At 40.6% G+C, this 144,179-nt stretch overlaps 2 protein-coding genes and 1 long non-coding RNA gene across 4 annotated transcripts; 1 reads left to right on the top strand and 2 right to left on the bottom strand.

The window, feature by feature from the left end:
- Window positions 1-29,709: 29,709 nt before the first annotated feature.
- Window positions 29,710-30,645, bottom strand: LOC126416878 (piggyBac transposable element-derived protein 4-like). The gene has a single exon (XM_050084761.1). The coding sequence runs from the start codon at window positions 30,643-30,645 to the stop codon at window positions 29,710-29,712; it is 936 nt and encodes a 311-aa protein (XP_049940718.1).
- Window positions 30,646-63,114: 32,469 nt separating this feature from the next.
- On the bottom strand, window positions 63,115-85,140 carry LOC126416775 (uncharacterized). Of its 2 annotated transcripts, XR_007575526.1 has the most exons (3): window positions 85,005-85,140; window positions 63,735-64,323; window positions 63,115-63,182 (listed from the first exon to the last, which is right to left on the bottom strand). It is a non-coding gene; the product is annotated as an uncharacterized LOC126416775 (long non-coding RNA). The 2 variants fall into 2 exon arrangements; XR_007575525.1 differs by lacking the exon at window positions 63,115-63,182 and having other exon boundaries at window positions 63,545-64,323.
- LOC126416772 (gem-associated protein 8-like) lies at window positions 85,140-143,382 on the top strand. Its single transcript, XM_050084629.1, has 3 exons — window positions 85,140-85,782; window positions 139,261-139,314; window positions 143,052-143,382. Exons 1-3 carry the CDS (start codon window positions 85,266-85,268, stop codon window positions 143,246-143,248), a joined length of 768 nt encoding a protein of 255 aa, XP_049940586.1. The 5' UTR covers window positions 85,140-85,265; the 3' UTR covers window positions 143,249-143,382.
- Window positions 143,383-144,179: the final 797 nt, after the last annotated feature.

Genomic DNA, 144,179 nt, shown 5'->3' with positions numbered 1-144,179 from the left:
GTGTGTGTGTGTGTGTGTGTGTGTGTGTGTGTGTGTGTGTGTGTGTGTGTTACATTTGCATGAGAGTGTTGTGTGTGCATGTTGTCTAATTCTGATCAATATATTGCATTCAGACAAACCTACATTGTAAAAACTAAACACCTGTGTCCTTTCACACTTATCATAAACAGGATGTTAAAACATCACAGCATTTCAAAATTTATTATACACATCATCTTCTGGCAAAGTCACTTTGCCAAAAAATGATGAGTTTGATGCTCTTCAAAACTCACCATCTTCTGGTGAAGTGACTTCTCCAGGATGAGATGTGTATGACACTTTTCGAAACAGTATAGTACCTTAAGATTGCCACCTGACTAGAAACTTGAGAGCTTTTCATCAACTATACACACCTGGAAAGTATACATTCATACAACTAATTAACAGTAAAAAATCTGGTTAAGGCTCATATTATGAAAATTTGAGTATTAGTGGTCTATTTAGAAAAACAGGTCATAAGAATCTTAATACCAGTTCTTCAAGAATCTGCTGAAAAGCAGGAAAAAATTAATGAAGAAGGGTGACTGTGCCTGAAGTATTCATCACCTGTGGTGCAGCTGCCACATCTTGTATCTTGTTGCCAAATGATGAAAAGCCAATATTAAATTCAAAGTCCACTGCAAACCACATGGATTTCTTAACAAGGAAACAGATTTGAGTTCCCGTTGACATGGAGGATACTACATAATTTAACCAACTGGCAAGGAGATAACAGTGATCTGTCCTTGATGATCAGGTAGTAAGAACAGTCAAGATCACAGAATATCTCATTTATTAAAATGACCAGTTTCAACACATTTAATCAGCCATCTTAAGATTATGAGGACCATTTGGCTGGAACTGGCGATGTGGCGAACAGCTGTGCATGGGCACAATTGGAACTGTTACAGTTCTACATCTCCATCTATATCTACATCTGTACTCCAAAAACCACCATGTGGGAAGACTGGTTGTTTGAATGTATCTGTGTATGTAGTAATTATGCTAATCTTATCCTCATTTAAAGCCAGTTCTTGAAACGTTGTTAATAGACTTTCTCAGGATAGTTTACACCTGTCTTCAAGAGCCTGCCAGTTCAGTTCCTTCAGTATTTCTGTGACACTCTCCCATGGATCAAACAAATCTGTGACCATTCTGCCCTTCTATGTATACATTCTGTATCCCCTGTTAGTACCTATCTGGTATGGGTTCCACACATATGAGCAATATTTTAGAACCATTCGCAAGAGCAATTTGTAAGCAATCTCTTTTGTTGGCTGATTACACTTCCTCAGTATTCTACCAATAAAGTGAAGTCTACCACCACTTGTTTTACCAGTGACTGAACCTAAGTGATCATTCCATTTTATATCCCTACAAAGTGTTACACCCAGGTATTTGTATGAGTTGGCCAATTCTAACAGTGACTTATTGATACTATAGTTGTAGGATAATACATTTTTTCATTTTGTGAAGTGCAGAATTTTACATTTCTGAATATTTTGAGCAAGTTGCCAACCTCAGCAACGCATTGAAACATTTTCAAGATCTGACTGAATGTTTGTGCAGCTTTTCTCAGGTAACACTTCATTATACAGGGTGAGTCACTAACTACTGCCACCAAGAATAACTCCAAAAGTATGATAGGAGCTGCAAAAGTTTGCTGGACGAAAGTCGCATGGGACAATGGGGGCTGTAATATGATGTTGACTTTTGTTGCTAGGTGAGGTTGCTTCAGAGATATGAAGGTCAACTTTTTTTTTTTTAATGGGATGCTATAGTTTGGTACTTATTTTCTGATAGTGGCTATTGAGATGAATCCAATGATGTGTAATAGTAAGGTCTTTGAAGGTCAACGAAGGTCACAAAGGTGGCATGAACGTCCATTTACAGAAGGTGTTCGAAGTGATGACCATTGGTATCAATGAAGTGCTGCAATCTTCTTATCATGGAATGAGTGGTATTCCTTATCACATCAGCACTTATTGAAGTACATGCTCTGACAATTCTCTCTAGCATATCTTCAGGTATAGTTGGAATGTCCGTATAGACAATGTCTTTTATGAATCCCCACAAGAAAAAATCCAGAAGCATCAAGTCTGGCAAATGAGCCAGCCATGACACATCTTCTCCATGTCAAATCCAATGATCAGGGAATTTTGTCTGCAACTCATTTATAGCCATCAGTGAAAAAGGTGCCAGACACCCATCATGTTGATACCACATTCTGTTCCCTGTTCCTAAAGGTATTTCTTCCAATAAAAGACCTAATGCTTCTGTAGGAATGTGGTGTAATTCCTACCATTAAGATTTCCTTCAATGAAATAGGGGCCCATAATTCTGTCCTCCAGAATCCTACACCATACATTCACTGACCATGGTTTTTGGTGTGCAACTTGCTGCAGCCAACATGGATTTTCAGTTGCCCAACAATGCATGTTATGGAAATTAACATTTCCATGGTTTGTGAATGTAGCCTCATAAGTAAATAAAATCAAATTAATAAATGTGTCATCGCTCTGAATCTGAAGTTGAGCCCATCGGCCTAATTCAATGCTACACATACAATCTGTACCAGTTAACTCTTGGTGGAGATTGATATGGTAAGGATGATATTTATGGTGATGCAGAACATGAACAACTACTCTGGCCCATGCCAGATTCCCTTGCGATTTGACGTGAACTAACACAAGGATCTCGAACCACAGTGGCAAGAGTATCAACTTCCGTTTCCTCATTAGTAACTTTCCTTTGCCAGATATGTTTCCGATGCATTAAAGATCCAGTTGTTCTCAATTTATCATACACATATTTGAATGTACAATGTGTAGGGTGAGTACAATGAGAATATCTTTCAGTGAATAAGTCTCTAGCTCTCACTGAATTTCATTGGCATTTTCCGTAAATTGGAAACATATTGACTTGTTCTTTGAAGGAATACATCATTCATGTTCACTTGATTCTATGATACTAATGTTACTGTTCCTGTTAGTGTTGTATTGTGAAACTGTCAAATGGTGTTTACGTGTCAATTTCGGATATGCCGTATTCGGCAAAGATTTACTATTTGCACAATATATGAGAGAGAATTGTCAGAGCATATGCTTCAATAAATGCCAAAGTGATAAGGAATACCACTCAATTTATGATAAAAAGATTGCAGCACTGCATTGATACCAATGGTCATCACTTTGAACACCTTCTGTAAATGGACGTTCATGCCACCTTTTTGACCTTCATTGACCTTTAAAGACCTTACTGTTACACATCAATGGATTCATCTCGATAGCCACTATCAGGAAATAAGTACCAAACTATGAGGAGGTCATTCTGTTCAGAGCTACCTCATTATGTTTTAGCTCAAAATATGTTCTAAGATTCTACAACAAATCACTGTCAAAGGTACTGGACAGTAGTTTTATGGATCACTTCTGCTACCCTTCTTGTAGATGAGTGTGACCTGTGCCTTTTTCCAAGAACTGGGCGTGTTTTTTTGTTTGAGAGATCTACGATAGTTTATAGTTAGATGAGGTGCTAACTCAGCTGCAAATTCAGTATAGAATCTGACAGGGGTTCCATTGGTGCCCAGAGCTTTGTTCAATTTTACTGATTTCAGCTGTTTCTCAACACCACTGACACTAATACTTATTTCATTCATCTTTTCAGTGGTATGAGGATTAAATTGGGTCAGCCCTCCTGAGTTTTCCATTGTAAAGGAACATTTTAGAATGGAGTTAAGGATTTCAGCTTTTGCTTTGCTATCCTCAATTTCAGTTCCTGTCTCATTCCCTAGGGACTGGACACTAACTTTGGTGCCCCTAACAGCCTTTACGTATGACCAGAATTTCTTTGGATTTTGTGAAATGTCATTTGACAATATTCTGCTATGTTTAGTCATTGAAGGCATTATGCATCGCTCTCTTGACAGCCAAATGTCTTTCATTCAGCACCTCTCTATCTACAGACCTATGCTTCTTCTTCTTCTTCTATGCCTGTTATGCAGTATCTCCGTTCCTTTAGAACTTTCTTTACAGTGACTGTATACCATGGACGTTCCCTCCCATTATGAACTGTTCAACTGAGTACATATCTGTTCAGTGCATGGTCATGTATTTTTTTAAACTGTAGCTAGTGTTCCTTTGCATGCTCCTAAGCTGTGCTGAAAGTTTTGAGTTCCTTATTGAGATACGACACTACTGATTTTTTAATTAGTTTACTGAATGTATATACTTTTGGTAATCTTTGCTGCCACAGCTGTGTCATGATCACTGATATCACTTTCAATGTGGACATCCTCAAAGACATCAGGTCTGTTTGTTGCCATTAGATTCAATATATTTTCATCACAAGTGCGTTCCTAACTATCTGTTCTAGGTAGTTTTCAGAGAAGGCATTTAGTAAAGCTTCACAGGATGTCTTACCACACCCACCACTAGCAAAACTTTAATTTTACTAATTAACTGTTGGATGATTAAAGTCTCCAAAAATGATTACAGTATGATTGGGGAAAGAATGTGCAAATGAACTGAGGTTTTCTCTAAAGCTTCCAGTTACATCGGGAGATGAGCCTGGTGGGCGATAGAAGGATCCAATTAGCATTGCTACAGTTGTGACCAGATACAGCTGTTCACCACAATATCAGCTCATCTACATCTACATCTACATGGATACTCTGCAAATCACATTTAAGTGCCTGGCAGAGGGTTCATCAAACCACCTTCACAATTCTCTATTATCCCAATCTCGTATAGTGCACAGAAAGAATGAATACCTATATCTTTCCGTATGAGCTCTGATTTCCCTTATTTTATCATGGTGATTGTTCTGCCCTATGTAGGTCGGTGTCAACAAAATATTTTTGCATTCAGAGGAGAAAGTTGGTGATTGGAATTTCGTGAGAAGATTCTGTCACAACGAGAAATGCATTTCTTTTAATAATTTCCAGCCCAAATCTGTATCATTTCTGTGACACTCTCTACCATATTTTGCAATAATACAAAACGTGCTGCCTTTCTTTGAACTTTTTCGATGTACTCCATCAGTCCTATCTGGTAAGGATCCCACACCGCACAGCAGTATTCTAAAAGAGGACGGAGAAGCGTAGTGCAGGCAGTCTTCTTAGTAGGTCTGTTACATTTTCTAAGTGTCCTGCCAATAAAACGCAGCCTTTGGTTAGCCTTCCCCACAACATTTTCTATGTGTTCTTTCCAATTTAAGTTGTTTGTAATTGTAATACCTGGGTATTTAGTTGAATTTACGGCTTTTAGGTTAGACTGATTTATCATGTAACTGAAGTTTAACAAGTTCCTTTTAGCACTCATGTGGATGACCTCACACTTATCGTTATTTAGGGTCAACTGCCACTTTTCGCACCAGTCAGATATTTTTTTAAAAATTGTTTTGCAATTTGTTTTGATCTTCTGATGACTTTATTAGTCGATAAATGACAACGTCATCTGCAAACAACTGAAGACGGTTGCTCAGATTGTCTCCCAAATCGTTTATATAGATAAGGAACAGCAAAGGGCCTATAACACTACCTTGGGGAATGCCTGAAATCACTTCTGTTTTACTCGATGACTTTCCATCAATTACTATGAACTGTGACCCCTCTGACAGGAAATAGCAAATCCAGTCACATAACTGAGACGATATTCCATAAGCACGCAATTTTACTACGAGCCGCTTGTGTGGTACAGTGTCAAAAGCGTTCCAGAAATCCAGGAATACGAAATCAATCTGAAATCCCTTGTCGATAGCACTCAGCACTTCATGTGAATAAAGAGCTAGTTGTGTTTCACAGGAACGATGTTTTCTAAACCCATGTTGACTGTGTGACAATAGACCGTTCCGTTCGAGGTAATTCATAATGTTCGAACACAATATATGTTCTAAAATCCTGCTGCGTATCGACATTAACAATATGGGGCTGTAATTTAGTGGATTACTGTTACTACCTTTCTTGAATATTGGTGTGACCTGTGCAACTTTCCAGTCTTTGGGTACGAATCTTTCGTCGAGCGAACGGTTGTATATGATTGTTAAGTATGGAGCTAATGCATCAGCATACTCCAAAAGGAACCTAATTGGTATACAGTCTGGACCAGAAGACTTGCTTTTATTAAGTGATTTGAGCTGCTTCACTACTCCGAGGATATTTACTTCTATGTTGCTCATGTTGGCAGCTGTTATCGATTTGAATTCTGGAATATTTACTTCATCTTCTTTTGTGAATGCATTTCAGAAGGCTGTGTTTAGTAAATCTGCTTGGGCGGCACTGTCTTTGTTAGTATCTCCATTGTTATCATGTGGAGAAGGCACTGATTGTTTCTTGCCACTAACATACTTCACATACGACCAGAATCTCTTCGGATTTTCTGCCAGGTTTCAAGACAAAGTTTCGTTATGGAAACTGTTATAGGCATCTCGTATTGAACTCCGCACTAAGTTTTGAGCTTCTGTAAAGGATCACCAATCTTGGGGATTTTGCATCTGTTTAAATTTGCCATGTTTGTTTTGTTGTTTCTATAACAGTGTTCTAACCCGTTTTGTGTACCAAGGAGGATCAGCTCCGTCATTTGTTAGTTTATTTGGTATAAACCTCTCAATTGCTGCGGATACTGTTTCTTTGAATTTAAGCCACATCTGGTCTACACTTATATTATTAATTTGGAATGAGTGGAGATTGTCTCTCAGGAAGGCGTCAAGTGAATTTTTATCTGCCTTTTTGAATAGGTGTATTTTTCGCTTATTTTTCGAGGATTTGGGTATTACAATATTCAATCTCGCTATGACAACCCTGTGTTCACTAATCCCTATATCAGTTTTGATGCTCTTTATTAACTCAAGATTATTTGTTGTTAAGTCAAGTGTGTTTTCACAACCGTTTACTATTCGTGCGGGCTCATGAACTAACTGCTCGAAATAATTTTCAGAGAATGTGTTTTCACCAACATATTGAGGGTAAATTAAAGTCACCACCAACTGTTATCGTATGAGTCGGGCATGTGTTTGAAATCAAACTCAAGTTTTCTTTGAACCTTTCAGCAACTGTATCATCTGAACTGGGAGGTCGGTAAAAGGATCCAACTATTATTTTATCTGGTTGCCAACAATTGACCTCTGCCCATACTAACTTACAGGAAGTATCTAATTCAATTTCGTGACAAGTTAGACTACTTCTAACAGCAACAAACACGCCACCACCAACCGTGTTTAGCCTATCTTTTTGGAACACCGTTAGGTTCTTCGCAAATGGTGTCCATAATCTGAAATGGCTGATTAAATGTACTGAAACTGGTCATTTTAATAAATCAGATAGTCTGTGGTCTTGACTATTTTTACTAATTGGAGTGTACTGCAGATGGAGGACTCACTCAGATGCGCAAGGACTGAAGAAAGGAATCAATCATGACCTGTTTTGAGAATCCTCCCAGCCCAGTATGTGAGGGAACCTGCCACAAAAAGCCTAAAACAGAATGGATAGACAGCTTCTGAGATAATCTTTCAAATAAGTGTGTTTTACTTTGGTAATGGTGAATATATTGAAAATACATTTCTCTCTAGGATTAAGAATGGAGTTTTGTATTCTGGCACAGAGATCTATAATAAGTTGCCAATAGGTATACACTGTCTGGCAAAAACATGAAGCATCTGGAAGAGGTGGTCAGATTTCATTGTAACTCCATACACCTCATGTGATTCATGGATAAGTAAACACTTGGAGCTGCCTCACTCTATGACAGGTAGAATGGCTACTGGAGTGGATTACTGTTGTTCATGTTTAGTGTTTTACCAAGCCTGATAGTACATATAAATGGTGTGAACAATGCCAGATGTTGAGTGATGACTATGAAGGACACAGTATGCTGTGTACTTGTGCGAGACAGCACTATAAGTATGTGACAGAGTTTGATAGGGGCCTTAGTGTGGGAGTCTCCATTTGGCTATCTGATCGGATCATGCAGTATCCAGATTAGTTGGACTGCATGGGAATGTGAGAGTAGGCACACTCGTCATTAAGGTCCAGGTCGATCATGTCAAGGGAGAATTGCCACATTGTGCCCCATGCACACTGCAGTCCCTTCACATCTGCACCTGCCATTCAAGAGTATGGGACTATGAGACTAGCAACAGCCAGACTATGGAATAACTGTCTCACTCACAGGCCACCGTTAACATCATAACATAAGTGATTGTGTTTGGAGTGGTGCACTCACAGGCCACCGTTAACACCATAACATAAGTGGCTGTCTTTGGAGTGGTGCAATAACCAGGAGGCATGGACTGTTCATAAATAGCTTCACATTGTATTCAGCAATGAACTGAGGTTCTTCACTACCCACAACTGTCATCATTGGCGAGTATGGTGGTAACACGAGCAAAGATCCCATTCATCCAATGTTTGGTGAAGCACAGCAGTGCTACTCCTAGTGTCAAGGTGTGGAGATCCATTGTGTCAGGTCTTAGTTGGTAGTGACTGAGTGACCCTGATGACACAACAGTACATCACATTAGCTCACATGCAACAGTATTGTAATGCCATTTTCAACAGGAAAATGTTCCTCCACATGTGGCATGTATCTCTATGTACTGCCTGCATGATATTGAGGTATTCCTGTGGCCAGAAAGATCTGCACAACATGTATGGGACCACATTGAACATCAACTTCATCCCAGTGCCAGTACCCTAGTTATCAAGGACCAGTTACAACAGTTGTCAGCCAGCTGATCTCAGGAAAGGATGTTAGAGCTTGATGACACCCTTCCTAACTGAATCAGTCCACACATCCAAGCCAGAGGTGGTACAACATCATGCTCATGCTCATACTGCCAACTTCTTTGTAAATTTGATTTGATTTTGTATTAGTGAAGTAACACCACATATCCTTTTAAACTGTGAAGTTTTATTTCTTCCTTCCCTTCTGCATACTTTACTTTTTTTTTTGTCTGTAAATTTTAAAACAAAGTAAAAGAATATCTCATTAGCCAGTACTAATACAATTTATCAGATTATTTTAACTCAATGATGTAAATTCCATGTAACTATAATATACCCAGTTACCTCTGCCTGTTAATGTATAGTTTGACTCATTCCATGTTCCTGAAGGCTCATCTTTATTATGATATTTACAGAACGTGATGTACAAATGAATGAATGAGCAAGGTTCAGACAGAACTAAGCATAGATTTCCTGCAAAACATAACAGTGAAGAATATCATTTTTACATAGTTGAGAAAGGTTTTATGTAACACAACAAAATTTATTTATACAACTATTCTATATATTATGGGCACACAAATTAAGAATTTAATCACGCACAGTCACATATTTCTCACAGTCTGCCACTAACAAATAAAGTGATGTCCTCTTATCCACCGAGCGAGGTGGCGCAGTGGTTAGACACTGGACTCGCATTCGGGAGGGCGACGGTTCAATCCCGCGTCCGGCCATCCAGATTTAGGTTTTCCGTGATTTCCCTAAATCGCTCCAGGCAAATGCCGGGATGGTTCCTTTCAAAGGGAACGGCCGACTTCCTTCCCCGTCCTTCCCTAATCCGATGAGACCGATGACCTCGCCGTCTGGTCTCCTTCCCCGAAACAACCAACCAACCAACCAACCTCTTATCCAAAATAAAACCAAACACCACCTGAAACATCCATAAATTAAACAGAAAGTTACCAGAGATAAACTTTATCTGCAGAGGAAACAAAAACAAAAATAATATATAACACTGTAGGCAGAGTATAGTATAATGAACAACAATAAATATACAGAGTCATACTTCTCCACTCATGACTGCACAACTACCTTCTGCAGTTCAAAAGTTCTCTCAACAAAGAAAAGGAAAGTAAGTGCTTAAGATCCTGTTGACAAACTCATTAGAGATGGGGGACAAGTTCAGAATCAGGAAGGGAACTGGCCACGTCCTTTTCAAAGTGGTATATCTTGTGCTGGTGGAGGTGCAAGAGAACACTGCCCAGATAGTTTTATTTCAATATTAAAGAACACAAGTCTCCTTTGTGGAGTGCTATCTTACATACAAATGAAAGTTTGTTTGGTGCATTGAGTCCCAAACAAGAAAGAAAAATAATAGTTAAGTTGCTGAACACCAAAGTGAATAACAAAAAGGTGCAAATTCAGAATAATCAAGAATGTTCAGAATTTAATGACACAGTCAGTCATGGTTTCAGCAAAGGGAGACTGTAAGCACCTAGTTTGCATTAGGTCTCAGTCTGAAGAGAAAAAAGTCATTGCCCTAAGCTCAATAGGGGTTAGAAGATAAACACTACATGATGAAGGTGTGATGATTGCTCCTTGTAAGAGCTCTGATTGATGGGCTGCAGATGCAGCAAGTACCTGGCCTAGCGAACTCTAAGGGGTCACTGCTTTGATAACTGAAACCAAATTTCCAGTCTGTGGCTGAGAATCGGCCTAAATACTGTTGCAGTGCTCCAATATGGTGTGAGCTGCTGGTGGGCATATGACATGGTCCAGGAAAATCGTGCCCGTGATGACAGTGCAGTGGTCGAAAAGCGCATTCTGCTGGCAGTGGATTTGGCGCCTTTCATGGTGGCAGCCAGAGGCTTCGAGGACAGTAAATCGGTGTGTTTCTATCATCATTAATGTTGTTGCCTGGAACATTTACCAACGTGCAGGGTGAGAGTGAGTCAGTGTTTGACTTGCAGCACTTGTTCCTGTTAAGGCAAAGAATGCCTGAAGTGTGGCCACCCATAAGGCATGGGGGTTTTGCATGTTTGCAGGTTGCTGTCTTATAAGAGGGACATAGCACAATGGGCTGGCATTTGCATTATTCAGTTAAGAGAACACACAGAGGCATACATCTGGGTAGCTAAATGATTATTTGAATCACTGTCCTTCTGAATGCTAGTCCAGTATCTTAGCGCTGCACTACCATCTGATAACAATGAGAAATGGCTCTTACACAAAGGTCTCAGCTACAACATTCATGTATCAGCAAATGAACACCACATGTAAAATTACTACAGAATCACTTCAGATTCTAAAGTTACTTACAAAAATGTAGACTACTTGAGAGTTCACCTGTCCCAGGAAAAGTAACAAACATCTTTGTTAATCATGTAGTTGAAGCAAAAAAGTTATTATGTCATCTTATACTAATATACATATATGGATGGCAATCATTGGTAGGTAAACATTAGACTAGAATCCATTACATAAAAATGCAAATGTAGTACAGAGAAAAGGAAAATTGCTTTCAGTATAATCATAATAAAAGTCACCCATCAAGTCATGCCTGGTGGTCTACTGGTAAAGCATGTGCCTGGAAACCGAATGGTCATGGGATTGAATTCCAGCTGGACCACAGAAATTTTCAGTCTGCTTTTAATCTACCGGTAGCCTTCACCTCTCAACAATTTTAAGAGTAATCAGGAATGACATGTGGCTCGGGTTCTACATTAAACTGTATGTCCTCCTTCTTCAGACTGATAAATGGAGTAAGATAGGAACATGCAAATCACCAAAGTGCCATCCAATTGAAAGACTGGCACTCTGCCAGAGAATCACATGACTTTATTCTTATTCTTCTTATTATTATTTATACTACACATAAGAAGGAAAAAATGTTTTGTAACAAATGCAGCTTCAAGCCATTCACTGACTGCACTCAGATATTAGCTGCACATTCAACAGGATCTAAGTATCATTAATCATTGGGAGATGTTAGACATTATGAAGCACACAATGGAAGTTTATACAAAAAAATGGAATGAGTTATATTACTTTACTTTATTACTAAATATGCATTATTTACCAGTCATGATTGGATAGACTACATCAAAATTACATACATGTGAGTTTTTAAAATTGTTCATGTAACAGAAACAGGACATATACAACAGATGATGACAACAAACAATGAAAAATACAGCTTGTCCAATCACTCTGGTCACTGTTGAAAAATTCTTCAGGAGAATATAACGTTGCTGTTTCACATCCTGTGGAATCTTCCATTAGAATGGTCCTCGTGGCAGACACTGCACTTCCCAAAGCAGTGTATTGAAAATTTTAGTGCAACCATTGGAAAATTGTATTGTGTTCCAGACAGTCAACAGCTTGGTATTTCAAAGTCCCTCTTGTTGTGGGTGTTGTAATTACATATTTCTTGCCTCATGCTGTAAACTCCTTGGTTTTCTTTTATACTGTTTGGGCACAAAAACACATACTGACTGAAAATTGTCACTGTTCCTAAGTGAGTGAATATAGACTTGCAGTGCTCCAGCTTTTTGCTTGAAGTGAAGATCCTGACAGCTTTTTTTGTAGCATTGACATATCCTTGCAAACTGAAGATTGTCACCATAACAGCAGCCCATAGTTAATACTGCTATGAAATAGCGCATAATACACAGTAATTAGATACTGTTCTGTTAATACACTCTTGAATCTACTCATATGGAATATAACTTGGGAGATCTTGGACCATGCAATCATTCACTGATAGTTTGCCCAGCAGTTTGACAACCTCCATATTACCCCAGCATCCAACATTGCTGAGACTGTGTGTCAGATGATGTGTTTTTCCTTTGTTCATTTTCATTTTATTTTTGATGGACCACTCTTTGATGTTTTCAGAGAGCACATCTGTTGTTGTAGGCCTTGTAGAGCAGTTTTTCCTTTGGTGAAAAGGGTGGTGTTATCAGTAAACTGTAACATGTAGTTGTCATAACATATATCACTGAGATAAATAAAAAACAGGAGAGGTCCTATGATGGATTGCTGAGGCATGCCATGCTCCAATTTTTATTCTTGGGAGATTGCTCCATAGACTGATTCTATCTATCTTCAGTTTTCAAGGTAAGACTGAAAAGTCACCAGAACAACACCTCCAGTATCAAACAGTTTTGCTGATTAAGCAGTATATTGTTAGAGACACAGTCAAATGTCTTGATAGGGTCACAGAGTGTCAGTGCCACACTTTCTCTGCCTTCAAACTCCTGCCTTATCTTTTTAATTTTTATCCACCACTTCAGATTGCTATACACATCATAAATGTGTGAGACCTGAAAAAATCTCTGGAACCATATAGTTTCATTTGCTTTGTAATTAAATCCAGTGTTGCTGTAACTGTTGACTTTCCTTATGAAAACCCTGCTATGTGTCCTGGAAGAGTTTATTGTCTTCAAAGTAACTTAGTACCTGGTGTTTCATAACAGACTTCATAACTTTAGGTAAATTGGTACTACTGAAATTGGTCTAAAAAGTGACACTTCATATGGGTCACCTTTTTTGTAGACTGGTGCCAGCCATGCCAGTTTCAGGAATTCTGAAAGGACACCAAAGAATAAATATAACTTCATTACCATGGACCTTGCCATTGGTGGGGAGGCTTGCGTGCCTCAATGATACAGATAGCCGTACCGTAGGTGCAACCACAACGGAGGGGTATCTGTTGAGAGGCCAGACAAACGTGTGGTTCCTGAAGAGGGGCAGCAGCCTTTTCAGTAGTTGCAGGGGCAACAGTCTGGATGATTGACTGATCTGGCCCTGTAACACTAACCAAAACGGCCTTGCTGTTGTGGTACTGTGAACGGCTAAAAGCAAGGGGAAACTACAGCTGTAATTTTTCCTGAGGGCATGCAGCTTTACTGTATGATTAAATGATGATGGCATCCTCTTGGGTAAAATATTCCGGAGGTAAAATAGTCCCCCATTCGGATCTCCAGGCGGGGACTACTCAAGAGGATGTCGTTATCACTAGAAAGAAAACTGGCATTCTACGGGTCGGAGTGTGGAATGTCAGATCCCTTAATTGGCCAGGTAGGTTAGAAAATTTAAAAAGGGAAATGGATAGGTTAAAGTTAGATACAGTGGGAATTAGTGAAGTTCGGTGGCAGGAGAAACAAGACTTTTGGTCAGGTGAACACAGGGTTATAAATACAAAATCAAATAGGGTAATGCAGGAGTAGGCTACTACAAACAGCATAGTGAACACATTATTGTGGCCAAGATAGACACAAAGCCCAAACCTAGTACAAGTTTATATGCCAACTAGCTCTGCGGATGATGAAGAAGTTGATGAAATGTATGATGAGATAAAAGAAATTATTCAGGTAGAGAAGGGAGACTAAAATTTAATAGCCATGGGTGACTGGAATTTGACAGTAGGAAAAGGAAGAGAAGGAAACATAGTAGGTGAATATGGATTGGGGGTAAGTAATGAAAGAGGAAGCCGCCTGGTAGAATTTTGCACAGAGCATCACTTAACCATAGTTAACACTTGGTTCAAGAGTCATGAAAGAAGGTTGTATACATGGAAGAACCCTGGAGATACTAAAAGGTTTCAGATAGATTATATAATGGTAATACAGAGATTTAGGAACCAGATTTTAAATTGTAAGACATTTCCAGGGGCAGATGTGGACTCTGACCACAATCTATTGGTTATGAACTGTAGATTAAAACTGAAGAAACTGCAAAAAGGTGGGAATTTAAGGAGATGGGACCTGGATAAACTGAAAGAACCAGAGGTTGTAGAGAGTTTCAGGGAGAGCATAAGGGAACAATTGACAGGAATGGGGGAAAGAAATACAGTAGAAGAAGAATGGGTAGCTTTGAGGAATGAAATAGTGAAGGCAGCAGAGGATCAAGTAGGTAAAAAGACAAGGGCTATTAGAAATCCTTGGGTAACAGAAGAGATACTGAATTTAATTGATGAAAGGAGAAAATACAAAAATGCAGTAAGTGAAGCAGGCAAAAAGGAATACAAACGTCTCAAAAATGAGATCGACAGGAAGTGCAAAATGGCTAAGCAGGGATGGCTAGAGGACAAATGTAAAGATGTAGAGGCTTATCTCACAAAGGGTAGGATAGATACTGCCTACAGGAAAATTAAAGAGACCTTTGGAGAAAAGAGAACCACTTGCATGAATATCAAGAACTCAGATGGAAACCCAGTTCTAAGCAAAGAAAGGAAAGCAGAAAGGGAAGGAGTATATTATACAGGGGCGATGTTCTTGAGGACAATATTATGGAAATGGAAGAGGAGGTAGATGAAGATGAAATGGGGGATATGATACTGCGTGAAGAGTTTGACAGAGCACTGAAAGACCTAAGTCGAAACAAGGCCCCGGGAGTAGACAACATTCCAATAGAACTACTGACAGCTATGGGAGTGCCAGTCCTGACAAAACTCTACAATCTGGTGAGCAAGATGTATGAGACAGACGAAATTCCCTCAGACTTCAAGAAGGATATAATAATTCCAATCCCAAAGAAAGCAGGTGTTGACAGATGTGAAAATTACTGAACTATCAGTTTAATAAGACACAGCTGCAAAATACTAACGCGAATTCTTTACAGACGAATGGAAAAACTGGTAGAAGCCGACCTCGGAGAAGATCAGTTTGGATTCTGTAGAATTATTGGAACACGTGAGGCAATACTGACCCTACGACTTATCTTAGAAGAAAAATTAAGGAAAGGCAAACCTACGTTTCTAGCATTTGTAGACTTAGAGAAAGCTTTCGACAATGTTGACCTGAATACTTTCCTTCAAATTCTGTATATGGCAGGGGTCAAATACAGGGAGAGAAAGGCTTTCTACAATTTGTACAGACACCAGATGGCAGTTATAAGAGTCAAGGGGCATGAAAGGGAAGCAGTGGTTCGGAAGGGAGTGAGACAGGGTTGTAGCCTATCCCCAATGTTATTCAATCTGTATATTGAGCAAGCAGTAAAGGAAACAAAAGAAAAATTTGGGGTATGAATTAAAATCCATGGAGAAGGAATAAAAACTTTGAGGTTTGCCGATGACATTGTAATTCTGTCAGAGACAGCTAAGGACCTGGAAGAGTAGCTGAACGGAATGGACAGTGTCTTGAAAAGAGGAAATAGACGGATATCAACAAAAGCAAAATGAGGATAATGGAATGTAGTCGAATTAAGTCGGATGACGCTGAGGGAATTAGATTATGAAATGAGACACTTAAAGTAGTAAAGGAGTTTTGCTATTTGGGGAGCAAAATAACTGATGATGGTCGAAGTAGAGAGGATATAATTGTAGATTGTCAATGGCAAGGAAAGCGTTTCTGAAGAAGAGAAATTTGTTAACATCGAGTATAGATTTAAGTGTCAGGAAGTCATTTCTGAAAGTATTTGTATGGAGTGTAGCCATGTATGGAAGTGAAACATGGACGATAAATAGTTTAGACAAGAAGAGAATAGAAGCTTTCAATATGTGGTGCTACAGTAGAATGCTGAAGATTAGATGGGTAGATCACATAACTAATGATGAGGTACTGAATAGAATTGGGGAGAAGAGGAGTTTGTGGCACAACTTGACTAGAAGAAGGGATCGGTTGGCAGGACATGTTCTGAGGCATCAAGCGATCACCAATTTAGTACTGGAGGGCAGCGTGGAGGGTAAAAATCGTAGAGGGAGACCAAGAGATGAATACACTAAGCAGATTCAGAAGGATGTAGGCTGCAGTAGATACTGGGAGATGAAGCAGCTTGCACAGGATAGAGTAGTATGGAGAGCTGCATCAAACCAGTCTCAGGACTGAAGTCCACAAGAACAACAACAACAACTGTGGCTAGTGGTTGAGCAAGTTCTGGAATAATTTTCTTCAGGGTTATGCAAGACATGCCACAGATATCTGCACTCTCTGGATGCTTATATGATTCCACTATTTTTACAATGCCCCTAGGGTGCACACAGGTTTTAATAGTGAAATGGCTTACATTTTTTATAGGAGCTATAGAATCTAAGCCTGAGTCTGGTATTCTAGTTACAGTATTTTTCACTATCATAATAAAATAGGGGTAAGATAGATACTGCCTGCAGGAAAATTAAAGAGACGTTTGAAGAAAAGAGAACCACTTGTATGAATAAAATATGATGTTTCACTCTTCGATCGCTATTCTTTATTTAGCGATCAAAGACTGAAATGCCATATTTTATTTAATGAATGATCGCGGAATTCCTATTGAGACAATCATGTCTAGTTTTGATAAACTTGTATGAATGTCAAGAGCTCAGATGGAAAACCACTTCTAAGCAAAGAAGGGAAAGCAGAAAGGTGGAAGGAGTATATTGAAGGTCTATACAAGGGCATTATACTTGAGGGCAGTATTATGGAAATGGAAAAGGACATAGATGAAGATGGAATGGGAAATATAATACTGTGTGAAGAATTTTACAGATCGCTGAAAGATCTAAGTTGAAACGAGGCCCCAGAAGTAGACAACATTCCATTAGAGCTACTGATGGCCTTAGGAGAGCCAGCCCTGACAAAATTCTACCATCTGGTGAGCAAGATGTATGAGACAGGTGAAATACCCTCAGATTTCAAGAAGAATATAATAATTCCAATCCCAAAGAAAGCAGTTGTTGACGGGTGTGAAAATTAGTGAACTATCATTTAATAAATCATGGCTGCAAAATACTAACATGAATTCTTTACAGACAAGTGGAAAAACTGGTAGAAGCTCACCTCGGGTGAGATTAGTTTGGATTCTGTAGAAATGTTGGAACAAGTGTGTCAATACTGACCTCACGAATCATATTAGAAAATAGATTAAGGAAAGGCAAAGCTATGTTTATAGCATTTGTAGACTTGGAGAAAGCTTTTGACAATATTGAATGAAATACTCTCTTTCAAAGTCGGAAGGTGGCAGGGGTCAAATACAGGAAGCGAAAGGCTATTTACAATTTGTACTGAAACCAGATGGCAGTTAACAAGAGTCGAGGGGCATGAAAGGGAAGCAGTGCTTAGGAAGGGAGTGAGACAGGGTTGTAGGCTGTACCCTATGTTATTCAATCTGTATATTGAGCAAGCAGTAAAGGAAACAAAAGAAAAATTTGGAGTAGGAATTAAAATCCATGGAGAAGAAATAAAAACTTCAAGGTTTGCTGATGACGTAATTCTGTTGGAGACAGCAAAGGACCTGGAAGAGCAGTTAAATGGAATGGACAGTGTCTTGAAAGGAGGACATAAGATGAACATCAACAAAAGCAAATCGAGGATAATGGAATGTAGTTGAATTAAATCAGGTGATTCTGAGGGAATTAGGTTAGGAAATGAGACATTTAAAGTAGTAAATGAGTTCTGCTATTTGAGAAGCAAAATAACTGATGATGGTCAAAGTAGAAAGAATATAAAATGTAGACTGGCAATGGCAAGGAAAGCGTTTCTGAAGAAGAGAAATTTGTTCACACTGAGTGTAGATTGAAGTGTCAGGAAGTCTTTTTTGAAAGTATTTGTATGGAGTGTAGCCATGTATGCAAGTGAAATATGGACGATAACTAGTTTGGACAAGAAGAGAATAGAAGCTTTCAAAATATGGTGCTACAGTAGAATGCTGAAGATTAGATGGGTAGATCACATAACTAATGAGGAGGTAGTGAACAGAGTTGGGGAGAAGTGGAATTTGTGGCACAACTTGACTAGAAGAAGGGATCAGTTGGTAGGAAATTTTCTGAGGCATCAAGGGGTCACCAATTTAGTATTGGAGGGCAGTGTGGAGGGTAAAAATTGTAATGGGAGAGCAAGAGGTGAATACACTAAGCAAATTCAGAAGGATGTAGGTTGCAGTAGTTACTTGGAGATGAAGAAGCTTTCACAGGATAGAGTAGCATGAAGAGCTGCATCAAACCAGTCTCTCAACTGAAGACCATAACAACGACAATAAAATACTGATTGAAGACGTCAGGACTACAGCACTCTAAGGGAGGAGTAGGTTTCTTCCTGTGCTCATTTACCAGATTCCAAGCTGCTTTCCATGGATTATAAGCCTCTTTAATGAACCTGTCATTTTATTTATTTTTTGCATCCTCCACTCCCTTTCTGCAAATTCTCTTTCCTCTTAAATAGTTACAATGAAGCAGCTCTTTAGTTGGAAGATCTAAAGCTGTCTTTATTCATTCTCTGAACATTATGGCAATACATTTGAATTTATCTAAGTCAGGTGTATACCACATCCTCCGTTTAATAGATTTCCCTGTTCCTTGTGATTTGCCTATAGGGTTCATCTTGGGGCTTATTAGGAACATATAAAATTTCATTCTTAATGTTTGGAATAGACATACAAATGAGTCACTATCCCCTATTTCTGCAGTTTTCTGTTGCCAGTTTACACTGGACAGAGTTGCTTTTTCTTTAATAATCCTTCTAATGAATGTGTAACTGGAAAGCCATGCATATGGTTGCAATTTAATCTTGCTCATCATATTGAGTCCCATTACTAATGCTCTGTGACCTGAAATCATTGGTTCAGCTACACTGATATAATCCAAATGAGTAAGGTTGGTGATAACTGTCTAGACAGGCATTGGATGTTGGTTTGCTACAAACAATCCATCATTGTTTGTTAAACTCATAAAGACCCTCTTTTTAGCATTTCCAGCACCTATATATACATTGGTGTCCAAAATTACAGCAACAAATCAAAATGTTGCAAGGCTGCTTTTATTTCACCATGAAACACTATAAACAGGTGATAGTAAAGTAGAAACAATGCAAAGAATTCAGAATGTAAACAACTGCAACATGCATCATAGACAAAAATGTTCTTTGTTTTTTCCAACTTAATGGATTTGCACACACATTCCAACAACTGTTTAATGTGCTCAGTATGGGGCAGCAATATATGCCTGACAATGATGGGGCATGCTGAGGCAATCATGTCTCAGCTTCATGTTGAGGCAATAATGCCCATTCTTCCTGCAGAGCTGCTCACAGTATTGGAGAGTGGTTGGTGGATTATGATGTGATGCAAACCAGCTCCCTAGTGCAACCCAGACATTCTCTATGTGATTCAAATCAGGAGAGTGAACAGGCCACACCATGTGTGCAATATCTTCCATTTCCAAGAAAACATCAACCACCCGTGCTCTATAAGGTCGAGCATTGTCATCCATCAATATGAAGTCTGGGCCCACAGTACCTTGCAACAACCGCAAATGAGGTCCCAAGATCTCGTTACAATACCTGACAGAAGTTAAACCTTGCCAATTCACCCATACAATTTCACGGATAGGGGTCTGAGAGGCAAACATAATCAGTCTCTTCCCACAATGTTTGGGTCCTGAAGCACGTTCCACATTCCCACCAGATGTGAATACATTGACAGTCTCTCTCCAGACCAAATGAGGACTCATCTCTGAAAACAACAGCTGGGGTGGCCGAGCGGTTCTAGGTGCTACAGTCTGGAACTGCGCAATCGCTACGGTCGCAGGTTTGAATCCTGCCTCAGGGATGGATGTGTGTGATGTCCTTAGGTTAGTTAGGTTTAAGTAGTTCTAAGTTCTAGGGGACTGATGACCTCAGAACTTAAGTCCCATAGTGCTCAGAGCCATTTGAACCAACCCAATGATACCACAGTATAGACAGCATGATGAAACATGGACAAGCATTGTCACCTCAAAAGCCTATGACCACACATGCAATACATGTATTGATTGCACAAGATGTTCAGTAAATAGGATATTGACATTGCTTAACAATTCATACACAATTACTTGTAACTCTCATCCGAATTGTGAGATCTTGTGGAATTCATAGACATAGTCAGAACGCTTTTTGACCAAAATATGTATTCACAAGCACCATAGACCTTGTAAACAACCCATTAACATCTTGAGACCGCAGATGAAGCACAGTACAATCAAAGAGATGACTGTAACTGAACTCAGTAACAGCAGACATCTGATCTTTCCTAGCACTGAGCAGAAATGAAGAACATGTGCATGCAAGATACATATCAGTGATAAAGTCAACACTAAATATAGCAGATTGTTTATGGAGTTTCTTTTCAGGACACACACACACACACACACACACACACACACACACACACACTCAGGCACATGCATACATGCTACAATCTCAAAAACGATGACTATACTGTAGGCCCTGAAGGTTCTCAGTGCCTCAAATGTTTGCACCTAATAGAACAGTAAAGAAACTAGAACTGATAACCTTTGGGCAGATATAATAAATTAAGTTTTGCCATTTAACTGTAAATATATCATATACATATCTGCATCCTTTCCCACACAACCTGCAGTATAAACTGTTTGTTACTCATGGTCTGATTACTCTTGTTGTACGCTGTGGTATATTCCATTGCATTGTACTACATTTCAATATGCTCAACTGTCATGCAACTTGTCACTCTCCTACAGCGATCTCTGTGCCTGGTTTCATCACAATGGGAAAAATAATAGTAACACATTCAGAATCAGCTACGGTGGGAATTTGTTCAAATCAAATGTTAATAAAAAACTAAACAGAATCATTTTCATTCCCATTGCAGTGTTGGTGATTTTTCTCACCTCAAAACAATTAGTATTCCAAGGCAGAATGCAATCAACCGTTCCATCTTTATTCTGACTGCCCATATTTTGTGTGGGAGATATCACACTGGCTCCTTTAAAACATGACCTTCTACAAACTGTATGAATCAGCTTTTCATAAATGTATGGTGTTACAGATATAGATAAATCTAATTCATCATATGTCAGGAGCATGCATACATGTTAGAATCTGTTGTTGCATTGTTGTAATTTTTCTGTCTTTATTTCATATACAAATGACCAACACAAATTATGAAAAAGCATATTGGAGAAAACTGATAACAAATAGCACAAAACAAATAGGACAATGGATTATAAAGAGGAACAGATGATAAATAATGACAAATAAGTTTTACTAGAGCAACAAGAAAAATTATAAAATCAAAAGAATAACTGACTGTGCTGAACACACAAAAAGAGGTAGGGACAATATTGTCTATTAGGTTATGCGCAGAGTGATGTCATTTGCAGCCAGTATTCATTCAGTAGGTTTGCTAACTACAGTAAAATTAATAATTTCGATTACAATAGTAGATAATTTACTACACACAATAATCAAAATATCCACGGGTGTGCTGCCGTTCTATAGTGTCCAACGGGCACAATATTTCGGTGATCATACATGTCGCCATCATCAGGTGAACTGACGGACTGAGCTCCTGTGAACGTGCCGGCACGGAGATCCGTACGCTATGGCTACTCAGAGGGAACTGGGTTCGGTCGCGGCGGCGGCCGATTTAAATACCCTCCGCCCACGGCGCGCTCCCTCCGCCGTCCGCGCCCCGCGCCACGGTTGCACGGTGGAACAGATTGCGACGGCGTCTGAGATGACGTCGGTCTGATGGCTCTGTCCGCCGTGGTCGTCACAACTATACGTTTGCTCGATTTACTCTTGATTAACCCGATCGCTGGATCCCAAGCCTTGCTAAGATTATAGCCACAGTCAGGGTGGCTATAATCTTAGCAAGGCTTGGGAACCAGCGATCGGGTTAATCAAGAGTAAATCGAGCAAACGTATAGTTGTGACGACCACGGCGGACAGAGCCATCACACCGACGTCATCTCAGACGCCGTCGCAATCTGTTCCACCGTGCGACCGTGGCGCGGGGCGCAGACGGCGGAGGGAGCGCGCCATGGGCGGAGGGTATTTAAATCGGCCGCCGCCGCGACCGAACCCAGTTCCCTCTGAGTAGCCATAGCGTACGGATCTCCGTGCCGGCACGTTCACAGGAGCTCAGTCCGTCAGTTCACCTGATGATGGCGACATGTATGATCGCCGAAATATTGTGCCCGTTGGACACTATAGACCGGCAGCACACCCGTGGATATTTTGATTATCAAATACGCCGGGAGAAACTCAAGAATTACTACACACAATGGTTGAATTCATGCCGTGGGAGTGTATAATGGTGCAGCATTGTTTCACTGTTTCAGCTTAGCCTTGTTGCACTGCAAAAACATTCTTGCTCAATAGAATTAAAGACTTGGAGGCTCATTTATTTGAACTACAACTGAGTTCAGTCATACTGTATTGAAATGGTAAAGACAGAAAAATGAGGCACAATGGAGCCAACAACACAACATAATAATATAAAATAGTGCTGATGAAAATGAGTTTGATGATCTAGTTGTTGATGGTAGGAATGATTCAGAATCAGAAATTGGTTTGTCAGCTGAAAGAAAAGTAATTAATCCTACATTGAATCCTATAATTAATACTGAAGTCACTGCAGTGAAGGATGCTAACAAAATTTCACCTAAGGAAATGAAACAAAATTTCTGATTAGCATACACTTACTACAGAATCCATAAGTAAGACAGATCTTAAAGTAGAAAATTTTACTACAGAACAATGGGCTAACATTAAATTTCAATTAATTGCATAGTTAGAGAATTTTGATACAGACGATTCTAAATGGCTTTCTAGTAAATATAAATTATTAAATGAATGTTTAGATTCTGAACTGCCATGCCTAGTTGGTTGGTTGGTTTGGGGTATAAAGGTACTAAACTACAGGGTCATCAGTCCCTTTTTCCTGATGCAAGTAAGGCTCAAGGTATAAAAACACCCAACACCACACCTAAAAAGAAAACGAATGGAACGAACAAAAAATGGGAAAAACATACACCACAAGGAAAAGTGGAAGAAGTTATTAAAACCATAGAGCATATGGTGTGGGCTGGCTGACCACAATAATAAAAGAGGATGAGCCAGCCACTCTGCAACATATTAAAATGTCCACCCCAAAAACGCAAGGCGAGATGAACACAGGTAGGGAAAAGACGACCATCAAGACAAACAAATGCAAAGAAAGTACAAGAGAGTTGAAATGGAGGGAGGGTGGTGACCTCAGCAAGAATGCTAAATGCCCACCCTTAAATGGTACAATAACCCCCCCCATGAATAAAACGGAAAACTAAATCTGCTGTTGAGGCATTGTCACCCAACACTGCTGGGAAGGTTAAAAGTCTGCCACAGAGCAGTTAAAAGTGGGCAGTCCAGCAGGATGTGGATGACAGTCATATGTAAGCCACAGTGACACCCAGGTAGGTCCTTGTGACAAAGGAGGTAGCCAGTGCAGAGCTGGCAAAGAACCACAGAGTCCCTGAGAGAGGCCCGCATGGAGGCATTCCACACATTTGTAGTCTCCTTAAGGCATGCAGTTTGTTGTGCATACTGAGATTGTCATTCCATCTCCCAAAGCTGAAAAACCTTGTGGCATAATAATGATCACAGGTCAGTTACAGGGATTCTGATCTCCAGAAGCAGTTCCCGTATAGCCTGTTTGGCCAGCCTGTCGGCAAGTTCATTTCCTGGGATTCCGACATGGCCTGTGGTCCACACAAATACCATGGAATGACTGGACCATTCCAGTGCATAGATGGACTCCTGGATGGCCGCTACAAAAGCATGGCGTGTGTAGTACTGGTCGATAGCTTGTAGGCTGCTCAAGGAGTTAGTACACAGAAGAAACAACTTGCCAGGGCATGAGCCACTGCACTCAAGAGCACGAGAAAGGGCCGCCAGCTCTGCAGTGAAAACACTGCAGCCATCTGGCAAGGAGTGCTTTTCAATATCTCCTCCATGAACATATGCAAAGCCAACGTGATCATTAGCCATCGAGCCATCAGTGTAAACCACTTCAAGGTCCTGGTACATATCAAGAATCAAGAGGAAATTACAGCAGAGAGCTGCGGGGTTAACTGAGTCTTTAGGATCACGTGAAAGGTCCAGGCAAAGCTTCGGCCTAGGTGAACACCATGGAGATGTACATGAATGGACCTCGAGTATAGGTGGTAAAGGCAGGGACTCCACTTCAGACAGAAGATATCGGAAGTGAACTGCAATCTTAAGCCCTGACCTGGGCCTCCGTTGTGGATGGGAAAAGGAGATGGTAATTTGGATGCTCAGTAGAACAATGAATGTGTGCAATGTAACTGGTGAGCAGTTGTGCCTGTCTAGCCTTCAATGGAGGGACTCCGGCCTCCACCAGGATGCTTGTCACCGGACTCATACTAAAAGCTCCTGTTGCCAGTCGAATACCACAGTGGTGCAATGGGTCAAGTAAATGCAATGCTGAGAGTGCCACTGAACTGTGAACCAGACTTCCATAGTCAAGGTGGGATTGAACAAGGGCTCTATAGAGCTGCAGCAACATAGAGCGATCTGCACCCCAGTTGGTGTTGCTCAGGCAGCGGAGGGCACTGAGGTGCTGCCAGCACTTCTGCTTCAGCTGATGAAGATGAGGGAGCCACATCAATCAGGAATCAAAAACCAGTCCTAAGAATCGATATGTCTACACTACAATAAGTGCATCACCATTAAGGTACAGTTCTGGTTCCAGATGAACGGTGTGATGCTGACAGCAGTGCATGACACATGACTTCGTGGCTGAAAACTGGAAGCCATGGGCTAGAGCCCATGACTGTGCCTTGTGGACGGCTCCCTGTAGGTGCTGCTTGGTAACATCAGTACTGGAGAGCAGTACGAAATGCAGAAGTCATCTGCATACAGAGAAGGTGAGACTGACAGCCCAACAGCTGCTGCTAGATCGTTAATGGCCACTAAAAATAGAGATACACTCAGTACAGAGCCCCATGGGACCCCATTCTCCTGGATATGGGGGGAACTATGGAAGGCACCAACTTGGACATGGAAAGTATGGAGTGATATGAAATTATGGATAAAAATCAGGAGAAGGCCCTGGAGACCCCACTCATATAATGTGGCAAGCATATGGTGTCGCCAGGTCATGTCTTAAGCTTTTCGTAAATAAAAAAAGATGGCAACCAGGTGTTGGCATCTGAAAAAGGCTGTTCAGATGGCAGACTCAAGGGAAACTAGTTTATCAATGGTAGAGGGACCCTTGCGGAAACCACCCTGGCATGGAGCCAGTAGGCCACGTGACTCCAAGACCCAACACAACCGCTGACTTACCATACATCCTAACAGCTTACAAAGAATGTTGATGAGGCTGATGGGCCGATAGCTATCCACATCAAGTGGGTTTTTACTGGGTTTGAGCACTGGAATGATGGTACTCCCACACCATTACGATGAAAGACATAATCACACCAGATCCAGTTGTAGATGACAAAGAGATGTCACTTGTAGTCAGACGAGAGATGTTTGATGATCTGTCTGTGGATCCGATCTGACCCAGGAGCTGTGTTGGGGCAATGTGCAAGGCCGCTGAGGAGCCCACACTCTGTAAATGGAGCATTAGAGGGTTCACTGTGATGTTCAGTAAGCGAGAGGGCTTTCCTTTCCATCTGCCCTTTGAGGGTGCAAAATACTGGGGTATAATTCTCTGACACAGAGGCTCAAGCATAGTGCTCAGCAAAGTTCTTGGAAATTGCATTTGCATTGGTAGATAACATGCCATTGATGTTAATGCCAGTAACACCTGTCAGGGTCTGGTACCCACAAACATGTCTGATCTTTGTCCAGACTTGTGAAGGTGACGTACGGCACCCAATGGTCGAGACATACCTCTCCCAACATGCCTTTTTCCATCTTTTTATAAGCTGATGAATGCGGGCATGGAGCCATGGGTCCCAAGGGACCCCTTCTGCATGAGAGGAGCCAGAGGAGACTGTTGTTTCTCTGGCTGAGGGGAGGAGATCGGTGTCCACTGCATTTATGGGGGCCTTGCTCCCGAAGTAGGTACTTTGGGAGCAACAGGGTGGCACTTATGTTGCTGTAGAGCTGCTGACACTCTTTAATGGCCTCAGTGATTTCCAGCAACCACCAAGGTACTGACTTTCACCAGGGGCACCCTAAAGAACAAGGGATCGTGTTTTTAACTGCAGAAACAATCGTTCTAGTGACCTGCTCAACTGCCGCATCGATGGTACTATGTAGGGGAGATTCAGCGGTGACAACAGAGGTGAAAGCTTCCCAGTCTGCCTTGTTTAAAGCCCATGTTGGTAGACATCTGGGGGAACGGCACTGGGGTAGAGACAGGAACATGGGAAAGTGGTCACTACCACACAAGTCATCGTGGGCTCTCCATTGGACAGATGGAAGAAGTCCTGGGCCACAGAGGGATAAATCAATGGCTAAGTAAGTGCCATGAACCACAATGAAATATGTGGGGGCCCCAGTATTTAAGAGGCAGAGGTCAAGTTGAGACAGGAAAGTTTTGATATCTCTACCACGGCCAGTAAGCACAGTGCCGCCCCACAAGGGGTTATGGACGTTAAAATCTCCCAAAAGTAGGAAAGGTTTAGGGAGTTGATGAATCAGTGCAGCTAATGCATTGAGGACGTACTGCACCATCTGAAGGAAGATACACGTTGCAGACAGTTATTTCCTGCATCGTCCTTATCCTGACAGCCACAGCTTCAAGAGGAGTTTGAAGGAGCACAGGTTCACTGCATACTGAGTTCAGGACATAGACACTGACTCCACCTGACCTTCTATTATAGTCACTATGGTTCTTGTAATATCTCCTATAGCCGTGAAGGGCAGGGGTCTGCATTCCAGGAACCAAGTCTCCTGGAGCGCAATGCAGAAAGCAGATGTAAAGCTTAACAGCTGTCGTAGCTCAGCCAGGTGGTGGAAAAAACCACAGCAATTCCACTGTAGGATGACATTATCAAGAGGCTGGGAAGGCATGGAGCATGCAAGGAGGCAGGTTTTGCCTCAGGGTCACCTGCTGCCACCGATTGAGTATTTGTTTCCATTCCTATTGTGGATAACGTATTAGTGAGATCCAGGTCCTCAGGGGGTGCTGAGATCTCCACCTCATCCGCAGGTGCAGAATTGATAGGGCATGGTGATGTTGCAGCCACCAGAGGGTCCTTTTTCTTAGCCAACTTCTTTGATTGTCTGTCCTCTCACTTCTCTTTAGGGGCTTGCTGGGGGGACTTCTCTGAAGTAGCTTCAGGCATGGAGGAACACCGTGAAGCTCTTCATCCAGCTGATTTTGGCTCCTTTAGCCACTGGCAAGTGTCTGCTGTGGCATTAGTAGAGATCTTGGGAGAGAGGAGCCAGAGGAGACTGTTGTTTCTCTGGCTGAGGGGAGGAGATCGGTGTCCACTGCATTTATGGGGGCCTTGCTCCCGAAGTAGGTACTTTGGGAGCAACAGAAGATTTTTCCCCTACCACCATGGGGCAGATGTATTCTGGAGGCCCGGAGGGCACACTGTTCATGGCACAGTGTGTGGTACGATTGCTACTTGTGATGGAGATGGTAATGTAGCTGCAGCGTATGTGGACGTCAACCAAACGGGGTGTAATCGTTCATATTTATGCTTAGCCTCTTGGTAAGTCAACTGATCCAGGGTCTTGTACTCCATGATTTTCCAATGCTTTTGGAGTACTGTGCAGTCTGGTGAGCAGGGGGAGTGCTGCTCTCTGCAGTTGATACAAGTGGGAGGAGGCGCACAGGGAGTATCTGGATGCAGTGGACGTCCACAGTCTCGACACGTGGCATTGGAAGTGCAGCAGGAAGACATGTGCCCGAATTTCCAGCACTTAAAGCACCACATAGGGGGAGGGATGTATGGTTTAATGTCACAGTGGTAAACCATCACCTTGACCTTTTCAGCAATAAATCACTCCCAAAGGCCAAGATGAAAGCACGGGTAGCAACCCTGTTGTCTTTGGGTTCCCTGTAAATGTGAAAGATGAAATGAACACCCTGCTGTTCTAGATTGGTGCAGAGCTTGTCATCAGACTGGAAGAGGATGTCGTGATGGAAAATAATCCCCTGGACCATGTTGAAGCTTTTATGGGGAGTGACAGAAACAGGAATATCACCCACCCGGTCACAAGCGAGCAACGCCCTGGATTGGGCTGGGGATGAGTGGTATCACTTCCCCAGACTTATCCTCAAAATGTTCAACCAAAAATTGAGGCTTCATAGGTAGAAAGGAGTCCCTGTCCATTCTGCTTCAGACTAAATACCAAGGTGAATAGAGCTCTCTTCTTTCTGTAGCCCTATGTTCCTTCCATAGTGTAGTAAGGGAGGGAAACGATTTAGGGTCGTATCTGTCAACATTGTACTCAATCTTGCCCTTCTTAGAGACTGCTGGTGCCATACAGTCACCAGCAAGAGATCGCTTAGTCCGCTTCATTGTGGGTCATCTGCCCTGATGCCACCCACTTCAATCAGGGGCTCTTCCCAAGGGCACCACCCAGCCACAGCAAAGGCCACCTGGCACGATGGCTGTTGCTGGGAGTCTTGATGCCCCACGAAGACAGGTATCTACTCCTTGGCATACTTGGGCAGTTTACAGCTCAGGCATCAGCAGTGTGATCCCTGTGTTGTCAGGAGGCTACCTCCAAATGGGTACATGATGGCCCCACCACAAAGGACTGGCTACCGTGCTGGATACTGGACACAGAGAAATCCAATACTGTCATGGGGGCGAGGACAGAAGACAACAGAAGAAGATGACATACCTCGGAAAGTGTCCTCACCCAAATAATTGAATTGCAGGTTATGGGGTCAAAAAGTGTGAGATTCCTTTTAACACTTTGAGGTCTGGGACTTAGTATGACATTCTAGCACACGAGACTGGGGTTTTTTGTCGTTTTTCAAAAAATCATAATTCAGGAACGGTTATAGATAAATCATTACAGTTTTTTTTCATTTTTATCACCGTAACTTAAACTTTACAATGAAGTAACACATTATAGTTACCAACTTCACTTAAATTTACACTCTTATCACAAGCTGATAGCTGAAACAAGGAAAATAAAAAAGTCTTATAGTAGGATTTATTGTTGGTAGAAAGAATATGGCACTGGATTATGTTTTATAAAAACAAAATGAAAGGTATTTATTTTAAAAAATTACAATGCACAACTAAATTACATTACATTTTGTATAAATCATTTTTATATGTAACTGGCTTTCATATGAAATAGTTCAAAGCATTCTGGCATGCACAGCGCAACATCACACATTGCACAATAATAAGTTGTATCTTTCCTCTTCCACTTTCCAGTTTCTTTCTTAGCCCTGTCACCACACACTTTGCACGATCTGCATGGCCTCGCTTTGTTGTCAGTTGGAGGAATTTTTCTTCCAAAATGACGCCCAGTTAGTCTGTCGCCTACAGTCGAAGGGTTCACTCCCACTTGTTCCTCCCTTGCCATCATGGCCAGTTTTTCTCCAATCACAGACATGAATTTATGCAGAGAACATGGTTGTCTGTGTGACATTTTATACATTATGTAACTGTTTACTATTCCACAAATGAAAAGATGGAAGAAAAGCTTCTTCCACCATTTCATACTTTTCTTTTTGAAGGGATAGTAAGCAACAAGTTGATCACTTCGATCAACACCTGTCTTGTTTATATTATAATCAAGGACTGCATCGGGCTTGAATTTTTTTATATGGCCCCCTTTAGCCCTGACAGTTATGTCAGATACTGTTGCCCCATGTTTTGAAGACAACACTGCCACATCCCTGGTGTCCTTCCACTTACAAGCCATCATATGTGGTCTGTGTCTGAATGTCATTTCTCCTTTCTTCAGTACAGCTTTTTTCAAACTCTTAGGCATTTCTTTTCTGTTTAGCACAACAGTGCCAACACCTAAAGTGTCTTTGCTCCATAAGAAGTCAATAACTTTAGGGCTAGTATAAAACCGGTCCATGTAAACAGTGTGACCTTTAGATAAGTAGGGTGAAAGTAGATGTTCAAACAATGGAATAATTGTGAAGTCATCACCTTTGCCTGTGTAAACCTCCATATTTAGTACATAACCAGTGTTTGAGTCACACATAAAGAACAGTTTGATGCCATACTTCTCTGGTTTGTTCTTCATATAGACTCTAAAATGTATCCTGTTTCTAAAGACACACAATCCTTCGTCTATGGTCAAATCCTCTCTTGGCACTAGTGAGTGTCTGAAGCTCTGCACAAGATAATCAAAATACGGCCTGATTTTATGTAAAGGATCATGATTTGCCTGTCCACGTTGTATGTATGTATCATTATTATTTATATGCAGCATTGCCAAAATTGACTTGAAACGATCAGTCTAGCTGCAAATGTGGAGTGAGGAATGGGAGCTGTGGATCAGTAATCTGCTATGGATGACTTCTTTACCAGGCACATGTGAATTACTATAGAAAAAAATTTATAAACCTCTGCTAAAGTAACAGGTTTCCAATGCGACCACAAAATGTGTTCCTTGATTTGATTAGTACGCCTCAAGTTTGCAATGGTATTTGCAGCATACCTGTTTGTTTCTTGTTTCACGAGCTTGGCCATATTTCTGTTGAAATTGTTTTCAAAAAAGTCAAATTCAGTTGATATGGCATCAAGTGGAAGTGTAATTCTCGGAACTTCACCATAAACAGTGTTCCTTACAGGAGGTGCAGACACAGGAATGTCATCCCATCCCAAGTCAGCATCGCTGTCTGCCCTAGGTCTTCTTACTTGATGTATTTGATGTGTAGGTTGAGGTTTCGGTTGATGAACTAAAATGACAATACGAAAGTAGATTTGTAAATTAAGGGTCTCATAATTTTGCTCTAAATCAACAGTATTCTTATTGGTAATGAGAAAGATAAGGTTGAGAATAATTACCATTTTCAACTTCATGATAAGGAGCAGCTTGCTCTACATGCTGAGGTGTCTCCACGCCATCAGTTTGATCTTCAGTTTCTGTAAATTAGTCGTATATAGGATTTGCTAACATGTATTGTATTATTTACCTAAATACCTAAACAAATTATTACATAACACTGGCCAAAATTGTTTACTTTTATTACAGTCTACTGATTATTTATAAGCACAGAGAGGGAGTGAGAGCAATTACCATTCCGAAATTTGCGAGCTATAGGACGTGTTTCCTGCTGAGATATCAAATCAATATCATTCTGAAGCTCTTCTTCTGTAAATAAATAAGTCATATGTACGAGGTGTGGCTAGAAAAAAACCGGACTAGTACTGGTGAAACAATAAAACGAATGCAATAAGGCTGAAAGTCGCGTGGCCTGTCACGTGACTCTCGCTCCGCCTACTGCTCGAGTTTCATCTGCCTCCTGCACTCAGTCTGCCCGTGGCATCTGTTTTAAGTAGTTGACGTTTTGTCTGTGCGTCGGAAAATGTTGAGTGTACAGAAAGAACAGCGTGTTAACATCAAATTTTGTTTCAAACTAGGAAAATCTGCAAGTGAAACGTTTGTAATGTTACAACAATTGTACGGAGATGATTGTTTATCGCGAACACAAGTGTTTGAGTGGTTTAAACGATTTAAAGATGGCCGCGAAGACACCAGTGATGACACTCGCACTGGCAGACCATTGTCAGCAAAAACTGATGCAAACATTGAAAAAATCGGTAAACTTGTTCAACAAGATCGCCGTTTAACAATCAGAGCAGTGTCTGAGTTAACAGGAGTTGACAAGGAACAAGTTTACCGATTTTTTCAATGTTTGCATCAGTTTTTGCTGACAATGGTCTGCCAGTGTGAGTGTCATCACTGGTGTCTTCGCGGCCATCTTTAAATCGTTTAAACCACTCAAACACTTGTGTTCGCGATAAACAATCATCGCCGTACACTTGTTGTAACATTACAAACGTTTCACTTGCAGATTTTCCTAGTTTGAAACAAAATTTGATGTTAACACGCTGTTCTTTCTGTACACTCAACATTTTCCGACGCACAAACAAAACGTCAACTACTTAAAACAGACGCCACGGGCAGACTGAGTGCAGGAGGCAGACGAAACTCGAGCAGTTGGCGGAGCGAGAGTCATGTGACAGGCCACGCGACTTTCAGCCTTATTGCATTCGTTTTATTGTTTCACCAGTACTAGTCCGGTTTTTTTCTAGCCACACCTCGTACATTTGGATAAACTTGTATTATCATTATAAGTCTAAAATATATTATTCGAAATATACATAGCAAATGTGTATGAGCAACCTACTGTTTTTTACATGCTTCAACGTATCACAGTCTAAATTCCAGTAAATATGTTATAATTACCTGTAGTATCTCTATCATCTTCAGAATCTTCACTAAGTTCTCCTTCAGAACCCGAATCATTGAACAGAACATCCAAAATTTCTTCATCTGTAAGTCTTCGTCTACACTGTGACATCTTGCTGCCACTGCTAATGCACGGATGTGACAGAATCTATGGAAACGAACATTTCTCCAGTTGGTGCTGCTATCTAGCGGATTTTCACATAACTAAACCATGAAGCTGCGTAACGGAACACACAAACTGTGAGTATAGCCCGTACTTTGTTTTCTATGCATTTTTATACATCACTGTGGGCATAGCTCATTGCTCGTCGGCAACGCTCACTACAGGGACTGCGGGCATAGCCCACAGCTAGACCGCAAAGTGTTAATCACCTCTAACAACAGGCAGGGATACCTTGGGCCTATTCTAACCCATGGTCCCACAGGGGGCCAGGCATAGTTCAGAAATCTGTTAATGAGATATTATTCCAAGGAGGTAGTGAGCATCAGTTGCTAATATGGAGTTAAAACAGTTAAAAACCACAGGGAATAAAGATTTGCCACAACGGTGAGAGAAAGTCAAGTCACAAGTTAAAGAAATTCAGAAAGGTAAAGGTAGGAGACGAGATACTGGCAGAAGTAAAGCTGTGAGTACCGGACGTGAGTCGTGCTTCGGTAGCTCAGATGGTAGAGCACTTGCCCGCGAAAGGCAGAGGCCCCGAGTTCGAGTCTCGGTCGGGCACACAGTTTTAATCTGCCAGGAAGTTTCAAATTCAGAAAGAGTTGGCAAAGGTTATGCAATATGTCAGTAGTTTATTGCTTACTAGTGATAAAGCTGAGAAAAAGATTGGTCATGCAACATGTAGGCAAGCGTATGGAAATTAAGTGAATCACAATGACACATCACCTGACCATTTGTTGTATGGTACGAGGGAGTGCCACAATTGTCATCCATCCTACTGGATGAAAGCTTACTTAAACATAGATAGTTTCAAGTGTCCATTACTGAGGGAAAAAGTATACATCCTGTTGTGTTCATCAAGGCTTTTAAAAATGTATTACACAGCTCATGGATTGATAACCAAAGAATTCAGTACATCACAGGTTTCATTCAAGGAGAAGCTGCCCTATGGGCCACTGAGACAGCCAAGAATTCCCAAGATTATGCCTAATTTGAGTGAGCATTTTTAGCAAAGCACTAGTCTGGGTCTGTGTAGGAAGGACTTAGGAAGGAAGTATTTAATCTGGAGCCCTTTAACAGCAAACAGGATAGTCTCCACAAGTATTTTGGGAAAATATATCTCCAACTGGGATGTTCTCAGAATTTTAAAGGCCAAACTGCCAATGGGTCTCTGGGCTAAATTAGTACAAGTACCGGAAGCTGACCTTGATCACTTTATATCAGTCTTGATTTTCATGATTTCATACAAGAGGATTCAAGAGGAAACAATCACAACAATAGCAGTGTGGCATAATTTTATGAGCCTTGGGCACAGTGGTATTATGACAGCAGGCCAGAAGATAACAGAACTGCCTCATGTGCAAAATTCACAGCAGCCCACAAGATAACAGAAATGCCTCACATGCGAAATTCACAGCATTTAGAACACAGACAATCTGAATTTAATAAAAGAAAGCAAAGTGGCAACCAGTATTTTCTGGGATATTACTGAAATTGCCACTAGTAAAACCATCACAATAAACAGAACAACAACATCAACAACAACAGATAGGATTCACCCAGGTCATGACCAACAACAAACCCATACCCACAAAAATAGCAATGACAGGCATGAGGCGCCAGTACCTACATATATTATTAAAGGTGACTGGCAAACTCAATACCTGACATTAAATATAACTGAAGTAGCAGATAGGCCACACTGCTCTGACACAGGGTCAATTAACTACACAAAATCACATTAAACCCTCAAATGCTGATTGTGGGTGGTTTGGGGGAATGTAGAAAATCCAATAAAGACGCTCTGTTATAATGATGATACTGATATCAGGAAGAGTTAGCCACAGATCAGTTTAAATGAAGTAATCAAACTAAAGATACTGTACAGGTTACCATACATACAATTGTAGGAGGTATACCAACTGACATGATTGATAGAGGTGCTTTGTTAAATATTATGTCAACTAGTTTATACAATAACATATGTGAGGTTAAAAAGGTGCCTAAATGTCCTGTCCAGAATTTTAGGATTCTGGGCACTATCAGAGTTAAATTGCAGACTGTGTGAATTCAGGCACAGGTAGAAGTAATGTTAGGAAATGGAGTAATAAAATGCCCATTCGTAATCACAAGTGGATCAGTAGTTGAATGCACTTCGAGCCTTGACATTTTATGACAGAAATACATAATAATAGACTTCTTCACAGGTAAACATTATTTGAACATTAATAGCCAAAGAATCATAATGAATATGGTAAAGACAAAAGTAGACAATAGTAAGTACTGCCAATGACTGAAAGTAAATTAATTGAAGGCAAACAACGGAAAATCCTTGTTGAATTAATTGAAGCCAAGATAGCACCCACTCATAATACATCTACACAAAGTAATCATGTTGAAGATAATGAGAACCAAAGAATGGTTAGTATTGGCTCATCACAATGAGCTGAGCTAGAAAATTTATTATTAAAGTATGTGCATTTATCAGCATCATATGGAAGCCCACTCCCATGAGATTTATTGCTACAAAACTTATTCCATCCCATGGTCTAAGAAAGCAGATTTAATAGAAAAATAAAACAGATGCTTGAACGGCTTATAAAAGAACCACATGTCACCCTACTGCAGCCTGCTGTTAGCTGCAGCAAAACGTGGTGGCAATATTCATTTAGTTTTGGATGTGAGGGCAATTAACAAGATTATCACCCCATACAGACTCATCCAGATAATTTGGATGAATATGTACAGAAATTTCTAGGCATTAAATTCCTCACTAGCATAAATGTAGGCCTAGGTACTGTATTAGGACCTGAATTGCTTGACCAAATTACATTGTATGTGTGTGTGTTGTGGCTTAGGGGCTCTCAACATCGAGGTCATCAGCGCCCAAATACACTGTATGTCAATGATATACTAATAGCTACTCTCACAATGAAAGAACATGTATGATTATTAGAAAAGATGCTACACGAATTCTCAGCAGCAGGAGTGATAGCGAGTTTGCAGAAGTCTGAATTTGCCAGAGAGAAGGTTAATTTCTTTGTCGCATTACTACCTCTGTTGGGATAATACCTGCCCCTGCTAAGATCAGTGCCATCAAAAATTTTCATATCAATGTAATAAGAAACAACCTAAAGCATTCTTGGGCTTATGGTCATTTTTTTCATTGGTTTGTACACAATTGGTTTTTAAACAGTTCAAAGTTGCTAAGTCTTTTGGAGAAAAATGCAGTGTGGATTTGGATGAGTGGTTGTGAGAATGATTTTAACACAATAAGAGAGCCTTTAGCAAATTCTGACATTCTATATCAACCTGATATGGCTCAGGATTTCTGTTTAGTTACTGACATATTATTTTCTGGATTAGAAGCTTGCTTATTTCAGATATGTGAGGAAGATGGAAAAAAGAGAAATTCGAGTCACAAATTTTGCCAGTCACACTTTATCTTAATGCAAACACTCATACTGCACTACTGAACTCAAAATGTTAGTAGTGATTTGAGTATTTGGAAAATTCAAGTATGACATTTATGGAAAGAAAATTAAAGTCTATTGTGATCATCAGACATTGGGTTTTCTCATGTCACCCAAGCTACAACACACTCGTTTAATGTGATGGTCTTTGTTTCTTCAGGAGTACAATTCCTAAATCATTTACATATCCAGAAGAGATAACAATGTAGCACATCACCATCACCACAAGGCACGTGCCTGAATACAAGAAACCTAACTGAAAATACAACTGACTATCTAGTACTGTTAAAGCAAGATAGTTATTATTTCTAGTATTACTCAGGTGTGTTGGAACACGGCTGATTTACAGAATGCAGACAATTAATGGCAGAAAAAAAAAAAAAAAGGTTCCAATGGCTCTGAGCACTATGGGACTCAACTTCTGAGGACATCCGTCCCCTAGAACTTAGAACTACTTAAACCTAACTAATCTAAGGACAACACACACATCCATGCCCGAGGCAGGATTTGAACCTGTGACCATAGTGGTCTCACAGTTCCAGACTGTAGCGCCTAGAACCGCATGGCCGCTCCGGCCAGCTAGTTCCAACACTTGGTGTGTTTGCATTCCAAGTACATATTATGAAAATGGTATGTGCATAATGCTTAAGGTCATCATTATACATTAACTTCTGCTATTACTTTTCAAATATGAGAAAGCGAATACAACTCATCAATAAATTCTTTCACACATCATTACATCCAATTATACCAACACAACGACTTCAAACAGCCTGCATAGATATTGCAGCTCTCCTCTGTGAGAGGTGGAGTTAAATATGTTGTAGCCTTATATGATATATTTACCGAGTATGTTAAGTTATTTGCTACAAAATCTGCAGCATCAGCTCCAGTCATCAAGAGAGTAGTAAACCATTACATCCCAACAGTGGCAAACCTGCCACACTGCTATCCGACAATGCATCTAACTTTACTTGTCATACTTGTAAAACATTTCTACATGAACATGACATTAAACAGATATTAATCTCATTTTTTCATCCAGAAGAAATCCATGTGAATGTTTCTTTAGAGAGTTCAACAAATTCATGAGGACATAAGCACAAAATCATGAAATGAAATACATCAAGTACTTGGAATTCTTCTCTGTATAACAGACAATTCACTCCAGCTGATCTAATAGCTAAATCAAAAGAGAATGAATGGATAAATCTGCTTCTGAGAGCATGGAGGGAAGAGCGTTTATAGAAGGAAAATATAAGGAAAGTATTAGTTACAGTCACCCAAGTGGCACATTACAAAAACTACACTATGACAGGAAGCTACAAGAAGTACAAAAATACCAGGTGGGAGATAACTTTTTTTTTAAAACTTGCACTAACTCATCACTTTGGTGCACGAAAAATTGTAAGTGGCAACTTTTATATGCTAGTCCTCCTAGGACACTGAGAATATTCCATCATGGAAGTTATCCTAAAAGTGATAAAATAAAGAAGTTATATTCCCATCAGGATTTGAGGACATATTTTCATAAGAAGTAGATCTTATTTTTGTATGTGTAATATTTATGTTTAAATGTACTTATTGAAGGTGATTTATAACAGGTTGACCCTCAACATCAACAGGAGCTATGTGTCAAACAGAAAAGAGAGATGCCTTAATGACACTAAGGAAAGCTGCTATCAAGCTAAGGAGGATAATATTAAGGTTATTGCAAGTGACAGCAGCCTACATAAGGTGTTTAAGTGAACACATTCCTCACTTCCTGACTATTAACTTGGTTTGTTGATTGGTTTGGGGTAGAAGACAAAACAACAAGGTCATCAGTTCCATCGGATTAGGGTAGGAAGTCAGCCATGCACTTTTCAAAGGAACCATCCCGGCACTTGAAAACCTAAATCAGGATGGCCGGATGCAGGTTTGAACTATTGTCCTCCCAAATGCAAGTCCAGTGTGCTAACCACGGCACCACCTTGCTCAGTTACTTTTAACTTGGAGGAGGAATAATTTTCTAGGTAAACTACAGTATTAACTATTTGAATAACTGCCAATTTATGGGTATGTAAGTAAAAAGTAGTTGTAAGGACTATCACTTATTATATCACCATTTTGCTCTCAACAAAACCGGGAGGTAGTCTACCTATATAAATTTATATATGCAAATTATTAGTAGTGTTACTCATATCAAAGCTGAGTATATATATTCTTTTCTTTTTTTTTTAATTCTGCTTTTGAGTTGATCTGGCAGTCTCTATAAAGGTTTAATCTTACCTGGTAATAGACAATGTTGTCTTATCCTTTGTAACTATGTTACCTTCTCAAAACAATGCTAGAGTCAGTCCAAAATCTCATATAGGAAAGCGAGAAATGATTGTAAATATATCTGTGTAACAGCCAACAAGCAAGGTTCCTACAAGGAGACGTCTATATACATTAATTTTGTGAACAATTGTCTAGTTTGTTACATTAAAAAATCTTTGTGGGAAACAAAAAGAGTATGTAAATAATGTAATGACAAACTGTGTTATAGTGAAATACAACTTCAAAAGAGATAGTAGAAGATGGTAGTAAATACAATGACAGATATGACAGTGATCGACGTTTATGATGTGCATGTTCAATGGTACAGCTGGAACAGTACAGTGTGGGAACATGTTATTACAAAAGACAAATTGAAGTGTTGGGATATGCTTTTTTCTGGTTCCATACTTACCTTTGGATGGCCTCAGTGACTTGCTAATTGCTTCTGGTGTCATGTAGAATAATGGAAACTGGACTCCATGTGAGCTGTGGCTCCTTGCAAACACATCACAAGCACTTTCTGAGGAACTCGACACAGCTGTTGAGCAAGAGAGAACTGTGTATTGGCCTGAGCTAACTGCTCTGCATGTGTGACATCAGTTTTGATTGTTGGTGGCTCTACTTGGCAAGCCGTTATTATTAATTTGAACTGTAGTTAAAATCATATGTTTTTTTAAGCATGAACCCTCATACTGTGTATGGTAAGGCATTAATAATAAAAAATATGATCTTGAGTTAATGAACTTGTTTGTAACTAACTGCGACAATACAGAACAATGAACTCATGCTCTTCATGCACATGGTAACTGCTGAACTAACTGAGGGAACTTTGGCATGCCAGGCAAACTCGACTGATTTTTCCCGCCTTTTGTTACAGCTAATGATCATAAATAAAAAGGCTGAGTACTGGGATGTGTCCTGACACAACAGAATATCACCAGTTCCATTCCTTTGGTTCCAACACTCCTGGTCATTGTCTGCTGCAAAATATATGTCTGCTCCTGCAATCCTACACCTCATGAACTAGAAAACTTATTGTCCTTGTAACCATTGATGCCACTTCCTTATACACAAATATTCTGCACGTCCAGGGCCTCACTGCGATGGAGCACTTCCTTTCACACCGATCACCTGCCACCCTACCTACAACCTCTTTCCTCATTACCTTAGCCAGCTTCATCCTGACTCACAACTTCTTCACTTTCGAAGGCCAGACATACCAACAATTAAAGGGAACAGCCATGGGTACCAGGATGGCCACCTCGTATGCCAACCTATTTATGGGTCGCTTAGAGGAAGCCTTCTTGGTTACCCAGGCCTGCCAACCCAAAGTTTGGTACAGATTTATTGATGACATCTTCATGATCTGGACTCACAGTGAAGAAGAACTCCAGAATTTCCTCTCCAACCTCAACTCCTTTGGTTCCATCAGATTCACCTGGTCCTACTCCAAATCCCATGCCACTTTTCGTGACGTTGACCTCCATCTGTCCAATGGCCAGCTTCACACGTCCATCCACATCAAACCCACCAACAAGCAACAGTACCTCCATTATGGCAGCTGCCACCCATTTCACATCAAACGGTCCCTTCCCTATGGCCTAGGTCTTCGTGGCAAACGAATCTGCTCCAGTCCGGAATCCCTGAACCATTACACCAACAACCTGAAAACAGATTTCGCATCCCACAACTACCCTCCCAACCTGGTACTGAAGCAAATTACCAGAGCCACTTCCTCATCCCCTCAAACCCAGAACCTCCCCCAAAAGTGCCCCAGTTGTGACAGGATACTTTCCGGGACTGGATCAGACTCTGTATGTGACTCTCCAGCAGGGATACGACTTCCTCAAATCCTGCCCTGAAATGAGATCCATCCTTCATGAAATCCTCCCCACTCCACCAAGAGTGTCTTTCCGCTGTCCACCTAACCTTCATAACCTCTTGGTTCGTCCCTATGAAATCCCCAAACCACCTTCCCTACCCTCTGGCTCCTACCCTTGTAACCACCCCTGGTGTAAAACCTGTCCCATGCACCCTCCCACCACCACCTACTCCAGTCCTGTAACCCGGAAGGTGTACACGATCAAAGGCAGAGCCACGTGTGAAAGCATCCACGTGATTTACCAACTGACCTGCCTACACTGTGAAGCTTTTTATGTGGGAATGACCAGCAACAAACTGTCCATTCGCATGAATGGACACAGGCAGACAGTGTTTGTTGGTAATGAGGATCACCCTGTGGCTAAACATGCCTTGGTGCACGGCCAGCACATCTTGGCACATGTTACAGCGACCGGGTTATCTGGATACTTCCCACTAACACCAACCTGTCAGAACTCCGGAGAGGGGAACTTGCCCTTCAGTATATCCTCTCTTCTCGTTACCCACCAGGCCTCAACCTCCGCTAATTTCAGGTTGCCGCCGCTCATACCTCACTTGTCATTCAACAACATCTTTGCCTCTGTACTTTTGTGTGTATGTTTGTGGGTCTATCGACATGCCAGCACTTTCGTTTGGTAAGTCACATCATCTTTGTTTTTAGATATAATAATTAATCCAAATATATATGATGATAAAATGTGAACTGGATATCTTCCATATTTTGAACAGCACAATATATGGTAGGGAAAACATTTATAGCTCTAATTTCACTCATTCAAAGCCACCAGCTGCATCGTGACACTTAACCTAGACATGACCCACAAACACACATGCTGCAGTTTGTGCATAAATGCTTGCTCCTATTCTTCCCTCTACATTCTGATTTGACACTTATGAATGTTACTACGTTGCAGTACAGTATTAGGAATTGTATTTTGCACCCTTCTGGTCGTATATGCTGAAGCCAACTCTTCTGCCCACTTGTGTACAAACTGACATCTGCTTACTTCTTTTACACCTGTTACTTCTTTATGGAGTACTGAGTTGCCAAGTTCAATACACTAGAGGGGGGGGGGGGGGGGATGTATGTACGGACCATCTGTGAAATTGATACTTCACAGTGTAAAGTTTATTTGGTCGATGACACTAATGCTACAGTTGGTGTTTTGTAGTATGCCAATGATTTTGGTAGCTTTTTAGGATGTCATTCATTGATGGTTGCTGTATCATGCATTGATCTCAAAAGCACATTTTCGTTCTTTTTCCCTAGACAGCATATGAGAGTCATGTCACACCTGACTTTTAAAGTATGGTTGTGTGCAAAAATGCTACAGCAGATTTTGCTGACTGAGGGATCTCCTTTCTAGACCTCTTCACCTTACCTGCAGTGCTTGGACTCTTACATTTCAAACTTTCTACAAGGCATTTGGTTATGAAAGAAATTGTCAAATATATTTTCCTGTGGGAACAAAGGGCTGTATAAAAGCATAACAGTATGCTCTGCAAGAGCAATATCTGTGGGGTGCTGCTCATCTCCCCCCCCCCCCCTTTTTTTAAGGGGCACAAAGGCAACTGAGGTCATAAGCACCATCTTTGCCTAGGTAAGAAACCACTCACCAGATACCTAGAGTCTGTATCAGCTGCAAGAATTTTATTCCAAATTTGTCTCATTTATTGAATGAAAGAGCATCTAGCATTGCACAGAAACAGTTGATCATCCTCAGTGATATTTTCACTCGGATTGTAACAGTGAGAGGAATTGGCAATGAAAGGACACCACTCATGGGTAACAGGTGCAAAGTAGCCTGTACTTATTCTTTGGGAGCATGTGTCCTTTTCATCAAATCACATAAATCGAAAATTTCAATGAATTTATTACTGCTCATTGTATTCTAGAAAAATGCTTGTCTCCATGTATTCAACCATAACAACCTCAATGGAAAGTCTTATTACTGCTCATTGTATTCTAGAAAAATGCTGGTCTCCATGTACTCAACCATAACAACCTCAATGGCAAGTCTTTTGATCCGTATACTACTCATAAATATACAAGCAATATAACTGCTTGCATGGAGGACAATGGTCCAGTCATCATGCAGCTCTTGACATGTTCTATTTTGTGTATACTTCTTTATGTTTTGAAGCATACTTTCTTTGTTTGTTGTTGCTTTAGGTACAAAAAAGCTGAGGTTTTTGAAGCATCATGTCATCAATTTTAACCTCCAAGCACTTAAGTATATCCATTTTCTGACGGCTCTCTTCACATAGTCTTTAGGTCCTGATGCTACTTTCAAGATGTTCTGCTGTGGCTGTCTTCCAGAAACAGCTAGTGTAGGTGTAATAGTAATGTTGTTACATCATTAGCTGTTTCACTACTTTCAATGGAAAGATTTAATTTCACCTGAGTTTTTCCTTTCCCTCTACAATGAATGCCTCTAATACTGTTAGCTAGGGGTAACGGCACACTGTTGTTAGACATGCCTGTTAATGTATAGTACAATAATTCATTTACAACATAAACAATGAACTTCTAATTATTAAATTATTATACAGTAAAATGAATGTAGAAAACCCATATAACGCTTTCCAAATACACTGCTGGGAGGGGGTGGGGAAGAAAAATTAGTACACCTGCAAAGATGACTTGATTTTGGTCTGATGATGGCATATGCCACCTGGGGGGATAGTAGGTGTGCTGGTAATGGTTTCAATGCCATCCACCAACAGATACTGTAGTAGCACAGCTACCAGAGCTCCATTTACCTTTTAATAGGGAATGTTCACAGCCAGAAGGGACAGTGTGGTGCAAATGTGTGAAGCAAGCAGGCAACCATACCATGGAGATGCGCTCGTGGTTCCTGCAGCCAACTGAGTGAATTTGAAAGGGGTCAAATTGTGGCCTTTCAAGTAGCAGGATGGTCCTTTTGGTGAACTGCCACACAAGTTGGATGAGCTGCGTAAGTTGTGCAATGATGCTGATCTCAGTGGTCACGTGAAAATTCTCACACTTGTAGATGAAGTTCTGGACATCCACACACCACAGATGCCCTATAGCATATTCATATTGTATGGGCAGCAGTGGCAGATTATACAGCCACCATACCACAGATGATAGGGCTTGTGAGCCCAGATGTGTCAACACGTAACAATTACGAACCGGTTATTAGCAGCAGGACAATGGACACGCACACCTCCAGCCCGTCTTTCACTCCCGCCACAGAATTGACATTCAAGGCTCAACTGATGCCATCAGAGGATTGCTTGGAAGATGGAATGGTGGTTTTCAGCAATAAAAGAAGATTCTGCCTGCATGCAAGTGACGGCTGTTTGCGCATATGACGCATACCTGGTAAGCAATGTCTCGTAGAATGTATTTGTCAAAGATACACTGGCCACACTCCAGGCATTATGGTCTAGGATAAGCTACAACTCTTGTTCACCTTTGGTTTTTCTGGAGGGGACATTAATGAGCACTCGGTATGGGCAGAATGTTGTTAGACCCATTCTTTTGTTGTTCTAGCAATAGAAAGGCGAAGTGATGTTCCAATAGGATACTGCTCACCCACTGTAAAACTCAACGTGCTCTGTAAGACATGCAGCAGCTTCCTTGGCTAGCATGATCTCTGGACTTCTCCAGTCTACATCTACATCTACATTTATACTCCGCAAGCCACCCAACGGTGTGTGGCGGAGGGCACTTTACGTGCCACTGTCATTAGCTCCCTTTCCTGTTCCAGTCGCGTATGGTTCGCGTGAAGAACGACTGTCTGAAAGCCTCCGTGCGCGCTCTAATCTCTCTAATTTTACATTTGTGATCTCCTCGGGAGGTATAAGTAGGGGGAAGCAATATATTCGATACCTCATCCAGAAACACACCCTCTCGAAACCTGGCGAGCAATCTACACCGCGATGCAGAGCGCCTCTCTTGCAGAGTCTGCCACTTGAGTTTATTAAACATCTCCGTAACGCTATCACGGTTACCAAATAACCCTGTGACGAAACGCGCCGCTCTTCTTTGGATCTTCTCTATCTCCTCCGTCAAACCGATCTGGTACGGATCCCACACTGATGAGCAATACTCAAGTATAGGTCGAACGAGTGTTTTGTAAGCCATCTCCTTTGTTGATGGACCACATTTTCCAAGCACTCTCCCAATGAACCTCAACCTGGTACCCGCCTTACCAACAATTAATTTTATATGATCATTCCACTTCAAATCGCTCCGCACGCATACTCCCAGATATTTTACAGAAGTCACTGCTACCAGTGTTTGTTCCGCTATCATATAATCATACAACAAAGGATCCTTCTTCCTATGTATTCACAATACATTACATTTGTCTATGTTAAGGGACAGTTGCCACTCCCTGCACCAAGTGCCTATCCGCTGCAGATCTTCCTGCATTTCGCTACAATTTTCTAATGCTGCAACTTCTCTGTATACTACAGCATCATCCACGAAAAGCCGCATGGAACTTCCGACACTATCTACTAGGTCATTTATATATATTGTGAAAAGCAATGGTCCCATAACACTCCCCTGTGGCACGCCAGAGGTTACTTTAACGTCTGTAGACGTCTCTCCATTGATAACAACATGCTGTGTTCTGTTTGCTAGAAACTCTTCAATCCAGCCACACAGCTGCTCTGATAGTCCGTAGGCTCTTACTCTGTTTATCAGGCAACAGTGCGGAACTGTATCGAACGCCTTCCGGAAGTCAAGAAAAATAGCATCTACCTGGGAGCCTGTATCTAATATTTTCGGGGTCTCATGAACAAATAAAGCGAGTTGGATCTCACACGATCGCTGTTTCCGCAATCCATGTTGATTCCTACATAGTAGATTCTGGGTTTCCAAAAACGACATGATACTCCAGCAGAAAACATGTTATAAAATTCTACAACAAATCGACGTCAGAGATATAGGTCTATAGTTTTGCGCATCTGCTCGACGACCCTTCTTGAAGACTGGGACTACCTGTGCTCTTTTCCAATCATTTGGAACCCTCCGTTCCTCTAGAGACTTGCGGTACACGGCTGTTAGAAGGGGGGCAAGTTCTTTCGCATACTCTGTGGAGAATTGAATTGGTATCCCGTCAGGTCCAGTGGACTTTCCTCTATTGAGTGATTCCAGTTGCTTTTCTATTCCTTGGACACTTATTTCGATGTCAGCCATTTTTTTGTTTGTGCGAGGATTTAGAGAAGGAACTGCAGTGCGGTCTTCCTCTGTGAAACAGCTTTGGAAAAAGGTGTTTAGTATTTCAGCTTTACGCGTGTCATCCTCTGTTTCAATGCCATCATCATCCCGGAGTGTCTGGATATGCTGTTTCGAGCCACTTACTGATTTAAGGTAAGACCAGAACTTCCTAGGATTTTCTGTCAAGTCGGTACATAGAATTTTACTTTCGAATTCACTGAACGCTTAACGCATAGCCCTCCTTACGCTAACTTTGACATCGTTTAGCTTCTGTTTGTCTGAGAGGTTTTGGCTGCATTTAAACTTGGAGTGAAGCTCTCTTTGCTTTCGCAGTAGTTTCCTAACTTCGTTGTTTTACCACGGTGGGTTTTTCCCGTCCCTCACAGTTTTTCGCGGCACATACCTGTCTAAAACGCATTTTACGATTGCCTTGAACTTTTTCCATAAACACTCAACATTGTCAGTGTCGGAACAGAAATTTTCGTTTTGATCTGTTAGGTAGTCTGAAATCTGCCTTCTATTACTCTTGCTAAACAGATAAACCTTCCTCCCTTTTTTATATTCCTATTAACTTCCATATTCAGGGATGCTGCAACGGCCTTATGATCACTGATTCCCTGTTCTGCACTTAAAGAGTCGAAAAGTTCGGGTCTGTTTGTTATCAGTAGGTCCAAGATGTTATCTCCACGAGTCGGTTCTCTGTTTAATTGCTCGAGGTAATTTTCGGATAGTGCACTCAGTATAATGTCACTCGATGCTCTGTCCCTACCACCCGTCCTAAACATCTGAGTGTCCCAGTTTATATCTGGTAAATTGAAATCTCCACCTAAGACTATAACATGCTGAGAAAATTTATGTGAAATGTATTCCAAATTTTCTTTCAGTTGTTCTGCCACTAATGCTGCTGAGTCGGTAAAAGGAGCCGATTATTAACCTAGCTCGATTGTTGAGTGTAACCTCCACCCATAATAATTCACAGGAACTATCCACTTCTACTTCACTACAGGATAAACTACTACTAACAGCGACGAACACTCCACCACCGGTTGCATGCAATCTATCCTTTCTAAACACCATCTGTACCTTTGTAAAAATTTCGGCAGAATTTATCTCTGGCTTAAGCCAGCTTTCTGTACCTATAATGATTTCAGCTTCGGTGCTTTCTATCAGCGCTTGAAGTTCTGGTACTTTACCAATGCAGCTTTGACAGTTGACAATTACAATACCGATTGCTGCTTGGTCCCCGCATGTCCTGACTTTGCCCCGCACCTGTTGAGGCTGTTGCCCTTTCTGTACTTGCCCAAGGCCATCTAACCTAAAAAAACCGCCCAGCCCACGCCACACAACCCCTGCTACCCGTGTAGCCGCTTGTTGCGTGTAGTGGACTCCTGACCTATCCAGCGGAACCCGAAACCCCACCACCCTATGGCGCAAGTCGAGGAATCTGCAGCCCACACGGTCGCAGAACCGTCTCAGCCTCTGATTCAGACCCTCCACTCGGCTCTGTACCAAAGGTCCGCAGTCAGTCCTGTCGACGATGCTGCAGATGGTGAGCTCTGCTTTTATCCCGCTAGCGAGACTGGCAGTCTTCACCAGATCAGATAGCCGCCGGAAGCCAGAGAGGATTTCCTCCGATCCATAGCGACACACATCATTGGTGCTGACATGAGCGACCACCTGCAGATGGGTGCACCCTGTACCCTTCATGGCATCCGGAAGGACCCTTTCCACATCTGGAATGACTCCCCCCGGTATGCACACGGAGTGCACATTGGTTTTCTTCCCCTCTCTTGCTGCCATTTCCCTAAGGGGCCCCATTACGCGCCTGACGTTGGAGCTCCCAACTACCAGCTCACCCTCTGCGACCGCCTGGATCTTGCAGACTGAGGGGCAAGCACCTGTGGGTTATGACGGGATGAGAAGTGACTCGTGCAACTTGTCAACCGACAACTCTTATAGAACTACAGGAACAGGTCAAGCAGGCATGACATAACTTATCCCAGGACAATATTCACCATCTGTATGATCAACTGGCTGCCAGAGTCAGTGCTTCCATTACCTCCCATGGAGGCTACACCACATACTAAATTGCATGTTTCAGTGTGGGCCGACACCTGGTACCTCAGAACTGCTTGTGCTATTGGTCTATAAATGTAATAATTTCATGTACTCCTTATGCACTACTGCAAAAATAAATCTTGAGTGAATTGTTCTGGGTGTACTATAATTTTTTCGGCAGTGTATGTGTTGAAATACAATAGTAGCAGTAGTTGTATTAGTAGTAGTAGTGGTGGTGGTAGTAGTAGCAATAGTAATAATAATAACAATAATAATAATAACAATAATAATAATAATAATAATAATAATACAAATGTACTTCTTGTAGATAAAGCAACATTTGATTGCATCTCTTTGGCCTGTTCCTGTTCAGTAGGTGCAATGCCGCTTTCTGACGAGTCGCTGATTTCATCGATGGGAAGGATATGTTCCTCTTCATTATTGACATTCACAGCATTATCTTCTTGTAATTCAGCTTCAGATTCGTCATCTAACCCTGAACTCACATTTTTGTTTAGGTACAATGTGTGTATGTCTGGGACTGATAAACAAGATCAGATGTTATCATATTATTTATGTGAACGAAAGACTATCCGCTGGCCGAAAAAACTACTGTTTCATGTCATTGGCATGCTAGTTTTCAATTCTCTTTATCTGTACAACAAATACTCAGGAAATAAAATGACGTTGTACGATTACAGAATGAACATTATAAAGGGCTTCCTTCCACCAATGGACGTTCCACGAAATGTGAGCAAGAAACATCACAAACACACGTTGTGCAAAAGTGGGAAGCTACTGCAGTGAAGAAGCAAGTTATGAGGAAGCGGTGTAAATAGTGCGTGGAACAAAGCAAGAGCACTGATACATCATACGAGTGTACAACCTGCCCAGACAAACCTGGATACTGCTTGAACTGCTGCATAATTTCCCATAAGTAGCAGAAACGCGATAATATCGGGGAAAGTCCGACTATCAAAGACAACTTCTTTTATTTCTTTTGGCATTGCATGGTTTCTTTTTATAACATGAAAGGTTAGAACTTTGTTCACGAGTACCCAGAAAATGAGGTTTTCTTTTGTGTTAAGTTGACTTATTTCTTATTGCGTTGTAAAGTGTCCTCTTCATTTTTTTGTGAAAGAATTTGTTGTGCTAAATTTGTTTTAATAGCACCGCAATTGAAGTGATGGGGGACACGAGAGAAGCCTCCACATAGGGTGTGTTTCGCTTACTAATTTCTACACATCTGGATGTCCCCTGGGCGTCTATGATAAATGTAGATGACTAATTCTCTCATACCAGGAGCAAACATGCTACTAAATTGACGACCTCTATCAGAGACAATCTTAAAAATGCGCATCTGAAGTAAATATAATTTCAAATGAATCCAGTTTCCTTTTTCCGTCTTAAGAATTTGTGTTTTGGAATCCAAATTTATCCTGAATGCAGTGGATTTGTTGCTTGTTTGAATTGTATTTTTTGTTACATTATCAACAAATCACGAACATTTGAATGACGCCTGTGACCCCTATAGGTGTCAGACAGCAAACAGACTTTAATACATGATCACAATACTGTCGAAGCTTACTTGAAGTAATGCATCTAAGGTGTCATCATTAAGTCAGTGTAGAACATGATCCTACAGATCTTACAAGGTCTTGATGTCAGCCTGTAGCTCAGGTGTGCTTAGGAGTGTCGGCTCCAAGCGGTACCTGCCATTTCAGAGTGTTACCGGCCCGCACTCGCATGTTGCCGGGCCGCACCGATACCGCAGCGAAGGTGTTAAATAAAAACAATATCTCAAAGTTAATGCTTTAATACAGTATGCCTAATACTTTCAGTCAAAAAGTATGTAAACAGTGGGTTTTAATTGGGTCTTGCACCCTAAAAATATTTAAGTATTTGAAAGTAACTAATACAGTACTATAGTAATATAGTAACAGTACTAAAATAGTACTAACATTTCGAAACACAAAATTTAACATTATGTATTTCTTTAATTCTCTATTTTATAAAGATTTTTAATATTGCTCTAAATGTCATTATTAGGGCTACAGTGTCTTTAGAAAGGTGTAAATGTCGACCATCTGACTGGATTACTGAATATGAAGTTGTTGATGACTGGTCAGATATCCAGTTCATACAAAACATCTTGGCGGGCATGAAGAACAGCCACGTTGTTCAATTTCTTCTGTCCCATTGTTGATTGGAGATATGACTTCAGACATCTAAGGGCACTAAATGACCAATCTGCTGTTGTTGTTGTGATAGGAACTACTTGGAGAAGCTTAATGCACTTCACTGCTTCACATAACATTTCTCCAACTGCAGCATCTAGTGTAATGTACTTTCTTATATCATGCATGTTTTTTTAAGACCAGTTGCTTTTTATGGGGGATATCGGCTAACATATTCAATTGTAAGTGCAGTCTCTCAATGTCTAGGTCATTTTTGAAAAACTCAGTTGATTTTTCCAAATTTATTTTACCTCTGTTTACTAAAAGCAATCACTCTTGTTCAACTGCAATGACCTGTGTGAGTACAGGTGAAGCAAACTGCCCAGTAATGGAAGACTGCACCGCTTCACAAACTTCAATGTAAATAGCTTTGTGGTATTCCTTTGAGGTTTTGAAAGTGTGTGGTGAGCTGGCTTCATTGCTTTCATGCTTCTTTGGTGTACTTTGATTCTGAGGAAGTGGAAGATCATCAGTTTGTGAAGGTTTTTCTTTTAAACACAATTCCCAAAAGTGTTCAAAACTATCATGCCTTCCATTCAATATACAAATCAAGCCCTCAGATGTTTTTTTCCAGATCAGCAACACTTAGATGAGGGCATTGAATTTTTTCATTTGACACCCTCTACTGGGTTCATTGCATGACAATAAAGATGTAAAAAGAAATAAGTCTTGAATTGTAACATGGACTCAAGGTAGCCTGCACATTTGTAACCAGCCTCGTTTTTCAATATTCTCAAGATACTAGAAGCTTGCATAGTCCATCGAGTCGAGCAAAGGAGTCGAAGACCAGCCTGGTCATTGGCAGACTCACAGCGTGTGCTCCTGAAAAGTCCCATCCTTTTGTTGGCTTCCCTTACGGTGTTTATTAAGTCCTTGGCTAAAGCCATAATATCCCTCATAGACCTAAGATGGCGGAGACTCTCTACAACTGCCAAGTCTAAACTGTGAGCAGTGCAGTGCACGTAACGTGCTTTTGGTTGTATATCCAAAACTAATTTTTATAGTCCTTTGAACTTACCTCTCATATTCGAGGCACCATCATAGCACTGTCCTCGTAAGTTATCCCTTGGCAAATCGAGACGAGCAAAAACGTCTTTTAAAATACTAAACAGAGTTTGTGATTCAGTGTTGGGGGTCTTGTATAAGCCAATAAAGTCTTTGTTGGTGATTAAGGAATCATCGACAGTACGAATACAAAATGACACTTGTTCATGATTCGAAGAATCACTTGTTTCGTCAACCATAATAGAAAAATGTTAAGTCTTCTCGATTGAAGCCAATACCTATAGTAGATCAATGATCTCGTTTAGAATATCGTGGGATGTCCACTTATACCCTAAACACCCTAACCAATCATTAAACTCAGGTATGTCAGTCTTTTGGAGTTCCAACAATTGAAAAAAATTTGAGTTTACATATTTGTGCCCTCTAATTACTAGTCCTTGTCAGCATAGAAATTGCACGGTAGTAAAAATTGTCTCAAGAGCTACACAGCCTTTCTTCATATCACTATCTAACTATTCATTCAATTGGGAGGCCACTCTTCGATTAGTGATAGAATTTAGTTTCAGAACACCTTCTTTATGCGTGAACGTATTTTTATAAAGACTGAATTTTTCCAGAGCTTTTTTCCAGTTAGAAAACCCTAAGGAAGCATATGCATTTCCTTTTTTTGAAGAAAATTGTAACAGATTTTTAGCATCTGCCTCTTTGCAGGTGTTGCAAAGAACTTTTTTGGTAGATGCTTCATATTCTAGCCATGTATATTTGATCAAGCAAGACTTCTGAAACAATTTTTCTGTACCAGACTGTCCAGGTTTCGGCTGTGAACGGTTCTCGCCTGAAGATGATGAAGCAACTGATAACACAATAATTGTTGGACGTTGACTTCTAGTATCATCAACTACCAAGTGTACCTTTTTGGTAACAAATTTATCCATTGCAAACTTAATTCACAGTACACTAAGAGACTAAAGTAAACAAATAAAATATAGTCATATAAAATAGTCCACTAGACACTAAAGTCGGAACACTAAACACGTCTGGAGCATGCACTGAATGAAATTATCCACACTGAATGACTGCGACACCAGGGTGCGCTTTATATAGCTGCGGCGTCGTAATGTCTTGAAGCATCAATGTGACATGAGGCAGAAGGTTCCAGGTGCTGCTGCTCCAGTCCTTTTGATGTAGCTGCGGCTGCAGTGCTCGCCCGCTGGTGCCAGACTTTACCCGAAGGTTCACACACCGGGACAAATTCTAAGTGTACCCACAGCACCGTAACACTATCATGATTCACACCAATTATTTTCAATTAACCTGCTTACTACTGTAATAATTATTTATTTTAACTCATTACTAGATATATTTTAAAAGATAACTATCGTCAAACAAGGAAAATAAAAAATTCCAACATAATTTTGCGAGTTTACAAAGCATAATATAAGTAATAATTTTCTTAAATTATTGGGGGGATTCTGCCACCCCCAAACTAAGTTTTGGGGGTGTTCAGGCCCCGTCAAGCCCCATGGAGTCGGCGCCTGTGTAGCTGAGGGTGGATTAGGTTATGTAATACATCTTCTCTTAGTTGACATTGTTTAAATTGCATAGAATGTTCCCTTACCACAAGAGATTCCTCACTCAAATGGAAAGTATATGTTTATTCAGCCGGCGTTAACTGATAAAGCAGAGGGAAAGTATCCAAAACTATTGACTGAACAGCTAAACAGTAGAGAATTAAATAAGAACAGATGGCTGTGTGGACAAACATTTGCACTACTCTCAATTCTTGATCAGAAGAGTGTGTAGCCAAATTTCTTCAGTTGGTATCCAAAATTCCAAATGACTATGTAAAAAGAAAAAGTAACTTCAGCTCAGAGTACTTGGACACAAATAATACAAGCAGATCCTAAAGACGAAGGTCTGACAGTACTATGTGGAAAGCAGGTCTGAAGGATGCATTGTTGAAAGAAGTTGGAAAAGTAAGTTTCTACAATTAAATGTAAAGGGTTCGGAAAAGAGTGTTCATGTAGATAAACCAAATTATACATGCAAATATGACTAAAAAAGATGTAATACCACAGATACATTTGGAGTTTGACTGTTGTATAGTAAGGTAATGAGAAGACATATATTTCCTTGTTAAATTAAGAATTACATTTGGGTCATGTGGTTTTACAACTAGATGACTTGAAAATTGCTGGAAAAATATTAAGAGAGTTCGAAAAAATGGCTGATGAATAGCATGAGCAAATGAGAATCTAGATATGTTACACAATTTTCATTTATAACACATGTGAGCACAACACTAATTATATGGGCAATATATGCTATTTATACATATTTTGATAAGAATTATTGTTGAGGAAAAAATTGTGTTAGAACTTCTACATTGAACCAGTGTCCAGATAATGCACTGTCCTAAAGACCATGACAAGAAGGAGCTATTAGAAGTAGTTGTTAAGTTCAACAGAACATGATGTAATAGGAACAATGTAGAGCCAATGTATTTTCTTCCAGAAAAGTATATTTGAATGTAACCTATTTTGAATGTAATTGTTGTACTACTGTAACTATGTACAAGGCACTGTAGAGGTTGTGCATCAATGTACTGAAGTGTGCAAGACGTAATGTGTTTACACTTAGCAGTAATATATTGTAGACATTGCTTTATTCTTTACCTTTTGATTATTATTGTCACTGATTTTCTCATTACACACACACACACACACACACACACACACACACACACACACACACACACACCTTAATTTATTGTTGCCATGCTAATTGAAGATTTTGGCCTTACCACCAAGTACTGACCAGTACATGGCTCTTAAGAATGTCTTGATCACTTGCCTCTCACAATCTGAGGTAAAGTGTCTTGAGTAGTTAGTTGTCACATTTCTCTCCATATGTACAGAAGATTCTCACGGTATGTGCCAGAGACCTAGATGCACTAACACAAACTGCAGATTGCATAGCAGAGATGTACCTGTCTGCAGTGATAGCAACTGTTAGCTCACAATCAGACTCTGCTATTGCATCACTACAGGTGCAGATTGTGGAGCTTATTGTGCAAGTTGCTGCCCTACAAACACAGTGTTCCAGTCACCAACCTCAATGACACAGCTCACTGGGAAAATGCAGTCAATCACCTTAGTCAACAAAACTTTGCTGGTACCACACATGGTTTGGTTCTCATGTACAGAAATTCAGTCCTCCATGTGAAATGGGAAAAACGGTAGGAAGTCATTAATGACAGCTACTGGCTTTCTAAACAGCAGCTGTTGACTGTTTGCCACTGCCATCCACACAAAACTTCGGTTCTTGGCAGAAATAGATGCGGATATATCTGTATACCAATCCTCCCATCTGCCTCACCACAGTAGAGATGACTCATCTCTTTACTGTCAATGGATCTACAATAGACATATGATCACATGACAAGTTCACTGAACCTAGGTCTACGTTATAAGTTTGAATGGCAGTTTATTGTAGCAAAGGTGACATATCTTATACAAGGACCCAACTTTCTGTCATTCTGTGGCCTGCTACCAGTCCTTCGACATCATTGTCTCCTCGATATCACTACCAATGTGGCCAGTCAGGGATGAGTATAGTATATGGACAACACCACTATTCACACGATCACTGGTGACTCTCCTTATGTAGAACTTCTTAAACAGTTTCCCAGAGGTAACCCAACTACCACCACCATCCGACAGTACGTTATATCTTAACAACACAAGGACTACCAATCCATGCTTGACCATGCCCCTTGACACCAGGGAAGCTGAAAGTAGCCAAACAAGAATTTTCTTTCATGCTTGCACAAGGACCATGAAGCACCAGCTGGATCTCGCCATTACACATTCTTCCCGAAAAGACCAACGGGCGGCACCCATGAAGCGTGCAGTGACTACCAACAGCTCAGTGCCATGATAATCCATGATGGCCACCCAGTTCTGCATATTGAAGACTTCACGTACAATATCTACAGCAAGCACATCTTCTCCACCTTAAAACTTGGTGCTTGCATACTATCAGGTATCTATAGTACCAGAAGATATAGCTAAAACTGCCATCATCAATCCATTTGGCCTATTTGAATTTACAAGAATGCTGTGTAGGTTATGCAATGCCACATACACATTTCAATATTTTATGGATGAGGTGATGTGAGATCTAGATTTTTGCTACATATACACTGATGATGTATTGGTTACGTCCAGCTCTGAAGCCGAACATTTGGGACATCAATGTAAGATACTTAGATACCTCCATTTGCGTGGACTAATTATTAATCCCTTGAAATATGTCTTAGGAACTTTAGAAGTCTACTTCTTGGGTTACACGATCAGTACTCATGGAAGCTGGCCACCACAAGAGATGGCTGATGTCAGTCAACTAACCGCAACCTGTGACTGTTCACAAATTATGATGATCTCTAGGTGTCACCAATTTCTACTGCCTTTACATGTGTAATCATGCACTGTTGGATGATCTGCTGAATGACCTTCCTAAATGGCTCACCTGGACCAGGTGACAAGACCACTATGGAGTAACAAAGCTGAGACAGCTTTCAACAATGTGAAGACTGCTATTGCCGAGGTTCGTCTGCTAGCGCACAGTGTCCCACAAGCACCACTCACCTTAGATTAGATTAGATTAGATTAGATTTACTTTCATTCCAATTGATCCGTAGTGAGGAGGTCCTCCAGGATGTGGAACATGTCAGAAAAACAACAATACATGACAAATATTTAAACTAAAACAAATAGTTGATGTGTCGGCGAAAGCAGTAGGTGCCCACACTATGACAATAAACTGATCAACAGTGGCAATCCCCGGTGTTCTACAGCAAAAAATTACGTCCATCACAACAGAGCTGGTCCACGTCCAACTGCGAGCTGTGTGTAGTATATGCTTCCATTAGAAATTCAGGCACATGCTCAAAAATTGAAGCTTTACTCTTGTCACAGACCACAAACCACTGAAATATGCCTTCCGCCAACGTTGAGACAAAGCATCACCATGCTAGCTTTGTCATTTGGATTTCAGAGTACATTTTACAAACCATATTGTCTATGTCATGGGAGAATGTAACGTCCCAGCAGATGTTCTCTCCCTTGCGCTGAAGTGATTTCATGTGCAGTCGGCTACGAGTCACTAACCTTGGTGCAACAATCTGAAAATGAGCTTCAAGACTTATTGGTTCAGCCATCCAGTCTGCAGCTCCATTGTATCCAGGTGCCTCAGACAAACATGCTGTTGTACTGTGATGTGTCCACATTGAAGCCATGGCCCTCTGTGGCAGATAGTTTTTGACAGCAGGCTACCATATCTTTGTATCATCTGCCTTATCCTGGGGTCCGCACTACAGCATACTTGGTGATAGGAACTGTCGTGTGGCCTAATACTGACAGACAATGCTCAGCATCTGATCACCAATTCATGGTTGGTTGGTTGTTTGAGGTTTAAGGGACCAAACAGCAAGGTCATCAGTCCCTTGTTTCAAATAGGCTCCATTCCGCTAATGGGACTTCGCAGTAAAGTCAGAAAAATAAAACGGAAAAGGGTAAAAACGTAAAAGGGCAGTCATGTTGTCATTGGTAAAAAACAAAATGAGGGAAGTCGGCAAGAGAACGAACCCAACACTATGCTGAAGCAGCATAGGCAAGACCACCTGTGACGTAAAAGGTACAACTGCTAGAATGTAGAAAGTACGTATGAGAATAGAAAGACTAACCAAGCCTTAAAAAAAAGGGGTAAAAACGGAGTAAAAGGGGAAGAAAAGAGGATTTCGGTCAGGGAGGGGAATCGGGAATCTCCCCAATTCATGGTCCTCAGTAAAATAAAATCACTTGCTATGTTAGTGCATCCCTTTTCACAATTGTTCGCCTAGTCAGCAATTCAACCATATCCATACACACATCATTAGACTTTTGTCTCCATCTAAGGGATGTCTCTATTATCTCACCACCATCGACTGATTTACTCACTAGCCTGAGGTATTCCTCTTGTCTGACATCATCACCAATACAGTTACCACTACTTTCTTTCAGGGATGGATCGCCCATTTTGGTGTATTTTTGTGCATTACCACCAACCAGGGCTTGGAGTTCCAATCCTACCAGTTCAAGGCACTCACCACCCTGTTAGCTACAAAGTATATCTGGACAATGGCTTACCACCTGGCAATGAACGGTTTAGTAGAACGCCTACATCATCAGCTTAAAGTATCTCTTCAGTGCCACAAGTACCAATGTTGGACTGAGATGCTATTGATCACCCTACTGGCCCTCTGCACAGCCATAAAGTCCAATATTAAAACAACTACAGCTGACTGTCTATGGATAGCCAATTAGACTGCCCAGTGAGTTCCTTTGCAATATGCTGGACAGTCTCATCAATACATCTGACTTTGTAGGCAAGCTGCGCTTGCAGATATGGCAGCTCCGTCCTATTGTATTAAGAAGCCAGGAGACTTGCCGCCCTTTTGTTTTTGCCAACCTGTCAAAGTGCAACAAGTATGTGTTTCACGATGCTATCCATATGCCTCTGCAGCCTTCGTATGACAGGCTGTAGCCAGTACTTAGCAGAGATGGCATAACATTGACAGATGATGTCATGGGTATGCCCACAACAATATCCATCGACAGTCTGAAACCTGCCTTCAGCGCTGCCTCCACTGATGCATGCAAATCACTGGACACACCTCCTAAGGTAAGACAGAATCACCTGCCAGCCCACCACTTGTCGCAGCAAGCTACCACAGACACAAAGTGCTGTCTCTGACGGCTCAACAGCAGCAAGGCCTGTTGTTACATGATCAGGATATCACATCAAATTCAATCGGCGATATCGTTACCATTCGGGGTGCTGGGGTAGGGGGTGGGGGAAGAGTCAATGTAGTGGCTGTGCATTGATGTGTAGAAGCACGCAAGATGTAAAGCATTTACACTTAGCGGTAATATTGCTTTACTCCTTGCAACTTGATAGTTATTCTGTCATTGATTTTCTCATCACTGAATTCTTGAAATATAGTGTACATACATGTATGCAATTAAATGTTGCAATAACGTGTCCAGAACTGCAACAACATGAAAATATTTGAATGTAATTGTTGTACTATTGCAACTATGTAAATGATGTATAACACAAGAAAAGACATACAAGAACCCAAAATAAGAACCCAAGAGTAATGCCAATTTTCCCAAGGGGGGGACTGCCATGACCTTAGCTAACACACAAATATTGCACATGATATTTGAAATAAAGACAGAAGTTTGTCATAGCAGAAGAAGCCACAAAGGCCACATATGTTTGGCCAGAGGAGTGAGGCAGAAGAGGTGACTATAAAAAAAGTTATTTGACATAATTTATCATGAAACGCCAATGAAAGGCCTAGGATGTATTTTGTAGCCCTATGGGGAGAGACTTCCTATTCACTCCACTCAGCCTCTGAAAGATTTCTGAACAATAATTAACCAAGTTAGGCAGTAAGGCAAAGTGAAGCCCTTTGGCATTACATCATGTCAGGGACAGGTGCACTCAAAGAGAAAGCAAAATAAAACTTGTGTACCTACCAGCCAGAGAGAGAATTCATTTAGCAGAAAAGTCGGCAGAAGTCAGACAGCAGGTTTTGAAGTTACAGACAGGAGTTATATAGTTGCAAGGCTGTGTTAATCTTAGATTTATACAAGGATTTCAGTTAGCAGGTGGAACAGTGATAAGCAGTCATTCTCTCTGTGTACGAACTGGACTTCAGTGTAGAGGCACCTCAGTTAGGAAAGTCACTTTGTAAGTTGAGATTGAAGGTTAATTGTATCTTTAGAGTGTTTATTCTCCTCTTCATCCTCCTATCACCTATATCCACATGAGGTAACTTACGTCAGACAGTCAAGCCTCCCTTTCACTAACATCAGCTGACCGAATTCCCTTGAACATGAACCCATCACTCAATCCCTGGCAAAACCCATACTTGGGATGTGATTACCTTTTTAAGTCAAGACTTCTAATGACTGTGTTATAGAGTCATCTCTCTTCTCTACATACTGAGCAAGGTGGTACACTGGTTAAGATACTGGACTTGGGATCTGGACAGCAGAAATTTAATCCCCCACCTGCCCATCCAGAATTTTGTTTTACTTTGGATTCCATAAATTGCTTAAGGCATGATTCCTTTGAAAACGACATGGCCTATTTCCTTCCCCAATACTGGCTTGCGCCCCACCCTTAATTATGTTAGTGTTGATAAAAGGCTGCAATCTCTCAGGTTTTCTTGGTTAGATAGGTTAACGATTTACTTTGAGGTTTTCAGCCAAGGTTGTATTTCCGTTTTTGCACTGAGCAAGTCAGCTTTTTCAGGTGTTTTGAGTTATGATACTTGTACTCACTTTGTGGACTACTACCAGACTGAACTATTGTTCGTATTGGCTCCTTTTTATAGCTGACTGAGTTCGACTCCAGACACCCATTGTGCTCTTTGATTTTGTTTTTCATAGCCCAGGATGACCTTGGGTGAAACACTCATTCTCTCATTGTTTTTTATTTTGATAGATTCCTTAACCACACGGTCCCAGAAACTCGGCATTAGGCCATGATAATAGTTTTGTCATATTTCACTTAATGATTATATTCAAAGCAACACTCAGTGACAGCTGGTTTCCATGGTCATTTTAGTTGGTCGTATTGCTAATGCTTCTTGCATCTCCCCTCAATTACTCTGATAATCTGCCCCACAAAAGATAGGCCTCATTCACGTGGAATGCAGTACACATCTGGCTTTCTGAGACCTAGATTATCTTTAATATTACAAACAAGACTTATTATCTTTGTTGACAGGAACAAAGAGCATAGTGGACACTGGGAGTCAAACGCACAATCAGCTATAAATAGTGGCCTCAGACCAACAATAGTTCACACTCTGATTGGAGTCCAGGCAGCAGATACACCTAACACCATACCTTGCAGCATCTGTAGAAAGTAGCAGGGTTATATTCTGGAAAATAATATTCACCTACATCCATCCTTTGAGATTATCTTAGTCAGGATTGGCTCAGATTTTTTGGGGAAGCCAAATATAACAGTAAAAGCTAACCAAAATTTTAAGCATGGTTATCTTACAAGTACACTGCTGCAGTTTCCATTACATAGGCAATGTTGTAAATAGTGGTCCATGTCTGTAGCAATGAAATCACAAAAACATTTAATCACTTAACTGGGAAGTGCACTTACTACCCTACACCAGTATCTGAATTATGTTTAAAGGTCTTACTACCATTTTTAGAAGTTTGCAAAATAAATACTTTTCAATAATACTGCATTCTTCTAAGTACTGAATGTGTTTTCTTTCCTTATGTTGTCTATAAAGCAAAAAAATCATTTGATGTTTTGCATGCAATATATGCAGCACTACTTGCATACTTTCATTTGTGATAAATGATTCCCGAACGACAGTGGGAATAATTACTTCATGCAAATGACATATGTACATGAAATAGTGTTATGTTCTGGGCTTGACATATATGCCTGTATCATAATATTAATTCGCTTCTTATGATTTCCTTTGCATTTCCAATGAAGAATATACTATCTAAAAATTTTCACCCTGCAATTCTTTTTCCATATCTTGACCACAAGTTCATTAAGTTTTTGTATGTCCATCCTTTTGGCAGAAGGTCTTTGGGACCGTTTACTATTGTGACAAAATAAAACACCTACAGCTGTCCTTGTAATTTTATTTTATTTTGTTGCAACCAGTTCTAGTGCGTTAATGTGCTGTCTTCAGGCATGTATGCATAAAACAGTAATGATGGCATTATCAACTTATGAATCAAGTCACATAGAAACAGATTAAAAACAGAATGAGAAACAATGCCAAGACTCTACAAGTGAATTTACACCAAACATTTGATACAACGAACAGATACATCCACTGTCACGTATCTAAAATATGCTATCATGAATTTCCACTCAATACATTGTACAATTATACTATCTATTAAAAACCTCTTTAAATAACTATTCATGATTTCTATTCGCCAGCCAGACATACGTTACCTGCACAACCCTGAAATAACGTTCTGTAAGACAAAATAACTGTAGAAGGTGATAAATGGAAGGAAACAATACCTCACAAACAAGTAAGGAGAAGGAACATGACCTATGTGTCGTGTCAAAGTACAGAATACTCAGTTGTACACCGATGAGGAGCATATGTTATGTCAATCTATAAAATGAATGTCGAAGATGTGTTGTAAAACCAAATGTAAGACCCACCTCAGAGCATAACATATGTAGAACATTCAGTGAAACTGTTCATGATGAAAACATTCATGAGTGAGTGCATCTATATATTATGTACTGCCATGAATCAATCACACACAGGGATACTAAGTAGCCTACAAGGATGCAGTGTATCAAAAGGATGACTCAAGGAAACTGTAAATCATGAACAGTTTCCTCGTGGGCGTCTTTCATACGTTCTACATACCTTATGATCTGAGGTGGGTGTAACATTCGGTTTTATAACATGTCTTTGACATTCATTTTATAGATATGACATAGTGCATGCCCCTCATCTGTGTACAACGAAGCATTTTATACTTTGACACAACACATGGGTCATGTTCCTTCTCTTTACTTGTTTGTGAGGTATTGTTTCCTTCCATTTATCACCTTATACAGTTATTTTGTGTTACAGTAGGTTATTTCAGGGTTGTGCAGATAATATATGTCCAATTAGCCAATGAAAAACATGAAGAGTTATTTAAAGAAGTTTTTAATAGATAGTATAATTGTACAATGTATTGAATAGAAATTCATTATGGTATGTTTTAGATATGTGACAATGTATGTATCTGTTCGTTCTATCAAATGTTCGGTGCAAATTCACTTGCAGAGTCTTGCCACTGTTCCTCATCCTGTTTTTAATCTGTTTTTATGTGACTTGATTGATAAGTTGATAATGGTGTTATGGTTTTATGCATACAGGCCGGAAGACGGCATAAAAGCACCGAGACTGGTTGCAACAAAGTAAAATAAAATCAAATCATAAGGACGGCTGTAGGTGTTTTATTTTGACATAAGTTTGTTAGGTTTTAATCTAAATTTATAACAATTGACAACAACACATTAAACACACGTAGGAGCACACTCCATCACACACATTACATAAAACTTTTCAATAAAAAGGAAAATACCATTCAGACATCTCTCCCTCTCAAACCCCCAAAACCCACACCCACACACGCGCACAGAGAGAGAGAGAGAGAGAGAGAGAGAGAGAGAGAGAGGGGGAGAGAGAGAGGGAGAGGGAGAGGGAGAGGGGGAGGGGGAGGGGGAGGGGGAGGGGGGGAGGGGGAGGTGGAGGGGGAGGTGGAGGGGGAGGGGGAGGGGGAGGGGGAGGGGGGGAGGGAGGGAGGGAGGGAGGGAGGGAGTGGGGAGTAGAGAGAGAGGGGGGAGTAGAGAGAGAGAGGGGGGAGTAGAGAGAGGGGGGAGTAGAGAGAGGGGGGAGTAGAGAGAGGGGGACGAGAGAGAGAGAGGGAGGGGTGGGAGAGTGAGAGGGGGAGAGAAGGGGGAGTCAGGGGAAAAGGGGGGACAGCGGAGGGGGAGACACGAGGAGAGGGGGGACATGGAGGAGAGGGGGGACATGGAGGAGAGGGGGCGACGGAGGAGGGGGGGGACGGAGGAGAGGGGGGAGACGGAGGAGAGGGGGGAGATGGAGGAGAGGGGGGAGACGGAGGAGAGGGGGGAGATGGAGGAGAGGGGGGAGACGGAGGAGAGGGGTAGAGGGCAGATAGGGGAGAGGTGGGAAAGGAGAGATGGGGAAAGGGGAGGGGGTGAGAGAGATGGGCTGGTCGGTACTTACCTTCACTCAGTTGGGCTCATCGGTACTTACCCTTGAGAACTCAATGCATCCAAAACAAAAGTAAATAATGACAGCAGCCCTAGATTCTGGAACTACAAGTTCTTTCTTCATGGAGAAAACAGTCGGCAGACGTTGGGCTGGGAGGGGGGAGTTCTCTCAGAACCTAAATGGAGATGGGCTATGCACACAGCATGTCAGCTGCTAAATATAATTAGTGGTTTCACAGTTCTCTGAGCCTGTAACATATATTTTTCAAGGGAAGACAGGAGGGGGGGGGAGGGAAGGGAGGGGAGGGAATGGGATGCTGAGGCATACCTGGGCTTGAGCATGTTAGAGTGCGTGTGTGGATGGGTGGGCATAAACGAGTGTACAAAAGGTCTGCACTATACAGTAGGGATGAAGTCAATGGCAGGAATCATGGGGGAGAGATGGTAATTTGGGGATGTCGTACGGTTTGCCTCACTTTCTCTTTAGATATAGTTAATGATGTACTTAACAGGTAAAAACAAGGTAAACAAATTATTAATCATAATCTGTAAATAATGTTTACAAAGAGCTTTTATTACAAATATTATTTAGTCAAGTACCTCAAGAAACAATTTTGTATTTAAATATATATAAAAGAAACCACTGTATAAAAGTAAACATACGTATTTCCATAACCTGAAATTGACAACTCAGAAAGCTTCTTATAGCAACAAAGAACATTATAATTATGACTGGCAAACACCTGAGGGAAGTTTCTTAGAACAACAGACAATAGTAAGAGTACATATTGGCAACAATTTCCCCGACTGAATCACAGTTTTGACCTGAATTCTTCAATACGCCCTTTAGCTCTTCTTTGCACATCAAGAAGTCTCATTGCCAACCCCATGTTTCCTTGCAGTTTGATTTTTCCCTGGAAAAATGCTCGTTGTGCATCTAGTTTTCCTGTCATCAAGTCTGGGACATCCTCATCATTGATGGTAAAAATGAGATCTGGCTTAGTTTTACCAAAATATTCAATTTTTCCTTTTCCTGTTCTTGCATCAACAACCCAGTATCCTTCAGCACCACCAGGTCCATTCCTTACTTTGCAAGCGAAAACACCCCTAGCCTTTTCAATTAAATTGTCCGTGTCATCCTGCATGGCAAATTCCAATGCTTGGAATAAAATACCTGCTTTGAATTCCTCGGGTGGCACCCTTTTAGCATTGCAGGGATTAGAAACAATGTTATTCTTGCAAGAAGTATTCATTTCAAAGAGCTGTACTGCTGTTTCTTGGAGCTAGAGTGTACAATGCCTTGTCAACTCTCCAACAACGTGTACAGGCAACCTAAAAAAGAAAACGAAATCAGACACTGAATCACAACAAAATAATATTTCAAGCACTACAACAGCTTAATTGTCTAATGAATCATTCAGTTAAAAGTGCATCTTAATATGTGCATCCTTCATTTCCTTCTATTATCTAAAAACTGACAGATCATCTAACTCAGATAGATCCTGTTAACTGTAAGATGTATATGTGACTTAAGTAAGATGTATATCTACCCTAACAGCATGCAGAAATTAAAAGTAAATAATGCAGGAGACAAATTTGTTATAGATGGTAGCAGATCAAAACTCCCACATTCAGCAGATTTCAGAACAAAGGGTTCCTTTACACAGCAAAACAGAGAGGTGAAGCTTAGATAAAATAACATGAATACCTTTTTATTTGCTAAATAACACATTAGACAAAAATGTCACTTCCATATGCAATACAAGCAAGGCACTTAGAAGTTCACTTTAACTGAATTTGGGGCAATGGCAAAACTGCTAAATTAAGGAGATGGAAGGGCTGAACAGCGTCTATCTCCAGGAGGTTATAACAGCTAAACAGTATTTACCTTCATGAGGTGAAATTCTAAGTGCTGCTGGAAGACACAGTTAAAAGTAGAAAACTTTCAGGGGTAAAACTGATAATCACCCAACGGCAAGCAGAAAAATTATAACTAATACATTTGTCCCACTGGTGCTTCCACTGTTCATACCACGTTTTGCAGTCACCTTTGGAAATGGCTGACAGCTCCTCCCTCATTCTTTCTTGACTTCTTCAAAGCTATCAAATCGGTGTCCTTTTATGCCTCTTTTCATGCATGGAAATGAGAAAAAGTTGCACAGAGCCAGGGGAGGTAAGCAAGGTGCTTGGGGCATGGGGCAAAAGGACCATGCCATTTTTAGCCGAAAACTGTCTAACAGAGATTGCTGTGTGTGCGGGTGTGTTTTTGTGATCGAAGATCCAGTCTCCGGTCTGTCACAAACTGGGTCTTTTTTGATGAACACTGTTGCACAATCTTCTTAAAACTTCAAAATAAAAGGTTTGATTGACAGCCTGACCTGGGGGAACAAGCTCTGAATGAACTACACCCTTGGCATCAAAAAAGCAAATCAGCATTGTTTTGATGTTTGATTTGACTTGACGACACTTTTTTTTGATGGGGTGATTATGACATCTTCCATTGGCTTGACTGTTTTTGGCACCATGACTCATCATCAGTAATGACCTTTCATGGGAAAATATTGATCTCTTTCAAACTGTTGTTTCAAAGCATGACATGTTTCAACTCGACGTGCCTTTTGATTGTCAGTCAGAAGCCAAGAAACAAACTTGGCAGCAATCATTTTCATTCTCAAATCTTCCATTAAAATTCACTGAACTGAGCTCCGAGATAACCTACTAATCTTCAACAGTTGATCAATTGTCTGTTGATGGTCTGTGAGCACAAGCTCTCGAATTTTTTCAGTATTTTCACTGATTCAGGCAGCTGATAGACATCCACAATGCTTGTCATCAATTGACATACCACCATTTTTAAATCAAGCAAACCACTCATACTCTACTTGAGATTTTTCCCATAGTGTAATCTTGGTTAGCTGCTTACAATATTTCAACAATTTCAGCAGCATTTTCACCAAAAGAAAACAAAATTTCACAGCTGCATGTTGTTCATTTAAACTTGTCATCATAAAAAAAAATGATGCAAGAACAAAACAGCACCAGCAAAAACAATCACTGCAGATGACCAGAACAAGCTATGCTGACAACACAGGTGGCACAAAACTGGCAATGAGCCGCACTATATGCGGCTAGCAGCATGTATAACATACACTAACTCCACCCAAAGCAATGTGTCTTTTTTTTTTAATTATTTTTTTATACCCCTCATATCATTAGTGATCCACAACTGAGAGATAGGGCATGGCACATGTAAGAAGAAGTAGAAGAATAAAAAGAAGAAGAAACTACACACACATGAGTACTCCATTGGGTAAGGCAATTAACAAATTGTCAGTACTGGTATTGCGACAAAACCAACTAGGCTTCAGGAAATTCACGAGTAAAGGGAGATATAAAGAATTTTTCAGAAAGAAGTATGGCTACTGGAGGGAAATAATACATTTTCCATGTCAACAATGTCATTTTTGCTGAATGTAGTGTTGCAGTTAGGATGATGTAAACAGTATGCTCGAATCAACAAGATTACATTTAAAAAGACTGAGAAAGCATGTGTACTTGATTTTTGATAGAAAGAAATGTAAATGGCGGCAATACTTTCAAGCTGACACAAACAGCACTTTACAGTCCTCCACTCATAGCCTGCTCCCCCCCTCCCACCACCACTCCCTGCCCCCACCTCCTGCTTACCCTTCCCAGCCAGATTTCTTCTCTCATTATGCGCACTTGCTCGAAGTCTGGCCCTGGCAGCTAGAGATAGTGGTCACGTGTGTGTGTGAATAGCATTTATGTGAATGTGTGTAGGTGTATGCTATCTATTTTGGAAGATGGCCTTCTGGCCAAAAGCTTACACTATGTGATCGAGATAACCCCAAAAACCTACATTTTTCATATTAGGTGCATTGTACTACCACCTACTGCCAGGTACTCCATATCAGCGCCCTCAGTAATTATTAGATATCGTGAGAGAGCAGAAGGGGCACTCTGTGGAACTCACAGACTTTGAACGTGGTCAGGTGATTGGGTGTCACTTGTGTCATACGTCTGTACGCGAGATTTCTGTGTCACTTGTGTCATAAATCTGTACGCGAGATTTTTGTGTCACTTGTGACATACATCTGTACGCGAGATTTCGACACTCCTAAACATCCATAGGTCCACTGTTTCCGATGTGATAGTGAAGCGGAAACGTGATGGGACATGTATGGCACAAAAGTGTACGGGCCGACCTCGTCTGTTGACTGACAGAGATCACGGACAGTTGAAGAGGGTCATAATGTCTAACAGGCAGACATCTATTCAGACCATCACACAATACCTGGTGAACATCATCTGCCAGCATGTGTAGTGCCAACAGTAAAATTTGGAGGTGGTGGTGTTATGATGTGGTTGTGTTGTTCATGGAGGGGGCTTGTTGTTTTGCATGGCACTATCACAGCACAGGCCTACATTGATGTTTCAAGCACTTCCTTGCTTCCCATTGTTGTAGAGCAATTCCGGGATGGCGACTGCATCTTTCAATGCGATTGAGCACCTGTTCATAATGCACGGCCTGTGGCAGAGGGGTACACGACAATCACATCCCTGTAATGGACTGGCCTGCACAGAGTCCTGACCTGAAGCCTACAGAACACCTTTGGTGTGTTTTTGAACGCCGACTTCGTGCCAGGCCTCACCGACCGACATCATTACCTCTCCTCAGTGCAGCACTCCGTGAAGAATGGGCTGCCATTCCCCAAGAAACCTTCCAGCACCGGATTGAACATACGCCTGTGAGAGTGGAAGCTGTCATCAAGGCTAAGGGTGGGCCAACACCACACTGAATTTCAGCATTACTGATGCAGGGCGCCACAAACTTTTAAGTCATTTTCAGCCAGGTGTTTGGATACCTTTGATCACATAGTGTATGTGTTTAGAAGTCTTACTGTTATGCCTGTCTGCAACTCAAATTCACCATTATCATATTTTATGAACAGCAAGGTGCACTTTTTACTTTGACAAATTGCCTCCAAAATTCAGGTGCATCTTATACTCGAAATTAATATGAAAATGTCCAGTATTTGATTTAAAATTCCGGCAAGTCCTAAAATGGCCATATATTTGATGCTGCAGGAAACCTATTCCTATCTGGCAACATTGGATTCAACTGTCAGCAGCAGTGCACCAATGCAACGAACACGAATTGTGAGGATTCGCAAGTTTGCTAACACTGTCTCCCTCCCACCCCACCATCACAAACGCAGAACACTGTCTAGCCTATGATGTGTCATTGCAGTCTATGGTGCCAGGGAACTGTTATTGAAAGTGACTTGTGTTATTGGTTAGAGTAAATTATTATTGTTATAACTTGTTTTGTAATGGAAAAATGAAAGGTATTTATATGATCCTGGCTATAAATTGAAAGTATTAGCATATGCAAAAGAATATGGAAACTGCAGTAGCCACCAGAAAGATCGCGGGAGGCGCACATTGGCACGGCGCGTCACGGACGGTAGTTGCCGCAAGTAGAGTCCCGTCCACCAGAGGGCACGCAAGAATTCGGATGCGACCTCTGCCGGCATAATAACAACAACAACAACAACAACAACAACAACTCCGGCAGCACGGGCCGTGGCCAGTCAGTTAACATCGGGCATGCCTAGGACACAGTCCTGGTCTATGCTAAGTGAAATGCGAAGTAAACGTGAACAGTGTTACTACACAATTGGCGACGAGTAGGGTCGTTCTTTCGCGTGTTGCATCGTTGTTCTGGTTTCGCAGCTTCTCCACGGCATGGAGGATTTGGTGCGGGTTTTGGTTGTGCAGCAGACGGAGCTCACGGCCACCATGAAACAAGTGCTTCCGGCGTTGCTCTCCACGCTGTCTGCTCCAGCGCCGTTCCCTCCTCCCTTTCCCCCGTATGACGAGACGGCGGAGGATTGGGACGCATATGAACATCGCCTTCGGCAGCATTTCCAGGTGTTTCATGTTGCCGATGCAGAGGTATGTCGTGCTCTCTTCTTGTCTTGGATATCTCCCTCGCTGTATCAAGTTTTGCGGCAGCTAGCGCCGTTGCAGGAACCCTCGTCCTTGTCTTTTGACGCATTGTGTTCATTGCTATCTTCATATTATCGCCGCCGCACGCATGCTGTGGCAGCTAGGGTCGAGTTATATCAATGCAAGAAACAGCCCCATCAGTCTTACCGGGCCTGGGCCGCTACCCTGCACGGTCTTAGTCGCAAGTGTCATTTTGTTACAGAGCAGTCGCGAGAGCCGATTGCCCACGTTATGGTACGCGACGTCATTGTTCGTTCGTCCCCCGATAGGGAGGTGCGGCAACGGGCCCTGCAGTTAGAAGACCCTTCCCTCGAGGAAGTCCTGTCCATTGCTCAATCATATGAAGTCTCTCACACAGCAGGTCAACAGCTGGAAGCGTGGTGCGACGTCGCGGCGGTTCAGGGCGGCGCGGCCGCATCCACTGTGTCTGGGGTGGACGACGTGCAAGCCGTACAATCCGGCTGTTACGGCCGCTCCCGCATGGCGCGTAAACAGAATTCCGGCCGCCGGCCCCTGTTGCCGTCCTGTGCGTCGTGCTATATACATCATGATCGGTCAGAGTGCCCTCAGCGTTGGGCCGTTTGTGGCAAATGTAATAAAAAAGGTCACATTGCTAAAGTTTGCCGCTCAGCCTCAAAAGAATCGAAGGAAGCAGGTACAGAGGACATGGACGTTGACATTCAGGAAGTTTCATCGGGCCAGGCTCCCGACGCATCGGCACGCAAACTTTTTATCAAGGTATCGGTTCGGTCGCGCCGGTTACAACTGCAAGTAGATACGGGCGCGGCAGTTTCGTTGTTGAATGCACAAACTTATTCCGAACTTGGATCGCCCCCGTTGGCGCCAGTTTACTGGCGTCTACGCGGTTATGGTAAACAGTTCATTCCCCTACTGGGTCAATTCACTACTGACGTGACTTACAAATCAGTCACTCAGGCTGTTACTCTTATTGTTGTCAGTGATGCGAGCTCCGCTAACCTTTTTGGCCTGGATGCCTTTCAAGCTTTCGGTTTTTCTATCGCTGACACCATACAGTTGGTCTCCGAAGATGTTCCCTATCAATCATTGGAATCTTTGATCTCAGACTTTCCAGATATTTTTGAGGAGGGCCTGGGGCGTGTTTCAGATTTAAAGCTCACTTAACGTTGAAGGCTTCGGCTCGCCCGCGTTTTCTACGTGCGAGACAGATCCCCTTGGCTCTCCGCCCTCAGGTAAAGGAAGAGCTAGACCGGCTGACAGCCCTAGGGGTCGTTCTTCCAATTTCTTCCAGTGAGTGGGCTTTGCCCCTCGTTATTGTAAGGAAGCCCTCGGGAAAATTACGTCTTTGTGGCGATTTCAAGGCCACCATTAATTCCCAATTGGTGGTGGACACCTATCCCTTGCCTCCTGCTGATGAATTGTTCTCCGCCGTGGCGGGGGGGCAATATTTTTCGAAAATCGATCTGTCGGAGGCTTATCATCAGATACCACTTGATGAGGACTCCAAATGGCTGGCGGTCGTCAACACCTCGTTTGGCCTTTACCAATACCAGCGGTTGGCCTTTGGAATATCCAGTGCCCCGGCGATATTCCAGCATTATCTTCAGCATGTCACGTCGACAATCCCTCATTGTATTAATTACCTGGATGACATAATTGTCACAGGCCGCAGCACGAAGGAACACTTGCACAACCTTCGCACCCTCTTTCTCAAATTCAGGTCTGTGGGCTTGCGTTGCAACCTGCATAAGTCAACCTTCTTCCAACCGTCCATTGAGTATGTGGGCTACACCATCTCTCGGCACGGCATCCAGCCACTAGGAAGTTTGGTCCAAGGTATTGTCAACCTTCCTCGGCCCGCTTCGCTGAAAGAGTTACAAGCTTTTTTAGGCAAGATAGCCTATTACCACCGGTTCATTCCCAGGGCTTCCACTATAGGCCACCCCCTGTACTGCCTTCTGCTCAAGGGTGTTCCTTTTGATTGGTCACCTGCATGCGAGCGAGCGTTCACCTCGTTGAAGGGCCTCCTCACGTCTGCCCCTTGTTTGGCTACTTTTGATCCCCATAAGCCGTTGGTCCCGGCTACAGATGCTTCGCAGTATGGGGTGGGGGCGGTACTGGCCCATCGCAACGCAGATGGTTCCGAGCAACCACTGGCGTTTGCGTCTAAAATGCTTAGTCCCGCACAGGCCCATTACTCCCAGGCGGAAAAAGAGGCTTTGGCCATTGTCTACACTGTTACCAAGTTTCACCCTTTCTTGTATGGCACAAAGTTTCAGTTAATCACTGACCATAAGCCATTAATATCGTTATTTGGCCCCGCCTCTCAGATTCCGGATAGGGCGGCCCACAGACTACAGCGCTGGGCCTTGTTCCTCTCTAAGTACCATTATGACATTCATTTTCACCCTACAGGACAGCATACCAACGCCAACGCTCTTTCCCGTCTTCCGGTGGGCCCGGATCCTACGTTCGAACGAGAGGAGATTATGTGTTTTCATTTGGATGTGGCATCCCGCCAAGCAGTTGATGGCTTCCCGATCACTAGTTCTCGAGTCGCCAGGGAAACGGCAGCTGTTCTCCGGCAAGTAGTTCGCCTCATTCAGCAGGGGTGGTCATCCCGCCCTCCGGGCCGGGTCTCGGAACCTCTTCGGAATTATTTTCTTCTACGAGACCGCCTCTCGGTCTTGGAAGGAGTTCTCCTCCTGGCTACCGAGATACAGCTCCTCGCGTGGTTGTTCCTGCAAGTTTACGAAGGGAGGTCCTCACGTTATTACATGCGGGGCACTGGTGTGTTTCCCGTACTAAAACCTTGGCTCGCAGACATGTGTACTGGCCCGGTATTGACAGAGAAATTGAGCACTTGGTAGCCACTTGTTCCCAGTGTGCGAGCCAACAAGCATCTCCCAGGGCAGCGTTCTCTTCATGGCCGCCGGCAACCCAAGCATGGGAACGTGTTCACATCGATTTTGCGGGCCCGTTTCTCAATGGCTTTTGGCTCATTGTCATTGATGCTTATTCCCGATTCCCATATGTGGTTCGCTGCTCCTCAACCACTTCAGAAGTTGCAATACAGGCACTAGCAAAAATCTTTTCTGTGGAAGGTCTGCCAATCACCCTGGTCTCGGACAATGGACCGCAGTTTATTTCACAGACCTTCCAGGATTTTTGTAGGCGCTACGGTATTCGGCACGTTTGCTCTCCCCCCTTCCATCCACAATCGAATGGGGAAGCCGAGCGCATGGTGCGCACATTTAAAATGCAGATGAAAAAGTATGTGCACGAATTTCCTGCGGAGGAAGCATTGACGTTTTTCTTGACGGCATACCGGACCACACCAATGGGAGAAGGCAGCCCCGCAGAGCTCCTCCATGGGCGTCAACCTAGGACTCTGCTGCACCTCCTCCGGCATGGTCCTCGCCAGTCTTCACAAAACGGAGTACCTGGCTTTCCACGGGGTATGTCGGTCTGGGCCCGTGGGTTTGGTCGCAATCCACGTTTGATACCAGCAGTGGTCCTGTGCCGAAATGGCTGCTGGCTCTATACCTTGCAGGCGGGGGACCGGGTGGTACGTCGTCACCAAAATCAGCTACGTCCACGTTCGGGCACCCACCCTCCGACCTCTCGGACACCGGCTTCCCCACTGCCGGCACCTGTGTTGGTTTTGCAGGGGACGTTACCTCCTCTCCCCGCTGTGACTCTGCCGCACTGCGATGGTTCTCAGCCTTGGCAGCCTCCAGTAGCTCCAGCACCGGCATCGCCATCATTTGAGATGCCCCAGCGAGAGCCGGCCCCCCTAGCAGGCCCGGTTTCTCAGGAGGCTGGTTCACCTGTGGTCGTCCCTTCCCCATCGTCCCCGCCACTGGGTCTTGCCCCTCCCAAGGTGGAACAGGATCCGGAGTTCGACAGCTTGTCGCCCGTTCTGTCCCAGGCTCCAGTTGTGGGACGACGGGGGCCTCTTCGTGTGGGTCACTTCCAGCCGTATTTGAAGGTTCCGGCTCGAGGGTTGGCAGATCCCCTTGACTCCGGCCTTCCAATGGATGTGGAGGTCATCGCTCCTGCCCGACGCTCCACCTTCCAACGCAGTGGATCACAGTGGCTTCACCACCCGAAGGAGGAGGAGTGCAGTAGCCACCAGAAAGATCACGGGAGGCGCACACTGGCGTGGCGCATCACGGACGGTAGTTGCCGCAAGTAGAGTCCCGTCCACCAGAGGGCACGCAAGAATTCGGACGCGACCTCTGCCGGCATAATAACAATAACAACAACAACAACAACAACAACAACAACTCCGGAAGCACGGGCCGTGCCAAGTCAGTTAACATCAGGCATGCCTAGGACACAGTCCCGGTCTACGCTAAGTGAAGTTCGACGTAAACGTGAACGGTGTTACTACAGAAACAGAGCAGCCAAGTGGCATTTCGGCCCTCCACCAAAAGAAAAAAATAGAGGACTGAATGCATACTGACCAAAACTAGAAGAGAACATACTGAAATAGGTTCAAGGACACCATCAAAATGGGACTGGAATTAGTACAAAAGTGATTCAAATACACATTTTTAAGCTAGCACTACACTGTAACTTAACAGACTTTAAGGGTAGAGTTGGTTAGTGCTAAAGTTTATGAAGCATCATAGACCTAGCATGTGAAACAGAACCAAAGTATATCAGAAAATGCCACAAGAGTATGAAAAGACAATATTATCTTTCCATCACTTTGCTATTCAACCTTGAAAGAAAACCAGCCTGGAGCTAAGCAATATAGAAAATATGGGCAAACTCCACTGACATTTGATGTGCCGAGTAACAGAACTGTTGCCATGAAAGGTGGTAAAACTATAACTTTAAAAAAAAAATTGGACATAAAAAAAGCACTACACTGTTGTCCTTTCATGTTGTGCTGATGGTACTAAATCCAGTTATCATTTTCAAGTGCAAAATAATGTCAAAACCTTTCTAAATACTGCCAGGTAACTGACAATTATTGGATGTACGAGGGTGGTAGGAAATTGTGGATTAACAAAGAGTGGGAGAGAAGGAAAGATGCTTTATTGAAGAAGAGTTCTTTTCTTGTGCTAGATCAGTTTAGTAATCATTTGAAAAATTCTGTGAAAGAGAAATTGAGACATCAAAATACAGAGCTAGCTGTTATTCAGGGAGGACTTATTTCACAACTGCAACCTCTTGATGTCTTGATAAATAAAGCATTTAAAGTGTACATGAGGGAGGAATGGCACAAATGGATGATGGATGAAATCCAACATGATTTCACACTGAAGGGAGCTTTAAAGCGACCTACAATCAAATGAATGTGTCAGTGGATAAAACAGTTGTGGTCTAGAGTAAGAGAAGACATCATTACTAAATCCTTCAAGAAGTATGGCATAAACAACGCTCTCATTGACAGTAAAGACTGTCTTATATATGAAGAGGACAATGATGATGACAAAGAGGATGAATAAGAAGAAAGTTCAAATAATGATTTTCAGGAACTTTAAAGGTCAGTTCAGTTTTATAAATCAAGAATTGTTTTGTCTAACTTTGCAGTCTAATAATAAAAATAGTAAAAATGTTATTTTTTTAACTGCTTGAAACATAAGGTGCATATATAGTGAACAGCAATCAGCAATCAATCATTTTCATACAATGTAAGATTTGTGGTTTAGCATTAAAACTGGACTATCAATTGAATGGTTTCAAATAACGCTAAAATAAAATAAGGGAGACAACCTGTATTTACCAATCAGTTAAGCACATAAAAAATTGATAATTACTGCACAAACAATACTGTCTGAAAGCTCATATTCCCACCTGTCACAATAGAAGTGTCATACAGACAATTCTCAGATTTTCATGAAGACAGCCATGAAAACTGATTTGACAAAGGGTCTGGAGCTGTTGTATAGTTTCAAAGGTCAGTATCTCAATGCTAATTTGGACTTGCTTATAGGGAAAAGACTCCACTGCAGAAGTCATGGAGAGTAATAAAATGGACTGAAAAACAGGAATGAAGTTTTGGATTTACGTTGTTTTAACAGTTAAAAGCACAATAAAAGATTCTGAGGCACCTGAAAGTAACACTAAGTCTAGAGATGTGGAGATAGAAACAGTGATGGTAGCTCCACTCCAAAGTACACTCAATATTACTTCAAAACACTGCAAAGACTGCAAGCTAATGCAAGTTAATATCCACTAATATTCCACTGAACTCACATCTAAGTACCGAGTGAGGTGATGCACTGGTTAGCACACTGGACTCGCATTCCGGAGGATGAAGGTTCAATCCCGTGTCCGGTCATCCTGATTTAGGTTTTCAGTGATTTTCCTAAATCGCTCCAGGCAAATGCCAGGACGGTTCCTATGATAAGGGCACGTCCAACTTCCTTCCCTAATCTGATGAGACTCCCCCTAACAACCCAAACCAACCCTCACATCTAAATATACATTTACATCCATTTTGTCAAGAGAGTAGTGAAAGGTACTTGCCACTTTACAGTGTATTTGGGCTTCTTCCTATTCCATTCACTTATGGAACTTGGGAAGAAAGACTGCTTCACCATTTCTGCGTGTGATGTAATAAGTATAATCTTGTCTTCTAGTCCTTACTGGAACAATTGTAGGAGTCAGAGTATATTCCTAGATTCCTCACTTAATACCATTTCTTAAGACTTTCTAATTATATTTTTATTGTATGTGACATCTATTCTCAAACATCTGCCAACTGTCGTATTTCAGCATGTTTGTGACACTCTCTTATGGCTAAAAACCTATGACCATTCATACTATCATTTTTTGTACATATTCAGCTTTCTCTGGTATGTCTCATAAATGCAATCAACATTTGGTAAAAGTGCACTTGTGCACTTAGAGGTCTGTGGCTGTTGCATTGCATGCTAATGTTGGTAGCAACTTCTATGAAGAATGGTAAGAACTGAATAGAACAAATAGTGGGTTGGTTGTTCATAGTCAATCAAAATGCTTGTTAATAATTTCCTAAGGTTTGTAAATAAAGATAGCTGGCATTTTGTTCTATTGGGTCGGAACTTAATCACTTCACAGAATTTTCAGCAAAATTTGAAATAAGATATACAAGTAGGTTATTGCAATGATGAATGTACATTACAAATTAATTTATAATGGCAATCATATTATCGTGTTGAGATTCATTGGTGTCACCAAGTCACAACCAAAATATACCAACCCAAACTCAGCCTTGGGCTTTGCTACAAGTCTGCAGATCCAGGTTTATTGCCAATTTACTTTCGTTAGTTTGCGCCAACTCACTACCAATTTGTCATATTTTACACTAATCCAGGACTTGGGCTACAATATAGGTCATTCTATCAGCACATATAGTTTTCTAACCACTCTCCATATTGAAAATAAATTTAATCAGCTACAAAGTCATTACAATCAGCAACACTCATTGGCTACCAAAATGAACTGCTAACATCATAATGTGTGCGCACTTCTGCTTATTGGTGAGTCATCTGCCTTACTCAAAAAGCATTAACAACTCATACAGATACCTAGATGATTGTGGGAATTTGATGTAGAATGGTCATATGGGCTCAATCATAGGTAAAATAGGAGACAGACTTTGTGTTATTTGGAGGATACTGGGAAAATCCACCCCATGAACCATGGACCTTGCCGATGATGGGGAGGCTTGCGTGCCTCAGCAATACAGATAGCCATACTGTAGGTGCAACCACAATGAAGGGGTATCTGTAGAGAGGCCAGACAAACATGTGGTTCCTGAAGAGCAGCAGCAGCGTTTTTAAGTAGTTGCAGGGCAACAGTCCGGACTAATGCGTGATCTGGCCTTGTAACATCAACCAAAATGGCCTTGCTGTGATGGTATTGCGAACGACTGAAAGCAAGGGGAAACTACAGCTGTAATTTTGCTCGAGGGCATGCAGCTTTACTGTATGGTTAAATTATGATGCTGTCCTCTTGAGTAAAATATTCCGGAGTCTGGGCGGGGACTACTCAGGGCGGCGTCATTATCAGGAGAAAGAAAACTGGCGTTCTATGTATTGGAGCGTGGAATGACAGATCCCTTAATCAGGCAGGAAGGTTACAAAATTTAAAAAGGGAAATGGATAAGTTAAAGTTAGATATAGAGGGAATTACTGAAGTTTGATGGTAGGAGGAACAAGACTTCTGGTCAGGTGAATACAGGGTTATAAATACAAAATCAAATAGGGATAATGCAGGTGTAAGTTTAATAATGAATAAAAAAATAGGAGTGTGGGTAAGCTACTACAATCAGCTCAGTGAACGCATTACTGTAGCTAAGATAGACATGAAGTCCATGCCTAACACAGTAGTATAAGTTTATATGCCAACTAGCTCCGCGGATGATGAAGAGATTGATGAAATGTATGATGAGATAAAAGAAATTATTCAGATAGTGAAGGGAGATGAAAATTTAGTTGTCATGGGTGACTGGAATTCAATACTAGGAAAGGGAAGAGAAGGAAAAGTAGTAGGTGAATATGGAATGGGGGTTAGGAATGAAAGAGGAAGCCACCTGGTAGAATTTTGCACAGAGCATAACTTAATCAGAACTAACACTTGGCTCAAGAATCATGAAAGAAGGTTGTATACATGGATGAGGCCTGGAGATACTAGAAGGTTTCAGATAGATTATATAACAGAGATTTAGGAACCAGGTTTTTAATTGTAAGACATTTCCAGGGGCAGATGAGAACTTTGACCACAATTTATTGGTTATGAACTGTAGATTAAAACTGAAGAAAGTGCAAAAAGGTGGGATTTTAAGGAGATGGGACCTGGATAAACTGAAAGAACCAGAGGTTATAGAGAGTTTCACGGAGAGGAGATTAGTGTTTAACGTCCCATCGACAACGAGGTCATTAGAGACGGAGTGCAAGCTCGGGTGAGGGAAGGATGGGGAAGGAAATCGGCCGTGCCCTTTCAAAGGAACCATCCCGGCATTTGCCTGAAGCGATTTAGGGAAATCACGGAAAACCTAAATAAGGATGGCCGGAGACGGGATTGAACCGTCGGCCTCCCGAATGCGAGTCCAGTGTGCTAACCACTACGCCACCACGCTCGGTGGAGTTTCATGGAGAGCATTGGGGAATGATTCACAAGAATGAGAGAAAGAAATACTGTAGAAGAAGAATGAGTAGCTTTGAGAGATGAAATAATGAAGGCAGCAGAGGATCAAGTAGGTAAAAAGACGAGGGCTAGTAGAAATCCTTGGGTAACAGAAGAAATACTGAATTTAATTGATGAAAGGAGAAAATATAAAAATGCAGTACGTGAAGCACGCAAAAAGGAATACAAACGTCTCAAAAATGAGATTGACAGGAAGTGCAAAACAGCTAAGCAGGGATGGCTAGAGGACAAATTAATGAAGTAGAGGCATATATCACTAGGGGTAAGATAGATACTGGAAAATTAAAGAGACCTTTGGAGAAAAAAGAACCACTTGTACGAATATCAAGAGCTCAGATAGAAAACCAGTACTAAGCAAAGGGAAAGCAGAAAGGTGGAAGGAGTATACAGAGGGTCTATACAAGGGTGATGTACTCGAGGGCAATATTATGGAAATGGAAGAGGATGTAGATGAAGACGAAATGGGAGATATGATACTGTGTGAAAAGTTTGACAGAGCACTGAAAGACCTAAGTCGAAAAAAGCACTGGGAGTAGACAACATTCCATTACAACTACTGATAGCCTTGGGACAGCCAGCCCTGACAAAACTCTACCAACTGTAAAGCAAGATGTATGAGACAGGCAAAATTCCCTCAGACTTCAAGAAGAATATAATAATTCCAACCCGAAAGAAAGCAAGTGTTGACAGATGTGAAAATTACTGAACTATGAGTTTAATTAGTCACGGCTGCAAAATACTAACACAAATTCTTTACAGATGAATGGAAAAACTAGTAGAAGCCGACCTCAGAGAAGATCAATTCACAATCCATAGAAATGTTGGAACATATGAGGCAATACTGACCCTATGACTTATCTTAGAAGATATATTAAGGAAAGGCAAACCTATGTTTCTAGCATTTGTAGACTTAGAGAAAGCTTTTGACAATGTTGACTGGAATACTCTCCTTCAAATTCTGAATATGGCAGGGGTCAAATACAGGGAGCGAAAGGCTTTTTACAATTTGTACAGACACCAGATGGCAGTTATAAGAGTCAAGGGGCATGAAAGGGAAGCAGTGGTTGGGAAGGTAGTGAGACAGGGTTGTAGCCTATCCCCAATGTTATTCAATCTGTATGTTGAGCAAGCAGTAAAGGAAACAAAAGAAAAATTTGGGGTATGAATTAAAATCCATGGAGAAGAAATAAAAAGTTTGACGTTTGCCGATGACATTGTAATTCTGTCAGAGACAGCAAACGACCTGGAAGAGTAGTTGAACGGAATGGACAGTGTCTCGAAAAGAGGAAATAGATGAACATCAACAAAAGCAAAAGGAGGATAATGGAATGTAGTCGAATTAAATTAGGTGATGCTAAGGAAATTAGATTAGGAAAAGAGACAGTAGAGGAGTTTTGCTATTTGGGGAGCAAAATAACTGATGATGGTCAAAGAAGGGAAGATATAAAATGTAGACTGGCAATGGCAAGGAAAGCATTTCTGAAGAAGAGAAATTAGTTAACATTGAGAACAGAAGCATTCAAAATGTAGTGCTACAGAAGAATGCTGAAGATTAGATGGGTAGATCATGTAACTAATGAGGAGGTACTGAATAGAATTGGGGAGAAGAGAAATTTGTGGGACAACTTGCTAGAAGAATGTAGAGGGAGACCAAGAGATGAATACACTAAGCAGATTCAGAAGGATATAGGTTGCAATTGGTACTGAGATATGACAAAGCTTGAACAGATTAGAGCAGCAAGGAGAGCTGCATCAAACCAATATCTGGACTGATGACCACAACCACAACCACAACAACAACTGGGAGTATGCAGCTAGTTAACAAAGGATATGCTTACAACACGCTTGTGTGATACTTTCTAGAATACTGGGCTAGAGTGCTCTTAAACTGTCTGCGGCTCTTGCGTTGTGTGCTGATGTTAGCAATTTGTTGAAGTTGGTCACTGCCAATTGAGCCAATTGAGTGGCAGTATATGGTAGTAGTTGCTGAAGATATTTATTTATTTATTATGTGGAAGTTACAAACAGATTATATTTGCTTTGAATAGCCTGTCTGGAGTTGGCAACTACATGATGCATGATGGGAGGTGGCTGACTGAATTTGTACTCGATATGGAGAATGGGAAGAAAACCGGATGTGGTGTCAGTGACCTGTAATGAAGCTTGAGGCTGTGGTTAGGTTGCGACTTGGCAAAGCCAACAAATTTTAGCACAAAACTGTGACAATCTGTCATGTTCATTCCACAGTTACCAACTGCAGCACCCAGTGGAAGACAAAGATACACTGTACGTGTTTTTTAGACCTTTTAGTTGTTATTTTTATGGTCAACTTCTGTAGCTTGAAAACTGTGTGCTGTTCTGTGACTTTGATATCCAGAAAAGAGTCCCATAGCTAAGAATTTAGTGCATATAGGAACAGTATGACAGAACCCCAAGAGTACAGCACTATGAGTATAAAATGCTGATTTAATTATGTTTGCAGTATATTCATGTGTTTATTTTGTTATTTTGTGTTAGCAGACAATACATACTCATCAGTAAGAACTTCTCATTTTTACACAATATACAGATTTATCATCCATAATTAATGTGACAGAATTCTTTGACCATTTTCTTCACTTCCTCAAATGTGATCCTATTTCCATCATCATTCCTATCCCATTCTAACTCGAAATCTGAAACATTACTGATCGTATTTTCACCTACATTGAGCAACTCTTCAAAATCTTCCCTCCATCTGCCCAAGGCATCCACAGGATTCACCAGCAGTTTTCCTGACATATTTTGGACAGGTCAGGAAAACTGCTGGTGAATCCTGTGGATGCCTTGGGCAGATGGAGGGAATATTTTGAAGCATTGCTCAATGTAGGTGAAAATACGATCAGTAATGTTTCAGATTTTGAGGTAGAATGGGATAGGAATGATGATGGAAATAGGATCACATTTGAGGAAGCGGAGAAAATTGTCAATAGATTGCAGTGCAATAAAGCAGCTGGGGTGGATGAAATTAAGTCGGAACTCATCAAATACAGTGGAATATCAAGTCTTAAATGGCTACACAGGATAATTGAAATGGCCTGGGAGTCGGGACAGGTTCCATCAGACTGGACAAAAGCAGTAATCACACAAATCTTTAAACATGGAAACAGAAAAGATTGTAACAACTACAGAGGTATCTCTTTAATCAGCGTTGTGGGTAAAATCTTCTCAGGTATTGTTGAAAGGAAAGTGTGAGTATTAGTTGAGGACCAATTGGATGAAAATTAGTGTGGGTTTAGGCCTCTTAGAGGTTGTCAGGACCAGATCTTTAGCTTACGGCAAATAATGGAGAAGTGTTATGAGTGGAACAGGGAATTGTATCTATGCTTTATAGATCTAGAAAAGTCATATGACCGGGTTCCTAGGAGGAAGTTATTGTCTGTTCTACGAGATTATGGAATAGGAGGCAAACTTTTGCAAGCAATTAAAGGTCTTTACATGGATAGTCAGGCAGCAGTTATAGTTGACGGTAAATTGAGTTCATGGTTCAGAGTAGTTTCAGGGGTACGGCAAGGCTGCAACCTGTCTCCACTGTTGTTATTATTTATGGATCATATGTTGAAAACAATAGGCTGGCTGGGTGAGATTAAGATATGTGAACACAAAATAAGCGGTCTTGCATATGCGGATGACTTAGTTGTGATGGCAGATTCGATTGAAAGTTTGCAAAGTAATATTTCAGAGCTAGATCAGAAATGTAAGGACTATGGTATGAAGATTAGCATCTCCAAAACGAAAGTAATGACAGTGGGAAAGAAATATAAACGGATTGAGTGCCAAATAGGAGGAACAAAGTTAGAACAGGTGGACGGTTTCAAGTACTTAGGATGCATATTCTCACAGGATGGCAACATAGTGAAAGAACTGGAAGCGAGGTGTAGCAAAGCTAATGCAGTGAGCGCTCAGCTACGATCTACTCTCTTCTGCAAGAAGGAAGTCAGTAACAAGACTAAGTTATCTGTGCACCATTCAATCTTTCGACCAACTTTGTTGTATGGGAGCGAAAGCTGGGTGGATTCAGGTTACCTTATCAACAAGGTTGAGGTTATGGATATGACAGTAGCTAGGATGATTGCAGGTACTAGTAGATGGGAACAATGGCAGGAGGGTGTCCACAATGAGGAAATCAAAGAAAAACTGGGAATGAACTCTATAGGTGTAGCAGTCAGAGCAAACAGGCTTAGATGGTGGGGTCATGTTACACGCATGGGAGAAGCAACGTTACCCAAGAGACTCATGGGTTCGGCAGTAGAGGGTAGGAGGAGTCGGGGCAGACCAAGGAGAAGGTACCTGGATTCGGTTAAGAATGATTTTGAAGTAATAGGTTTAACATCAGAAGAGGCACCAATGGTAGCACTGAATAGGGGATCATGGAGGAATTTTATAAGGGGGCTATGCTCCAGACTGAACGCTGAAAGGCATAATCAGTCTTAAATGATGATGATGATGATGATGAATTCTTTTCCCTTTTTATGCTTAACTGTATGCTATTTGCTTTCTTTATGTTCTATGTTAGTTTATCACACACTGTCCAATTGTAAACCTGCTTCAGGATTTAATCTGCTTTCTCAAATAGGAATTTTGGTCTTTTATAAGTGACTATGATGTTGCTATCATTAACAAGAGAGTTTTTCTCATGTCACTAACACGTATGAAGAACAGAAATGGACCCAATATACTACCCTGAGAAAAACGTACATTTGTATATTTCTTGTCTGACTGCTGTTTTACTTAAAAATTATCATCAGCACAAGTGTGAACTCTCTTTACAGTTTGCACACTATTTTTCAGGTGAGACAAGATCCTCACTTTTACTGTATCTAGTGCTTCTGGTGCATTTAGCAGTATTTTATGGTAAGTGTCAAAAGCCTTGGGCAAGTCTAAGAATATGTCTGTGACACAGCTTGCATTGTCAAGAACTGTGTAATTTTTCCTCCTATCTATGTAGTTCTCAATTCGTTCGAGCAATCAATCATTCATGATAGGAAACACAGTCACAGCTCAGTCACTCAAAATGATTCTGAAATTTTACTTGTTAGAATGAAATCAGGCGATGATTCTTCTTCTCTGCAGGCTCGTGCTTTGCGGCAGTATGCTAATCTGTACAAATAAAATGCCTCGTAATTTTGGGAGCGTTGTATAATCAGTCGGGAAACCTCAGATCAAGCGGATATTTGGCTTTGATGAAGTTTAACCTTCCGAAGAAGTAATGGAGCTCTTGGATTATTAAATGCCGGTTCGTATCCAGTCCTTCGGAAGTTCCCTTCTGATTAACAACTACGCAATATATCGATGAATATCATTAATTCTCAAATGTCAAATACACACCTTTTGTATGAAGGAGCAATACATATATATTTCCCTTTTAATCGTACAGTTCGTCTCAGTTATCTTTTGTCATAAATCTCAATATTCAGATTACAATTCTTCCAACCAAGCTCAGGCTAATCGGCACGAAGACAATCTCTGAAGCTTTTTTTTTTCTAACAACTACCAGAGAGAGTACTACAAAGAATAATTATGCGCTCATGGCATAGCTATTGTATGAAACTATTTTGTGCATGGATTCTGCAAGTATGAAGATAGAAAATTAGTAAACATCATTCAAGGGTAGAATTATATCAGAATAATTCATCGAATATAAAGAGATATTACAACTGTCACGTATCACAATTGTGATGGCCATATTATAGTTCTCCTACACTGGAAACCAAACAGTGCTTTGTTCAGAAGGTTGTATTTATTTTGGTTAGGCCTACTCCCATACTACTTTGCTTTTACTTTCTGCATTTTCATAATGTTAAGCATTGAGATATTTAAGAGTTTGGGAGGACACTCTAACACAATTATCTGTCAATTTTCCTTTGCTGCAAAAGTGGCTACTATTGTAAATGTTGCTTCAAAAATCAATTTAAACAACCCACAGAATTTAGCGAACTTAACACCTACATTGTTCTCCACATACACTGCATCCCAGGTTTGATTTGCCAATGTCCTAGAAAAAGTATGTTACACTCAGGTAAGATCCTTCTGTAGGCATGCAGTTTCATGGGTTTTATCAAGTGTGTCTTTCATGTTATTATCTGACAGTAATGATCAGAGGGATCAATAATTTACCCTGTCCAAGACTGATGGTGAACTCTGATGTCTGAACTTCACCATTTGTGCTCTACCAAAACTGCTTAGAATACTTACAAGGTTATTATTAATTTCATCAAGCATATGTTTATGCTGACATCTCCACATATTAAATGTTAATTTTGGGGGCTGAGACTCCATATTACAATTAGATGAGCAGTACATGCCTAGAATAGTTAACTTTTATGGATGTCTAGCCATGTTAAATCAAAGGCTACCAGTTCGAATTTTGTACTTACACTCATTGTGACCAGATATTCTCTAGCTTTAAAATGTGTCCCATTTCTGATATAAATATATGTTCCAGCATCTTTTACGGTAGTTTCACAGTAGCAAATTGCATGTTCATGTGACTATAGCACTATAAGCTGTATTGCGCTAACGTATTCATGCCACCAAGGCTCTTATTTTCCGCCTTTGACATTAAACTCTTTTGGGACATAACTTCGTGTCAAACATCTACTGACACGCTACGCTCAAAAGAAACATTGGAGAGCCCTATAACTTACGAATTATGGGGAAAATATTACAGCTGGTAGAAACCATCCAAGTGGTGACGGAACTGTCTTGTTCCAGCAACATTTAGTAGGAAGAATTTATTGAAGGAACACAAATCGAACACATTTTCCCTTATTTGATATACAGGAAAGTACAAATAATTACGCATAACTTACTCTTATTTCTTGAAGAACCTGTGCACTACTAATGAAATGCAAGTTATGCAACGCGATTTTCTTCTTTTTCTCCAATTACTGATGACATGTCTTCCATCTTAGTGGTTGTTTACCCACGAATAAAAACAAATCAGCGTCAGTTTTGACGTTACATTGCAGGTCTTGACGTTGAACGAACATAGCGACCTGTAGTCGAGCGCGCGAAAATATCGATATATTGTATTGAAAAATCGCTGAGAAACCTGACAACAATACGAAGAAATGTCAGGAGCAGAAATAGTAGTCCGTGTTGTGGGGAAGACAAAACAGAAATGCAAGTCAAGAAAACAGAAAAGAAAGTTGAAGAAACGCAGAATGGAAATTAAAAGGAGATACAATGCAAGTAGATTACTTCAAACCGGTCAATACTGCGAAAATGATTGGTTTTGGCAGAGCTATCAGAGAGCGGTTGAATGGCAGGGGAAACATTATATAGCGTATTGGAGGGCAAAATGTATAGCTTTGCAGGCAGAAAATAGAGCTCTTAAGGACTGCATAACGAAAATATCTTCTTCCAATAAAAATAATGTGCAGTTGACTAGCTGTAGCTCGGACAAAGACAAAGTGACGCAGAAAGATGTGAAAAGGAAGCCTAAGGCGAAGCCAACAGTTCCCGTTGCTGTCAATTCTGAAAATAAATGCACAGCAGAAGAAACGGAGGATTATAAATTCGAGTTTCAGCTAACTGAAGAGATGCTTGACTTTTTTGAACACAGTATGAAGCACAGAATGGAGAGAGGTGAGTCTTAATCATATGCTACATTAGCGTCACGCACTGCGTTAAATTCATCTCCCTCTTTACCGTGTTTCACTGCTTTATGAAGACTGGTTTACCATATTCACACGAATTGTCCAACCCTTATATGATTTTTCGTGATACGTCTGAAAGTTAGTATAGGTCTAGCCAATTCAGTGCAATTCATTTCCCCTAGAGATGTATGTATTTCTCTTTCATATTTGTTTCCTGTCAGCATTTATGGTAAACTTACTCTTTTAACATCATTGTGGTATTTGTTATACGAACACAAGGGAAAAGATGATGATATTTTTACATGACATAAATCTATTATTATTCCTTGTGACAGTTTGTGTTTTACCACCCAAATGTTTCTGTGTCTGTTTCTCATATCTGCAAAAACTGTTGAAAGAGGGAACAGTAATCTCAGAGTGATTGCCTGACCAGTCAAGAATTGATGAAATATGAAAGTGACGTAATAGCATACTGTTGGATTGTATATTTGCACAGTTGACAGAGAAGCACAATTTAGGAACATATATTTTATTATATTTGATGTGTTATACAAAGACATACTATAAGGTATATAGCACAGAACATCTGGCATAGTTACCGAAGAATACAAATAACAGGCAAAGAGATCTGCACACCCAAACCCACTGCCAACATAAGAAATATTTTGTTCACAAAATTCCAACACCTGCCCTTTAACAAATATTTTTATGTGCTAATATTGAGCACTACACCATCTCAAAGCACTATGCACAGAATGTTATGTTGTTAAGCCATTCAGTTTTAATTGTTTGTGGAGTTTATCTGTACTGAGAGGCTTGGTCAAGAAACCAGAAAACATTTCCTCTTTTTTAGGAGGTACTTAATAAAATGCTGCCTAATATCAATGTGCTTAGATTGCTCACTTGCTCTTTGGTTGTGAGCTAAATTGATTGTGCCCATGTTGGCACAAAATATGTTGGTTGGTTCCATAATTGTGTGTCGCTCCATTTCAGCTATAAGAGTAATTAAGCATAGTGCTTCTTGTATGGTGAAAGACAATGCCATATATTCAGCCTCAAGAGAAATCAAAGCCACTGTTCTTTGTTTCTTGCAAGACCAGGATATTAATCCTCCCATCAACATGAAAGAGTTACCTGACATGGAGAGTCTGTTATGCATTTAATTTCCCCAGTCTGCATCATTTTAACATTCCAGAATCTAGTTTCTTGCCTTACAGGACCTTAATTTGTAAGCAACAATTCCTTTTAAATACCTAAATATTTTTCAACTGCAACCCAGTGCCTCATTCTAAGGTCTGCGCAAAATTTACTCACAGTATCAGTGGCAAAGGCAATATCTGTCCTGGAAGTTTGAGCCAAATATAAAAAGACTTCCTACTAACTCTAAATAAGGCACTTCCTTTCAAACAAGGTATTTCCTTTCTGCATATTTCATCTTCTTCTGCTACTAACAACTTCACATCTTGTTCCATAGGTGTGGAAAGTGTTTGCAATTATTCATGACAAATTTTTGTAGTATTCTCTTTGTGTACATCGATTGGTCAATTGATAGTTCTTCTCCGTTGTCACTTTTTACGGTCTTCATACCAAGATTCATCTGAATGATGCATATCAAATTCAGATTGAAGTTGACCAATGACGTCACCAGTATGGCGGAAATGACCATTCACAACAACTCCCGTACTGCTTCTATGACGTCATCACGTAAACATGACAACATACACGAAAATAGATTGAAAAACCACCAAACAATTATTCCTCCAAAAATATAATGAAGCTAATGGGACAAGTGGGGGAAACTGGGGTTTTCTGGGTGGGGACAAACTAAATATAAACACACACCACTGCACCAAATGACAAAAAACACTAAAATAACAAGACACCACAACCTTCCCAAATACCACTACACACATAATCCACTGGACTCGATCCCTTCTCTTGACCTATATAGGTCAACAGAAACAACCGATACCTCACTATAAATCCCAAAAATGTCACCACCACTGCACTAAATCCTACCACAAAAACAAAAAGCCTAGAAAATTAAAATTGGAATCGAACACTTCCCTTGACCTGTTATCCTTAAGACATCTCCACCTATAGCTGTCCCTGGTCTGAGATGCTGGAACTTTTGGTAAGCCTCATTTCTTCATGACACAGTGAACACTTCATGACTTCAGCCAACAGGCGGAATAGCTGAAGAAATTTTGTTAGAGACAACACACTGTCCCCCATCATCGCCGACAACAGAAAACTGTTGACCTTGTCAGTCATATCCATACCTACCAAAGACATAAACAAAGCAATTTACCAAAATTCACACACAATGAACAGAAGAAAAAGTATCATAACGTCAACATAACAAAACCAAAATCGTTAACTCGCTGAAAAATATTCTGCTGGAAGCACAGTCACCACCGTTACCACACACATGTAATACTACCACACAAATGAACCTCCATATACCACATAACACGCTACCCATAAACACCACAAGAGAGAACCACCGACCGCAACAATACGCCACCTAAAACAAACCACACTTGCAAACTAAACTATAAACATGCCCTAACCCACAACACATAAACACACCACCAGAGAGCACCACCAATCACATCACAACGACACCTACAAACACGCCACTCTCACAAACTAAACTCTGCACCATCGTGATGTCACTCCACAACAGCCCGTCTAAGGCGACAGGTGGAATCGGACACTTCTGTAGACCCCCAGAATCAGCTGCTGACTGACTCATGTTAATTCTTGTTAGTGCTTTGTGTAAGCACTGATTCCAGCAGTATCCACTCTGTTTAAGACCATAATTGCTCCTTTTCAGACACCAAATTTTATGCTTTTCTTGAGGAATTTTCAAACCTTCCTCTTGTTGAATCACAGAATTTTTTTTCTCCAGTTCTGCATTGAGATATGAAGTCTTTTCATCCATGTGCTGAATTAATCAATTTTCTTTTACAGCAAAGGACAGGAGATATCTTAAAAAAGCATATTTCACTACAGCTGAGAATGTTTCTTTATAGTCCATGCCCTCTATCCGAGAGCAGCCTTTAACTACTAAATGGGCTTTAAAATTTGGCATTGCATCTTTCGGGTTTTTGATACTAAAGACCCATCTCACTCATCATTGTTTCTTTTCTGGTGGTGCATCAACCCATTCATTCTTGGAAAGGGTTCTTCAAGTATAAGAGGTTCATCATTGAATGTTTGAGCAGCCATTTTATTTGTTGTGTGTGATGAAAACTGTGAATTTACATCCTTTGCTGTTTAAATTTTCTGGATCTGATTATCCATTTCATCGTCAATGAACAAATCTATTTGTTCCTGAACAACTTCTTCAGGTACCTTTGCATGTTCTTGGTCATCATCTTCAAGCTTAATGTTCACACACACTCTCTCACCATTTGTTTTGTTTTCATCAGATTGCCTCTCTGCTAGTTATTAACCTTATCTTTTTAGAATTTATGAATCTGTAACCTTTGGAATATACACAGTATCCAATAAAAATACATTTTTCAGATTTAGAGTCCCATTTTCTTTAAGATGTTTGGGATTTTGTGCCATGGCCATACATCCAGAACTTCTTAGATGATCAAGATTAGGTTTCTTTCCAGTCCAAACTTCATGGGGAACCTCGTTTGGTACAGCTTTAGTAGACGGTCTGTTATTTAGAGAGTCTACAGTTGATACTGCTTCTGCCCAATAACATTTTGGTAATATTGCATCTTTTAACATGCTCCTTGCTTCGTGGTCGCTGAGGTTGGTGACCACTATGTGAAATACTGTCCCAAGAATCTATATTGCATTGGTGCAAGTGATCATGGAAGTGTGGACTTTAAGAAGTAACAGCCAAGAGTGGGATTACTTGGCTACAGTGGAAACACTGCTGATGTGCTGCCTGATGCTCAAGGAATCCAGCAGACTATGGCTGTTGACCGGGTACGCTGAGGGTGGATCCAGGAGTTGGAAGAGCCATGTAGAAGTTAAATCCACCAAAATAAATGAAGAAACAGAGAACAAATTCCAGTGTTTGAAGTAGATTAGTACTTGATTAATTGGTTAAGGGTTTTAATGTTCTCTTTTTTTTTTTTTAATTATTCATCAGAAATAAATAATTAATACATAACTTATAACTATCCAAGGGAATGTGATTTGTATGACCTATTTTAGCTTTTTAGACAACACACTGTAATTGTGTCTTCTTATCGGTCTGTCTTTCAGTTATGGCATGAAAACTGGCAAGTATTTTGCTCGCTTTGTCCTTTGTTCTAAGGAAATAAACATGAGTGTGTCTTAAAAATCAATCAAAGTAAGGAAACAACAACTGCCTCCTACAGATTTTTGTTCCATAGGCCCACTAATTTCTGTATGTAACGGCTGCAAAAGCTCAGTAGATCTATTTTTACTTTTTTAAAATGGTAATTTGGCTTGCTTTCCTTGTGTACAAACATCAGAAGATATGTTACCACTGTTACTATCATTTACCGTGTTTCCATGACTTTTAAAAAGGCCATACTTTTCCTGTTAAGATGTCAGAGTCTTCAGTGCCATAAAAAACCTTTTGCAGAATAAACTGGACAATTATTTCAAAGTTGAAAACATCTCAATAAAAAATACCCTTTTCGTTACTTGCTGTGGTTATCACACTGCCATTCTGGTCAATTATTTCTGCGACACTTAAATAAGAAATTACCTTGTTTCCCTTATTCGCTATTTCACTCACTGAAAGCAAATTTGTAGCAACATTCTTCACCTAATGTACATTATCTTCTGTAACAGTTTGTGTGTACTTGTTTTTCCATGCTTTGTGATGCAAAGTGTCCCATTCCTTGGCATTTATAACATCAAATATTTTCCTTCTTTTTGTATTTTGAATATAAAGCTGTTTCCCTGTCCTGGATAAGATATTCTTGTACATTCTGAACGTCTTGTTATATCTGTACTTTCACACTGTCTTCTTTAATTGGTATCCCGGAACACTCTATGCCCTTTATAATGGGGAATACGTATCAGGTTGTCCATCTAGTAACAAGGTACCAATCCTTTTATCAGCAATGCCAAATCTGATATTTCTTAGACATTTTGTAGTGTGGATGATTTTTTTTTTTTTTTTAAACATTCATCAACATTTTTACATTCATCTGAACATGTGGTGATAAGTTCTCTTGTCCAACTGTTGATATGCTTCTACTGCAGACTTCGAAGTTGCCTAATTCTCTGGATCCATGAGCTTCTCAATTTGTGGCATCTGGACAGAAGCCATTTGTACAGTTGCAATATAATTACCGTAAATTATAAACTGCTCACAAACAATGTTAAGTTTTCTACCATTTTCTAATCACACTTATTCAGTTCATTCTTCCTTGGCCCATAATCTCATAGATTGTATATTTAAACAGTAAAACAGTGTTGACAGAGAAACATTATTTAGGAACATATATTCTACTATATTTAACGTGTTCCTAGCATTATACAAAGGCATACTACACCAAGGCATACAGCACAGAACATCTAGCAGAGTTACCTGAGAATACATATAACAGGCAAAGAGAGCTGTACACATAAACTCACTGCCAACATAACAAATATTTTGTTCACAAAGGTCCCAACACCTACATACTGTAGGCCTATATATGATGTGTAACTTTGTGTTTGCGTAAGTTTAGAAAGAGTTACAAAAATGCTTTTACAGCTTTTATGAATCTTTAATTCCATTCACTTTTGAATTGTTTTCTTCAGCCAGTTACACATAGTTTACAGAAATCTAGTTTTTTAGAATTTTATTTGGGGGTTGTGTGTGTGTCGGGGGGAGGGGTGCACAGCATCAGTATGATTTTTTTTAAAGAAAGATAGCATGATCCAAACAGGCTGTAATATTATTTTCTAGTTTTATTTACCTACATTTAACCTGATATGTATATTTTTCTGAATGTATTGGAGCAAGTATTATTGATTTCTACTGAGGTAAGAGTGAAAACTCTGTTTTTCTTCCTCAAGGGTGCTATGTCTCTCACAAAAATAGCTTTTATGTTATACATTATTTTTCATTATAGTTTTCATTTATAGGCGCTCTTGAGCACAAATAAAGTTCATAAGATTAATTAATAATTGTAAATGCAACCTACAGATTAGTTTCTGAGATATGCTTCTTTATACCCTGAGTCATTCCTGATTCTTTGATATTTTAACCTAGCAAGGTGATGCACTGGTTAAGACAATAGATTCACAGTTGGGAGGAGTGGCGCCCAAATCCCTGTTTTATCATCCAGTTTTAGGTTTTCTGTGGTTTCGTTGAATTAAGACAGATGTCAAAATGGTTCCTTTGAGAAGGGCATGATGAATAGCCTTTCCCATCCTTGCCCAGGTTTTTGGTGCCTTGCATAGAATGTGATACCCTAATCTTCCTTTTTGATATTCTTCTCCAAAGTCGAGTGTATGGGTTAAAGTCCTGGTGTGGTACATGTACTGTTTTATGTAAGGTAGCTTCGCACTGGTGTATACATCATTTCAAAGTGAAATATTCACTCTGGAAACAAATGAATTGCTTTGGATAAGCCATTCCCTTCAGTGTCCCTTCTCTTGGGAGTGCTGCTGTCTCAGTGCATGCAGGAGAGCTACTGACAATTTTTAATGGTAGCAGAGAGCTGCTAATAGGTGGAAGGTGTGAGGCACATTGTGAATTGAGCATGGTTTTAATGTCAATAAATTTAATGCAGGTAGTATTGTATTTGGTACTGTTTGTGAATGTTCATCTCATTATAGGTGCTGGCCAATATTCAGCTCTAACAGCTTTGACTTAGGCCTACGCACACAGTTTATGAAATCATAATTTATTTTTAATTCTTCTTTTATTTTGTCTTTTTCGAGTTTACAATTGGTTTATGAAATAATGGCTTGTTATAAGAATCCCAAAGTGTCCTATTTGCATTCTGTACAAGTTACCTAGCATTGTGTTGAGGCTACTACATTTCTGCCATTGATAAGCTGAATTTTGTTTTTGTATCTGCATGTAGATGCATACTTCTCAAATTTCTGTTAAGTGAATGGCAGAGAATACTTCCCAGTACACCAGTTACAGCTTCTTCCCATTCCATTCAGGCCTGGAGCACAGTCAAAATGATTGGTTAAATACAACTGTGTGTGCTGTAATCAGTCTAATCGTGTTCTCATAATCTCTACAGGAGTGATACATAGGGGGTTGTCATATATTCCTAAATTCTTTACTGGAAGCTGGTTCATGAAACTTTGTCAATAGGTTTTCTGGGGATAGTTTTCATCTATCTTCAAGCATCTGTCTTTTTCAGATCCTTTGGTACTCTGTGAGTCACCCACGGATCAAACAAAGCTGTGACTATTCTTGTTGACCTTCTTTGTATATCCCCAATATCCCTTGTTAGTCCTATTTCATACATGTCCCACAGCAGTATTCAGGTATGAGCTACATGAGTGTTTTGTAAGTCTTTTATAGAGTGATTGTATTTCCCTAGCATTGTGCCAAGGAACAAAAGTCTGCTGCCTGCTTTACCTGTGACTAAGCCTATGTGATCATTTACTTTCACATCCCTACAAACTGTTACACTTGGGCATTTATGTGAATTAACCAGTTCCGGTCCGGCACACAGTTTTAATCATCATATCAGCGTACACTCCACTGCAGAGTGAAAATCTCATTCTGGAAACATCCCCCAGGCTGTGGCTAAGCCATGTCTCCACAATATCCTTTCTTTCAGGAGTGCTAGTTCTGCAAGGTTCTCAGGAGAGTTTCTGTAAAGTTTGGAAGGTAGGGGACGAGGTACTGGCAGAAGTAAAGCTGTGAGGACGGGGCGTGAGTCGTGCTTGGGTAGCTCAGATGGTAGAGAACTTGCCCGTGGAAGGCAAAGGTCCCGAGTTCGAGTCTCTGTCTGGCACACAGTTTTAAACTGCCAGGAAATTTCACTAGATTTGTAATTTATGGATAGGAAAAATGACGGTCAACATTTCTTTTTTACCTGCCAGTAACTTTCTTGGGGTGGAATAAGCATATTTAATGTAAATGTAATTGATCTCTTGTATCATTCTTCAGTGTATGAGAGAGAATGGGCCCAATGCTGCCGTGGGGATATAGCTGTTGTGAAAAGAACAGTAAGTGAGGCTTGTAGGTCACAAGGCAATTTGCTGATTGCAGGGCTAGTTTTAACTTCCAAAACACCAGAAGGTATTCTTCTGACAAATGAAAGGGGACTCCATTTTAATGGAGGTTATTTAGTGGATGGACAATGGTTGCTGGTTGGGGAATAAGTGGAGCATAGTAATTAACTTTTCCTAGAAATACTTGAAAGTCCTTTATGGATTTAGGTACAGCCATGTTGTGAACAGCCTCTTCATTGAGGATATCGCCTCGATAAGTGACCACAGGTTGAAAGAAAATATGTATCAGAAATTCACATTTAAGACCTTTCAGTGCAAGGGCCACAAAAACCAGGTGTGGATTGCAGCAAATGTCCTTCTGTTATGTGTCCAGTGACCAGAATATTGTCAAAATAATTCATGCAATGTGGAATCCCTGGAATAGCCTTTTCAAGAAACCTATGTAATTTGGCAAGGGCACTATACATACCAAAAAGTAAACTGTTATATTGATACAGTCCGAACAATGTGTTGTAAGCCTAAAATCTTCCTTGCGTCTTTGCCAAGAGGTAACCAGAATCATGCTTCAACTGAATCAATCTTAGAGAAGTGCATGCCCTGAAAGTCTAGAAAAGTGTATCAGGCAAGGAATGAAAATCAGCTCTTACTTTCAAGTGTTGATAGTTTGCAAACTGTATCCACACAGCTGAAGGGAGCCAGCAGGCATCCCAGTCACCAGTAACAGTGGAACCTACTTGCTTATGAGATGAGTTGGTCGGTTAAACCTGTCGTTGTTCTAATGTGTCTAGTTCAGTCGCAACCTCATTGTTAATGGGCATTTGAATTGGGAGAGCTTTGCAAAATCTCTGACTTGCTGTTGGCTTTAAGACAACGTGGACCTGAAAGTCTACCACCTTCTTCAGGTCTGGTCCAAACAAGGGCACAAAATGTGTGTGACATGTATCAATGGCATACAAAGTACTGATAAACTGATGGAGTGCTCTTCATAATGTAATGAATGTCCAACTCTGGTTCATTCCATGTAAAATCACAGATATTTTGGTGGATCCTAAGGTGATCATTTCACAATTTAGTCATACAGGGTGATTCAAAAAGAATACCACAACTTTAGGAATTTAAAACTCTGCAACGACAAAAGGCAGAGCTAAGCACTATCTGTCGGCGAATTAAGGGAGCTATAAAGTTTCATTTAGTTGTACATTTGTTCGCTTGAGGCGCTGCTGACTAGGCGTCAGTGTCAGTTGATGCTAAGGTGGCGACCGCTCAATAGAAAGCTTTTTGTGTTATTGAGTATGGCAGAAGTGATTCGACGACAGTTGTTCAGCATGCATTTCGGACGAAGTATGGTGTTAAACCTCCTGATAGGTGGTGTATTAAACGTTGGTATAAACAGTTTACAGAGAATGGGTGTTTGTGCAAAGCAAAAAGTTCTGGACGGCCGAGAACGAGTGATGAAAATGTAGCACGCATCCATCAAGCATTTGTTCGCAGCCCAGGAAAATCGACTCGCAGAGCTAGCAGAGAGCTGCAAATTCCACAATCAACTGTATGGAGAGTCCTACGAAAAAGGTTAGTTATGAAACCTTATCGTCTGAAATTGGTTCAGGTACTGTCTGCAGCTGATAAGATTAAAAGAATCGATTTCTGTGATTGGCTGTTCCCTCAGCTCGAACAAGAAGCACAACAATTCATATTTCAGCAGGATGGAGCGCCACCACATTGGCACTTATCTGTCCGTAACTACCTGAACGTCAACTACCCGAGGCGATGGATCGGCTGCCAGGCAGCCCGTGACAGAGCACTTCATCACTGGCCTCCAAGAAGCCCTGATCTTACCCCCTGCGATTTTTTTCTTATGGGGGTATGTTAAGGATATGGTGTTTCGGCCACCTCTCCCAGCCACCATTGATGATTTGAAACGAGAAATAACAGTAGCTATCCAAACTGTTACACCTGATATGCTACAGAGAGTGTGGAACGAGTTGGAGTATCGGGTTGATATTGCTCGAGTGTCTGGAGGGGGCCATATTGAACATCTCTGAACTTGTTTTTGAGTGAAAAAAAACCTTTTTAAATACTCTTTGTAATGATGTATAACAGAAGGTTATATTATGTTTCTTTCATTAAATACACATTTTTAAAGTTGTGGTACTCTTTTTGAATCACCCTGTATTTTGTTCATTGATACCTTCATGTTTTAATAGTAAAACTACCAAATAGCACTGTCCTAACTCTAACCATTTTTGATAAATTAAGGTTTGAAGACTCAAGGTTGTGTACCCAGTTATTAGCCAGGTACCAATTTCCCTATTTTAAGAGGTATACTACAGACCTAACTTTTTTATGCATCTCATGTGTAGGCCACTAAGCTGACATAATACATAAAAAGTAGGATATTTTTGTGAAAATGTTGAAAAACACACTTTTTCCATGCTGTGCTCTAAATTTGTGATTTTAAAAAAAGTCATAACTTTACCTAGGGAAATAGTAGAGACCTCATCTGGTGCAATGCAATTCTTCATCCTAGTATTAAGTATAAATAACAATGGAAAGAATCTGCCATTGAAATTAGTAGTTCTTACCTTCTCATAAATACTTCTCCCTCATAAAAAAAGTCAGATTTGGTGAATTACGAAGTCCTGGGGGTGGGAGGAGGAGGAGTTATGTAGACAGTTGAATCTCAACTTGATTTTTTGCTGAAACTTTTATACATCTGGTAGCATCTTAGATGCAAGGTGCAAAGAAGAATATTCTAATTAACCTTATTCATTGGTGAAACATAAAATGAAAATGCCATACACGTGCCACCCACATTCAACACTACAGGGAACTGATAAATAAAAACCATGTGTATTCCTTGAAAAATTGTTCCTAAAATATTTGTGGTTGACCCTGTAGGCCAGAATTGCAAACAGGTGAGAGCTGAAAAACAGTTATCAATTACTTCTTTTCTCAGTGTGTATGTTGTATTTCACTGTCAATTGTTTATTCAATTAAAGTAGGCAGCTTGGATGCAGAAACGAGGTGATGTATCCTTATTCTGTTACTGTAAATTGAATAGATACTGTAGTGAAACATAAGAAAGGGTGCAAGCAGTGAAGAGAGACATTAATAATTTTTTAAGTATAGACCAGTATATACAGATATAATATTCTGCAAAGAACAGTTTCATAAATGATGTGGTGCTTGGGAAATGTTCCTACATACCAGGTTTCATCGTATTTGAAAGCCTGGCTTGCAACTGTTCCTGAAAAGCATTTTTATGAGCATCCATAGCAACAGTACTGCCGTCTGGATCGGTTGTAAGTCTATTCATTAGAAAGGCACTATTAGTGAAACCTGTGTTTCAAGAAACCTTATATGATTTCACCTCCTGCAAAGAAACAAAAAAAACATATTAACACTCTGTATTTCATAGTGTATTTTGTGCACAAGCCTTTCAGATTAACTGAAATAAGTCTTTTCTGATTGTGAATCTTCTTGTTATTTACCATGGGAGACACAAAGTTTTTTCTGCCTTGTACGAAATCTCAAAAAAATATTGTTTTCCTGAAATGTCACAAGGTCTTGTTTCACAATGTCAGGTAGCATCTTTTGACCACTTCTGTGATCTGGAAGAGCAGTTACACCACTGATCTCTTTAAATTTTCTTAGTACACTTACTATGTACTCTGTGACCAACAGTAGATGCTGCCCTGACAATGCCACAGTAGTGGAGCAAGTGATATAACTTGAATATGTTCACTGTTAGTTGAATTCTACATTTCTGAGTGAGGAACTCCATTACGTTGGAAAAATATTTACCCTGTCCACATGGGCACTCCACACAATACAGTTGCTAATATTTTCTTTGTTTCTTCACAGATCAAATCATATGAAGGTTTCTTAGAGCACTGGTACAGTACAGTGAGGACCATTTCAGGAACCTGATCATACCATGTATTTTTAGTGACTGCCACTAACACCTTCCTAATGAAGGAACTTCCAATAGATCCAAATTGGAGCACTGTTGCTATTGATGCTCATGAAAATGCTTTGTGGGAACAGCTGAAAGCCGGGCAGAATGTGGCTTTCAAATACACCGAGCGAGGTGGCGCCGTGGTTACACACTGGACTCGCATTCGGGAGGACGACGATTCAATCCCGCGTCCGGCCATCCTGATTTAGGTTTTCCGTGATTTCCCTAAATCACTCCAGGCAAATGCCGGGATGGTTCCTCTGAAAGGGCACGGCTGACTTCCTTCCCCATCCTTCCGTAATCCGATGAGACCGATGACCACGCTGTCTGGTCTCCTTCCCCAAACAACCAACCAACCAGCTTTCAAATACAATGAAATATGGTATGTAGGACATATTTTCCAGGTGTCACATGAATTTAAAGATGTTGAGATTAACTGCGTGTCTACTGTTGAGATCAACTGCATGTCTACTGTTGAATGACAGTTCCTATCGTGGCCCAGTAAGAATGCTGTTTGGGTCCCCTTCTCCAATGTTGTATATAAGATAGATGTCCCATCATTACCAAGACACAGTGTGTGGTTGAATAAACTTGACAGTAAGTGGCATGAAAAAATCATCTCTCTCACCTTTATGTGAACTCATTTCATTTTTGTATTGAAATGACAAGTAAAATAGTTATATGCAAGGTGGAAGAGTTTTAAAAATGCAGTTTCCTTCTTTATATTTGAATTTGTTTATGAAAATGTTGTTTGCACCATTGTTATATCTGTATATACTAGTATATATTTAAAAGTTATTAATGTCTCTCTTCATTGCTTGCACCTTTTCTTATGTTTCACTGAAGTATCTTTTTAATTTACAGTAACATAATAAGGATACATCACCTTGTTTGTGCACCCAAGCTGCCTCCTTTAATTGAAAAGACAATTGACATTGAAATACAACATATACATTGAGAAAAATAATTGATGACTGTTTTTCAACTCTCATCTGTTTACAATTATGACCTACAGGTCAACCACAAATATTTTAGAAACAATTTGTTAAGGAATACACATGGTTTTTATTTACCAATTCGCTGTAGTGTTGCATGTGAATAGCATGTGTATATGGCATTTTCTTTTTATTCTTTACCAATGAATAAGGTTAATTAGTATATTCTTCTTTGCACCTAAGATTGCTGCCAGATATGTAAAAATTTCAGCAAAAAGTCAAGTTGAGATTCAACTGTCTATCACGACAAATGATGTCTTGTAGTTACCTGGTTTTGCAGAGAATGAGGCTGGTAGCCACTACTGAACGGAACTCATTTACCTTTTTAGGGCCTGTTATGGAAACCCACTGCACTGTATCACTATGGCTCTGGGCCATATGCAAAATGTCAAATTCTGTTGAAAAGGTTTTTTTGGGCCACTTGTGCTGTTTCAAATGCACACACAGTTAGCTGCAATTTCCATGTAAATGCTACGAGACAAAGCCGCCATTTGGATGCACGTTAATAACTTTCAGGTGTCTTGGCCACACTTTTTATTATTTCTAAAATTGCCTTAAGCTTTTCAACAGTCCTTCATTTTCAAAGGCTATAAAATACAACACAAAACTGGTTTCAGAAAATATGAAAATGTTACATTTCACTATTGATCAGAGACATAGTACACTGAAGAACCAAAGAAACAGGTACACCTGCCTAATATTGTGTAGGGCCCTTCCAAGCGCACGGAAGTGCCACAGCATGATATGGCTTGGACGCAACTAATGTCTGAAGTAGTGCTGGAGGGAATTGACACCATGAATCCTGCAGAGATGTCCATAAATCCATAAGAGTACAATGGGGTGGAGATCTCTTCTGAACAGCATGTTGCAAGGCATCCCATATATGCTCAATAATGTTCATGTCTGGGGAGTTTGGTGGTCAGCAGAAGTATTTAAAACCAGAAGAGTGTTCCTGGAGCCACTCTGTAGCAATTCTGGATGTGTGGGGTGTCACATTGGCCTGCTGGAATTGCCCAAGTCCGTCAAAATGCACAACAAACATAGATGGATGCAGGTGATCAGACAGGATGCTTACATATGTGTCATCTGTCAGTGTTGTATCTAGATGTATCACGGGTAGGCTCTTTTTCTGGCTGCAGTGATGTCGGAGATTTGATGTTGTACTAAATTCCTGATATTCACGGTACACTTGTGAAATGGTCGTAGGGGAAAATCCCCACTTCATCACTACCTCAAAAATGCTGTGCCCCACTGCTTGTACACCGACTATAACACGATGTTCAAACTCACTTAAATCCTGATAACCTGCCATTGTAGCAGCGGTAAACGATCTAACAACTGCGCTAGACAATTGTTCAAAAACAGTCAGTTATTGACAAAATTATTTAATTCTTTAATTTTTTATTTTTATTGTTTAATTTTTTATCTATCCAATTAAATAATTTTGTAAGTATAAAATTGTTCAGTAGATACATTGTATCTCATCAACATTCTCAATCACAAGACAAGTGCAAACCACTGCCGAGAAACAAATAATGAACCAAGTGGACTAAAATGCTAAGCGGCACTGGATGCGTGGTACATACTACATTTGTTTGTTCACAGCTACAGTTTCATTATCACAACATACAAAACAAATTCATTAGTAAACAGTTTGTGGAAATCACTTCACAGTGTTTTACAAGAGGAGGTTTTTTCTTGTTTACATAACAGTGCATCACAAATCATTTGAATGGTCAGAAATAATACATTGGAAGAGGTCGCTGAGTGGTGCTAGGGTACATGAGGAAATGATTTGTTAGAAAACATTTTTTGACAACTTACATTGTATAAATTAATAGCATCAGTAGAAGTTCATAGATACAATGTTATAATAATTTACAACATGTAGAAACACCAGTTGAGACATTTAGCGTTTGCTTATACAGAGTGAGTGGTAACCATGCATTGCCAGTTCTGCCAATAAGAGCAAATGCATAAGTACCATAAAAGAAATTCAGACAATTCGTACATTGGTGATTGTGCTACCTGACATAACTTATTTCCTTTCACTTGTATAACGTATCATAATTTTTACAGGAATCAAAGATAACTCTTACAGAAATAAGTGTAACAATCCATAAGCTGTAGTTGTCTGTATGACAGCTGATAAATTAATGAAACTTAAGGTTATAGAGATTAGAAGGGGTGGGAATGGAATATGTTTAGAACTGGCACACTTAAAATAACATACATAAAATGTTATGTGGGTCTGTGACCATAAAATTGTTCTCTGTAAATAACAAGCATTGTAAAATGTCATGAAGCAATGAAAAGGGGGGGGGGGGGGGGGAGGAGGGGGTTTAAGGGGTAAACAAGATTAATCTTGATCTATTGAAGAATCCTTTAAAACTGTTTGTAATCCTATGAATACAAATGTTTTATAAAATGACAGCTTTAAATAAAATAATACGAAGGTGTTGTGGAACAGCTATAGTAGCACTGCTACAGGGAGTTTTCAGTTTGTGCCATGCAGCGTCAACTACTGAGTAGCAAACAACTTATAAATATGTATCAGCCACTGACCAATATGAGTGAATGACGCTATGTGTAGTGAATAAATAAAAGGAAAAGGCAGGGGGCAAGCCACAAAAAGGTGCAAGGTATGGGGGGGGGGGGGGGGGGGAATACAGAATAGTGTACCATTTATCACATAAAGAATACTGTGTACTTGCTATCTGTTCTAAAATATTCAGTTCTTTTTCAATGTTATTCTTGTTTTAGGGCAGCTTTATTAACCTATGTAGCACAGCCCGGAAATAGGCCCATTTGTGCACTTTTGGGTGGCATGAGTCTGCTTATATAATGGCTTCTGTAAATGTTGGCTTGCTAAAAATTGCCAAATGTCAGTTTGCTAGTGGACCTATTTATAATTAAATCAAGAAAATTTATAGCTTGTCAAACTTTGTGTTCAACTGTAAATTTTGTGTTTGGTTGCGAACTGTTAAATTTCACAGCCACTTCTTTGATCGTTTCATCATTGTCTTTTACTACTGTGGAAGTGTCATTCACGCATTTACTGTTAGTGAGAATGTTACTCCTGATTTTTGGGTACTTGGCAACAAAACTGTTTTCCAAGTGATCCATGAAAATCTCCGCTACTGCGCCTGATAAAATGTTCCCCGTAGCTAGGCGTACTATTTGATGATTGTATTTACCTTTAAAGAAGAAATAATTGGAACATAAAGAGAACTCTAACATAAATCATTTTCGATTTTTTTAATATTTTAATAAATTACACTTCATAATGTCAATGCTTTCAGAAACTGGTATGCTAGTACAAAGGTTAACATCATCTAAGGAGGCTACAACATCTAAGGAGGCCAGGCAAGCATTTTGTGGTAGCATTGAATTTTTTGTCTTTTATACAAAATGCTATGAGCTCCTCAGAGAAGAGCACTTTTCAAAAGTGTATCAGGCAAATGCCAGGATGGTTGTTTAGAAAGAGCAAGGCCGACTCCCTTCCCCATCCTTCCTTAATCTGATGGGACTGATGACCTTGCAGTTTGGTCCCCTCCCCTGAATCAACCAACCAAACATTCAGAACTATATGCTTCTCTAAGTCTTTTGTTGAGATCCCTGTTTCACTTATACTTGGCTGCAGCACCACTGTTCAGAGTTGTACACTCCGAATGAGAGTATTTGTTCAGCTTCACCTACGATTTAAGTATACACATGCTTGGATTCATTATTGCCGCTCTGTTGCTATCTTTCTCTGTTGCACATAGAGAACGACTTGTCTCTAACATGGTTTTCAATGTTGCAGTAAATTTTTGGATCGCATTTCATTTAATCTTGGTACTAGGACTACCCATGAAAAATTACATAGTTTTGTTAATATAATCACAATTGTTAAGGAACAGAATCGAATTGCCCTTATCAGCCTTTGTCAGTATGACTTTGTTATTGTACAGTTTTTTGTTCAATTGCTGTACAGTTTTTGATAGCAGTTCAGTTTTTGCATGTCTTATTTAGCTTTCCTTATTGCCCTGTTCAGACTCATGGCAATGCCTGCTTGTTGAATTCCACTTGATTTTGCTACATCACAAACTGTTTCCACTTCTGCAATAGTGCTTTTGAGTAATTTACTGTCAGTTGTAGGAGGGGTGTTATACTTCAGTCCTTTATGCAACAAATATAGTTCCTCACTGTTTAAATCAGTATTACTCAAGTTAGGTGGCCTACTCGTAAAAACATGATTGATTGAATTGTTACTCTCACATCTACAGTACCTAGTTAACTTGGAAATTTTCTTTTCATGCCTCTATAAAATAGGAAGATACTCATGCAACACTTGAGTCATCACTAAGAAAGGAAATTCAGGGCTCAACCTGTGTAAAAGAAAAAATAAATTGATAAGACACAGTCTGAGGAGTCAAGAAATTATCAGTTTTGTAACAGAGGGAACTGTCGGTGGTAAACATTGTAGAGGGAGATGAAGGATCAACTATAGACAGCAGATAGAAATGGATATAGGTTGCAGTAGTTACGCAGAGACCAAGAGGCTTGCACCTGTGTGGAGAGCTCACTTCTTGGTGATTTATAGGACTGAATTTCTTGAAGCACATAATGTAATTTTTATAGGGATCTTGCTTATAGTATTTCTTGATATATATTTAGCATAAAGAATTTGGTTTCTTCTTAGCCTGTTCTGTGGCCTCTGAGTGCATAGAGGCTAATTTAAAAAGTGCTGATACATGATGTTATTCTTTCTGCCCATATTTATTTACAGAAATCCTGATTGAAATAATTGAAATATGAAAAATTAATAGTAAACAAATGCATTAAATGTATAGAGGTAGGCATTCTGGTGTTCAGTTAATGCATTGTGAGTGATTTTATGGCCAATTTTTTTCAACTCTGCAGTTAGCTCTGTGGAAGGATGTCACCCAAAAGCTCAACAACACTTTTAGTCTTGTTTATGAGGTTGTTGACTGCTCAGTAGCTTAACTGGTGGTGGGTTGTGGTTACCTTTACTCCTTCCATTACTTGCATTCCAGTCACAAGGTGGAAGCCTCAGACATGCCCAACTGATTTGGCTCATATTTAAGAGGTCTTTTCTGTACACTCTACAATGAAAGACAAAAAGTTATTTCGGCTCAATCACCCTACCGATTTTGAGAAAACCACCTCTAATATCTATGAAATGCAATCAATTCAAAATTGTTAGGATTGGTAGATTATTGAAAACTGAGCAGTTTTCATCGTCATATATGGGGGTCTGTAAATGTATATTTTCCTAGAAATCAAGGAAAGAAACTTTTAGGGCTTCTGGTTATGTACACATACTGGTAAGTAAATCAATAACAAATAACAACGAGGTGGACAAATAAATTTCTCATATGCCTTGAATTATTATAGAATTAAAAATCTAATCCTGGTCACTTTACAATGGTTGTTTCACTCACTGTGTTACAATTCCTTCAGACAACTACAAGTGTGGAACATGTCATTCATTATACATTCAAAGCAAATATGCTTATTGTGCCAAGAACAGTTTTTTTACAGTGAAGTCGATCATTGTGCAACTACATTGTTACTTCCAAAGATTTGGTAGAAAATGGATGTGATTTACATAAAATATATCTTTTTTGAGAATTAATATCAATGCTTAAGATGCATACCATGATACTGCTTGGAAAGTTGATGCTGATAGCTGATAATGAATTATGATGTGAATCATTATTGCATCTGGGCAGTTATACAATTGCTTCTGGGTTTCCATTAGCACATAGCAGTTTTGTAGCTTTGAAGTAAATTTTTTAATCTGGTGATAAAAATAAACATCACATGACTGGCAAGCCATTGGCTTGCTGGTATTACTTGTACTGTGCAAGTTGGTTGACCTTCATCATATCTAAACATGTTATCATACATGATGGTATTAGTTTGTCCACTCCAGGAATACAATATCAGACAAAACTTGTCATCAGCAGTGCATTATTTTAAAATATTCTCAAGGTATGTTTTGTAAATGTAATTTATCAGTTTCAAACAATGGAAAATCCAGGATAGAGTAATGTCAATGTCATATAGTGGAGATGTTGAGACACAGACAGGCACAACAAAAAGGCTACTAAACACATGGGCTTTTGGCCAGAAGCACGAACATATTCATGAGCTGTTTTTGTGTGAATATGTGTGTGTATGTTGTCTATTTCAGAAGATGGCCCTCTGGCCAAGAGCTTACATGTTTAGTTGTCTTTTTGTGTGCTTGTGTGTGACTCATCATCTCCGCTATATGATGAGTAGCAATCGGTCCTTTTTGTAATACTGAATTCATCGATTTTCTGGATTTGGAACAAGTTATGTAAACATTTTTTAACAAGCCAGTTAAATGGTTGACATGTTATGTAACTGAGGAAAAAATTGATTATTAGTTTCTTATAAGCAGAGGAAAACTTTAGGCAACAATTTTACAGATGCTATGATAGAATTTTGACACCATATACAAATAAGTTATTTTATTTTTACGTATACTGCGAACTGTTACAAGGGTTCGTTTCTCTCCCTTATGTGATAATGTGCATCAAATGCTCATCTTTGCAGTAGTGGTACTCAGAATTATTTTCATTCGGTGTAGTATAAAATTTTAATTTTTTGCTAATACAAGTAGTTGGAGATTTGTTTTTACCTTCTTTTATTATTCCTTATTGATTTGCTTATCTTAACAACCATCTATTCCCACCTATGCAGACACAGAAAAAATTACAAAAGAACAGAAAACAACTGCAGGATTCTAGTGGGAATTGAACACAGGTCGCCTGTGTTGTATCCATGAAAGAATGTACAAAAAATAACAGAAGGCGTGAGTAATCAACAAAGCTTATTTCTCTACAATGAAGACAGAAAACAGAATTATGCAAAACTCCAAAGCCTGAGCTAGCACTGCCACTGGGATGGTGAATGGCAATTAGCGAAGTCTGTGGATGACACTGGTGATCAGTGTGCTGAGTTGAAGAAATCCCAGAACAGTCCAGTTCCAAGCAGGGTCGAAGTCCAGTTGAGGGTGATCCAAGCTGCAGCATCGTGTTAATGGCAATAGCATAATCCAGGAAGAGATTGCCTGAGTGTGATACAGCATGTGCTTATGAAGCTCCAGTGGCATAGGAATGTGCCTGCTGTCGGTGAGTCTGTGGTGGTGTCGCACGGCTTGATTGCTGCGGCATCGGTGTGCAGCTATTTTGTGAGGGCATGCTGGCCAGGTGTTGCTGGGATACCATGGAGGTAGCTATGTAGAGAGGCCGCACCTGTGCTGTCTGGCTGGGTTACAGTGCACATGAGCTAAAAACTGTTGCTTGTGGGCTGTGGCAATATGGCAGCAAGGGGCCAAGCTGTAGGCATTGGTGATACCACAGCCTGTATACCTGCCAGATACCTTGGTCGCACCACCAGTGATGCTCTCATTGAATAGGGTTTACCTTATGTTTATATAAGTGGCAGTCAAAGTTTTTTCTTTGATTTCTAGGATAATATATGTTTGTGAACACCTTATACGATGATGAAAAATTTTCAGTTTTCAGTTAATTATATAGTGATCCTGTCAATTTGGGGTCAGTCAGATGTCGTGAACTCTAGGCGTGATTTTCTCAAAACCTGTCCAGTTGGTGACTAAAATATCTTAGTCTGTTGTTTCAGTTTGTACACAAGTGACCTGCCAAATATAAGTCGAATCGTTTGGCCCTGTGTGAAGCCTTCCCCTTGTCAGTACTTTGCAGCATTGTGTAATGTATTGAATGTGATTGGATTATGATATCATAACAGACGCACACTGCATCAGTGGTTTTGAAGACAGTAGTAAACAGTCTTGAAATGAAGATGTGTGAAAAATAGTTAAAACTATAACTATAGAGTAACTGAAAGGAAATATTTTGCAAACATTAAAGGAAACACAGTTTGAGCTAGGTAAACTTATTCTGCTACCTGATTAGTGCAAAAGGTGCTAACAAAGACTTGCGATGCAGCTCCATTATTTAATATTTTCAGATGATCTTTTGCTCCACTGAATGCATCACAGTCATTCTCTGAAATTACTCGTCAGATTATTTTTTATATTTGTAAAGACTCCAACATAGATCACTGTGTTTCATTTTTGAATGGATGGTTGCTTATGCATGTGAGTTGAGGTAGATGTGATTTGTGTACTTGGTAGTGATATCTTCTTCATTTAAGCACCACATTCTTTTATAGTGAACAAAAAACCAGCGCTATTACTTCATGCATTAAATACTGATGAAAGTGATATGTACTAGTAATACTGTGATGTTCACAACTAATAACAATGAAGTGGACCATACTGCGTCAACAACTTTGCTTGAAGATATGAAAATGAGTCTTTAGTTAACTTATTTTACCACATAATGGAAAGGTTTATGTGTAATTTTGGGTCTGGTGAGTAGCAAAATGGAAGTATCAGGCTAGGGAATTGTTTGATAGACAGCATCAATAATTACTGTCATGGCAGTTGATGAACAGAAAGAAATGATGTGGAATATATTAGGCTGAATTTGCATGAACCATTTTTTTGTGTGTATGAAAGTTCTGCTTGACTCTGAGTAGATGAATGGGACATGAGAAATAGCTTACACTGTACAGCACAATCAGTTGCTTTAATAACTGAAGTGAAGTGGCATGCAGTGTTGCATCCCTACACAGGTTCTGTCACCAGCTTAGGTAAAGCTGTGGCCTGTGTAGCACAATCAGGATGGTGTCAATAACTTTAATAGAGAAAGAGGGAGAAAGTCTCGTACGGTGCTTGGCACAGGTGATTCTGGAATGGAGAGGAGAAGTTTTGATTAGTAGGCAGTGAAGGAGGGTACTGAAGGATTCAATTGGAAAAACTCTTTCTTTTCCCAATAGTTTAACCTTGTTCAGAGAGATGTCTTACAGTGGCTGTACATCTTTACAAATTGATAAGTACACCATGCTACTCTGTGTGTATGGCCTTTCCAGCAACTCATAGTTCCCAAGTTCTACTTTTTGCTATTAGGGACAGATGATCTCCTTGCAGCCTGTTCTGGCAATACACAACAAATACATTAACCACAACTGGAGACAAGTGCGAGACAGTGGTTTTCCTCCCAATATTCTGACAGACAGAAAAATATCAAATACTACTTGATGCTACTAGAGACTAAGTCTATAGTTCTTGTTTTTCATTAACATGCAGAAGACAGGATTATAACTGCTGCTGGATACTTGTCAGAAACTTAGTTGTCCTCCCTCAAATGTGTACAGTTTTATTGGAGCCCTACTGCAGGAGCATCAAAGTGTCACTCTGTAGTGTTGTCGAGGCTTGGAAATGGTATTGCTTCCAATGATTCAATGATGTGTACTGTGTATGTGACTAGCATTACAGCATTGACATCTGTACTGACTATTAAATGCTGCTACTTCGACTGCTTCATGGTAATGACTGACTTGCACTTTCCATTAGCCACTTATATACTGATTCTTCAGTGCTCTCTGACTCTACCTTTATTTCTCGAAATGTCCCACCTATGTTGGAATGATTCTCAAACACTGGTGGCCTTGCTACCATTTCTGCTTTTGCCTCTGCTTTCTGACTGCTATTAATGCTGTTTCCTGCAAGTCTGTCATTGCCCCTGCAGTGTCTGCAGCTGTGAGTGCATCACTGTTGCTTACGTGTGGTAATAGTTATGGTTCTCCGCTTTCCACCAACCATGCATAACTTCTTCCCCACACCATGCTTCTGTGTTGGCTTAACATGACTATTTTATAGTCTCTTTGTTGTGTCTCGCCGATCATTCAAAGTGCCGCCGCGCAATTACGCGCGTCCTCTACATGCGGCGCTGTCTGCCAGCCATGCACCAGCCGCGCCACCTAAGCGGCCAGCTTGAGGCTAAGTGGCCGCTAGACTTGGACTTAGTGCTCATTCGACGGTTACCGTGTTCACATGTCTTGCTTTGTCAACTTGCTCAGTGACTTATATGTGTTGTGTCGTTTTGAAATATATGAGTTCAACTTGACGTTATAACAATTGGCGACAAGGTAGTGGATTTTTCCTTTTCATCGTTGACCCACATGTTTCCATGGCTACTGTTGAGCAACTATTGCAAGGTCTCATTGAACAGCAAATGCTTCTAACATTGGCGATTCGCGATTTCGTCACGGCATCAAATGCTGGGCGTTTCTCGTCGTTGTTTATACCTCCTTTCCCTCCTTACGACGAGATGGCAGAAGACTGGTCCGATTACGAAATACGTCTTCGACAGCACTTCTTGGCATTTCATGTGACGGACGAATAAATATGTAAGTCTCTGTTCCTTTCCTGGATTTCACTTCAAATTTATCGGTTGTTGTCGCAATTGGCTCCTTTGAAAGATCCTGCATCTTTGTCCTTTGCTGAAATGTGCTCACTTCTGTCTGTCTATTTTCAAAAGCAAACACATGTGGTAGCCTCTCGTGTTGCCTTTTATCGTTGTCAAAGACAACCGCATCAATCCTTTCGCGCTTGGGCTGCTGAACTTCACGGCCTCAGTCAAAAGTGTCAATTTGTTACTGACGTTCACAAAGAATCCTATGCCGATTCCATGGTACGGGATGCTATTATCTGGTCGGCACCCGACAAAGAAGTTCGGCAACGTGGCCTTCAGTTGGCAAATCTGACTCTAGATGAAGTCCTATCCATCGTGCAGTCTTCTGAAATTTCTCGCACTGCTGGGGCGCAAATAGCGGCGTGAGGTGACTTCGGGGAAATACAACCTCTGTGCGCTGTTGACGACGTGTGCAGCGTGTCCCCACCGGCCGACGTGGCCACAGTACGCTCCCACTCGCAGCCTCGGCCTAACCGTAAACAACCCTCTAAGAAACTGCAGCAAAACCCTTGGCAACTTCCTTCATGTCCGCGGTGTTTTACGAAACATTCACGGGAGGATTGTGCCCAATGTTGGACCGTGTGTCACAATTGCAAAAAGAAGGGTCATGTGTCTGCCGTTTGCAAATCCAACCGCATACATGATGTTCATGACCGTGACACTGATTCTGCTTCTGTGTTGTCTGTCAATTGCACTTCTTCCCTTTCAGGGAAGTTATTCCTCACTGTCCAAATCCTTGGTCGGGATGTTCGCATGCAGGTGGATACTGGTTCTGCTGCCACTATAATTAATTCTCAGACGTATCTTCAGTTGGGTTCTCCACTCCTATCACCTGTCACTCGGCAATTACGGACATACGTTCGCACTGTTCCCATATTTGTGGTCAACCAGAGTAACGCAGAGAATCTTTTTGGTTTTGATGCTTTTGCGTTTTTGGGTTCTCCATAGATGACTCCGTCAATATCGTCTCTGATGCTATTCCTTATGCTCAATTGGATTCCTTGTCGATGACATTTTTGTCCCTTTTTTCTCCTGGGTTAGGCCGTGCAAACGACTTTGAAGCTCATATCATGCTCAAACCCACTGCTCAGCCTAAGTTTCTTCGGGCTCGGCCCATTCCTGTGGCCCTTCGTGATCGAGTAAAATGGGAGCTGGATCGTCTCATTGTTTCAGGGGTCTTGCTTCCAGTCACTTCCAGTGAGCGGTCCTCTCCTGTTGTTGTCATTGCTAAGCCCAATGGTGATATACACCTCTGTGGCGATTTTGAAGCCACTGTAAATGTGCAATGCCTCATTGACACTTACCCTATGTCCCGACCTGAAGAATTGTTCACTAAACTTGCGGGAGGCCAGTATTTTTCTAAAATTGACCTGTCAGAAGCTTATCATCAACTTCCTCTCGACGCTGCTTCCCGGCAGTTTCTGGTCCTTAACACGCCTTTCGGCCTCTATCAATACCAACGATTGCCATTCGGGGTTGCCAGTGCCCCTGCTCTCTTTCAGCGATTCTTGGAACAATTATTGCTCCCTGTAGTAACACTGTTCACTTTTACCTCGCGCTTCACTTAGTGTAGACCGGGACTGTGTCCTAGGCATGCCTGATGTTAAATGACTGGGCCCGGCCCGTGATGCTGGAGTTGTTGTTGTCGTTATGCCGGCAGAGGTCGCGTCCAAATTCTCGCGTGCCCTCTGGTGGACGGGACTCTACTTGCGGCAACTACCGTCCGTGACGCGCCGTGCCAATGTGCGCCTCCCGAAATCTTTCTGGTGGCTACTGCACTCCTCCTCCTTCGGGGGTGAAGCCACTGTGCTCCACTGCGTCAGAAGGTGGAGTGTCGGGCAGGAGCGATGACCTCCACATCCATTGGATGGCCGGAGTCGAGGGGATCTGCCAACCCTCGAGCTGGAACCTTCGAATACGGCTGGAAGTGACCCACACGAAGAGGCCCCCGTCGTCCCACAACCAGAGCCCGGGACAGAACGGGCGACAAGCTGTCGAACTCCGGATCCTGTTCCACCTCGGGAGGGGCAAGACCCAGGGGCGGGGATGAAGGGGAAGGGACGACCACAGGTGAACCAGCCTCCTGAGAAACTGGGCCTGCTAGGGGGGCCGGCTTTCGCTGGGGCATCTCGAACGATGGCGATGCCGGTACTGGAGCTACTGGAGGCTGCCAAGGCTGAGAACCATCGCAGAGCGGCAGAGTCACAGCGGGGAGAGGAGGTAACGTTCCCTGTGAAACCAACACAGGTGCCGGCAATGGGGAAGCCGGTGTCCGAGAGGTCGGAGGGTGGGTGCCCGAACGTGGACGTAGCTGATTTTGGTGACGACGTACCACCCGGTCCCCCGCCTGCAAGGTATAGAGCCGGCGGCCATTTTGGTGCAGGACCACCGCCGGTATCCAACGTGGATTGCGACCAAACCCACGGGCCCAGACCGACATACCCCGTGGAAAGCCAGGTACTCCATTTTGTGAAAGGTAATAGGCTATCTTGCCTAAAAAAGCTTGTAACTCTTTCAGCGAAGCGGGCCGAGGAAGGTGGATGATACCTTGGACCAAACTTCCTAGTGGCTGGATGCCGTGCCGAGAGATGGTGTAGCCCACATACTCAATGGACGGTTGGAAGAAGGTTGACTTATGCAGGTTGCAACGCAAGCCCACAGACCTGAATTTGAGAAAGAGGGTGCGAAGGTTGTGCAAGTGTTCCTTCGTGCTGCGGCCTGTGACAATTATGTCATCCAGGTAATTAATACAATGAGGGATTGTCGATGTGACATGCTGAAGATAACGCTGGAATATCGCCGGGGCACTGGATATTCCAAAGGCCAACCGCTGGTATTGGTAAAGGCCAAACGGGGTGTTGACGACCGCCAGTCATTTGGAGTTCTCATCAAGTGGTATCTGATGATAAGCCTCCGACAGATCGATTTTCGAAAAATATTGGCCCCCCGCCACGGCGGAGAACAATTCATCAGCAGGAGGCAAGGGATAGGTGTCCACCACCAATTGGGAATTAATGGTGGCCTTGAAATCGCCACAAAGACGTAATTTTCCCGAGGGCTTCCTTACAATAACGAGGGGCGAAGCCCACTCACCGGAAGAAATGGGAAGAACGACCCCTAGGGCTGTCAGCCGGTCTAGCTCTTCCTTTAGCTGAGGGCGGAGAGCCAAGGGGATCTGCCTCGCGCGTAGAAAACGCGGCGAGCCGACGCCTTCAACGTTAAGTGAGCTTCAAAATCTGAAACACGCCCCAGGCCCTCCTCAAAAATATCTGGAAAGTCTGAGATCAAAGATTCCAATGATTGATAGGGAACGTCTTCGGAGACCAACTGTATGGTGTCAGCGATAGAAAAACCGAAAGCTTGAAAGGCATCCAGGCCAAAAAGGTTAGCGGAGCTCGCATCACTGACAACAATAAGAGTAACAGCCTGAGTGACTGATTTGTAAGTCACGTCAGTAGTGAATTGACCCAGTAGGGGAATGAACTGTTTACCATAACCGCGTAGACGCCGGTAAACTGGCGCCAACGGGGGCGATCCAAGGTCGGAATAAGTTTGTGCATTCAACAATGAAACTGCCGCACCCGTATCTACTTGCAGTTGTAACCGGCGCGACCGAACCGACACCTCGATAAAGAGTTTGTGTGCCGATGCGTCGGGAGCCTGGCCTGATGAAACTTCCTGAATGTCAACGTCCATGTCCTCTGTACCTGCTTCCTTTGATTCTTTTGACGCTGAGCGGCAAACTTTAGCAAGGTGACATTTGCGACTAACGGCCCAACGCTGGGGGCACTCTGACCGATCATGATGTATATAGCACGACGCACAGGACGGCAACAGGGGCAGCGGCCGGAATTCTGTTTACGCGCCGTGCGGGAGCGGCCGTAACGGCCGGATTGTACCGCGCGCACGTCGTCCACCCGGACACAGTGGACACGGCCGTGCCGCCCTGAACCTCCACGATGTCGCACCACGCTTCCTGCTGTTGACCTGCTGCGTGAGAGACTTCATACGATTGAGCAATGGACAGGACTTCCTCGAGGGAAGGGTCTTCTAACTGCAGGGCCCATTGCCGGTCCTCCCTATCGGGGGCCGAACGAACAATGACGTCGCGTACCATAACGTGGGCATACGACTCTCGCGACTGCTCCGTGACAAAATGACACTTGCGACTAAGACCATGCAGGGTAGCGGCCCACGGCCGGTAAGACTGATGGGGCTGTTTTTTGCATTGATAGAACTCGACCCTAGCTGCCACAACATGCGTGCGGCGGCGATAATATGAAGACAGCAATGAACACAATGCATCAAAAGACAAGGACGAGGGTTCCTGAAACGGCGCTAGCTGCCGCAAAACTTGATACAGCGAGGGAGATATCCAAGACAAGAAGAGAGCATGACATACCTCCGCATCGGCAACATGAAACGTCTGGAAATGCTGCCAAAGGCGATGTTCATATGCGTCCCAATCCTCCGCCGTCTCGTCATACGGGGGAAAGGGAGGAGGAAACTGCGCCGGAGCAGGCGGCATGGAGAGCAACGCCGGAAGCACTTGTTTCATGGTGGCCATGAGCTCCGTGTGCTGCGCAACCAAAACCCGCACCAAATCCTCCATGCCGTGGAGAAGCTGCGAAACCGGAACGACGACGCAACACGCGAAAGAACGACCCTACTCGTCGCCAATTCTGTAGTAACACTGTTCACGTTTACGTCGCACTTCACTTAGCGTAGACCGGGACTGTGTCCTAGGTATTCCCGATGTTAAATGACTGGGCCCGGCCCGTGCTGCTGGAGTTGTTGTTGTTGTTGTTATGCCGACAGAGGTCGCGTCCGAATTCTCGCGTGCCCTCTGGTTGACGGGACTCTACTTGCGGCAACTACTGTCCGTGACGCGCTGTGCCAATGTGCGCCTCCCGCGATCTTTCTGGTGGCTACTGCACTCCCTGTCCCTGGGTGTATAAATTACATGGACAACATTGTTGTCACTGGCTCCACCACTGAAGAACATCTTCAGAACCTCCGCACACTTTTTCATGTCTTACAGACTGCCGGTCTTAAGTGTAATCTTCAGAAATCAAGATTTTTTCAGGCATCTATCACGTACTTGGGGTTTCAACTGTCTCGGGATGGTATTCGTCCGCTTCAGCAAACTGTTGCTGCGATTGATGCCCTTCCTCGCCCAACATCTGTTAAGGAACTGCAGGCCTTCTTGGGGAAAATAGCATACTATCACAAGTTTTTACCGTCTGCTGCTTCGGTGGCTCAGCCATTGCATCGCCTGTTGCATAAAAACGTGCCTTTTCAATGGTCCGCGTCATACGATGCGGCTTTCCAGAAATTGAAGACTATGCTGAAACAGGCCCCGTGCCTGGCTACTTATCGACCTGGCCAACATCTTGTTCTTGCCACAGACGCTTCTAAATACGGGGTCGGTGCAGTCCTTGTGCACCGTTTTTGTGACGGCTCTGAACAACCCATTGCTTATGCCTCCAAAACGCTCACGGATGCCCAACACAACTATTCTCAAATTGATAAAGAAACTTTGGCCATTATTTATGCTCTTCATAAGTTTGGTGTTTTTCTTTATGGATCCAAATTTCATCTTGTTACGGATCACAGACTACTTGTTTCCTTGTTTCATCCATCAACGTCACTTCCCGACAAGGCTCCACGCCGCCTCCAGCGTTGGGCTCTTTACTTGTCTTGTTTCAATTATGAGATTCATTTTCGGCCGACGGCTCAACATGTGAATGCTGATGCACTGTCTCGCCTTCCCATGGGTCCTGATCTGGCATTCGATACGGACGAACTTTTGTGCTTCCACCTGGATGTTGGCCGAGCAGTGGGTTGTGGACGGATTCCCCATCACTGGGGACCGGCTGGCGGCTGCCACGGGTTCTGATCTTACCCTCTCCCAGGTTTTACGCTGTATTCAGAAGGGTTGGCCAGATCGTCCGTCCGCTTGAATGGAAAGAGAAGTCACTCTGAAATAAGTGAGCTGAATGAACCAGTAAGTAAAAAAGGACAATCTACTTTAAGGAAAGTGGACAGAGAGCAGGAACTGTGCTTATAATTGGATACACATCTAAAAGTGTTGCCATTTTACCAGTTGTAATTAACATACGTATGTGCCTGATGATGCACTGTTTAAATACCTAGCGAGCTTGTTGAGACATCTTATTAGAAAATGAGTACACAATATCTATAATTTAGCTGATGTTATTAGTAGGTTAAAAGTGGTTACATTTAAGACCTATGACTTATTTGTTAGCTTTGATGAGGTTTTCTTTTTTTGCTGCTGTATTTATGGACCATTCTTTGTCACAGACTGTCAGCAAGTCAGGCAGACATTACTCTCTTATTTAAACTTATGTTAACCTCTGCATTTTCTATCAGTAACCAATATTTTTAATAGTTTGATGGTGGTGTTATGGAGATCACTCTTTCACTCCTTCGTGACTACTTTTAGCTTCTGCGGCTTTACGGCTAATAAGCTTCTGGAGATACAAGGTAAATTAGAGTTTTTTAATCATTTCTTCGTTCATGAAAATATTAAGTTGACTGAAGACAGAATTTTTGGAAGTAGGCCTACTTGTATGCAACTATGATGGATATTTAGGGTGTTAAACACTTATCTTCCTTAATCTGAAAGTTGTATTGCAACTCTGTACCACTTCTGTAGGGACTGTGAAGGCAAAAGTTGACTAAATACAAGACAGAGGCATTTATGCAGTCATTCATATGCAATTCAAATGGGAAGAAATCCCAACCTGTGGTACCATTTTAAGCTCCCTGTGCCAAGCACTTCACAATGGTTCACAGAGTATGTACGTAGATATATAGACTTGTCACTTTAGCAGACTGAACTTGAGCCTTGATTTTTTTTTTTAATGACTCTCTTTTTTTTGCTTAATGAATGCGTTTTCTGTCATGTCTTGTCTTCAGAGATCAGTATCACAGACAGTAAAGTCACATTAATGTGACCACTATCTATTGGTTGGCGACTCCATGGAGTGCTGTGTGCACAATGACCATATATGTTAAATTAAAAGGAAGGTCAGCGTTGGACATAATATTGATGTGTTATTGATAGCGGAATCGATTTTCGATCACATAGTGATCATCTTCAGTGCTGATATGTACAAATTAAACTCAGACACTGGTATCAAGTTATCAATAACCAAAACTGAGAAGTGATCACAATAACTGAAGCCGCTGTTTACCAGCCGCTGTTTAACCTTTCCAATCTTCCCAAACCTATGCTTCTGTCTTCCCTGGGGAAGGAACTGACTGTTCAGAAATTGTCAGCTGTACTGGAATGTGACCTTCTGAAGGTGGGCAATGACCAGCTGTTCTGCTTCCTAGTAATTTAACATTTATCTTCATTTGTCATCTGGTATGATGCTGCATAACACCAATGTTACAAGCAGTTTTCCATTTTACAATACAGGTTTTTGGAATAGACTGACTACAGACACAGTTTTTTAAATTAAACTACTGTAAATTGGGTTTATTTGCTGCATTCTAGTGATGTATTACCTCCAATAGACCTGTATCTGTATCACACATGTTGCAAGGAAAATGCATGATAGAGATGGCATCTTTCATGTATTTCTCGGTGGCCTGGGATGTATTCAATTGAGAGGTTTCATTGGTTGCCAACCTACTTCAATTGTTCATCCAGTTTGCAGTAAAGCTGAACATCTGACTTGGGTAAAACATTTAGAGTGTTTAACTTCATAGAGCTGTAAATAAGAACTGTTTTTTTTCCCAATGCTACCATGTGTAGAAGCTCTCTGCAGTAAATAACAGCCTCCCCAAATACTGGTTTTACCCAAGTAATATTGTATGTGTAGTAGTTCCCCTTTATTTCATGGGCTAAAGTAAATTAATTTATGATTGTTTCTTCATGTTGTAACAACTCAGGGACAGCAGTGTACAATAGTGTGTTATTTTTAGACTGGGAATACGTACGTACTGACAAAGTGCCTCAGGAATGACATTCCACTGGCCATAACTGCAAATGAAGACCATGACTTCATCTGAATTGACAAGCTGGATAGAAGAGGACTGTGAAAACTCTTCAATAGTATCTAAAAACACTTTAAATCACTTATAGATAATGTTTTTTTTAATTTTATCAGTTACAGGTATATCATGTTGGCCAAGTAAAATAAATTTTTATAGGTTTTAAAGAATTTAAAAACTGCAAAGTGGTTCATTAATTTTTAAGACGTGTGTTTAGTGTAGAAGCAAACATATGGTTTAATCTGCCAGTGCTTGTAGGTAACTGAGTAAGAGTAATTACTGGCAAGTTTATATTTCTGTTTTAAACTTGTGCTCTAATACCAGGGCCACTGGAGATTCAAGACAGCTACTGTGGGAAATAGATATTGCCCAAACATAAGGAAAATATTATTGAACTGTATCGTGTTTTTAACTGATTTGTCATCTTAATTTTTAAGCTTGATGTTCGCTGTTTGGTGAGTGTGGGAATGGTGTACAAAAGTTGTCCAGTGGTAAACTTATTAATTAGTTCTCTACCAGGAAGAAATTAAGTATAATGAATGTGGAATTATAGAGCTCTAATTGGCCATGCTTCTAATTCTGAGGGCAGAGCAGATTTGTGTAGTGCACTGCTGCCTTTATATACTTTTTTTTCATTCATTCACACATCTTCCAGATATTCTCATAATACATGTCTCCTCTGTAAGTATATTGCCTGTTACATAATTTACTGAATCATTGTGTTCCTTGTTAATAAGCTGTTTTGAGGGAGTTTGTGCTTGAACCAAATTCATTATCATGTATCAGTATTGATTCACATTCTGCAGGAAACAGGTGTCACTAGAGTAATGTGCGTATTAGCTTGGCTAGTTATGCATTTGTGCACAGTTGGGAGAGGCAATGTAATTTGTGACATGCCAACCAGTAATGTGATTCTACCATTTTTGTTACATTTCGTGTTCTATGTGAATTGTTTAGTATAGATTTTCATGCTGGTGTATGTATGGTGATCATTGTTTTGCTACTGTTTATGGGTGTCAATCCAAATTACTGTGATAAATAAGAACATTAATATTCTCGGACCACCAGTGGAGCATGCCCTAGCATTGCCAGTCATCAGAACATAGAATAATGTAAGAAACAGAGACAGAGAGCAAACTGGTGATGTGTTGAAATATCCAGAGCTTTCTGTGCCTCATTCTCAACAGAATGCCTTGCTCACCTGTCATACAGGAATATTGCTTATCTGTCTCAGCAGAAGTAAACATTTCTTATTCAGATATAGAATTCAAAGTTGATATGGGACAACTGTCTGCTGTTCCAGTATTCCCTTGTTTTCTTACAATAGATACTACCTTAATTATCTTCACTATCATTCCAGGGAAAACTCATGTAAGTAATCTTTTCCTTGTAATGACAAATATTCTGCTGAAATTTATTCCATTTGGTTGTGAGAATTATAAATTCTGCACTTTATAGCAAACCTTGAACATATAACATGAATACATAACAAGTACTGATATTGGTAATGTTATATATATTAGAACACACATTCCATAAAAAGCATTCTTTCACACTCATGATATTAAAGCCACTAAGCAATTTTTGAGCTAATAAATTATAACTTTAAGGGTCGCTTGAATGATTTATTAACCATTGTCTAGACATTGTTCTGGATTCCAGAAAGCTACTTGACATTCTGTGGGATTTTAGGATGAGACCACTCTACGTTTGAGCTTATGCTGCTGTTGATGGGAGTATAGGTAGCCTTCCTGCATCTACATCATCTTCTGAAGATATTATTTGGTGCTAGAAAGCCTAGAAGAGGAAGACACTTGGAGGCACATTATTGTTCAGAAACTCAATGAACAAGGAGCACAAATATACCTTCTCCCCTTATAAATCCTTCCTGAACATTTACTAGCTTTGTTCCAGTGTCAGTTTGTGTTCCATGGATCATTTGCATGATACATCATAATGATGTGGAACTTGTTATTTTACATTCACGTCACAAGTTAATCTGTAAATGTGGCTACATGCTGACCATTCCCTTATTTATTATTATTATTATTATTATTATTGAATATACAATATACAGATGTGAGTTAGTAATACCTACCCACTGCCTTTTACACATTACAGTAGAGAAAATTCTCCTACGGAAAAGGAGTTGTCAAAGAGAAACTTGTTCTATTTCTTTTCAAATTTTACTTTGCTGTCTGTCAGACATTTTATATCACTGGGCAAGTTGTCGAAAATTTTTGCTGCAGCATATCTACAAGATGATCATTAGTGAACATCACATAATATTCTTACAGTACAAAATCCAAAATGACAGTATTATGAAAATGATGGATTGCTACTCACCACATAACAAAGATGTTGAGTTGCAGACAGGCACAACAAAAGGCTACTAAACACACAAGCGTTTGACCAGAAGGCCTTCTTCTGAAATGTGCAATAGACATGTACACAAATGCAGCTCACACTCGTGTGACCACTGTCTCTGGCTGCCGAGACCAGACTGCGAGCCAGAAGAAGCAATCTGCCTGGTGGGGATAAGGAGGGGGCTTGCGTGGGGAGAGGGTGGGAGACCAGGATGTAGGTGGGGGACAGTAAAGTGCTTTTTGCGAGAGCATGCAGAGACAAGGCGGAGAGAGGTTAGGACAGCTATATGCAGTAAAGGGGTTAGACAGAGAGGGGAGGTGGGGGCAGAAAAGAAGAGATGTAAAAAGACTGTGGGCTTGTGGAATGTAAGAGGCTGTGAGGTGGTTACAGGGAAGGTTGTAGGTGGGTGAAGAACAATGATTAACAAAGGTTGAGACCAGGAGGGTTATGAGAATGTAGGATATATTTCAGGGAGAATTCCCTTCCTACCTACACCAGCTTTTCTGAATTGCACAGGTGGGAACTCTCTCTGCAGTATATCCTACTTTATCGTAACCCTCCTAGCCCCAACCTTCATCAGTCATTGTTCTTCACCCACATATCCCCTTTCCTGTTCCCACTCCACAGCCTTCTGTATTCCACAAGCCCACAGTTTTTTTACTTCATTCCTTTTCCACTCCACCCACCCTCCAACTAACCTCCTGACTGTACCTAACTGCCCTACCCTCTCTCCACCTCGCCACTCTATGTTCCACAAACAGCACTTTACCATCCCCCACCCATACTGTGCTCTCCCTCCCCCTCCCCACCCAAGCCTCCTCCTTACCCACACCAACCAGATTGCTCCTCCCATCATGCACTGTTACTTGCACTCTGGTCTTGGCAGGCAGAGACAGTGTTCATGTGTGCATGAGCTGCATTTGTGTGTGTGTGTGTGTGTGTCTGTGTGTGTGTGTGTGTTTTACATATTTCAAAAGGCCTTCTGGCCAGAAGCTGCATGTTGTAGCAGTATTTCAATATTCTTACAGCTTGTTTTTGAGTAATGAAGACTTACTTTCTTGAGTTATCCCAGAACATTATTCCACATGATATTATTGAATGAAGATATGCAAAATATGTCAACTTACTGATTTGTCTCCCCCATGATTTACAATATTTTTAAGTGCAAATGTGTGTGAACAAAGCTGTTTTAGGAGTTCCAAAAATGTGGTTTTTCCAGTTTAAATTCTCTTCAGTATGGACACTTAAGAATTTTGAAGTTTCCACCTTATTTATTATTTCCTAGTCTTGTGTTACATTGGTTATTATTGATGGAGTACACCTAAATGTGCAGAACCAAATATGTTCTGTCTTCACAAAATTGAAGGCAAAATGATTTGCAGAAAACTAGTAAGTGATACTTTTAAGATCCTTGTTTACCATTTCTTCTGTTGCTGTATGTATGCTTGGATTGATTACAATACTGGTGCCATCTGCAAAAAGTGCCATTACTACTTATTGTATATTAGATGGAAGATCATTTACATATATGAAGAACAATAGTGGACTTAAGATTGAGCCCTAGGAAAACCCATATATGATTTTTTTTTTTTTAACTTATCAGAATAATGCCTCCAGACTACATTGGTTGAATTACTAAGTGCAACTTTCTACTTTTTTTTTTGTTAGGTATAACATAATCCATTAATGCACTTGACTGCAAACAAAAAGGCCATGGGATCAAATTCCAGTTGGGTCGTGGATTTTTTTCAATCTGCATTTTAGCCTAGCCTTCACCTCTCAATGATTTGCTGAGTCACTAGAACTCACATGTGGATCAGATGCCATGTGATACTATAGGTCCTCTTCCCTCAGTTGGATAACTAATGTAGGCTAGGGACATGCAAGTCGCTGAAGTGGCGTCCAATTGAAAGACATGCACCGGGTCAGGGAGCCACACAAAATTATTATAACTGGTTGGCTATACCATCAGTCCTGTGCAACTTCACTTTATAAACTAGAATATTGTGATGTACCAGTGGTGGCTGGTTATCACATAGTAACATGCTTCAACACACTGTAAACATCACACTAAAATTATGTCATTTTGCTTCAAATGTGAGACAGAAATCACACTAAAATTATGCCACTTCTCTGCGATGCTTACTGGTATGTAAATAAAATGGACGAAAACATGTTTTGTAGAGCTGTCTCCGTGATAACCAGAAACCACTGTCTAGGGTTGAAGGGGCATTCAGCCACACTGCAATCAACTCATTGAAGCCACAGAGCTGTCTGATTTCTACCTGTGCATGCTCCGTTGAGATGTTGTCCCTTCTATCACCATAAGTGCTACATTGCCCACAGCACTAGGTCAGAATTTTGCTTTGAAATTGTGTGTGGTGTATTGTGCAAGCATAGAGTATGAGGACCTTTTAAAGAACTGTTATCATAGCGGCACTGTGCGTGACTGGCTGAAAGCACAGATTTGTAATTTGTGGACCCGGGTTCAGTTCATGCTGAAACCACTCTCTCTTTTTCTTTTTATATTCTTCACAATTTTAAAGTATTGATTATAAATTTTAAAAATAATAGTTCAGGTTATATATGTAAAATTAATGTATCTGATTTAGTTAAGATAACTACCACTGCAACTCAAAAAGCTACAACCCACAACATTGGAGCACACTGGTATAATTTTGCCGAGCTGCCCCTGTGCCAAGTCAAATGACTTGGATAAGTCACAGAAAATGCCAACCGACACTGTTCTGTTACTTAATGCTTGTAAAATTTGGTTGACTGAACATGTAAATGGCATTGTCAGTTGAGCAACTCTTCTTAAATCCAAACTGTGATTTGCTGAGGGTATGATTGTTGCTCATGTTTGATACTATTCTAGAGTACATCACCTTCTCAAATATTTTGGAAAATGTTGTCAGTAGTGAAACAGGGTGGTAGCTATTGACATCTCTCGGATCACTTGTCTATCACCTTTCTTAAAGAGGAGTTTAACAGTGACATATTTAAGAGAATATGGAAAAAATGCATTGCTTTAGTGATGCATTATATATTTCGCATAAGCCACACATTATTATGTGGGAACAAATCTTCAGTGCTATATTGGAAACAGCATCAAATCAAGATGAGCTTTTATTTTTGAGAGCATATATGAGGGTTATTCAGAAAGTAGGGAACATTTCCATCTGATGCCGCTTGGCGCTCGCCAATTGCATATATTTTGGTATGTGTGTACTTGGCAGCTCAATCAGCATCCATCCGTGACGGTGGGAACATTTCTGCACTTCTGGTTTTTTCGATATTCGAATTTGAAATGTGCACTGCAAACAAAAATCCCACCCGTTGTGAGATGCAGTCTGTTGGCATTTTGTGTTGGCAAGAAACCTAAAACCTATAGAAATTTATTGTGAACTGAAGTGTATGAAAACAATGTAATGAGTGAATGTTCTGTATGGAAATGGTGGATTCAGTTTAAAAATGGCCAAACGAACATTCATGATGAAGAGAAGAGTGGAAGCCCGAGCAGTATGACTGATGATTTTGTTGCTAAAGTTGATGAAATGATTCATAAAAACAGTCGCATCACAATAACAGAGCTTTTGATTTCTTTTCCACAAGTTTCGCGGACTTTGTTGTTTGAAATTGTCACTCAAAAGTGGGTGCCCAAAATGCTTACAGAGAACCATAAAGAACAGCAAATGGGGGCAACATTGACATTTCTGGAGGCCTACCACAAACATGGTGATTCATTACTAGATCAAATTATAACTGGTGATGAGACATGGGTGAAACAGGTCAATTGTCAGACAAAATTACAGTCCATGGAGTGGGGGCACACAAGGTCCCCTCCAAAACCAAGAAAATTTTTGCAAACCTTGCCAGCAAGGAAGTTGATGGTGACATTGTTTTGGGATAGGCAAGGTGTGCTTATTGATTTTCTCGAATGTGGAGCAACCATAAATTCTGCCCAGTACTGTCAAACTTTGCACAGCCTTAGAAGAGCAGTTCGAAACAAACGCCGAGGAAAGCTGACATCCAAAATTTTGTTTTTGCACGACAATGGCCGACCTCACATGGCAAACCGTGCTACAGAACTCCTTAATTCACTCAAATGGGAAATTTTCCCTCATCTTCCCTACAGCCCCGATCTTGCAACAAGTGACTTCCACTTGTTTCCCAAGATGAAGAACTGGCTTACAATGCAGTGCTTTGATGACGACGCGGAACTCCAGGCGGGCATGACTCACTGGCTGAAATCTCAGGTGGCAGAATTTTACGACGAAGGTATTTCAATTCTTGTCCACTGCTATGATACGTGCCTCGATGTGTTTGGTGACTATGTGGAAAAGTAGTATGTCAGTCACTTTTTCAGATGTATATAATAAAATGTATTTCTTGTACTTAGTTTTTTTAGTGCCAAAATGTTTCCTAGTTTCTGAATAGACCTCGTATAATTTTGTGAGAGCTGCTTTTTCAACATACTGCTGTGACTTTTCTCTTGAACTGTTTGTCCCTATTTCTATTATATTTAAGAAATGATTATTGAATATATTTGCTACCTATGGCTCATCATTTATAGCCCTTACATTCAGTTCATTAGTGGTGTTATCCTGTTCTGTGGCTGGTTGTCCTGTTTCATTTTACTACATTCCATACAGCCTTGAGTCTGTTGCTGGAATTACTGATCTGACATTATGTGTTTGGTTCTTGAGATTTTAATAGCTTTTCTTATTAATTTGGAGTAGTTTTTTTTCAGTGCACAACTACTGTACGATCTCTGCTTGTTCTTGCCAACAGATATGTTTTCCTTTTCCTTTCACAAGATACTTTAATCCCTCTAGTGATCCATGGATTTTTATGTGGCTGCTTCATATCCTCTCTGATCAGCTTGTGTGGAGAGCTATTTTCAAATAATGATATGAAAATGGTTGCAATCATATACATTTGTAATTGAAAGACTGATATGTTTAAGGTTTAAGATACTGGTGAGTCTGGTCAGTGATATTCCTGTATATGGACCATAGGAGGGAAAGAGACAAGAAATGCATGCAGTGATTACTGGAGTACCTGAAGCAGAATATTCAATAATTGCCGGAGATTTTGGCGCAAGGATAGGTAAATCTACCACTAAAGGAACAAAGGGGCCACATGGAGACATACTAAAAACTATAATGGAGATCACTTAAGGGATTTTTCTTCCTTCAGCCACTTAAGGATAGCAAATGGTTTTCCCTCATAAAGATATTCATAAATTTAATGGAGTGCTAGGTGTACTAAATCTATAATAGACTATGTAATTGCAAATAAGAAAGTCATCCCGTTAATAGAAGATACCAGAGACTAAAGAGGATACAATGTCAGGATTGACCATTTTCTAGTTATATACAAACAAACAATCCCACTGTGTGACAATAAAAGAACAATCAAAAAACAAACACAAGAAGTAGTCCATAGAATACATTTGCTACAAGGCCAAGCATTAGATGGTTATACAGAAAACAAAGGTCTAAAACACATGCAAGAAAAACAGAACATTAACATAGAATAGAAAGAAATAGTAAGAATAATACTCATAGCTGCTGGTGAAGCTTTAGGAGAAAGAATGAAATATAAAAATAAAAGGAGACTCCCAGTCTGGAACCATGAACTAGCAGACATCATAAAATGTAAGAAACAGGCCTACCTGAGATATCTACAATCAAAGAAACAAGAAGACTGCATCATGTATAAGTTACACACAGAAGTGCTCAAAAGAGGGACAAGAAAAATAATACAACAAGGCTAGGAACACTTTTTGAGTGAAATGGAGCAGACATTATTGAAATCAGATTGTGACTGCATGTGGGGATGGCTCTTTGCCAGCCCCTGAAACACTCAGTGTGAGGTTGGCCGCACTACAAGATGCACCAGACCACAGTCCATGTGACTTCAGTCTCATTCTACATCTGAGGAAACCATTGCATGGGAGATGCTCTGCAAGCAGGGTGAATATCTTCGTGGTATTTTAGCGACAGATGGCACACACTGATTTCTATGCCAATAGCATTCAGCACCTTTCCCGTCATTGGCAATGCTCTATGTATGCACTGGAGGATTATTTTGAAGTACTGTAATTGATTTTGATTAATTTTTGTTCCATTTGTACTTGTTTCCAATAAATTTTCACAGGGTTCCAGTGTGTGTGTTTCATTTCAACCTTTACCACTACTTCCTGTACTGGAACCCTACTTTATGTTGGCATTCAGATACGCATTGGCGTATCAGTTCAATCCACATCGTGGAATTGTCATGTTGTTGCAAGAAATACCATTGTTACCATGACTTACGGAATAACCCTCATAGATGCAAAACTGATAACAAATAGGCTGAAGGTACTTTCAAAAACATTTTTTAGTGAAGAACAGAATTGATTTTGGATGGGCAGATCTTGCTTAGACAGTGTTTCTCCAGTCTGTCATATATTGAAAATGACAGAGAATACAATCATCCCATATACATAGCCTTTATTGACTATGAGAAAGTTTTTGATAAAGTTCACAGAGTTAGATTATGGCAAATTTTAGAAAAGAATGAAATACCCTGACATCTGATAAGTGTAATTCAAAGTATGTATATACACAACAAAATAAAAGTAGAAAATAGGAAGTCCATTTGCGAGAAGCATCTGTCAAGGAGTGAGACAAGGTTGTTCTGTACAACCCAGATTATTTAATATATACATAGATTACATCGTAAAGAAATGGCAGAATAAAGTGTGCACTGTTATAAGCTTAATAATAAAGTTATAAATATACTCCTGGTTACAGATGACCAAATAATCTGAGCAGATTCAGAAACTAAATCACAGAGAGCAATTTGGTCCTTGTACAAGGTAGCAAATTATTATAATGTGACAATATCTAAAGGTAAAATTAAGATAATGGCATTCCTTGGTAGGGAACACTTAAGAGCAAAAATAATAATTGATGATGAACTGATAGAACAAATAAATACCTTTAAATACCTGGGATGTATGGTCTTATATATCACGCAAAATAATTAAGAAAGCAAATTTTAAAAATTCCAGCAGTTGGCAGGTACTATAAATTGCAAACAACTCAAAAAAGGTAGAAAAGAGACAGTTCTTTATACAGATTGTATTTGGTCAAAAAATACACCAGAGTGGAGGCAAGGTGCAAAAGAGTCAGCCGCAGGCAAGAGTGTAATGCGTTGCAAAGAAAAACATGGCTGACTGGCACTGCAGAGTGGAGCCAGCTGGGCATGGTGTAGCAACAGCCAGTGCTGCAGTACACTAGTAGGAAGGCGGAAACCTTCCCTCACTTGCACCATAGGAGTGTGTAGAGTACATGCCACAAACCCTAAATGAACAAGATCTGGAGTGTACATGTACTCAGCTATTCGTGTACTAAATCATCTCCTCTCAGTATCACAGCATACACCATGAGCCTGTGACACCTGGAGCAACATCCCGGAATGCAGTATGGTGTTTGCTGTTTGACCACAAGACAGCTCAGCGTGTCCTGAGTAATGACAGAGCCACCCGTTTGCTGGAGGAAGCTATGTTGCCACACTGTCATTACGGTCACAACTGGAGACTTTGTTGACAGCATCATTTGAGTGGCTTTATGCTCAGCCCTGCTCTTTGCGCTATCAGCAATTCTGGATGTCCATTGTTTTGCATGAGAGGCAACTGGATGCCTCCACCAAGCTGTTCCTGACATACTATGGCCGAGGACCAGAATAAAGAGATTAATTGAACAAGTATGCTGTCATCCTGACGTCTCATTTCACAATCCAAGAGGTAATTTAACAAATGTGAAGCTAGTACCAGTTCTAATGTATGGGTCAGAGACTAGGACTCTGTCCGTCAGTCAAAGGAGGAAGATCAAGGCAGCAGAGATGAGAGTCCAAAGACCTCTAGCTGGTTGCAAATACATAGATTGGATAAATACATACTAAAATACAGAATCAAGTGGGTATGAAAAGCATGCTTCAGAAGATAGAGTACAGACAGAAATGGTGTGAACACATCCAGAAGACAGAAGAGTAAATACCTAAATTAATATACAAATGTGCACCTCAAGGATAAAGGAATGTTGTGTATCTTAAAAAGAGATGGAAAGATCAGCTACATTCTATTTGAAATTGTAACAGGCAAGAATGCCTAAACCAAAACTGTTGAAAATCTAGGATGGGACAGTGACAAAAATTGTCACTAAACCAGAGCTGTGTATGATGATGATGATGATGATGAATGTATCAGGGAATAGATTAATCCTAAAAACATTGTAACTAACTGCTGTGCAACATAGTCAGAGAGAGCATTTGTGACGGCAAAACACTTATTTTCTTGCTTTGAGCTTCACCAAAGAAAACATTATCAGTTAAGCTCCTACTGTTCAGCCATGTTGGAAAGTTAATTACTGAGATGAAATTGTATGATCCAAATAAGTTTTCCAAATCATTTTTCCTATCAGAATCCTTAGGAAGAACTACACTGAAGTCACCACAGACTATTAACTGCTGCTGCTGCTGCTGTCTGACAAATAACACAGTGAGGAATCCAAATTTCTCATAAACAGTTCAAAATTTCCCACTGGGAATCTGCATACAATTACAATTAAAAGTGAACTATTTGTAAGTGTTAATTCACAAGCACATGCGTCTGTGTGCTGATCACCACAAAATCTACTGGTTTCAGTGTTACTGAAATTGTGTACTGTCTCAATAGATGTGAGATGTAAAGTGAAAATGAGCCCCTTGTTGGAGAAATAAAATTTTCAGTGGAAGCAAAAATGTTTGATACTGTTTGAAATATCTCTCTCTCTCTCTCTCTCTCTCTCTCTCTCGTGCGTGTGTGTGTGTGTGTGTGTGTGTGTGTGTGTGTGTGTGTGTGTGTGTGTGTGTGTGTGCTACATTCTAGACATGCTCATTTGAATACAGCAGGAGTTCATAATATCATTAAAAGCAGTTGATGTCAGTCTTTTGAAAATGGATCTGTTGTCATTATGGGGAAATAATGTTATCCCGACAAGATGCCTATTTTCAAAATCTTGCAGCAGAGTATGCAGTGCTTCACAAAATAGCATCTTCAAAATTTTAGAGGCATTTCAAGGAGTTCAGAGTAGTTTTATATAAAAGAACTTTTTGTGGTTACAATAATGGCAAACAATACAAGTAGTCCCTTTTTATATTAGATTTATAAATGCTTACAGATGTTGCCAGTTTGCAGTTGGCCATAACATAGAATAAAAATACCAATATTTTGCTGAAAGAAAGCAACATAAGTTCACTAATTTCTCTCAATTTGGGGCCAGTTTACGTAGTATTAAATTTACATACGCTACAGTATGTTATAGGTCTGAATGGATTTAGTTACAAAATACACAATATCCGGACACCTGGCTGAAAATGATTTAAAAGTTCATGGTGCCCTCCATCAGCAATGCTGGAATCCAGTATGGTGTTGGCCCACCCTTAGCCTTGATGACAGCTCCCACTCTCACAGGCATACGTTCAGTCAGGTGCTGGAAGGTTTCTTGGGGAATGGCTGCCCATTCTTCATGGAGTGCTGCACTGAGGAGAGGTATTGATGTCGGTTCATGAAGTCTGGCATGAAGTCGGTGTTCCAAAATATCCTAAAGGTGTTCTATAGGATTCAGGTCAGGACTCTGTGCAGGCCAGTCCATTAGGATGTAATTGTTGTGCAACCACTCTGCAACAGGCCGTGCATTATGAACAGGTGCTTGATTGTGTCGAAAGATGCAATCGCCACCCCTGAATTGCTCCTCAACAGTGGGAAGCAAGAAGGTGCTTAAAATATCAATGTAAATCTGTGCTGTGATAGTGCCATGCAAAACAATAAAGGGTGCAAGTCCCCTCCATGAAAAACACAACCACACCATAACACCACCGCCTCCAAATTCTATTGTTGGCTCTACACACGTTGGCAAATGATGTTCACTGGGCATTCGCCATATCCGTACCCTGCCATCGGATTGCCACATTGTGTACCATGATTTGTCACTCCACACAACGTTTTTCCACTGTTCAATCATCCAATGTTTATGCTTCTTACACCAAGCGAGGCATTGTTTGGCATTTACCGGCATGATGTGTGGCTTATGAGCAGTTGCTCGAAAATGAAATCCAAATTTTCTCACCTCCCGCCTAACTTTCATACTACTTGCAGTGGATCCTGATGTAGTTTGGAATTCCTGTGTGATGGTCTGGATGTCTGCCTTTTACACATTACGATCCTCTTCAACTGTCGGCAGTCTCTTTCAGTCAACAGATGAGGTTGGCCTGTACACTTTTGTGCTGTATGTGTCCTTTCACATTTCCACTTCACTATCACATTGGAAAGAGTGGATCGAGGGATGTTTAGGTGTGTGGAAATGTCGCATACAGATGTATGACACAAGTGACACCTAGTCACCTGACCATGTTCGAAGTCCGTGAGTTCCGCAGAGTGCCCCATTCTACTCTATCATGATGTCTAATGACTACTGAGGTCATTGATATAGAGTACTGGAAAAAGGTGGCAGCACAACGCACCTCATATGAAAAATGTATGTTTTTGGGGGTGTCCAGATACTTTTGATCACATAGTGTGTGTAATATTAACTTAAAAAAAAAACCTCCATACCATGTGAAAAAGGACATTTTAGGGGTAATATATATGCAGACTTTATTTCTTAAATATGTCAGTCAAACAGTGGTGATAAGGTAAAACTTTAAAGCACATTATCTCAAAACACTACCACAGTGGTTAGACGCTGGACTCGCATTCGGGAGGACGACGGTTCAATCCCGCGTCCGGCCATCCTGATTTAAGTTTTCCGTGATTTCCCTAAATCGCTCCAGGCAAATGCTGGGATGGTTCCTTTCAAAGAGCACGGCCGACTTCCTTCTCCGTCCTTCCCTAACCCGATGAGACCGATGACCTCGCTGTCTGGTCTCCTTCCCCAAAACAACCAACCAATCAAAACACTACTTTTCATCGCAATTATTCATACTGTCATAACTCACTCAAATTTAGAGATGGAAATCTATGCTTTTTTCAAATTGTTTAGAGTGTAGTGCTGAACATAAAAATTGCAATAACTTAAACTCCAAAATTTTTGACTAGAGGTCTGTTTTCGTTTTCTGTGTCACATATGTGTCAACCGTCCTTTTCTCGCATTAGCTCCGCAGGAGTAAGATGCTAGACTCTAATGTTTTATATGTAACTTATCTAATCCTGTAGTTATGTGGTGCTCAGATAGGCACATGATGTCTACCTTTTCAGAGCCCTTTGATTTTCCAAACAGACGAGAAGCGATGTTTCTTAAAGATCAAATATTCCATTATTGCTTCAGCATGCATCTGGGATATTTTTAATTCATGTTCCACTATTTCGGCTGACAATGTTTCAGCCATTCTCAAGGTGAGTCACTGACAAGTTTTCAAACCACTTTACACACTGTGGAGTAAACATGCATGCTTTCTCTCTGGTGCATGTGCGATTACTTCACAGAGTGTAAAGTGATATTAAAACTTGTGAGTGACACATATGGGTGAAAGGTTGTCAGCTGAAATACTGGAATATGAATTAAATATATTCCAGATGCATGCTCAAAAAATGGTGGAATAATAGACAAGAAGCTCTTCTGCCTTATTATGCTAATATGTTGATGAAATAATTGAACTTTATTTTTCTCTGCACTCGTAAGCATTTTTTTTTTTTTTTTTTTTTTTTTTTTTTTTTTTTTTTTTTTTTTTGTGGGGTGTTCTGTTATTTTGACTTCATTAAAAACAGGGTGCCTGAATCCTATTCTATCCTTAAAAAGAAGCATCTCTCTGTTCAGTAACTGCAGGGATCTTACTTTGTGTGAGGGTGCCCCCGTCCATACATTTTCTGCAAGAAGCTCAGCCAACTTATCTTTCCCTCTTGCGTTCAGGTGTATGGCATGTTTAGTATATTCTCATCTTCCAATTGTAGCAACAGGCACTGCACTCATATGAGATTTCATTTCAGCCAGCAGCAGCCTGCTCAACTCAGTGACCACATAGCTCACAGCAGTTCTAACCCAGTGCTGGTCATGGTGCCGTAGGAACTCCACAAAACTCACATTTGTGTGTGTAGTTGCTACTCCTATTTCATCTAAGTCACTCTTAATGTTGTAATTACTGTCCTTAGCCAGGATATTTCCTGCTACACCTACTGCAGTAACCTCTTTGTGAAAATCTTTGTACAAATTTCCTATGTCCTGGCTGAGGTTAGCACTTGGCTTTACAATACTTCTGGCCTGGTACCCTGTTCTGAATTTGTCCTGTACCATTTGGCCTACACCACTCCCATGGCCCTACATAGCACCAAGACTCTTCTTCTCTTTCATCCACTTGGTGCCAACCTGCACTTAGTTTCTGGGATAAATTTTCATTCTGCAGCTGAGTTTGCCCTAATGTGAAATTTCCTGGCAGATTAAAACTGTGTGCCAGACCAGGACTCGAACCTCGGAAACCACCTCCAGACTGTGGGTAAGCCACATTTTAAAAATAGCCTTCCTTCCAGGAGTGTAAGTGCCGCAAGTTATGCAGGACAACTTCTGTGAAGTTTGGAAGGTACGAGTTGAGGTATTGGTGGGAGTAAAGCTGTGGGGACTGGTCATGAGTTGTGTCTGGTAGCTCAGTTGGTAGAGCATTTTCTCACAAAAGGCAAAGGCTCCTTGTTAAAGTCTGGGCCCCGCACACAGTTTTACTCTGCCAGGAAGTTTTAACTTCTTTGCTAGAAGCCTGCTGCACCCTATTGTGACCTACAGATGGATGAAGCTTCCCCCTCCTCCCCCCCACCCCCCACTCCCGCCCCACCCCTACTGCAAGACAAGTCAAATTTATTTGATATTGTAGATGAAGTAGTTGAAGAGCTGTTCCCCTTTTGTCTATTGCTTGTTACCTTTACACAGTTCCCATGATACTTTCTCCTCTTCCACCTATCTAGTTCAAATTTTGTCTGTTCTAATCCAGCCTGAAGGACACAAATCTTTGCTCCCTGTTCAGTGATTCTCATGTCTTTTTCTTGGAGTGTACTGTTCCATGGGAGAGACTTGAAGAGTTCCCCATTCAGTTCCCCACTGCAGTTACCCAAATGAAACTCCAACCCATAATCTACATATACCACTTGCTGTCTGACTGTAACAGCAAAGTCCATACTTATTGTGCATTGCAACGTAGATTATATGTTTGAGAATAAAACTAAGTCGTTTATGCACTGTAAACTACACAAATTGTTGTTATTTAAGAGCTGCAAAAATTTGGCCTACTGGTTAGCACTCCAGGTGGGTGATATGAAGTATAATAAATGTAATATAAAGTTATTTAATTGGATAGATAAAAGAATCTACTAATGAAGCGGCAGCAGAGCATGGACATAAGACGATTTTAATTGCCAAGCTTTTGGGCCAGTGGCTCCTCCTTCAGGCAGAAATGTTGAAGGCGAAGGGGAAGGAGGAAGGGTGAAGGGAAAGGACTGGAGAGGTCTAGGAAAAGGGGTAGATTTTGGGAAAGTCACCCAGAAGTGCGGGGCAGGGGAAGCTTACTGTACAGGATGAGAAGAAAGGACTGATTATTGGGAACTGCATCGAACAAGATTTGAAAACCTGAGAGCTTAAAGGTGGAAGACAGGGTAATATGCAGACAGAGGTTACTGCTTAAACATCATGCATGAGTTAATAAGAGTGAAAAGCTAAGTGCATTTTATGTAACAGAGATGGGAGGGGGGCGGTGAAGAATAGATGGGAAAGACAATGAAAGATATAGAAAACTGAAACAGAGTGAAGCAAAGAATAGTTACAGTGAATAAGTGCTGAGGTGGAAGAAATCAACATAAATTAAGGACAGCTGGGTGGTGAGAACCAAGGACATGTTGTAGTGCTAGTTCCAACCCTCAGAGTTCTGAGAAACTGGTGTCTGGAGGAAGAATCCAGATGGCGTGTGTGGCAAAACAGACATGGAGGTCATGAATGTCATCAGTGACATCTTTACGATATGGACTCACGGTAAGGCTGACCTGCTAAAATTCCTGGAATCTCTGAATACCTTCTTCCAATTAAATTTCACATGGTCCTATTCCGAATCCCACGCCACTTTCCTTGATGGTGATTTCGTCCTCACTAAAGGCCAGCTACACACTTCTGCCCATATTAAACTTACCAGCAAACAACAGTACTCACATTTTGACAGTTGCCATCCTTTCCGTCTCAGATGTTTCCTCCCATAGAGCCTTGGCATCTAAGGCAAACGTATTTGTTTGGATGCAGACTCTTTTCAGTAATACACCACCATTCTCACATTAGCCTTCACTGCACGTAATTACTTCACCAGCCTAGTTAAAAAGCAAATTTCCTGGGCCGTCACATACAAGCCTGGTACTTCACAAAACAACTTTGGAGCACACCATTGGTGACTCAGTATTATCTTGGCCTGAAATATATTAATCAGCTAAATCAACTGGGCCATGACTTCCTAAAATCGTGCTCTGAAATGAGATCCATCCTGTCTGAAATTTTTCCCACAACACCTAGAACAGCATTCCGCCGCCCTTCCAATCTCTGCAATATTCTTGTCAGACCCTATGCACCTTCTGCACCCATCTCCCTATCCTATGGCTCCTACCCCTGTGACTGTCCCTGCTGCAGGAATTGCCTTATGCACCCTCCTACCACCACCTATCATAGCCCTGTAACTGGCAAAACATATACTATAAAAGAGAGAGCCACCTGTAAACATTTCATGTCCCAGCTATTATAAACACTGTTCGGCCTTCTACAGTGGCATGATGAACACCAAATCATCCATTAGGATGAATGGACATAGGTCATCCCGTATGGTAAGCCTCCAGTGACCTGGGGTTCTGGGTGACTTTCCCAAAATGTACTCCTTTTCCTAGACCTCTCCAGTCCTTTCCCTTCACCCTTCTTCCTTACCCTGCAACTGTTCTGCCTGAAGAAGGAGCTTCTGCCTCCAAAAGCTTGCTAATTACAACCATCATTTATGTGTGTGTTCTGCTGCCACTTGGTGAGTGGATTTTTTATCTATCCAATTGAGTTATTTTGTCAATAATTGTTTGTTTTTGTTGTTATGAATATAAGTTAAATATTTCGAAGCACCTGTTAATTAACTTATTCACAATAGACTGTAACTTTTAATATTACTTTAAGGTATGCAAACTACACACACACACACACACACGCACACATACACATACGTGCGCACGCGCTAGTGCAAGAAACATTTGTGGAAGTTCTACACAATTGGGAGACAAGGGCATGCTAGACATGGCCTACACCTGAATATGAGAGGGAAAGGTAAGTTGACTGAGTTGCTTGCAGAAAATGTATAGAGGGGCGCATCATCACACAGAGTAAGGCCCATGCAGTTACTGGTGCCAGAGAGGTACCTTTTTTTAGGATAGAATCAGGATTGAGGCACACTGTTTTGAAAGAAGTCAAAATAACAGAAGAGCACGACAAAATGCTTATGACTGCACAGAAAAGTAAATTTACATTATTTCATCAAAATATTAGGATAACAAGGTATGCTACTTTCCCAAACTATGAACTTAACAGTGAAAGGTCATGCACTGTTGAAATTGTTAGTAAGAAAAAATAGGACAATTATCAGGATTCTCTAAGTTTACTGTACTAAACTGTAAACAGAAATATGACTACCAGCCAACTTTACAATTTTCCATGTTTTCTGTAATGATGTGTAAAGGAAAGTGAAACCTTTAGTAATAAGCTTAAAAAAACACACTAATACACATAATTAATGAGTAATCTGTGCTAAATGAATTGATATTGCAATCTAAATAATTTACCTTTATGAGACGGCAAAAAATTGCACATCTCACCTGGCTGCAATACTGCCAACTTTTTTGATGATCTTTTAACAGAGAAATGCCTACAGAAAGGAACTATACTGAACATCTCTTTAAGCAATTTCCGTAAACAATATGATGTTCACAGTTAAGAGCCTGATTTAGTGCTCTCTATTTGCAGTTGATTTCTCAATTTTCTAATCTTCCTCCAGCTTTATCATGACAAAGAGCTGTCAAGTAAATGGTTGGTATGATGGATGAAGGAAATGTCTTAGGCTTTCTCAAGAGATAATCTTGTCATAAATTTAAATCATTCACGTTCTTTAACTTACATGAATTGTGCATGAATTTTAAAAATTTAAATTTTAATAACTCATTCAGATCTTTGTATTCATACTATGCTGTTTGTAGGGGTCTTGGACAGAGGAGAAGTGACCAAACCACACAAAAAAATTTTTCGTCTCTCTCTTTTTCACCCCCTCCTCCGTCTCTCTCTCACCCCCCCTCTCTCTCACCCCCCCCCCCCCCCTGGCGCTCTCTCTCTCTCTCTCTCTCTCTCTCTCTCTCTCTCTCTCTCTCTCACACACACACACACACACACACACACACACACTCACTTCCCTCACCCTCCCTCTCTCTTTTTTCTCTTTCTGTCTCACTCACTCTGTTCCCAACAGAGTGTATTATTTGAATATCTATGACACTCATCTGAAAATCCAACAAACCAGGGAAAGGATATGTCTATCTGTTGGGTCGCAAGTTGTCATGGGCACGACTCAAAAATACCTGTAGTGCTAGCAGAATACTGGTTGAACTTGTACACCTAAATGACCTCGTAACTGTGTAGAAAATGAAAATCTTGAGCCTTTGGGTTCAAGAAAAAGTAACAGACTCCAAACTAAGGCTAATAAAACTCACGATTAGACTATGGAGTACGTTATCCCAAGCACAATAATAGAGAGAACCCTATGAACTACAGCTACCTTTGTAGGTATGCGGATTTTTTAGTGTGTGGTGATTGCAGTGAAACCCCAGTAGCTGTAAATTATATTTTAACACAACATATTTTATTGGGTAACAAGAGGGTAGCCCCAGACTGTCCAAGGATTTTTCATCACTTTTATGTGAAAACAACACAAGTCTTAAATGAAAGTTTTAAGTAGACTAATTTATATGGAAAGCATCTGCAGCTACAGGTAATGATGAATGAAAACACCACTGACAGCTGGCAAAACTTGGTTTTTAACTGACCTCACTACCAGTTCCACGTCTTATAGTTGCATCTTCAGGTGCAATCTACATATTTAAGAATTGAAATATAATTATAAACTGCACTGCAGATTTATGCTATTATACAAAAATTATTTGAAGAAATTTATTACATCAATCCATCGTAGGTGAACCCAGCATTCTTAGTCAAGGTATTACCATTCTGAGGATACTGTCAGTATATAAAAAGCTACACAAATGAAGGATAATTTAGAAAGTGGTCCTCTAATAATGTTGCCGGTTAGGCTGAGCTGGTATACTGATCATTCATTGTATGTGCAAGTATCTTTAAGACTAAAAACATGTGCTGAAGACTAAAACCAATTTTGAATACTTCACTTATGATACAGTTTTCTGGTGGATGGTGAAGGCAAGGCCTACTTTTGCAAGCTGCACCATTCACGTCTGGTTTGAGATACGCAAGACAGCTGTGTGCCTAGTTCATTGTACTTTGTACCCATCATGGCCTTGCACTGTTTCTGCTGTTAAATAGCTTATGAGCCATAACTTCAAAATTGGTTTTAGCCTTTAGCACAGTTTCTTTTTCTTGTAGATACTTTAGCATGCAGTGAATGGCCAGTATATCTGTTCGATCTACCTGGCAACATTATTAGAGGACCACCTTCCCAATTACCATTCATTCGCCTTCTTTTTCAAATGTTGACAGTATTCTCAGAACGGCAATACCTTGACTAAGAACTTTGGGTTCATCTGAGATGTATTAATGTAATACTTTTTATGAGTAGAAGTATTCAAATAATTATTATATAATAGCTCAAATTTGTAGTGCAGTTTATAATTATATTTAAATTCTTAAATATCACACCCCAGGAAGAAAAGTGACACAAGTCGAATAATGGCTTCTTAAGTTTGTGTCACTGAAAAATGTGAGAAGTGTCCCAGTGTGTACGAAAAATATAGTGGAATTTATTGCTAACAATACTTACTTCATATTTAAAGGAACTGTTTCGATATAAGTTTTACATAATTATTTCTTTAATTTGAGTTTCCTCAAGTACTCCATTTTTGAATTGTGCCACTGTTCTTGCTAGGGTGTGATATGAAGGCTGCACCTGAAGATTTGACTGTAAGCCATGAAACCAGTAGTGTGGTCAATTAAAAACCAAATTTTGCCAGTTGTCAGTTGTGTTTTCATTCATCATGAAAGTTTTATAGTTTTGCATTGAGTTAACACCTCATCCCCAAGCTGGTGTGGAATTCAGTGAGTAAGAGAGTGGCTAGCTCATCCAATTTCTGTCAACTGATGAGCCAATCATGCTAATTAGTAATGTCATTGAATCTTCTGTCTACAGTTTTATCCTCTGTATTTTATTTTTCAATAACAGTTTGCTTCTCTTGCTGTCAAATGTATATGATAGTGATTTTACATTGTACTATTTTAAAGTATGAATAGTTCAAACTGTTGTTAATTTTTCATGCACAAGATCTGCCAAAAAACTCTGTGAATGGAATAGATTTTGGAGGGAGAAGGGGAGATGAAACTGTTACTAATAGCAACTGACCTGTACCATGGAGTATCATATGGGGTATGAATGTACACGTAATTAATTTTAGTTGTAAGTCATAATTTTGTAACAGTGGAAAATCCAGGATGAAATGTAACAATATAATGAAAAGGATAGTTACTACTCACCATTTAGCAGAGCTGCAGAGTAGCAGAAAGGCACAACAAAAAGACGGTTGCAAAGTTAGCTTTCAGTCAATGAGGTCTTTGTCAAAAACACACACACACACACACACACACACACACACACACACACACACACACACGCGCGCGCGCGCGCTGACAGTTGGAGCCAGCTGGAGGTCTGGCTCCAGCTGCCAGAGACTGTGGCTGATAGCTAACTTTCTGACAATCTTTTTGTTGTGCCTTTCTGCGACTCAACATCTCCATTAATTTGTGAGTAGCAACTATCCTTTTCGTTATAGTGTCATAATTTTGTAAGGTGTTTGATTGTATTACATGCCCTTAAAACAAAGTACCAGCTGTGCTACCATTTGTTAATGTAGCAGAACCTCCAGTTCATGATTTACAAAATATTTAATGCCATAAGATTTGTGGTATTCGAGAGGAAAAGTCTGTAACACATAAGTATTAGTCACTGGTCCAGTAAAGTATGTTGGGAAATTTTCACTATCTTCCTTCACACTTCATTGCCACAATTTGAGATCTGCCTTCAAAATTTACTGCTTAGTTTTTTGAAAAGTGTTTTACTCTGTGTTTGAGTTATCAGTGTTTGCTATTTTCATGTTCGAAACACTATAAATTCTTTTGGGAGTTGAGAGCAATTGTTAACAATATCATCCTGTAAGATTTTGTACCAGTTTGGAGCATAACATTTTAATGGGATTTGGAATATTGTGCCAGAAGTGATTATCCTTAAATTTTGAGGACCAATTTGAGTTTTGTCTGTCTGCAACTAATAAGTTGTAAAATGTGTGGCATTTATTGTTACAGATAAGCTGAGAGCTGCTAAAGAACAGAAAAAGGAAAAAGAGCCTGATGGTAAATGTAAGTGATTTATTTCCTACTATATAGTTTCACATTGTTTATGAAAGCAGTAAGATACATGGAATTGTAATTTAGCAGAGTTTTGACAGTTGTGTGTTTTTATTAGGCAAAACAAACTTCATCTTCAGAAAATTGCATTTCTGTTGCCCCCCCCCCCTCCCAACCACCTTCTCATATCTTCACCTTCCCTGCATCTTCTTAAGCACTATAAAGTATATATTTTGAAGTAGATTGTAATTAATTAATATAACAATATTACGACAAGGATAGCGGCTGCTCATCATATAAAAAAAAATCATTTTGTTGTGCGTATCTGCGACTCAGCGTCTCCAATATTATGAAAAGGATAGTTGCTACTCATCATATAAAAACAAAAAGTCTTTTTGTTGTGCATATCAGTGACTCAGCATCTCCGCTGTATGATGAGTACAACTATCCTTTTTGTAATAATGAAATTATTTAGGGTTACTACTGAATGCTATGTTCCATTGAGAAAATGTTTGGAGAGTTAGCAGTGAATAGCTTCAGACTGACTGGGAAAAGAAAAATATGAAAGGACAAAAGTGATGTTGGAGCTTAATGTCCTGTTAGAATGAAGATTTTAGGAGGGGACAGTAGCATATTTAGAGAAGTGGGGTGGGGGGTTGGGAGAATGGGCTACACCAGTTGAAGGAACCATCTTGTCGTTCATCTGACTGGGCTTTATGGAAATCACAGAAAGTGTAGTCAGAATGAACAGGCATTAGAATCTTGCTCCTCTTGAGTATGAGCCTGGTGCTTAATCTTTGTGTTATCTTGTTTGATAGCTTAACATGCAGTATTCAAACACTGTGCCACATTAATAAGTGCCTTAGTGTTTTATGCTAATTTTTTCCTTTACAGTACCATCTCTAATGTCCTCAGTGTCAGGGGGACATAAACCCCTGATCTTCTTTCTTTCCTATATGATAGAACACGAGCTATATAAAGAAGGTAGTAACAAAAGTAGGATTGACAAAGGAAGTGTATCTGCATATACATTCACAACATTCCCGTGACCCAAAACCTGTTCCTTCAACAGACATTTTGATTGAAATAAATGATTAGCCTTGTATTTTTGTTCTTGACATAATTTTTCTGTTATCATTGTTGAAGATTTGTGTGACATCTGTATGGAGAGAGAGTAATAAGTTTTTGGTGTCTTTTGTGAAAATAGTTTTTTCATTATTTTAATTCCATTGCTCTGTGGGATACATGATGCACATGTACTGAAGAGTGCTGAGGATATCCTTTAGCACTTAAATACTAATTGTGTTGATGTGCTACCAATCATGCTGTCATGGAACTTCCTCAGCGGTGTCAGGTCTTCTCTCTTGATTCAAGTGCAATCGACACAGATAGCTGTTACTCAGGCATCCTGAACATAGGTGTTTTTTAGGCCATCGTTTGTAGACAAATCATAAGTCATGCAGTCTCAGAAATATTGAATTGATTGGTTCGCAGGCTGACATTTGCCACCCCCACTCCCCTTCCCCCGCCCTGTAAATTCTGCCCAGTTTGCAGGAGTGATCTCTTGTACTTATCTTTAATTCATTTACATTTTTAATTTTTTTACATTAGTTTCTGCATAATTGGACAGAAGTTACCCGTATTATATGTTGGTGAGAAACATTTCATCCCTTATAAACATCTATTCCCTTGAAAAAGCTTCACAATCTTTGTGAATAGTACCTTCTTGGCAACTGTGATGCAAACATATGCACACTCATTTTTTCATTCGCTCCTTGTATTTCATAGATCCCATCAAAAAGAACAATCTTCAGGGATGTGGAAGCTAGTCAAGGTATACATTAACAAAAGAGAAGCAGATCAAAAAACTTAATCTGCACAGTGCATTAACATTGAACTATCACACACTGCTTGATACCATTTGTGACTATCAGTTTAATGTAATATAGTAAATTAGGGAGAAAGCCACTACTTGGAAGAAAGCTGCTGCTTCTTCAGTTGTATTAAATAGTTGCTGTTTATTTTCTGTTAGTAGCTTAGTATTTACTTTATTACATTGATACTTTTCAAAGAGAAATAGTTCTTTACATCTGTAACTAGGAGTGTTTTCATACAATATACCACTACTTGTCATCCAACTTTACAATGAACACTGGTACTTAGCATGCAGCCAAAATGTATGCTCAATCTTTCATTCTAGGTAATTGCATAATTTACAGGAGTTGATAACCAGGTATGTTTTTCATTTCTTGTCAGATTGGCTATATATTGCATGTACCTATGTCAAATGTTGGGAGTTCGAGTTTTTTGTTTTATATTAGATGGAAACCCTGCTATCTGCATGTATCAATGTACCTCAACTCATCAGTCCAGCCAGCCTTTTTCCTTGCCTAAATAGTCCAGTGGCAGTTTTCCTGTGTCCAGACTACTCTCTGTGCTCTGCGATATGCAGTGAACAGAGATGCAAGTGTCACGTGATGTATTTGATATTCCATAGTGAGGAAGTTCTGGAAGGTACAGCTGCTCACTCTTTTTGTTGAGCACTGAAATGGCAAGTAATTTGTGACACTGGTCCACAGTCCCCGTTAAGACAACATTGCCCAAAGCAGTTGATTTTGATCCAAATCTGGGTGCTCCAAGTGGCATGTGAAAAGCCTAGTACATACTACACTGTCTTAGAAAGGGAGTGTCTTATGCCTGTCACGCACATCTCTCTCCTTCCTTACCCCCCATCTCTCCCCCTCCCTCCCTCCCTCTCCCTCTCTTTCTTTCTCTTTCTCTTCCTCCCCTTCATTTCCTAACAAAGGAACTCTCTTTAGTTCATCAGCTCATGCGTTTGTTAATATATAGCAAGGTCCATATTATCCAGGTGCGAATTAGAAAGCTTGCAGATTAGATTATCTATGCAGAATTTGATAAGTTTTGAAAAAATAAAAATCAAGAATTGTTCTATTATTATTAAAATGAATATTTTTGTTCGGAATACATAATTATACATGTAGATAATTTTTTCATGCCATTTTATGTTCTTGAAATGCCCCATGTTTAGTCCATGATTTGAAGGAAGTCTTTTAAAACAAATACCACACCAGGTCAACTTTTTTATGCAAAATAGCTACACCTTGCAGACATAAATTTTTCAACACTTCATTTACATAGCTAGCAACAGCTGTTTATAAAAATTTCAATCTTCCCTCAATTCAGTGATTATTTTTTTCTGTATTAACCTGATTACTTTCAAGCACTTAATTTTTTGTACTAAACTAGACCTCACCCTGATCGTCCAATTCTCATTCTTTGTTTGGTTATAAAAAAGTCTTATAACAACCCATGAGCTGATGAACTAGAGAGAGTTCCTTTGTTAGGAGGAGTCTTGTTTTCACTCTGCTCAAACATCTGATCTATCAGTAAATAAAATTTCTGGTAAAAACATGTGTTTTGGATTACTATATCTCTTTTTTTCAGTTATCCATGCAGTTTCTGGTCTGCATTATCCCAGACAATTGGGAGCTTGCTGTAGATAACTGTTAATTATTTTTCTCAATGTAAATAGTACATTGTTTAGCAATTAGATAAGGAAATCTTTTATTTAATGCACCAATATATGGCTACAGTACATTTTATACCAATTAGGCAGAACAGTGATCAAAATTTTTATTTTATATAGTCTCAAGCAGTTTACAAGAATGCAGATTAATAGTAAATGTAGTATTAATATTGAGTTTTCACTACCATTTTACTTTTTGCAGCTGAAGATGATGATAACTTAGATACAGTGCCGCCAAAGAATCCTGTGGGTCAGCAGAGAATTGAAGAAATGAAATTGCTGTATGGTAAAGCAGCTCCTATGATCATGGGGATGGAAACTGCATTACAGCTTTCGTTTGACAGAAATGTTGATAAGTTGCAGCCTCGAATGTGGCCCAATATTCCATTAAAACTATAACAAATGTGCTATAATGAGATTTGATTATGTTTTAATTTTGCTGCTTCAGCAGCCCAAAAGCAAATGCAAATAAGAATGTTTCAAAATAATGTAAAGATTTTTCATAGATAATAAATTAATAATGAAACACTTAACACTTTTATACTTTTAATGGATGTTGTGGGGATATGGACGTGGGTGGGTGGCGGCGGGAGGGAGGGGGGGGGGCAAATTAATTTTTTTTTATATATTTCCTTTATGAAATTTTCTTGGTCCAGTTCTCCTAAGTGATGTTTGTAGGCTTCTAATTGCCTAGCTGTGACATTATTACACTGCAGTGGTAGCGCACATGGTTGTAAGCAACATCTGAAAAATGCTTGAAAAACAGTGTCCCATATGACTTCCAGCTGTAGGGTCCTTCAGGTGTCTTGCCTGAAAACTGTAACTTCTCCTTAACAGCAGCTCTGTTATACAAGTTAATATTGGGAGTAAAATACTAATGTCTACCAATAGTCTCAATGCACTTTTTGTAAAAATCAGATTATATTCTTGAATTACTAATTTCACATTCACTATGACTAGTCCTCTACACTCGGTAATTATTTTAAAGATGGAATAGTGGAAATGTTCTTCCCAAACAGTGGCCTTTCAGTGCTCACAAATATTATGTATTATGTAATGTAGGAAACTTGCCTGGTATTTACGGTTGGTAAAGTTCCATTGTGAAAGATGTTCGCCCGATGTGATCATCTATCTATCTATCTATCTATCTATCTATCATGGTCTAATTCAGTTTGGTACATGCAAAACTTTTTTAACTAGCATTTCCGGAAAGTAGTGTAAAGTTTAAGTTGTTATTTCAGAAACTTTGCACTGTTGTTTTTGTTTACACACAATTGCATATAGGTCAAATTTGTGGAACCGTATTTTCGTGTTTATCTGTAATTTAACT

This window comes from Schistocerca serialis, chromosome 8, assembly GCF_023864345.2.
Source record: "Schistocerca serialis cubense isolate TAMUIC-IGC-003099 chromosome 8, iqSchSeri2.2, whole genome shotgun sequence".
Lineage (NCBI taxonomy): Eukaryota > Metazoa > Arthropoda > Insecta > Orthoptera > Acrididae > Schistocerca > Schistocerca serialis.
The sequence above is the reverse complement of the archived record's forward strand: the minus strand, read 5'-3'. Positions and strand labels throughout refer to the sequence as shown.

Coding starts and splice junctions, on each gene's coding strand:
- LOC126416878 (XM_050084761.1), bottom strand. CDS start 30,645: ATGAAGAACAAACCAGAGAAGTATGGCATCAAACTGTTCTTTATGTGT.
- LOC126416772 (XM_050084629.1), top strand. CDS start 85,266: ATGTCAGGAGCAGAAATAGTAGTCCGTGTTGTGGGGAAGACAAAACAG. Junction 85,783..139,260: donor GAAGCACAGAATGGAGAGAG/GTGAGTCTTAAT, acceptor TTATTGTTACAG/ATAAGCTGAGAGCTGCTAAA. Junction 139,315..143,051: donor AAAAGAGCCTGATGGTAAAT/GTAAGTGATTTA, acceptor TACTTTTTGCAG/CTGAAGATGATGATAACTTA.